Source organism: Kogia breviceps, chromosome 6, assembly GCF_026419965.1.
Source record: "Kogia breviceps isolate mKogBre1 chromosome 6, mKogBre1 haplotype 1, whole genome shotgun sequence".
NCBI lineage: Eukaryota > Metazoa > Chordata > Mammalia > Artiodactyla > Physeteridae > Kogia > Kogia breviceps.
The window spans coordinates 63,078,472-63,203,244 of NC_081315.1; the positions used below are offsets into that span (position 1 = coordinate 63,078,472).

Sequence of the window (124,773 nt, forward strand, 5' to 3'; positions counted from 1 at the left end):
TTTTTGCCTTAATCTTGTGTGTGTTTGTGATATGTGTGAATATGTATGTGTGTGTTTTAATGGAATGCCAGTAGAAAATCACTGACTATCATTTGAGTTATATATATATATATATATATATATATATATATATATATATATATATATATGGCTAACCTTAGTGGTTATTATTTCATTTGGATAGTAAACATTCAAGATATGAGTAGATTTCTTAGATTTTTGAGACTCTTATATTTGAGGTAGATAAGATAATGCTTGAAGGAGGCAATTATCCTCCTAATTAATCAAGAAAAACTAATGAATCTTGGAGGAATAATTTTGGGGATGCTTTGAATAAGGAAAAGGAAGTAGCCTTGCAAATATGAGAGGACGGAATATAAAAGATTTTATGTTGACAGTTTTTATCTTCTAGTAGCTAATTAAGAAATCTAAGGACTATGAAGATATAGAAGAGTAGTGAAAAGGGAATGAATTTCAGTAAATCTTAGAAATGGGAGTAATTTGTAAGTGATGGTAAAGCCACAAATGCTAATTAAAGGATGAACTTCATCATATAGTTTCTGAAAAAGTTTATGAGAAGGCAAAAGAAAAGGGGTCTCTTAATGATAGTAAATGAACAATTGGAAAATTAAGGAAGGAAGGAAAAAATTATGCACCAGGGACTAGATTAGAAAGGAATTAAAGGAAATGGAGGATGCTCAGTATCTAGCCAGCAGAGAATTGAGCTGGAGAAGTATCTTAGTCCATGTAGGCTGCTGTAACAGAATTCCAGACACTGGGTGGCTTATAAACAACAAAACTTTATTTTTCATAGTTCTGGAGGCTGGGAAGTCCAAGATCAAGGTGCTGGCAAATTCAGTGTCTGGTGAGAGCCTGTTTCCTCACACATGGCTGTCTTTTTCACAGTAACCTCACATGGCAGAAGGGGTAGAGCAGCTTTCTTGGGCCTCTTTTATATGGACACTAATCCTATTCATGGCCCCAAAGGCCTCCCAAAGGCCTCACCAGCAATACATCACCTTGGGGGGACACTAACATTCAGTCTACAGCAAGAGACACTTACTCTCCATGATGAAAAGGGTACCAGAAAAACTGTAGTTTATGCTGAGTAGCTGAAGATGGAAATAGATTAAAAAATTAAGAGAAAGTTGCAATATCAGATTCAGTTTCTCAGAGTGGGGTGTGAAGGAAGGGAAAAAGAAGGTGAGTGGAATATTTCTGAGGTCTTAGGAAATGCATTCATAATTAACACGGTGGAAAAGGATCTTAGGAAGAACTTGAGCCATAACAGTAGGCTGGTCATGAGGAAGGGAAAAATGCCTAGAGAGTGGGTAGTGAGCTAGGAGATGAGTCCAGATCAAATCATGATCCGTAGTAAGGGAAAGGGGCAAAAATTCTCACCTCTGCAATTTCTAGAAACAGACAAATTTACTAAATTTTCTCAGCATCTTGTCTGCAGAGAATGCAGGGGACAAAGGCCTCTTAAAGTTGTGGCTCTTGTTATTCCTATTTGTTAATCCAGATCTGCCTTAGTTGTGCTGTTTCCCTCAGGGGCACTGATTTCCAGTCTTGGGTCAAAACCCAAGTTGGTTTCTTAGAAGAGAAGCTTCAGGCATCTCTAATCTTATCAGCACTTCTGGTGTAGCAGGGCTTCCTGTTTGGCCTTCTGCAAGGCTGACTTGGGTTGCTAAGCCTAACTGGTGTCCAGTTCATGGTGGCACGAGAAGTTGAGAGCCCAGCGTTTATCACCAAGACAGGTGCACAGCAGCCTTTGCCCAGCAGATGGTGCTGTTTCTCTAGAGACTAGGAAGTGTGAGGCCTCCCCAGACACAGCAGATGGGAGCTAGGAGGTAGCATTAAGAGAGGAAAATGAGTATATTTATTCTTAAAAACCGTAACATGAGGCTTCCCTGGTGGCACAGTGGTTAAGAATCTTCCTGCCAATGCAGGGGACAGGGGTTCGAGCCCTGATCGTCCAGGACGATCCCACATGCCGCAGAGCACCTAAGCCCGTGCGCCAAAACTACTGAGCCCCCAGCCACAACTACCGAAGTCTGTTTGCCTAGAGCCTGTGCTCCACAAGAAAAGCCACCGCAGTGAGAAGCCTGCACACCGCAACGAAGAATAGCTCCACTCGCTGCAACTAGAGAAAGCACGCACGCAGCAACAAAGACCCAATGCAGCAAAACAAACAAACTAAAAACCATAACATGATATTGCAAAAGTCAGAGTAGTTTTGAAAAAATGGCAGTAATCCTGAATGAAATCTACCCACTAATATTTTTCTCTTTCTCCCTTGCTCCCTAAGTCACATTTTTTAAAAATCTGATTTTTGGATAGTTGGTTTTTCCAGCTGCAGTGTTAAAATGGACTTGCTTGGGGGTTTAAAAAAAAAAACCATTGGAGTACAAAGTTGAATGTAATGTGTGCCAAAAGAATTTGTAGTTCCCAGCACCCAAGCCTAAATGGTAAACTGCTGTTATCCTCAACTTAATATTTAAGAATAATTTGTAGTTTTTGTTGAAACATTGGAGTAACTCTATCTAACAGAAGTAAAATTCACTCTGCTTGCAGATTTTACCTAAGTTATTCATGCAAATATTTATTAAGCATCTACAGTATGCTGTAAGGGGACAAAGTCCCTCCCTATTCTCATGGTACATCCATTTTTGGAGGGAGCAGTCAATAATAAACAGCAACAGAAAATTAGACACCAGTAAGTGCTCTGCAGAGAAACTAGGGTAGAGTGGCTTTTTACAAAGGGGATGCTAAGAAGGTGACATCTAATTTGAACATGAAAGACTAGATATTTGAGAAACTAGAAGGAAGAGCATTCCATGAAGATGGAACAGCATGTAGTAAAGATCTAGGGCAAAGCTTGGCCTATTCCAGGAATTGAGAGAGGGCCAGTGGCTGGATGCCATCAGAGAAGTGGGCAGAGCCAGATCATTAGGGCTTGGTACCACAATAAGGAGTTTGGGTTGTTTTCTAGGTGTGGTGGGAAGCCACTGGAGAATTTTAAATGGATGGCATGATGTGATTTACATTTTTCAGGGAATTCTCTGTTGGACGGAAAATGGATTATAGGTGGGCAAGAGTGGATGCAGGAAAACCAGTTAGTTATATCAGGGTTGAATGCCAAGGCAGAAATTGCTGTAGGTATTTTCTTCAGAGAGGTTTTAAACAAAGAGCGAGGCATTTACAAAATCGATGGGAAGGACTAGAGTAGTAGTAGTGGGGGGCTACTGCTGGACTACGGGGCTGAAGGACTCCCACAGTAGTTGAATCCAGAGTTCAGGAATCCTGCCACCACTGACACTGTTCCTCATATCCACAAAGCTGGCCAGATACTGGAATACCAAGTTAACCCTTACAACTTCCTCCAAGCACTGGTACCCTGTGACCTCGCTTACCAACAGCAATACCAATAGGAAGATTGCCTCTGTCTTCCTTCTCTTTACAAATATTGTGCTAGTGCTTTTAACTGGCAGTATCTGATTCTAACCCAGAGCTCTACATGTTAGGGTGTCTGGGACGTGCTTTTAGGTTTATAACATCCCCAGTTCATCAATAAAATGGTGCTTCAGAGAGACAGTTTGCTACATCTAAGATAGAAGGCTATTGCAGTAATAAAGGTAAAGGATGGTGGTGGCTTGGCTTAGGGTGGCAGAAGTGGAAATATATGGAGGTGGACACATTCAGAGTATGTTTTAGAGGTGACAATGATAGCACTTGTTTATTGATTGGATTTGGTAGGATAACTTCTAGACTTTTAGCTTGAGCAGTTGGATAGGTGGTGCCACTGACATAGCACGTAAAATGTGAAATGCCAGTGTAAACGTGACCAACAAGCAGTTGAATTTAAGTGTAGAGCTGAGGGTCTTGCCCTGGCTGGAGATCAGATTTGTGAGTTCATTGGCCTGGAGATGCTATTAGAAGCCATGGGATGTGGGAACATAAGAAGAGACTGTTGATAGAAAGCCTAGACAGCCCTTAGGCTCCAATGTTAGAGATCAAGCCAAGGAGAGAAGCCAGCAAAGGAGATGGAAAAGGATTGGGCCTGGAGGAAGGAAAATCAGGAGAGAAGCATGAGAGCCAAATGAAGAAGGGGGTGCACAAATGTGTCAAGTGCTGGCAAGAATTCAAGTCATTTGAGAATAGCAGTGGCCCTTGGATTGGACAAATGCAGTCTCAGTGGAGTGGTGGGAACAAAAGTAAGATTAGTTTAAGTTGAGACAATATGAGGTCTAACTAAAGATATATCAATTTTGTGGATCGTTTCAAAGAAGCAACGTTTGGGTTTTTTGCTTCTCTATTTTATTTGTCTCTAATCTTCACTATTTCCTTCCTTCTGCTTGTGTTGGGTTTAGTTTGCTCTTCTTTTTCCAGTTCCTTAAGGTGGGTGGTTAGGTTATTGCTTTGAGATCTTTCTTATTTTTTAAAATATGGTCATTTATAGCTGTGAATTTCCCTCTGAGTACTGCTTTCACTGCATCCTGTAGATTTTGGTATCTTGTGTTTTCATTTTCATTCATCTTGAAGTATTTTCTAGTTTCTTTGTGATTTCTTCTTTGAACAATTGGTTGTTTAAGAGTGTGTTGTTGAGTTTCCACACATTTGTGAATTTTCTAAATTTCCTTCTGTTATTGGTTTCTAATTTCATTCCATTGTACTTGGAGAACATACTTTGTATGATTTTGATCTTTAAAAAATTTTTGAGACCTGTTTTGTGGCCTAACATATGGTCTGTCCTGGAGAATGTCCTCTATGCTGTGGAGAACATTGTATCCTGTTGTTGTTAGGTGGAGTGCTCTGTAGATGTTCACTAGGTGTAGTTGGTTTATAGTATTGAGTCTTCTGTCTAGTTGTCTTTTCCATTGTTAAATGTAAATGTGGAGTATTGAATTCTCAATCTATTATTGTTGAACTATTTCTCCCTTTAATTCTTGTCTGTTTTTGCTTCATTTACTTTGGTGCTTTGTTTTAGGTGTATATATATCTATAATTGTCATATCTTCTTGATGGATTGGCCCTTTAACATTATCATGAATAAACTTTTTTGTGTCTTGTAACAGTTTCTGTCTTAAAAGTCTATTTTGCCTAATGTTACTATGACCACTCCAGCCCTGTTTTGGTTACTGTTTACATGGCATATCTTTTTTCATTTTTTAATTTTCACCCTATTTTTACCTTTAAATTGAAAATGTGTTTCATGGAGACAGTGTATAGTGGATTATGTTTTAAAAATCCATTCTGTCGGTCTCTGCCTTTTAATTGAAGATTAATCCACCACATTTCATAAAGACCTACTTCTGTCATTTTGCTATTGGGTACAAACTTGTAACTAGAAGATGAATAAGTTCTGGAGATCTAATGTGCAACATTGTGATTATAGTCAACAATACTGCATTATATACTTCAAAATTGATTTCTATATTTCTTATATATTTTTCGTTCCTCAGTCTTCCGTTACTGACTTCTTTTGTGTTGAAGAGGTATTTTCTAGTATGCCATTTTAGTCTGCTTGTTGTTTCTTTTACACTATATTCTTGAGTTGTTTTCCTAGTGGTTTCTCTGGGGGTTATAATTAACATCTTAGTTTATACCAATCCAGTTCTAAATATTACTACCTTAATTTTAATAGGATATAAAACTTGGCTCATATGTAACTCCATTCCCCCCCACACACATTTATGTTGTTGTTACAAATTACATCTTTATTGTGTGCCTATCAACATAGATTTATAATTATTTCTTTATGCAGTTGTCTTCTAAACCAGATAGGAGAAGAAAAAGGAGTTACAAACAACAAACATATTTATATTTTCTTTTAATATTTACCTGTTGTATTAGTTTCCTAGGGCTGCAAAGTACCGCAAATTGGGTGGCTTAAAGCAATAGAAATGTATTCTCTCACAGTTCTGGATGCCAAAAATCTGAAGTGAAGGTGTCAGCAGAGTTGGTTCCTTCTGGAAGCACCAAAGGAGAATCTGTCCCTTGCCTTCTAGCTTCTCATGACAGCTGACAACAGTTAGCAGTGCTTGGCGTGCAGATGTATTACTCTAATTTCCATCTCCACCTCACATGGCATTCTCCCTGTGTGTCTGTGTCTTCACATGCTGTCTTACAAGCACACCAGCTAGTATTGGATTAGGGGCCTACCCTACTCCAGCATGACCTCATCTTAACCAACTGCATCTACAACAATTCTATTTCCAGATAAGTTCACATTCTGAGCTATTGGGGATTAGAACTTCAACAAATCTTTTTGGGGAGACACAATTCAACCTGTAACACCAGGAATATGTCAGAGCTTTTCAAAGCCCTTATTTGCCGAAGCATCTCATTCTCCACTCTTTCCTCTCAAGCTTTTTGGTTAGTCTGTCGTTTGTCCCATTTGTTTTCCAGTGCTCCTGGTAGCTGTGACTAATACATTGCCTTTAAATATTTTTTGACAAATGCCCCTGGGCAGCTGCCTCAACACTGGCAGAATTCTTAGTTCGGCAAGATGAAGGTAAACGCTTTGAGCCAGTCTTCCAAGGAGCCACCAGGCAGATGGTTATGGACTGAATTGTGTTTCTAGGGCTTGCCCCCCCGCCCACCCCCGCCGTGGGCCCCTCTCAGATTCATATGTTGAAGTCCTGACCTCCAGTGTGACTCTACTTGGAGATAGGACCTTCAGGAGATAGTTAAGGTTAAAGCAAGTCATTAGGGTGGGGCCCTAGTCCAATGGGATTGATATCCTCACAGGAGGAGGAAGAGACACCAGAGAGCCCTCACCAAAAACTGAATCGGCCAGAACCTTGTTCTTGGACTTCCCAGCCTCCAGAACTGTGAGAAAGTAAACTTCTGCTGTTTCAAACAACCAGCCTATGGTATTTTGTGACTGCAGCTTGAGCTAATCACAGCTCAAAACAAACAACTGCAGTTCTTGGCAAATGAGGTCCATTTTTCTGCTCCCTCTGGTGCCCGTTCCAGAAATACAGGCTGTTATTGTCTAGGCTACCCCTGAGCTGGGGAGCAGGAATGGGACCAAGGTGAGTTAAAACACCACCAAGCTCTCTGTCTTTACTGAGATTCAGCTGTCTTTTGCCTTAAGCATTCCCCTGGGCTGCTGTAAGCGTTTACTTACTTTCCAGAATTTTGAAAAAGTTGATTCTGACAGTTTTTGCCAGTCTATTTGTTGCTTTTTTGGAGGGAAGGACTTTTGATGTTCCTTATTCCTCCATTTTCACTGATGTCACCCCACATGCTCTTTTAACAATGTGACACTGACACTCCTCCCACTGAGAGGTGGGGGCCTTTGTTCCCTGCCCTTGAATCTAGGGGGGAGCTTATGACTGCTCCAACCAAAAGAGGCCCACAGAAGTGATGCTCTGTGACTTTCCAGGGTAGGTTATGAAGAGGATACAGCTTCTATATCCTTTTTTTCAGGAGCTAGGCCTCGGACACTTGCCCTGGGGAAGCCAGCTACCATGCTGTGAGGGCCCAAATTAGCCCATAGGGAGAGACCAGGTGGAGAGGCCCCTGGGGAGAGGAAAGGAGGCCCCAAGCTGACACCGGCCTCCATCTGCAGACATATGAATAAACTAGCCTTCAGATGCTTCCAGCCTCCAGCCCTCAAGTCATCCAGCTGAGACCTCAGGCATCGTGGAGCAGAAATAAGTTGACCCTGCTGTGCCCTGTCTGAATTCCTGACTCACAGAATCTTTGAGCATAATGCACATTTTTATGCCGCTATACTTTGTAGTAATTTGCTAGGCAGCCACAGTAACTGGAAAGTCACCAAGTGTGTCATATGGTACCAAGCAGTGGGCAGACTTCTCATCCCTTTCCGCACAGATGGATTTAAAGGGCCCGTGCTGGAGAGTGCAAGTGAGGAGCATCAAGATTGTCTCATGTGCTCTCTTTTCCTCCCTCCAAACAGTGGCATCTCTTATCTTCCTAGATTTTGTGAGTGTCTCCACCTTCCCAATCATCCAGGCTTGAAACCTCAGAATGTCTCTGATTTTTCCTTCCCCTTCACCCTCCTCATGTGGGTAGCAAGTGACACCCACTGTCTTTGTCACAGCCTCACAAATTTGTTCTTTACTTCCCATTCCTAACAGCCTGTGCTTGAAATTCCAGGAATTCATTATTACTTACAGAATACAATGCAATGGGGTAGAAAAAGACTGCCAGTCATAATAGGCATCATGCTCTCAGGTTTCATACTAGCAAAAGCTAGCATTTAAAGCTTTCCAAGGGCAAGAAATGATAATGCTTATAGATATGATATGGAAGTCTGCTGTATTTTGAGAAGGCGCCTCTAGGGCCATTCAAGAAGCAAATCACTGGGTAGTCTCTGGAGTACTTCTTTATTTTTTATTTTATTTTATTTTTTGCGGTACGCGGGCCTCTCACTGTTGTGGCCTCTCCCGTTGCGGAGCACAGGGTCTGGACGCGCAGGCTCAGCGGCCATGGCTCACGGGCCCAGCCGCTCCGCGGCATGTGGGATCTTCCCGAACCGGGGCACGAACCCGTGTCCCCTGCATCGGCAGGCGGACTCTCAACCACTGCGCCACCAGGGAAGCCCTTTTTTGTTGTTTTTTAAAAAATTTATTTATTTATTTATTTTGGTCGCACTGCATGGCTTGTGGGATTTTAGCTTCCCAATCAGGGATCAAACCCAGACCCCCTGCAGTGGAAGTGCGGTGTCCTAACCACTGGACCGCCAGGGAATTCCCTGGAGTACTTCAAATCCCTGGATCCACTTTGTTCCTGTGTTTAGTCAAAGCTCTTTTGCTCCAGCCCCTCTGAATGATCCCGGGCTACAAATCTAAACTTGGTTTACAAAAATCTAGAGGTGTTAGATGTTACTCCAATATTGACTGTTAAATAAGTCCCTTAGTTCTACTTTCTACAAAAATATTCATTCAATAACTTACACCATTTTCTTTATCCTAATCCAAACAGTATTTGTAAGGAGAGTTTTTAACGAGTTAAATTTTAAAAATCTGAGTATGACCTGCAGAGTCATCTCAGCTTCCTGTCGTAAAACCATGAAATAGATGCAATTTTCCTCAGGTAAGGACCCAGTTATCCAAAAATAATGATTTTATTTTTGAAGCTCCATGAGAGAAAATCAGGTACTGACACAGAGTTTGAGTAAGGATTATTTTAGGTCCTATTTAGAACTTGGCTATTTAATGTGTACTAGTTGCTGCAGACATCATAAGAAAAAACCCTTTTTTAAATCTAGAATTTCCTCCTTAAGACCCAGAAAGCTGTTTGCTATGAGAAGCAGGGGGACAGTTGCATCCTCTGAAATCTGACCCTGTTACCATTGTTTCCTAAGTGCTTTGAACACCGAGCAGCTCATATTTAAGAGATTAAATTTAAAAAAAGAAAGAAAAGAAAAAGAGGGGGATAGTAGCTACCAGTCATTCATTTATTTTAAAAAATAAAATATTTACCAAAGTCAAAAAGAGAAAAACAAATACCGTTTGTTTTTCCATATATATGGAATCTAAAAAAAAAAAAAAAAAGGTTCTGAAGAACCTAGGGGCAGGACAGGAATAAAGCTGCAGATGTAGAGAATGGACTTGAGGACATGGGGAGGGGGAAGGGTAAGCTGGGACGAAGTGAGAGAGTGGCATGGACATATATACACTACCAAATGTAAAATAGATAGCTAGTGGGAAGCAGCCACATAGCACAGGGAGATCAGCTCCGTGCTTTGTGACCACCTACAGGGGTGGGGTAGGGAGGGTGGGACGGAGGGAGACGCAAGAGGGAGGAGATATGGGGATATATGTATATGTATAGCTGATTCAATTTGTTATAAAGCAGAAACTAACACACCATTGTAAAGCAATTATACTCCAATAAAGGTGTTTAAAAAAAATTTACTAAGCACTTAACTATGTGCTGGGCACTGTTTAGGTGCCAGGTATATGGCAGACAAAAATCCCTGCCCTTGTGGAGCTTGCATTTTAGGGGTAGAGAGGATGAGATAATAAAATAAGTAAAAGGTGTTAGAGAGTGTTACACGTCAGACTTTTAAGTAATCACAGGACCATGTTTTTTTTTAAATTAATTTATTTGTTTCTGGCTGCATTGGGTCTTTGTTGCTGTGTGCGGGCTTTCTCTAGTTGTGGTGAGAGGGGGCTATTCTTCGTTGCGGTGCTTGAGCTTCTCACTGCAGTGGTTTCTCTTGTTGCGGAGCATGGGCTCTAGGCGCATGGGCTTCAGTAGTTGTGGCAGGCGGGCTCAGTAGCTGTGGCTCATGGGCTCTGCAGCGCAGGCTCAGTAGTTGTGGCACATGGGCTTAGTTGCTCTGAGTGGGATCTTCCCGGACCGGGGCTCGAACCCATGTCCCCTGCATTGGCAGGTAGATTCTTAACCACTGCGCTACCAGGGAAGCCCAGGACCATGTTTTTAAAAATGCTATGGAGCAAAGTAAAGCTGGAAAGAGTGACAGTGTTGGGATGGGCTTGAGGGGGGGTGAATTTTAGAGGCCAAGGAGGCCTTAGTGAGAACGTAACACTTGAGGAGGTGAAGAAGGTGAGAGATTTAAATATCTGGGGGAAGATTGTCCAAGCCAGAGGTTTTAACAAGTGCAAAAGTCCTGAGGTCAGAGCATGGCTGGCTGTTGGAGGAACACAAGGAGGCAGAGGGAGTGGACCAGGTGAAATGAAAAGGTGGAGAGGCAGGTCCTGTTGGGGCTTGTAGGGCATTTTAGTGAATGGGGTTTTTTAGTAGGAGTAGAAGAGAAGCCATTGGAGGATTTTAAGCAGAGGAGTGATGATCTGAGATCATTGTGACTCCTGTGTTGAGGACAGTCTGAAGGGAGCAAATGAAAAAGCAGAGAAACTAGTTTTTGTAGGCTATTATAAAAGTCCAGGAGAGATGGAATTGGCTTGGATTAGATGGTAGCAGTGGACGAATTTTATTATACTTTGAAGATAGAGCAAACCAATTTTGCTGACAGATATGGGTGGGGTGTGAGAGAAAGAAGAGATAAGGATTACTTCAAGGTTTCTGTCTGGTAACTGAAAGATGAGTTGTCCTTAACTTAGATGTGAAGACTCCTGGAGGAGTGAGTTTAAAGAGATCAGATCAGTACTGTTAAACTTTAGGTGCCCTTCAAGGGGAAATGTCACAACGGTAGTTGAATATACAGGTCTGGCATTTAGGATAGAGGTCTGGGCTGGAGAAGTTGGGAGAGGTCAGCATATGGCAATTGTTCAAACTAGAAGGCTGTATGAGGTTACCAAGAGAGTGTGTGTAGATGGGAAGGAAGAGTTCCAAGGTCTGAGCCATGGGGGACTTCAACATTCAAAGATGTCAGGGAGAAGAAGGCCCAGCAAAGGAGACTGAGGAGGGGACGGAAGCAGGAGGAAAACTAAAAGAGCATGGTGTTCTGGAAGCCACGTAAAGAAAATGTTTATGCAGGTAGGTGATCCAGTTGTGAAGTGTTGCTAGGTAAGGTATGAAAAGAATGAACTGTGTATATAACATGACAAGGTCTTTGGAGAACTTGAGTAGAGCAGGTCCAGTGAAGAGGTACAAGCAAGACTGGAGTGGGTTCAAGAAAGAATTGATCCTACTGTCTAGCACAAGGAACATATTCAATATCCTGTGATAAACCATAATGGAAAAGAATATGAAAAAATATATATGTATAACTGAGTCACTTTGCTGTACAGCAGAAATTAACACAACATTGTAAATCAACTATACTTCAACAAAATTTTTTAAAAAAGAAAGAACTGGGGGCTTCCCTGATGATGCAGTGGTTGAGAACCCGCCTGCCAGTGCAGGGGATACAGGTTTGATCCCTGGTCTGGGAAGATCCTACATGCCATGGAGCAATTAAGTCCGTGCGCCGCGACTGCTGAGCCTGTGCTCTGGAGCCCGCGAGCCACAACTACTGAGCCCACGTGCCACAACTACTGAAGCCCGCGCACCTAGAGCCCATGCTCCACAACAAGAGAAGCCACTGCAATGAGAAGCCCACGCACCACAACCGAGAGTAGGCCCAGCTCGCTGCAACTAGAGAAAGTCCGTGCGCAGCAACAAAGACCCAATGCAACCAAAAAAATAAATAAAAAATAAATAAAGAAATTTTTTAAGAAAGAAGAAGAATTGGGAGAGAGGGGCTGGAGAGAGCAAATATGGACTTTTTTTTTTAAGATAGGAGAAATAAAACAATAGTTATGCTAATGGAAATATCTTTTGCTTTTCCAGTGAGGAACCTAGCTTTCTCACCCACCTTCCCTTCCTTGCACTTCAGATTTGGATATTTGCTGTTTCTTGGAACCCTCACTTTGAGGAATGTTAATAGGGAATCTGAACTGATATGGAACTGAGGATTGTGAAAATCAACTTATTTCATATGTGGAATTCTCTTTCCCCAACTTCCCACTACTTTGGGGGACAAAACACATGTGGCCAGGAGTCCACTTACTGTGGCCAGTAAGTTACTAGGCTGTTCACAAATGTTTCTCCCATTATGGGCACATGGCAGGAGAGCCACTCTAGGGTATGGCCATGTGGTTTTGTTTGTGACTTCATAGCAGCTTTAAGACCAGTGAGCAGTCTCCCACATTGCCTTGGCTGACAGCAACTGTGGAAGCAGTGTTAAGACGAAGCATCTACCAGCCAGGGTCTGAGTCATAGTGATGAGCAGAGCCCCTTTGCTAACCCGGAAGAGACACCTAGTATACGTAATAAACTTTAGTTTCATTAGTTTTATTTTGGGATAGCAAAACCCGATCCATCCTGACACAATGCCAGTGATGTACCAGTCTCCACAAAAACCAGCAGAATGCAAATTTCCGGGTACTCAAGTTTTACTTTCCCATACCAGGGGCAAAGAAAACCCAATAAATAACACAGGTAATAAAACTTGACCTCACTCTCAGTTCTCCATTAAATCAAAAACTATTGAACCTTGAAAACGTTAACATTGTTCTTAAAATGTTTCTCTCCTAACCAGGAAGGCAACTTTTCTTCAAGAGACTTAGCTGGACTTCCAGAAACATAGTGTAGTATATTTACTATTTTGTTCTCTGGGTCGTCTGCGTTAGCTCCTCCAGGCATGCTCACTCCAAATGCAGATTCCCTGGTCTTGTTCTCCTTGATGAATGCTGTGGTCCTTAACTCCTAGGAGGTTCTGTAATCTTGATCTTTATGTGTCTGTGTGGTCTAATACAAAAATTTCTTTGGTCTTTGTCTTCCGGTTCCTGCCAAGAGCTGCTAAAAGTCTTGGAATTTTCTGAGTTGATAGGAATGGCTTTTGATTTTTGTAATGAGCCTCTTTGATCACACTTGAGTTTATGCTAATGAGATCACTAAGGGTGAGGCCACTAGATGGCCTCAGGGTGGAGCTGGTCACCAGAAAGACCAAGTGGCTAGACCTCCTGACTGACCTCCAGGCATGGGTGGCAGAGAGGGATGGAGAGGAAGCTCTATAAACTCAGCAATAGTGAGATTCAGAGAGCTTCTGGGTTGATGAGCCCATTGAACCCCGGGAGGATGCTGTGCCCCTGCATCTCTTCCATTTGTCTGCTCTCAAGTTGTATCTTTTATAATAAACCAGAAAATGGAAGTACAGTGTTTTCCCAAGTTCTGCGAGCTGTTCTAGGAAATTACTGAACCCAGAAGGGAAGGGAATTGTGGGAACCCTCCAATTTTATGACCAGGTTGGATTGAAGTGTGGGTAATCTGGGGACATGAAGCGAGGGAGGTTTTGCGGGACCAAGCCTTTAAACCCATGGGGTCTGAGGATAACTTTGGGTAGTGTCAGAATTGAACTGAATTGTAGGACACCCAGTTGGTGTCCAGAGAATCAGAGAATTGGTTGTTAGTGTTGGAAAACACCCTAGAAATATGCTGCCAATGTCACACTGAAGTTTTCAACATAATGTCTGAGTCAGTTTACACATGCTTTACTATTAGAAAAGACATTGTTCTTGTAAGAGACAAAAGAAAAATCACAATTCTGCACAAAAGAGTTTTATTTAGTGGTCCAATCCCGATGGATAATGCCAGTCATTGCTTGATTCTGTTAAAATGCGCTATTAGATATACTCTTTAAGAAAGTGTACGGTGCATCACCAAAAGCTACTAATTTGGATTGTGTAGAGTAAAAGAAAACTTCATAAATCTTTGTTCTCTGATAAAATTTTTAAAATATAAAAATGGAAAAAAAAACCCCAGAAGCAGTATTCAAAAACAATAAAATGTCACCTTGGACTATTTACAGTAAGATGACTTTCTAATAGGAGAACACTCTCTGCTTGTCTCTTTTCCTCACATTTTACTTGTCCCGTAGAGGTGTTCTGCCTCCCCCATCTAACCCTTACTCATGATTTCTGCTATTCCTGTCTTGCATGAAACGGTCATCTTCCATTCTCTCTCACATCTTTGAGTCTTTCTCTGATACTCCTTTTTCCTACTGTAAATTACCAGTAATTCTATTCAACAGATGTTTGTTGAGCACCTAATATGTGCCAGGCACTGTGCTAAGAGGTGGGGATAAATACAGAGATGAAAAGTCATTGAACTCCCTCCTCAAGAAGCTCAGAGTTTGGGTTGGATTAAAAATACGTTTTTCACATTATATTGCATGAAATCCCAAGCCCCTATGAAGTAAGTTTGGGGATTTCTTGAAACAAAGTACACTCATGGAGAGTCTATCAGCTTGGCCCACTCCAGCGCATTTTGATTTAGAATTCTGCCCTTTTTTATGAAGCACAGCCTCTAAAGCCCAGGAATAGAGTTTGAGTTGTAAACTCTTCACAGGTGGGAACTACATGATGTGTTGTAGGGGACACACTGAACCAATTTGTTTTTAGGGGAGGGTAACCTTTTAATTGGCTTCTACAAGTTCTGAGTAAGAAAAGCCCTTAACCCCCCACCCCCCAAAATACTAAATTTCAGCAATAGATACATATTAAGAAACTCCTCCTTGATTTGGATTTACAACACGATCCTCTGAAACTCCTCTCTTTTACAAATGTCCAGCAGGAGCTCTTTTTACTACCTCCTCCACACGTATTTCTTTGTGCTTTTTTGTGTACATTTTCTTAGCTTCAAACATAAAAGTAGCAAATTAAGCCTGCAGGTGACCTTTCTTTTTTTTTTTTTTTCTTTTATCATGTTGAACCCCAAACAAGCTCAGTTCTTGCATTTGGCCTACATCTTCTCTGTCCGTGAGGCCTCAAGAGAACCATGGTAGTTACTTAAAAAAAAAAAAAAAAGAAAAGAAAACAAAGCAAACTATGAAATAGATAATAAAAACTGAACATAGCATACTATGGAAGCAAAACTGAAACCACACCCTCGCTGCCCCCATCTCTCCATGGCAGACCACAGCCCTACAAATATTCACATTTGGAAATATTTTCTCAGTCACAGTAAAGTCCAAATCCTGGTGGTGGGCTTCCCCCTTACAGCTCGTAGCTATTCCTTTTGTCGAATCTGCTCAGCCAACCACTGAACGATGATGAAGGGAGCTTTTGTGGGGAAGTTCTATCCTTGATCCAACATCATCCACAGGTTACACGGGGTCACATGTCTGTACGGTTTCCATCCAGCCAAACAGCCAAATGATACTCTGTCCATTCAAGAGCCCTAGTGCCCGATTCACAATGTCCTCATGAGCTGGTTCCAAGCCCTCTGGATCTGAAGGCAACTTTGGGAGTTGACATTATTCCCATGTTACATTTGGCCTGCCCAAGGTAGGGTGATCAGGATGTCTGGAATACGTGAAGAGGACAAGAAGAGCAGGGGGTGTTGGGAGAGAGGGGAAAAGAGAGGTGATCGTGCACAAGCTTCTTGCTCTGTCGTGCATTATACTTTCAGTGTTAACAGCGTGTATTCCAACACATAGGGCTTGTGCTTTCTCGTTAAATAACTCGCCCTGAAACGCTCGTTTGGCAAACGTGGCCATGAATGTGTGTGTGTGTGTGTGTGTGTGTGTGTGTGTGTGTGCGCGCGCGCGCGCGCGTGCACGTGCCTGTGTTTACGATGTGTCATGAGGTTGTAGGTCAAGTCCTGTGGGTGTGCCTCGGCCCCTCCCCTGCTGCTACACCCACCTCACCAGCAAGGAAAAACTGATGGGTTACACCTGGTCGGTTTGATATTCAGACGCTTCAGACAGGCTTTCTGAGAAGCTTAGGAAAGTCTCCTGGTATTCGGAACATACAATCTCGTAACGATAATGCCGGAACTCCACAGCAAAGGTGCCAAAGTAAGACAGGAAGCACATGACCAGGCCCCACTGGACCCTGGCTGCGTACAGGTGGATGCCTTGGGCCATGAGGATGAAGTCTGGGGAGAAGTAGTCAAGGCAAGTTCCTCCATTGCCCACATTAAGACGGGGCTGTTTTCTGGGCGCAGACTGGTTACAGGAAAAGCCTGGCTCTCCCCCTGGCTAGCAGAAGAGCTTCACAGAGCCAGCTGAATACATCGTCTACATAAATAATACAAGGTAACATTACTGAGCCCTTACTTTGTGCCAGACATGCTTCTAGGTGCTTTCATGGAAAGCCTTAACTTATTCATCACAACATCCTGTTATCAGCAGTTCGTTTAAAATAGGGAAACGGAGGCCAAATGGGTAACACGGGTATTATCTGGTGGAACTGGGATTCAAACACAAGCACTCTGACTCGCTGGCCATGCATTCGACCGCTATACTCTACGGCTGCCTAATAAACTGTGAGGCTAGCTAAAGAATTACAATTCCAAAGTAACCGTTGGCCAGAAAAATAACGCTGTGTTTTTAAAAGACACTGCAAATGACGATGGAACAATGTGAACGTATCAAATAGCTAACTACCTCCATATAAGCTGTGTTTGTCTCTGCAGTGCTACTAATAAGGTCTAAGTGGCCCCTCTTCTTCTCTAGTTTTCACTATTGCCTTTCAGACAATATTCTATAGGCTGGTTTCATTCCCAGTGTTGCATTTAAACTTGTGCCTGAATGAAAGCAGGCAATTAAAAAACCAAAGAACAGATGATTCACCTATGCCTGACTATACACAGAGTGTATGTATGTGTACACACACACACACACACACACACACACACACACACACACACATCAGTATATATGAAGGTAGGAGCTGGGGAGGAGCAAGGTTCATAATGTTCTATAGTGAAAAGCTAAGAGGCCAAGGATTAAATAAAGTTATTTAGAAAAATCAGAAATGTTCCCTTAGAATTAGTTCTACCTTCAGAACTTAGCCTTAAAATCTTGGGAAATTTTCAGAGAGTGAAAAGGTCTGTGACAGCTACTTCAGCCAAACTTCTCTCTCCTGACTAGGCCTGGGTTCATTCACCTGGGAACCACGAAATGGTTCCAAGTCTTCGGAAATATCGTGGATCAGAATTGTTTGGTATAAGCTCAAAACTCAGAATGATTTAAAATCTGTACATACTCGTCTGACTGAGGGTTCAAAATGTTTCCAAAGCAATATTAACTTATAGGGGAGGGATACATCTTCAAATCTCGTGCTGGCAGAATTCTGACCCATTTACTCATAAAATATTTTATCAGCAAGTTTTTTGGCTTGAATTTCAAGTCCTTAAATGTTCTCAATCTAACGTGACTTAAGAAAACCACTAAAATGACTGAATGGCAGTTTGTGAGGGAAGAAGAAATAAATGGTTCCAAATACTCCACTAACGAACATCTCTGAATTCTAAACGTTTTCGTATTTTAAAGCCACTCTAAGGAGGGATTGCATAGTGGTTAAGAGTATAAGAACTGAGCCTGAGTTTAGAACAAATCGACACATACCGTGTGTGATCTTGGGTAATTAACCTCCGTTTTTCACTGTTCTTACTTGTTAAGTGAGGATTAAAAGGGTTGACACATTTAAAGTGCTTAGAATACTGCCTAGCACATTATAAGTACCCAATAAGTATTGGCTATTACATTGATGATTATAACTGTGTTAACTATACAGTTTGCCGTCTAGGAACTCCCTTCTTCTCCAGTTTCCAGAGGACCTAATGGAGTGAACACTTAGAACTGAGTGACTGATCTGATTGGCAGGGTCGTTACTGGCCGACTTCCACTGGGCCCTGCTATAGTAGGTGGGGTCACAGTGCTCCCCCCCTAGACCAGTCCCTCTGCGATCTGTTTGGGCTTCAGCTGACTGTAGTGCTCTCCTCTGCCTTTCCCTGATTTCTCTGCTTCTTACTGGGTGGATAGATTGAATTCCAAGGTGTGAGATAGGAGGCCTGCACGATTTTCCTTTCCAAGTTTACTAGGAATAAAGGCTGATTTCTTCATCCCCATCTGGCCCCCTGTTACTGTTCTCCATTGGTTCAAACTCCGAGGGAGGAAGGGAGATAAATAGCACCTCAAAATTATTTGTTTAGGACAACAGTACATGCAGTGGTAATCTAGTTCTTGAATTTCTTTTTCCAGAAAACCTTACTTGTTTTCCTGAAAGATATAAATGTATTTTTGTCCCTAGAAATTCATTTTAGAGTTAATAGATTAAATGAAATAATGGAGCCACCAATAAAGTCGAAAATGCAAAGAATTTTTCAAGATGGAAGGAAAAAACCCCCACAATTCGCTTTTGGTTATGCATTCTATGTTTTTCGCAAAAGGAAGCTTTACATCAAAAGGAGAATGCATGGCACCGTTCCTACAGATTGATACAGTTTTGAGAAGGCAGAGCTTGTTTTATCTTTAGCTCTTCATCTCCTCTTTGGCATGAAAAATAGGTCTGTTTTTATACCTATTTTATATTTATATTTTATATTTTATACCTATTTACTTTTCTTTTTTGTCTAATATTCTGAGTTGATACGACAGTATATCCTAACCAACTGAGAATGGCAATCTTCTCATCTTCTACATGGACAACTTATCTGTGTTTTAATCTCACTGGCAAAGAACGTTTTCATATTCAAAGGATACAGAGAACCACGCAGAGAGTGACAGTTGCTGAGAGAATAACTCGTGGAATTCCAACTTTCCGTCCTTCATTCTTGATGTTTACTTTGAGTGTCAATGCAGCCTGGATCCAGCAGGTCAACGTGCCAAATCCAAAAGTCAAGGAAGTTCCGACATTATGGATTTCTTCATCATTTGTGAGCTAAGGGATGAACAGATAATGACCTGTGGAGGCCCATTTAGAAAATACATACAAGCCAATGGAATACGTGAAGGAGAAAAAAATAGGTAAAGAGATGTCCCAATAATGGGATGATAGGTTGTAGAAAGAGTAGAAGCCTTCATCTCCACTAACTCTTTGTGTCTATTCTCCATTGGTTCCAACTCGGAGGGGAAGAAGAGAAATGAATAGTATGCCCACACCTCAAAATGTTTGTTTGGAAGAACCATACAGGCTGTGGTAATTTATTCTTTGAATTTATTTTCCAGAAAAGCTTTGTAGAAAAGTAAAAGAAAAAAAGCAGGAGTTACACAAAAAAAGAGAAATGTCAAAGTTTCTACAGACATAAACCCCAAACTCTGTTTTCTAGACTAAGAAATGAGACCAGAATCTGGCTGTGTATTTACTGATTGAGGATGGCCAATTCTAAGCAGGTCAAGATTTCACTGGCCTGGACAACTAATAACACTTGAGCTGTTCTTTACTCTTACAAAACTGGCCAGTCTATGTAATGTGGCCAATTCATTGTTAATGGGCTTTTGTTTTGTTTTCCTATTATAATAAGAAAACTGCACTTATGAGCTTTTGCCATATCTGGAGACCCATTAAAGGGCAACAGTGTTTGAAGATTCCTGGTCAAGGCTTTTATACAGTTAATAGGTTAAAGGAGACCCATCTGGGTTATTTCAGTTGGGGGTTAGAGATGTAAACTGCCCAAATCATTACCCATTGATTTCAAAAATATATCTGTCACTTAAAACACCTTTATTAATATTAATATATTTTTAACTACACATATAGTACCCCACATATATAGGAAACATACAGGAAATAAAATCTACTGTTGAAGAAATGGCTTTAAAAACATGGTGAAAATATCTTTTTGGATTGCCATTGCCTTTAGGTGTTTTATTGCTTAGCATTGCTATGAATAATGGTTGTATCAAATCAATATTACTTTCCCTTTACAATTTTTTTCTATTGTTTTGGCTATAGGATTTTTTTCTTCTTTGAAGAAGCCATTTTCTGCTCCTCACAGTTCAAAACACATATTTTTGAAACATTTTATTTTATTTTATTGTTATTTATTTATTTATTGGCTGCACAGCATGTGGGATCTTATTTCCCTGACCAGGGATTGAACCCACACCCCATGAATTGGAAGCATGGAGTCTAAACAACTGGACCGCCAGGGAAGTCCTGAAACACTTTAAGTAATGATTCCCCAAGTCAAATTTTACTTCTAGGAAATTGGTTTTCTATGCTCTACATAGTCTGTTCATTTATTTTTTAATTCTAATTTTAAAAATAGATGATACAGTTACATGGGTCAAACTTTAATAAATTGTAAAAAGAGTATAGATTGAAAAGTCTGTCTCTTATCTCATATACTAGCCACCTGGTTTCTCCACAGGCACCTAATGTGTTATTTGTTTCCTGTGTAATCTCTGTAGATATTCCAGAAAATGTTCTTCATATATAGCATCATCATTTACAGTTTTGAATATCTGTGGTTCACCCAAACAACCCAATCACTGGGATTCTTCGGGGAACTTTAGTGAAAAACAAAATGTCTCCTCAGTAACTTCCATCTAAGACCTGGTCGAGAGAAATGATAGTTACTGAGCATTTTACAACACGCCAGTCCCTGTAGCACAGATGTATAAGTGGAGGAAAGACTACCACCAAAATCTCAATAAAAAATGCTCTGTGTCCTAACATTTTGGAGCTTAACAGATAAACTCTCAAATACTCTCCTGATAATTCATCGTCCTAGCCAATATGTTCTAAGAATGCAGCTTTCTCATTATCTAGGTTGATATGGAATGAGATCTAGAATAGTTAGAGGAATTGGGGGGATTGCCTGCCTATCTGTCAGACAGCCCACTAGGTAAAAAATACTTATTGAGGGCTTCCCTAGTGGCACAGTGGGTAAGAATCCATCTGCCAATGCAGGGGACACAGGTTCAAGCCCTAGTCTGGGAAGATCCCACATGCCGCGGGGCAACTAAGCCCGCGTGCCACACCTAGTGAGCCCACGAGCCACAACTACTGAAGCCCGCGTGCCTAGAGACCGTGCTCTGCAACAAGAGATGACACCGCAATGAGAAGCCCGCGCACCGCAACAAAGAATAGCCCCTACTCGCTGCAACTAGAGAAAGCCCGCACGCAGCAACGAAGACGCAGTGCAGCCACAAAAATAAAAATAAATAAATTTATTTATTTAAAAAAATACTTATTGAGTTGCTACTGTGTGCCAGGGGACATCTTGGGGAATGAGTTATCCTAATTTAATGAAATATCAGCACGGAGGGTCAAGGACGAGAGACAGTCAGAAAATCCACTACCATATTTTCAGTAAGAACATTCCTAAACACTAACTAGAATGCTGAGTGTCTGGAATGCCTGCACCATTTGGATTTCACTCAACAGATGGGGGAGAAGTGTCAGGATTGGTGTTTGACTGCAAGGAGGAAGTTTCTAGCAGCAGTATATCACAGAGGCCGGAGGATGCTGGGGAGGGAATGGAGGCAGGGAAAACAGAAAACTACTGTAACTGGGCAGGGTCTCCATGTCTATTTTACAAATGAAGTCATTTAGGTCAAGAGTTGTGTGAGGGTATTGGCAAGGGAAATTATGCTTAAGTGACCTTGGGTTTCTACATCTCTAGGAAGAAGAGTGAGGCTTAGTACCTCTTTATACAAGTCACAGGTGTCCTAGAGAAATTCTGGGTATTCAAACTGACTCCCATGTGAGCTTGCTAATCTAAAATGCAAGGTTTCATCCAATAAAGATGTTCAATGTTTAATTACAGAAAGGCAATGATCCTATTAATTTTCTAGAAAGGTACATTAGAATACAATTTGTTATGAAAAAAAGTATACAGCGGTTTGAAAGCCCTATTTTAGTAGATACGTTTCCCAATAGCTGTGCTGTATTTCCAATGCATAGGGAGGAATTTCTCATGTTTAATTCAGACTTACGTAGGCGAGGCTCAAAGAACAGATGGGCTGACTGCTGGAGAAACTGCATATCAGGAACCACTGTTAGCATTTTTTAAAAGATTCATGGAGAATCTATGGGCCACGTAGTGACTATACCTCAGTGGCTGTGATCATCATATAGGTGAAATGTGAGATGGAGGTGAAAAAGGCCAAATGAAGTACCTGAAAATTACCAAGTAAGGTCATTCCGAAGGAAGCCAGACAGAGCGCCACCAATCCACTAATATTCAGCCACGGATTTAAAACCTTTGGTTTCAGTTGTATGAAGCGCAGAACAGCTACCACCAGAGCTGGGAATAAAACAAAATGTTATAATTGAAAAAGTTAAATCACACAGTCAGACTAGGAAGCAGCGTTCTAAAGCCACAATGTGCAGAAGTAAACTTTTTGCCACAGTACACCTTTAAATCTCTAAAATGACATATGCATTTTTAAAAGAAATTTTCCATGCGATGTTTCTGATTATTGAGATGTTTTATTCTAGCTAACCTGGGGAAAGCAGAGAGGAATTGAAGCAGCGTGCTATATGTTATTTGGGTGATGCAAGATAATAGACTGGTAACAACTAGTGTTGTTCTCAGAGTTTTCAAAAACAAGGTCAGCATAAGACAGACTGGCTTAGGAGAACATCACAGAGGCTTGGCACACAACAGATCAGACACAGAGAGGCAACCCGTGGCACGGGAATTCACTGATTCAATCAGCCTTTAGTTGAGAACCGTGTTAGAACAGATAGGGCAAGAAAACACGGGGAAGAAGACAAGGTTACCATTCTAGACAAACCTGCTGGTCTCTGTGCCAGAAATCATTCCTGGGGACAGGAAGGAAAATAAAGGCATGTGTACAAATCCCTTTATTACTGGTTTATTCCCTCTCCCTTCTGATTCTACCAGCAGGTGTTCACTGTCAAAGGACAAAGACAGCTCATCCAAATTAGAGCAGTTACAGCTATAAAATAATGGAATCTGTATTTTAACATAGCAGATTTGGGGGGTTGGTATGTATTGAAAATCATATTGATTATATTAAGAAAGCTCAATTCTTCAAATGATGTTAATTACTTATTTTTAAATCCCACTCTTTTAAATCAAATTGTCATTGGAGAATCTGCAGAGAGAAAGAGGAAGTTACTTAGATTTCAAATCTGACTTCTTATAGTAACTTTGAGGCCAGTCCATACTCAGGTCACTAATAAGAATTCCCTTTCATTAATTGCTTAGAGCAGGGATATTTTCATATTTATTCAAAAAGCTTGGAGAGGTTAGTCTACAAATGATTTTTTAAAAGCATTTGCAATTAATATGTTATATCTAATATAAAGAAATGCCCTTACTACTTCCTAAGGCAATTTATTTTGACATTAAGGTTTAGCAGGGAAGACAATTAGGAATTCAAGAATTATCCTATTTATACAGCCATTAGTAGGTAATTATTTGCTGTAAGTCTGCCTTGATTTCAGGCCATTACTAGTAGCCGTTAACAAAGAAATTCATTCACAACTTTGCATTTCCCAAGTATGATGAATTTCATAGTTTTAAGCTACAAAGTTAGTTCAGTGAGTTGACTTTCAGTTCCAAATACCTCTGGTCAAAGAGTGGTATACAACTTGGTTAATAGTTGGATTTTGGAAACAAAATAGAATTAAACTGCAATGTATGAAATCTTAAATTGTTTGGATCTGATTTAGCCTTTAGTATATTTATGTTAAAGCTAATGCCCATGATTCATCATCAAATTAACAGATTATACTTGAGTTGATAATAGTTTTTTAACATCTTTATTGGAGTATAATTGCTTTACAATGTTGTGTTAGTTTCTGCTTTATAACAAAGTGAATCAGCTATACATATACATATATCCCCATATCTCCTCCCTCTTGGGTCTCCCTCCCACCCTCCCTATCCCACCCCTCTAGGTGGTCACAAAGCACTGAGCTGATCTCCCTGTGCTATGCGGCTGCTTCCCACTAGCTATCTATTTTACGTTTGGTAGTGGATATATGTCCATGCCACTCTCTCACTTCATCCCAGGTTACCCTTCCCCCTCCCCGTGTCCTCAAGTCCATTCTCTACATCTGTGTCTTTATTCCTGTCTTGCCCCTAGGTTCTTCAGAACCTTTTTTTTTTGTGTGTGTGGTACGCGGGCCTCTCACTGTTGTGGCCTCTCCCGTTGCGGAGCACAGGCTCCGGACGCGCAGGCTCAGCGGCCATGGCTCACGGGCCCAGCCGCTCCGCGGCATGTGGGATCTTCCCGGATCGGAGCACGAACCCGTGTCCCCTGCATCGGCAGGCGGACTCTCAACCACTGCGCCACCAGGGAAGCCCCAGAACCATTTTGATAATAGTTTTTCAACCTAATGGTTTGAGGGATCCAGTTAGGAGTTATCATATTATCAGAAGTCTATTAATGTTGACAATAACTATCCTAGAGGATGAAAAAATACGCACAGTTTCTAATACTTTTGGGGATACAAATAGGAGGAAGAAGTGGGGAGACGAGAAATTCAACATAAGTGCCCTGACACAAAGTGATCTTCAGATAAAGAAGCCATTAGATTTAGACCAGAAATCTCCACCCAAGGCACCAGGGGAGACATTTGCTAATTACTTGTGTGTGGATATTAGTCAGCACATAATGACAGAATACCAAAGCAGTGCATTTAATTTCTTTTAAAGACGACTAGTGGAGAGTATGAGCCTGGGAACTTTCTGGTTGCCATCCAGTTTGGAGGGCTAGGATGGTGCTGGAACTCTGGCCGAAGGCCTAACCCACTGCCAAAGCAGACACCAAAATGGCTCTTCACGTTGACCATCCAGGCAGTTTGTGCCACCCTACCCAAAGGGACACAGTCAGTGCCACTGTCTGTGTTACTCATTTCTCGCCAGTGAACTCTGGCATGTACCATTCTCCTGGCTCCAGCATTGCTAGCCTTCTCATTTGTAATTTGGATGGTAAATCACTTCATCAAGAACAGATGATGACATTAAGCAGGAAACAGAAACCTCCCTGAAGACAGGTATCAACCCAACATTCCCAACTTCCAGAACTGCATTCCAAACACCACACTTGGCCCTTTTAACCTATTAACTCCATTATTAGTCAGCTGAGACTAGGCCTAATTTCTTTCCAAAATAGGGTCTAGTGGAAATTTTATGGTTGTGGAAATAATAAAGCTTCTGATCCATTAAGTTTTATTAACAGGTTTAAATACAGACAGATTCAGACTATCTGTTATGAAGTCCATTTACAACCAAGTAATGATTTAATTATACCTTATTGAAAACGTTTTCTTGGGCAGTAGGGCAATTTCAAAGCCATCTTTATATATGTCAACCAATTTTTACCACATTAACATTCTGCTCAATAGATATATTTTTTGTTTCATTTAAAAATTTAAAATTTTACTTACAGTTTTAGAAAAGATTTTTAAAACCCACCCTTTTGTTGTTTTTGATATTTCCAACAGTCCTTTGCTATACAAGTGTCCCTTATTTAATTTATCTGCCTGTTAAAAAATATAAATATTAGAGTAATTCCTGACTTTCTTTGTTAAATTCTTTTATTTTGAAGCTGATCGGGTTTTTAAAGTTCAAACTCAAAATAGCAGCTCTTCACTGCAGTTCTAGACTGGTGTCTGGCCAAATTCTTTTTCATTTTGTTTAGTTTTACTGTTTATGCATCAATAATTCTTATTTATAACAGCAGTAGAACATGACAATCAATATGTTTTGGCTGAAGGAGGGAAAGACACTGCTATTAGGTGACCAAAATCATTCAGCTATTAGTTTATCCTCACAACCTCTCCAGGGCAGAAAATAATATTCCTTTTAAGAAATTTGTCTTGGTCTCCAAAGAAAACATACAGATGGCCGAGGCACATGGAAAGCTGCTCATCACTAATGATTAGAGAAATGCAAATCAAAACTACAATGAGGTATCACCTCACACCAGTTAGAATGGGCATCATCAGAAAATCTACAAACAACAAATGCTGGAGAGGGTGTGGAGAAAAGGGAATCCTCTTGCACTGTTGGTGGGAATGTAAATTGATACAGCCTCTATGGAGAACAGTATGGAGGTTCCTTAAAAAAACTAAAGACAGAATTACAATATGACCCAGCAATCCCACTACTGGGCATATACCCAGAGAAAACCATAATTCAAAAAGACACATGCACCCCAATGTGCATTGCAGCTCTATTTACAATAGCCAGGTCAGGTCACGGAAGCAACCTAAATGCCCATCGACAGATGAATGGATAAAGAAGATGTGGTACATGTATACAATGGAATAGTACTCAGCCATAAAAAGCAACAAAATTGGGTCATTTGTAGAGACATGGATATATCTGGAGACTGTCATACTGAGTGAAGTAAGTCAGAAAGGGAAAAACAAATATCATATATTAATGCATATATGTGGAATCTGGAAAAATGGTACAGATGAACCAGTTTGCAGGGCAGGAATAGAGACACAGATGTAGAGAACAAACGTATGGGACACCAAGGGGGGAATGTGGCGGGGGTGGTGGTGTGATGAATTGGGAGATTGGGATTGACATGTATACACTAATATGTATAAAATGGATAGCTAATAACAACCTGCTGTATAAAAAGAAATAAACAAACAAATAAATAAATAAAATTTAGGAAGTTAAAAAAAAAAAGAGAAATTACCCAGCCCATAAAAACTAACCACCCTGTAACCTGGGGCCTTTTGACTTCTGAGATGGCCCACACTCTGTCTGTGGAGTGTGTTTCTCTCTAAATAAATCCACTTCTTACCTAAAAAAAAAAAAAGAAATTTGTCTTAGGTCTTTACACCCCACCCCCCAGGAGAAATGAAAGTGTGGATTCAGGACAAAAAGCATAACTAATTCTATAAGGAAATCACTCAGTATTTGATCTTTGATTAGTCCATCAAAAAGATATAAGATCTTTGCTAACTGATTTTAATAAATGCTACACCAACTCATCTGTAGGTTATAAATTATAATCTATACAGCTGCCAACAAGCAGTGATTTATAGGTGGTCTATGTTGTTTCTTATAGTCAGTGATATCATCTAAAGTAACAGTCTGGAAAAAAATAAATAAAAAAATAAAATAAAGTAACATTCGAGGTCTAAGAGGGATAGGCCTGGGGAGACAAAAGCAACCACAGTTTAGAGCAAGAATCATTAGTAAACTGATTTTTTCATTCCCAGATAAATACTTGTTGGTTTACTCCCATTGAACACTAATCTTAATCAGTTCTGTGTCTACCAGATGGCACTAAAAATGATGAAAGATAATAAAGTATAAATACTGGATGCTGTAATACCTTAGAGCAAAAGCTAGTAAAAACTTAATTGCTTCTTGGTGGAGCAGGGGAGGACTGGAGAGTCATATGATGATGAATGTCATCTGCAAGAGGGGAACTTGTTTTCATGACTGTTTTTGGAAATGCTTTTATAATGAGTTAATCATCAGCTTTATAACTGGATAAATTTGTGAGCTGTGCAAACTAGCATATTTTAGATTTTACACTAAAGACTATTGGGACATATCAATTTGTCTTAAGAATATAAAGGATATATATTGTTTCCAACATGTTCATTGGTTTCTTTAAAGCCCAGTGGAGGACAGACAGCCTGTGACAGCTTTCTCATAAGGGCAGTCTCCTGTGTATCATGATTAGAAGAGGTAGTATTTGCAAAGCACTTAGCATTGTGCCTGGAATATTAAGTGACTGTCATTAATTATTGCTATTATTGTGCTCCGTGGGGATGATCATATGTGTCTGTACCAACCTGCAGGCCTATGTGGTGTGATTGCAGAGGGGCTGGGAAGGGTCCCTGACCCTGCAAGTCCAGATTCACCCTTGGGACTTTGTGTTCTATTAAATGCAAATATCTCCTTAGAGGTCATTTATGCCTTAGCGTGAATATGTTTATTAGAGTTCTTCGGAAGAGTAGTGTCAAGACTAAGAAAAAAGAGTGAGTCTACAGCTCCTGGCAACTTTGAGGCTAAAGGCAGTGAGGACAAAACCGGACCCACTAGCACTTCCCCTGGTGCCTCACAGGGAACATTCTCCATGTTTCTCACATTATCAGCCTTCTGAACCAACTAAGATTCTGCCTGTGTTGCATGTTGGACCAACTGTCTCCCTTGATTTTCCAGGGAATTCTGCAGGTCTTCCCTTTGCCTACAGCAAAGGGGCGTTTATAAATAGATGAAATAACAGGGCACCTCTCTGGGGGACAGGTGCCAATACTCCCTCAGTAATAACATCATCATTCTCTCTTACGTGGAGTGAAAGTCTCACTATGCAAAAGAACCACTTCCAGAAAACCACTGTTGAAAAATTTAGCTGTCACTGGCCGACCCAACAATATGCTAGTGGTGGTAGCTGGTTGACCCTTTGAAAGACATCGAGGAGTCCTGGCCTGGAGGAAATGGGCTATGAGGTCAATTGGGAGGAAGACAGAGAGCATGGCTGGTTCCCACGATCCCCAGGGAACAGTCCAAAGGGGACAGGACATTAAATGAGGGCCTTGGTCCCTAAAGGAAAAGTGGGGAATTGGGGCCAGACATGAGTACAAAAGGTTTCTTTCTTTCTTTTTTTAACGTACGTTTCCATTTGCCAGCTTGATATGTGTATAGGCACAGGGGAGAGCATCACCCTAATGTTAAGGCTGACCTTTAGATGTAAAGACAATATCTACACACATCAATATTTATCACAGAGCCTAAGCATTTTTTCATCCTTGCCAGTGAAGGAAAAAAGAAGGCATTCTTTTTAAAGCAAACATATTGCACAATACTACATTCTCATGCAGGATTTTATGGCCCATGAAATATATTATTTCATGCAGCAAAAGAAATAAAGTCAAGAATTGGCTGAAATGATTAAAAATGGTAAAGGGAAAAGAAAATGTAAGGTAAGCAGGTGAATGTAAAAGGATTCATGAGAAAAAAAGACCCTCAGAACAGAAAGCCCTCTTCATCATATTGACATGATATGATACTGAATTATCAACTAAGCCCACCATGCTTTTGATATGGGTTTGGGAGAATTTAAAATAAAAAAGAAACATACCAAAGCACATAAAGCATTCTTTATGCTCTTCTTACCTAGGAATGCTGCCATGTTCATAACTTGACTAAACACACAGCTTGCAGGAGGTTCATCACCTGCAATACTTGAAAAACAGGAAGTGTTTTATTATTACTGTAGTAAAATCGATAACTCTCTGCCATTGACTGAATGTCTGTGTCCCTAAAAATTCATATGCTGAAATCCTAACCCCCAATGTGCTGGCATTAGGAGGTGGGGCCTTTGGGAGGTGATTAGATCATGAGGGTGGAGCCCTGGTGAATGGGATAAGTGCCCTTATAAAAGGGACCTTAGAGAGTTCTCTTGCCCTCTTTCTGCCATGTGAGGACACAATGAGAGGATGGCAGTCTGCAACCTGGAAGAAGACTCTCATCAGAACCTGACCATGCTGGCACCCTGATCTTGGACTTCCAGCCTCTAGAGATGTGAGAAATAAGTTTCTCATGTTTATAAGCCACCCAGTCTATGCTACTTTGTCCTAGTAGCCAGAACTAATACACCCTAAACTTTCCTAAGATCCAACAGATCAGAAGAGAATTATCAAGTTACCTTATATATGGTGCATGCTTCACACCAGGTTTCCTGGATAACAAAAGAAAACCCAGAAGCTCAGGTTAAAGGATGGTCACTTGTGCATAGTTTAACTTCATCAGTGGCAAAGTTTTTGTTATATCTACTGATGAACAAAGAATTACCCAGAGATAAATTTTACCTTTCAGCTGAGTTTAATGGGAAAATTTTGTCATCTTCCACAGCTATAAAGTATCTATGAAGAAAACATAAAAAAATTTATCAAACAAAGAAATGTAAAAGAATCCAAGAATCATTTGTTTCCCAGTTTTATTGGACTAACCACATTAAATCATATTCATTTTTTTCTAACTGGGAAAATGTTGTTTTACTACAATGCTTTACCTATAGCTCACCTAGCCCTCTGAACCATAAATGTCGTTAATAGTATTTCTTTAATTTTCAAAAGAAAATTGATGGCAATTAATTAATGGCAATCATTAAAATCTGGAAACTGGGAAGCAAAGAAGTAAGACCATACAACTTTGGGCAAACTAAAATTAGGATTCAAAGTTTGTAATTTCTCAGGAATACGTGTCCACCTTTCTTAATGAACTGCAAGGAACTAAAATAATTTTCTAGAAGTAAACAGTACTTGAAATAAGCAAGTGTGGGAATGTTTTGTGATAGGCAAGACTTCTAATGTAATGATACCCATTTTATAAACGTACCAGACCCAGTCACACACACCAAAATACTGGACTATGAAAGGGACTGTGAATGGAATCTTTATAGCATGTTAGTGTCAAATTAGCAAATCTTGCAAATAATGAGTCCACATCACCAGTATTCTTCACCGTCTGCTTTGCATAATTTATTACTTGCTCTTATTATTTACTTTGGGTGAAACAAGAAGGGAAGAGAAATGGGGAATTTAGCATGATTGAATTAGTAAATATTATTTTAAAGTATTTACAAATACATTCATATGAATATGAACAGTTGTCCCTCTGTATCTGTGGGGGATTGGTCCCAGGACCAGCAGTGGACACCAGGTTCTGTGGATAATCAAGTCCCATAGTCAGCTCCACATCCAAGGGTCCATATCCTCGAACTCAACCAACCATGGACCATATAGTACTGTAGTATTTATTGAAAAAAATCCACATATAAGTGGGCCCTTGCAGTTCAAACTCCTGTTGTTCAAGGGTCAACTGTAATCTACACACATACTCCTGTATAGTTTCATCTCTAAGTTATTTATAATACCTAATAAAATATAAATAGTTGTAAATACAATGTAAATGCTATGTAAATAGTTGCCAGTGAGTAGCAAATTCAAGTTTTGCCTTTTGGAACTTTCTGGAATTTTTTTTCCTGAATAATTTTGTTCTGCAGTTGGTTGACTCCAAGGATGTGCAGTCTGCAGATACAAAGGGGAAACCATACTATCAACACTTGACATTTTAATCTACATTGCACCTGAGTCCTTAAATAAGAGAATACTCACACTATCCACAATCCAGCTGAAGTAAACAAGGTAAATACAAGGGGTAAAAACATCCATATGCTGCATTTCTTCCCATCCATGCCTGTACCCCTGAAATAAAATGAACAGGTTTTAATAACTAAGACAAAAATTGATCTCACTCTTTCAAGATGGAATGGAAGTTTACTTTAACCTAAAAAAGTGTATTTTATGGGCTTCCCTGGTGGCGCAGTGGTTGAGAGTCCACCTGCCGATGCAGGGGACACAGGTTCATGCCCCGGTCCGGGAAGATCCCACATGCCGCGGAGCGGCTGGGCCCGTGAGCCATTGCCGCTGAGCCTGCGTGTCCGGAGCCTGTGCTCCGCAACGGGAGAGGCCACAACAGTGAGAGGTCCGTGTACCACACACACACAAAAAAAAGTGTATTTTATGAGTCCATGATTCAAATCAGTGTCATTACTGTTACCTACACAGGTAGGAAATCCCTTGAGGAAGTAACATGGAAGACTGTTTTCTATCATTAGTTTAAATATTCCAGAGTTTTAGTTGAGAACTGATGGAAAATTTCTCCTAAAGACGTGTATCATTATATAAGCATCAGTGTATTTAAGAAGAGACCAGAGAGTTTGGTTTAGGACTTTCAGGAGAAAAGCTAGATATCAAAGGCATACTTCAACCTACTTTTAGTGCTATTATTAACATTTATGGATTATGGATCTATGGATCTGGCACGTACCTATGTCTACAGCTTGGCAGACAAGAGTGTGAGAAACAAATGGTTACTAAACAAATTAGCAGCGCAGGAAGAAATGACAAATGCGTTGGAAATCTGAACTTTCCTCATGACATGTTATCGAGCAACAATCTCAGAAGACGCTAAAGACGAAAGCTCTAGAAAACAATGTATTGTGTATCACTTTAAATTCGCTCCAACCAACACAATCAAAAAGGATACAGATGTCAGGCATTTTGTATACTATATTTTAAAAGAAAAACATATGAATAAAAAGTTCTCCACAAAAAGGAAGTGAAAACCAGAAGCTTCAGAAGTGTCTGTGAAAAGTTATTGGTACAGAACAGAAAGAAGCAACTAATTATCACTTTCCTTCTTTGCCCAAAGCCATGAGACAAAATCTATTTGAGACTCTGGATGCCAGCAATCCTTAAGGCAAAAGAAAAAACCTGTTTCAAGAAAATAAAGTGCCCTAGTGACTTCTGCAGGTGACCTGACAAAGAGAAGGGTAAATGGATTAAATGGCACCTCTAAAGAAATATCACTGCTTATTATTTGGGGTTTTACAACTAACTGCAAAAAGTCACTTACTGGGTTTGAACCCGCGCTGCCACATTTCTGAGCACCTCTGCAATATCTGCTTTCGTGTGCTGAGACTCCCTGGCCCTTCCTAGTGTTGAGAACAGAGAGAGAACACAGCCTTCCCTTCCAGGCTGGTAATCTGTGAGGTCTCAGGAAGGTCTTAATTCCCAGAGCTGACCTACCTGATTAGGTAGATCTTTCAGATCAGGGCACAGACAACTTGACCTAATAATGTGTCTTTGAACAGATATGCTGTCGTGTAAACACCTACTTGGGTAGGGGTGTTAAATAAATTACAGAATCTAGGAGTCGAAACACATTAGAGCCACTTTCAATCAATTTAATTCAGTCTAATCCAATCTGATCCAGTTCACAGGTATTGACAACCTACTTGTGCCGAGTACTATACCGGGTGGTGGAAATACTGAGGTCTAATGAGTACAACTCTTTATATGTAATAGTCTAGGTATCATCTAAGAGCTATTATCTGAGCCAGTGGTGCATGGCTGCCCAGTTTATACGATGTCGAAAATGATGCATATTTTAAACATATACAATATGACTTTTCAGTGTCTATTCATTTATTTATGTCCGGAAAATTGTGGGCTCATAATAAGCTATCAATAATGCTAACAAAAATAATTCTACCAGTAGCCAAGATGCAGAGGGAGTACAGAAAATAGGGATGTTAACTGAGCATGTAAACCAATTTTTCTGGATCTGCCCCTGAAATAGGGCACTCTGACAAGATGAGTACAGCCAAAAGGGTTACACTGGAGTAAGAGTTAGGGGACCTAGTTCTCAACTTTCGCTTTGCCTGTAACTGACTCCATAAGCCTGAGCCAGTTACTTAAATCAGCAACACCATTTCCCCATCTTGCCACATGAAGACTGAATTCTAAGACAGGGAGAAGGGCATCAAAGACTGAAGCCTCACAGGGTGGTGGTACCTTGGAAGTTAACCCAAGTTCAGTATCTTATATTTTTACAGTAACAGAATGCTCCCATATACCCAGAATAATCAGCTGCAGAAGAGCTCATGCCTATGAACCATTTTCACACTAGGCTGGTGAGTAAATCACAGTGTCAACTTACTGATATACAGTGAAAAACACAACTGCCAAAAGGTTAAATATTCACGTGGGCTTCCCTTTTAGGAATGTCTATATGGAAAATCAAAATTTTGAAGCAGGAAATTAGAGTGAAGAGAGTTAATGAGGTAATTCTAAGACCAAGGCATCAAGCACAATAGCTTTGTGTGCTAATTTCCTTTACAGAGAGGCAGTATGGAGGACTGGAAATGGTATGGCCAGGCACAGGACTGAAGTTCTGCCACGCTCTAGCTGTGTGATCTCTGGCAAGTTATTTCATCTCTTAAACCTTAGGTTTTTGTTTTGTTTTGTTTTTTTGTGGTACGCGGGCCTCTCACTGTTGTCGCCTCTCCCGTTGCGGAGCACAGGCTCCGGACGCGCAGGCTCAGCGGCCATGGCTCACGGGCCCAGCTGCTCCGCGGCATGTGGGATCTTCCCGGACCGGGGCACGAACCCGTGTCCCCCGCATCGGCAGGCGGATTCTCAACCACTGCGCCACCAGGGAAGCCCAAGCCTTAGTTTAATGATGGAGGTAACTTCTGTTTTGTAGAAGTGTGCTGAGGATTAATGACAAGGCAGGTAAAGTACCTCACACATAAATACATGTTCTGTAAGTGGCATCCCTGCCAACTCTAACTGCCAAGCAGATCAATACACCTGTTAGGACAAGGGCAGGGCCTCATGACAGCTTAACACTTTCTTCTCTGGGCTCCTGCTTTACTAGAACAAGGCAGACTTCCTTCTTGATAGTATTAGTAATAGTTTCTTTCTTCAGATGACTCTCCAAAAAATTAATTAATACCTTTTTCTTACACATATATTGAAGGTCCACCTTCTTAAGCTTCTACCCTCTGGTTATCATTACGTATGCATTGCTTTTCTTATTTTGTTTTGGAAGCTGCTAAGGTGGCTAATGGCTACTCTCCTAAATTGTTTTATTTTTACTAGTTTAATTCTCATAGGGAAACCTTATATCCAAATTATGAGAAAACCATACTGTATCCCTTGCCTAATGATAGATGAAGTTTCCCTTTTTTAACATAAAAGGATGCCTTGGGAGGTGATAAGAATAAGTCTATGGATAATTGTATTATTTAGCTTCTAATGGAACTATTTTGGTGCTTCTTCAGGAAGTTTACATTGGTTATGCTTTTTTTTTTTTTCCCTTAGAGAAAACTGCAAATTCATGGGCAGTTGTAAGAAAGAAAACAGAGAGATCCTGTACATCCTTCACTCTGTCTTCCCATCCTGTATAACCACAGTACAATATCAACACCAAGATACTGACATTGATATAATCCTTTCACTTTATTCAGATTCCACCAGTTTTACATGCTCTCCTTTCTCTCTCTGTGTGTGTGTGTGTGTGTGTGTGTGTGTGTGCATGTGTATTTAGTTTATGCAATTTTACTACATGTGTAGATTCATGTGGCCACCACTACAGTCAAGGTACAGGACAGTTCCAACACCTCCAAGATCCCTAATATCACCCTTTTATAACCACACTCACTTCCCTCCCCTGCACCCTCCTTAATGATCTCTAGCACCCATTAATCTGTTCTCCATTTCTATAATTTTACCATTTCAAGAATGATATACAAATGGAATCATATAGTATGCAATCTTTAGGATTGACTTTTTTCCACTCATCATAATTCCCTGGAGACCATCTAAGGTTTGCGTTGATCAATAGTTTGGTACCTTTCATTGTTGGGTAGTATTCCATGGTATGGATGGACCAAGTGTGTTGATTTACCTCTTACAAGGTATCTGGTTTGTTTCAAGATTTTGGCCATTGCTCAAGAAGCTATGAACATTAGTGTACAGGTTTTTGTGGGAACAAAAGTTTTTAAAAATTGATTATTATTTTTAAAATATTTATTTATTTACTTATTTATTTAGGCTGCATTGAGTCTCCGCTGCTGCCTGCGGGCTTTCTCCAGTTGGGGCGAGCAGGGGCTTCTCTTGTTGTGGAGCACAGGCTCTAGGTGCGTGGGCTTTAATAGTTGCTGTGCGTGGGCTCAGTAGTTGTGGCTTGTGGGCTCTAGAGCGCAGGCTCAGTAGTTGTGGCACACGGGCCTCGTTTTTCCATGGCATGTGGGATCTTCCTGGACCAGGGATCGAACCCGTGTCCCCTACATTGGCAGGCGGATTCTTAACCACTGCGCCACCAGGGAAGTCCTGGAACATGTTTTTATTTCTCTGGAATAAACACCCAAGATTGCAATTGCTGGGTCATTTGCTAATACATGTTTAGTTTTTTTCTTTCAATCTCCATAGAGACTGTCAAAAATTCCATTGCGGACTATATTTCAAGTCGTTATGGTGGGGTATTGGGAAAAGTTTTCAGTTAGCAATAATCACGTCTTGGATAAACCTCATTGGCTACAATACTGCCACTGTGCAAAGCTAATATATGTTTAGTTTCTAAAGACTCGGTCAAACTCTTTCCAGAGCAGCTGTACCATTTAATTTTCCTACCAGCAATGTATGATTGATGCAGTTTCTTCACATCATTATCACTATCGATGATATCACTATTTGGTGTTATCATTAAATAATCGGTGTTAATTGGTGCTATCACAATTTTTTTATGTTAGCCATTCTGATAGTCATATAGTGATATCTCATTGTGGTTTTAATTTGCATTTCCCTGGTGGCTAGTGATATTAAACATCTTTTCCTGTGCTTATTTTCTATCTGTATGCTCTCTTCAGTGAAATGTTTTATGTGTTTTTTTTTTTTTTTTTTTTGCGGTACTCGGGCCTCTCCCGCTGCGGAGCACAGGCTCCGGACGCGCAGGCTCAGCGGCCATGGCTCACGGGCCCAGCTGCTCCGCGGCATGTGGAATCTTCCTGGACCGGGGCACAAACCCGTGTCCCCTGCATCGGCAGGCGGACTGTCAACCACTGCGCCACCAGGGAAGCCCCAGTGAAATGTTTATTTTTGTCTTTTACCCATTTTCAACTTGGATTTCTTTTTTTTTTTTTTACAGTTGAGAATAAAAAAACAGTTTGAGATTTCTTCATATATTCTAGATACTAGTCTGTTTTTGGACATGTAGTTTGCAAATTATTTTCTTCAAGTCTGTAGCATCTCTATCCTCTTATACAGGGTCTTTTAAAAAATTATTTTTGTGTATGTGTGATAAAATATACATAATGTAAAATTTTTACCGTTTTAACCATTGTTAAGTGTACAATTCAGTGGCTTTAAATACCTTCATATTGTTGTGCAACCATCACCACTATTCATCTCCAGAACCTTTTCATCTTCTCAAACTGAAACTCTATACCCGTTAAACAATAACTCTATTCCCTCCTTCCCCAGCCCTTGGTCTCCACCATTCTACTCTCTATTTCTATGATTTTGACTACTCTAGCTACCTCATGTAAGTGGAATCATACAGTATTTGTCTTTCTGTGCCTGGCTTATTTCATTTATTATAAAGTTCTTGAGGTTCAACCATGATGTAGCATGTATCAGAACTTCATTTCTTTTCCTTTTTTAAAGATTTATTTATTTATTTAATTTATTTTTGGCTGTGTTGGGTCTTAGCTGCGGCACGCGGGATATTTGTTGAGGCATGTGGGATCTTTCTTTGCAGCACGCGGGCTTCTCTCTACTTGTGGCCTGCAGGTTTTCTCTTCTGTAGTTGAGGTGCGCAAGCTCAGTAGTTGTGGTGTGCGGGCTTAGTTGCCCCGCAGCATGTGGGATCTTAGTTCCCTGACCAGGAATCAAACCCGTGTCCCCTGCATTGGAAGGCAGATTCTTTATCACTGGACCACCAGGGAAGTCCCAGAACTTCATTTCTTTTTTAAAAAATGAATTAATTTTATTTATTTACTTCTGGCTGCTTTTGTTCTTTGTTGCTGTGTGAGGCTTTCTCTAGTTGCGGCGAGCGCGGGCTACTCTTCGTTGCAGTGTGCGGGCTTCTCATTGTGGTGGCTTCTCTTGTTGCAGAGCCCAGGCTCTAGGCACGTGGGCTTCAGTAGTTGTGGCACGTGGGCTCTAGAGCGCGGGCTCTAGAGCGCAGGCTCAGTAATTGTGACGCACGGGCTTAGCTGCTCCACGTCATGTGGGATCTTCCCGAGCCAGGGCTCAAACCCGTGTCCCCTGCATTGGCAGGCAGATTCTTAACCACTGCACCGCCAGGGAAGCCCTTCATTTCTTTTTAAGGTTGAATAATATACCACTGTATGTATATGCCATATTTTGTTTACCCATTCATCTGTAAATGGACACTTGGGTTGTTTCCACCTTTTGGTTATTGTGAATAATGCTGCCATAAACATATATATGACATACACAAATATCTATTCATGTCCCTGCTTTCAGTTCTTTTGGGTATATACCTTGGAATTAAATTGCTGGTACTTGGTGGTCACATGGTAATTTTATGTTTAATTTTTTGAGGAACCCCCATGGTAGCTGCACCATTTTACATTCCCACCAGTGATGTACAAGGGTTCCAGTTTCTCCACATCCTCACCAACACTTGTTATTTTCTGGTTTCTTTTTTTTCTTTAAACAGGGATTGTGCCAGATTTTATTTATTTATTTATTTATTTGGCCACACTGTGTAGCTTGCGGAATGTTAGTTCCCTGACCAGGGATTGAACCCAGGCCTTTGGCAGTGAAAGCATGGGGTCCTAACCACTGGACCACCAGGGAATTCCCTATTTTATGGTATCTTGATAGTATCCAGAACTATTTTTTTAAAAGACTGTCTTTTTAAATTTTGATGAGTTCTAACTTACCAAGTTTTCCTTTTGTGGATCATGATTTTGATGTCAAGACTAAGAACTCTTTGTCTAGCCCTTAATATCGAAGATTTCCTCCTGTATTTTTTTTCCTAAAAGATGTATAATTTTACATTTAAATTTGTGATCTGGTTATGTCTTTTTATTTTTTTATTTTTATTTATTTATTCTTTGGCGGTACACGGGCCTCTCACTGTTGTGGCCTCTCCCATTGCGGAGCACAGGCTCAGCGGCCATGGCTCACGGGCCTAGCCGCTCCGCAGCATGTGGAATCCTCCCGGACCGGGGCACGAACCCGTGTCCCCTGCATTGGCAGGTGGACTCTCAACCACTGCGCCACCAGGAAAGCCCGAGGTTATGTCTTTTTAAACAATAGATTTCTATTGTCTTATTCAATTGGATAAGACCCTAGACCATTTATAAATCACTTTAACAAGGATCAGGTGATGAGCTAAGTCAGTCTTCTGACTTAGTAATAAGTAGTAAAGAAGATTCTTATAATGAAGAACATATATTTAAGCCATAATACACCCAAACATGCCAGGTTCTTTTATCAACTGACGAGTATGAGGTTAAGAACAGAACAGTGAGGTGTATGTGTGTAGATGGGGGAAGTTCCCTTACTTACTTCACCTCCCCACCCACCTTTGAGTTATCATGGAGACCAGAAAATCAAAGTAAAATGCTTTTTCAGGACCAGCTTCTGGTTTTGTTAACCTACCAATACCGCATCTGACTTATCTTGATGCTTTTATTTCCTTCTCCCTCCCTGGTGGGACTGTGTTAACCAAAGAAGGGGACTTGGTTACATATACTTTTCTTATCCAAAATAATCTTTCCTTAGCGCATACCCAGCTGATAATGTAACCAAAGAACCTGCAATAGAAAAAACATTGATATGCTCTCTACTTTCTGTGCTGGAGGAGGATTTCTGGAGATGCCAGGAGATGAATGTTTGATTTGGTTTGGTTCATAAGGTGTTCTGGCTTGACAAGTTCAGATGTTTGACTGGAAGTGCTTCTAAAAGAAAAAAATGAATAGATCTATTCAATCTACTCTCTTCATTGCCTCAATGTTATCTAAATTAAAAGTTAAAACTGAGAGGTGGTTCTCTTTCTCCCATCCTTCCAGACACCATTAAAATAAACTGGCCCAATGCTTCCTATCACAGTAGAAAGTGTCACACAAAGTTTACTTACATTTCCAAGCGAGGACAAGTTCCACTCTTTCCCTGAGCTGCATCAACATGGTACCTACCAGCTATGAGGATACATTTTTCCTTGCCATTTTAAAGAAATAGGGGAGGGGCTTCCCTGGTGGCGCAGTGGTTGAGAGTCCGCCTGCCGATGCAGGGGACACGGGTTCGTGCTCCGGTCCGGGAAGATCCCACATGCCGCGGAGCGGCTGGGCCCGTGAGCCATGGCCGCTGAGCCTGCGCGTCTGGAGCCTGTGCTCCGCAATGGGAGAGGCCACAACAGTGAGAGGCCAACGTACAGCAAAAAAAAAAAAAAAGAAAAAGAAATAGGGGAAGAAGGAAGGACTACTCCATACTCTTAAGATAGTTTTATCTGTGCATTCTGAATTATACTTTTAAAAATTTTTGTGTAATATTTACTCCATTGATATTAATCTTCCAATAATACCTCATAGGAAAAAACTTAGGATAATTGCTTCCATGTCCCAAATGGTAAACTATATCTGGAACAAGGTCACCTAATGCGTTTCTGACAAAAGGAGGAAAAGAGCCAGAATTGCATAAGCCTTCTTGAAAGGGTTCTGGCATTTAGACTCAGTTTGGAAGACTCCCCTCCAAATAGTGTCATTTACCCAAATGATTTGCAAAGCTGTTATCCAGATGGTCAAATCCTCCTCGAATGCCAGTACTGATAATCCCCTGTACATTTCTCTTGCATGTTCTTTTCTTCCAATAAATAGCATTCTCAAAGTTTGAGCGATCTTCAGTCTCTTTCATGGAATCTGTGGTAGGAGTGGGACTGCACAGTGGAGACTGCTGAGCACGCAGAGACAAAGGCTGAAAATCTCTATCTGCTCCCTGCTTCCCTGAGCACTCCTTCTTCCTCAGAGAGAAAAATGAACTGTCAAACGTTTGCAGTGGCTCTGCTGTCGACACTTTTGTTCCTCTGTAAGTCTTCTAGCTTTAACGCTCAAGAGAATACTTGGTCATTTGAAAATTTACAATCTCATGGAAAGAAACAAAGTGTTACTTAAGGCCACATTTGCTCAGCACCCAAGACTCCAACTACATGAACGTGATTTGAAAAACGTGATTTGACTCCAACTACATGAACGGGTCTTGATAAAGTTGAGGTCATATATTCATAATTTTATCACCAAATTCCAAACAGATGATTCTTATAGTATAATCTAATGGAGCTACTCAAGTCAAAGAATATAGCATACTGTTTACCAATGATAATCCTTGAAGACAAACTTTCCGTTCTTTCAGGTGGTGGTAAAACTCCTCCAAGCAACAAATGGAAAAAGAAAGCCCATTGGATCATCTTGATTTACAGATTTAAAAACTTTATTAATAAGAAACTACTTATGACAGTGAAATGTCTCAAAAGTTAAGATAATATCTTTTGGGGCTGGAAAAGATTTGCTTGTTATGAATTGGAAGGATTTTGTATAACCTAGGGTAGTGGTGAGAGGCAGCTAGAGTTCATGGACTCAGGAGCCAGCTTACCAGGGCTTGGAATCCCAGCTCTGCCACTTTTTTTTTTTTTTTTTTTTGCAGTACGCGGGCCTCTCCCTGTTGTGGCCTCTCCCGCTGCGGAGCACAGGCTCCGGACGCGCAGGCTCAGTAGTTGTGGCTCATGGGCCCAGCCGCTCCACGGCATGTGGGATCTTCCCAGACCAGGGCACGAACCTGCGTCCCCTGCATCGGCAGGCCGACTCTCAACCACCGCACCACCAGGGAAGCCCCTCTGCCACTTATTATAGTGGTTGTGTGATCTCGGTTGTTCAGCACTCTCTCTGCCTCAGTTTCTTCATCAGTAAAGTGGGAACAATAATAGTACCTACTCATCGGGTTTTTCTGAGGGTTGAAAATACATTTAAGGCTCTGATAACAGTGCCTAACATTTGATGGCTTTTCAATAAGTCTTAACTATATGCCACTGCAAGTGATCTTCGGGGTCTTCAGTTATCTTTCTTAAAATTTTGTAATTTATCAGGAAATAAGCTCTCTGCCAATTTTTCATTCTGCTCCCAGGGCCAGCTGGCATGGAGCAGGAAAGATTAACGAGTCACCCACTAATGACCAGGATTGTTGCAGTGTCTATGGACCAAGAGCATCCTTGAATTTTTTTTTAACCTTCTGGGAATCTCGAGTTATTTTCCACGTGTATCATAGACAAATGTGGAGAGCGTGTGTTATTTTGTAATTCATTTACAATTATAGATGGTAAAGACAAGGACTATTTGTTTTGTTTCATCCCTAAAATGTTTACAGGGTCTCAGATGTAAGTCAGCATAGAGATCTGCAATACAGCAAACTCAATATGCTGATGGTTAAAATTTTGCTTTCAAAATCCTAAGTTTGCGAAAGCATGATAGCTGGAGTGACTTGGTGTCATATAAAAATATATGACTTCCTTTAATCATACAGATATAAACAATACTATTCAAGCCATGAGGTCAATTTTTTTTTTTTTTTCAGTATGTGGGCCTCTCGCCGCTAAGGCCTCCCCCACCGCGGAGCACAGGCTCCGGACGCGCAGGCTCAGCGGCCATGGCTCATGGGCCCAGCCGCTCCGCGGCACGCAGGATCCTCCCGGACCGGGGCACGAACCCACGCCCCCCACTTCGGCAGGTGGACTCCCAACCACTGCGCCATCAGGGAAACTCTAGTTGCCTCTTACCACTACCCTACCCAATTTTGAGCCAAAATAATTTCCACGAGCACTGGAAAGAAACAATATATTAATTAATAACAGAATTCTTTAAACTATTACCATCTCCAAAGGAATATGATAGTTTCTATGTAGAATGAATGGTGACTGGTTTTTCTTCAATGGGCTCTTGATTTCTAAAATCAATCACTTTCATTCAGTTGACAAATGACTTATAGGGATCCATTCACGCTAGTGGCCCAAATGATTCTTTTTCTCAGAAATAGATGGAACATACTGTCCTCGCACCATTCATGGAATAACCCCAGAAGGAATTCCCTTCTTCCAGTATTTCAATTCAATAATAATCTCTTAGAATTTCTATGCCAAGATCCTCCTCAGAGTCCACTTATATCTTCAATAATAAGAATATTTCCCACATATGGCAGATATAATTGCCAACTCAACAATCATTTCTCCTCTTTTTCTTAGCTAACAGAATCTAGTTTTACCCAGGACAGCAATGTGTTCAGCCCAAGAGTATAAGTCATGGCCAGTATAAGCCAATCATAGCTATCTCATTTTCCTTAGACAAATATCTTTCCAGACTCCCTTGCACCTGGCCAATGAGATGCAATGGAAAGCCTCTTTTCTGCCCACTCTCCTCCTTTTCCCCTTGGGATGCTGTTATGAAAGTATGATACCTAGTGCTATGGCAGCCATCATGTAACCATGAGACAACAAACACAAGGACCCAAAGCCAAAATACTAAGGATGGTAGAGTAGCAGATGGAAAGAACTGACTCCTTGATAATATCATTAGACACTGTACTAAATTCCCGATATCACCAGCTACCAAACTTCTTATAATGTGAACCAATTAAGTCTTCATTGTTTTATTACTGTAGGTTGGTATAGCATTAAAATCCGCTCTTCCTTCTTCCATTATAACTCAGCAAGTGGCTGCTAAACTACACTATAATTAGCAGCCTCCTTTTCAAGTGAGTGTGGCCCTGTGTGTAAGTTCTGTCCAATGGAATGTGAGTGAAGGCTCTTACAATAAAAATATTGTATTATATAAGAAAAGGTATCTATTTTCTAGAGATGCACACTGAAGTATTTGGGGATTAATTGTCATAGTGTCTAAAATTCACTTTTAAAAACTTCATCCACGGGGTGATGAAAGAATTTTAGAAATAGAGTGGTGATAGTTATAAAACACTGTCAATCTAATCAATGCCACTGAATTGTATACTTAAAAATGGTTAAAATGGTAAATTTTACATTATACATATTTTACCATGATAGAAAAATAATTTTAAAAACCTACATCATCAAAAAAAGATGTATCACATCACACTGAATAAGATGTCTATTATCAAAATCAAAACCAAAACCAAAAAAACCCCAGAAAATAACAAATGTTGGTGAGGATGGAGAGAAACTGGAACCCTTGTGTAGTATTGGCAGGAATGTAAAATAGGGCAGTTACTATGGAAAACAGTGTGGTAGTTTCTCAAAAAATTAAACATAGAATTACCATCTGGGCCAGTAACACATTTCTGGATAAACACCCATAAGGACTGAAAGCAGAGACTCAGAGATATTTGCACATCCATGTTCACAGCAGCATTTTTCAAGGTAGCTAAAAGGTGGAAGCAACCAGTGTCCATCAATGTATGGATAAACAAAATGCAGTGTAAACATACAATGGAGTATTATTCAGCCTAAGGAGGAAGGAAATTCTGACATACTATACAACATGGACATTTTGAGGACATAATGCTAGGTGAAATAAGCCAGTCACAGAAGGACAAATACTGTGTGATTCTACTTATATGAGGTACCTAGAGTAATCAACTTTATTGAGTTGGAAAGTAGAATGGTGGTTGTTAGGGGCTGGGGGAAAAAGGGGATAGGGAGTTAGTGTTTAATGGCTACAGAGTTTGCAAGATGAGAAGAGTTCTGGAGATGGATGAAGGTGATGGTTGCAAAACAATGTGAATGTACTTAATGCCACTAAATTATACACTTAAAATGGTAACTTTTATATGATATTTTACCACAATTTTTAAAAAAAAGAACAGACACAAGAAAAATGTCACAGAAGATCTAAACAGACATTTCTCCAAAGAAGACATACAGGCCAAAAGGCATATGAAAAGATACTCAAAAATCTAGAAGAACTAAAGAACAAACAAACAGAGATGAACAACACAATAACTGAAATGAAAAATACACTAGAAGGAATCAATAACAGAATAACTGAGGCAGAAGAATGAATAGGTGAGCTTGAAGACAAAATGGTGGAAATAACTGCTGAGGAACAGGATAAAGAAACAAGAATGGAAAGAATTGAAGAAAATCTCAGAGACGTCTGGGATAACACTAAATGCACCAACATTCGAATTATAGGGGTCTCAGAAGAAGAAGAGAAAAAGAAAGGGTCTGAGAAAACATTTGAAGAGATTATAGTTGAAAACTTCCCTAACATGGGAAAGGAAATAGTCACCCAAGTCCAGGAAGCACAGAGAGTCCCATACAGGATAAACCCTAGGAAAAACACACCAAGACACATATTACTCAAACTAACAAAAATTAAATTCAAAGAAAAAATATTAAAAGCAGCAAGGGAAAAACCAAAAATAACATACAAAGGAATCCCCATAAGGTTATCAGCTGATTTTTCAGCAGAAACTCTGCAGGCCAGAAGGGAGTGGCAGGATATACTTAAAGTGATGAAAGAGAAAAATCTACAACCACGATTACTCTACCCAGCAAGGATCTAATTCAGATCTGATGGAGAAGTCAAAAGCTTTTCAGACAAGCAAAAGCTAAGAGAAATTCAGCACCACCAAACCAGCTTTACAACAAATGCTAAAGAAAGTTCTCTAGGTGGGAAACACAAGAGAAGAAAAAGATCCACAAAAAGAAACCCAAAATAATTAAGAAAATGGTAATAGGAACATATATATGATAATAACCTTGAATGTAAATGGATTAAATGCCCCAACCAAAAGACACAGACTGGCTGAATGGATACAAAAACAAGACCCATATATATGCTACCTACTAGAGACCCACTTCAGACCTAGGGACACTTACAGACTGAAAGTGAAGGGATGGAAAAAGATATTCCATGCAAATGGAAATCAAAAGAAAGCTGGAGTAGCAAGACTTGTATCAGATAAAACAGACTTTAAAATAAAGACTGTTACAAGAGACAAAAAAGGACACTACATAATGATCAAAGGATCAATCCAAGAAGAAGATATAACAATTATAAATGTTTATGCACCCAACATAGGAGTACCTTAATACATAAGGCAAATGCTAACAACCATGAAAGAAGAAATCAACAGTAACACAATAATAGTAGGGGACTTTAACACCCCACTTACACCAATGGACAGATCATCCAAACAGAAAATAAATAAGGAAACACAAGCTTTAAATGACACAATAGACCAGATAGATCTAATTGATATTTATAAAACATTCCATCCAAAAGTGGCAGAATACACTTTCTTCTCAAGTGCACGTGGAACATTCTCCAGGATAGATCACATCTTGAGTCACAAATCAAGCCTCAGGAAAATTAAGAAAATTGAAATTGTATCAAGCATCTTTTCTGACCACAATGCTATGAGACTGGAAATCAATTACAGGAAAAAAAAAAAAACTGTAAAAAACACAAATACATGGAGGCTAAACAGTACATTACTAAATAACCAAGAGATCACTGAAGAAACCAAAGAAGAAATTAAAAAATACATAGAAACAAATAACCATGAAAACACGACGACCCAAAACCTATGGGATGCAGCAAAAGCAGTTCTAAGAGGGAAGTTTTTAGCAATACAATCTCACCTCAAGAAACAAGAAAAATCTCAAATAAACAATCTAACTCTAAACTTAAAACAACTAGAGAAAGAAGAACAAAGAAAACCCAAAGTCAGTAGAAGGAAAGAAATCATAAAGATCAGAGCATAAGTAAATGAAATAGAAACGAAGAAAACAGTAGCAAAGATCAATAAAATTAAAAGCTGGTTCTTTGAGAAGATAAACAAAATTGATAAACCCTTAGCCAGACTCACCAAGAAAAAAAGGGAGAGGATGCAAATCAATAAAATTAGAAATGTAAAAGGAGAAATCACAACTGACACTGCAGAAATACAAAGGATTGTAAGAGACTACTACAAAAAACCATATGCCAATAAAATGGCCAACCACGAAGAAATGGATAAATTCTTGGAAAGATACAATTTTCCAAGACTGAACCAGGAAGAATTAGAAAATATAAACAGACTTATCACAAGCAATGAAATTGAAACCGTGATTAAAAATCTCCCAACAAACAAAAGCCCAGGACAAGATGGCTTCACAGGCAAACTCTATCAAACATGTAGAGAAGAGCTAACACCAATCCTTCTCAAGCTCTTCTAAAAAACTGCAGATGGAGAAACACTCCCAAATTCATTCTGTGAAGTCACCATCACCCTGATACCAAAACCAGAAAAAGATATCACAAAAAAAAGAAAATCATAGACCAATATCACTGATGAACATAGATGCAAAAATTCTGAACAAAATACTAGCAAACATAATCCAACAGCACATTAAAAGGATCGTACATCATGATTAAGTGGGTTTTATCCTAGGGATGCAAGGATTCTTCAATATATGCAAATCAATCAATGTGATACACCACATTAACAAATTAAGTAATAAAAACCATATGATCATCTCAACAGATGCAGAAAAAGCTTTTGACAAAATGCAACACCCATTTATGATAAAAATTCTCCAGAAAATGGGCATAGAGGGAACCTACCTCAACATAATAAAGGCCATATATGACAAACCCACAGCACGCATCATACTCAATGGTGAAAAACTGAAAGCATTTCCACTAAGATCAGGAACAAGACAAGGATGTCCATTCTCACCTCTCTTATTCAACATAGTTTTTTTTTTTTTTTTTTGGTGGTACGCGGGCCTCTCACTGTTGTGGCCTCTCCCGTTGCGGAGCGCAGGCTCCGGACGCACAGGCTCAGCGGCCATGGCTCACGGGCCCAGCCACTCCGCGGCATGTGGGATCTTCCCGGACCGGGGCACGAACCCGTATCCCCTGCATCGGCAGGCGGATTCTCAACCACTGCGCCACCAGGGAAGCCCTCAACATAGTTTTGTAAGTCATAGCCACAGCAAGCAGAGAAGAAAAAAATCAATAAAAGGAATACAGAAGAAGTAAAATTGTCACTGTTTGCTGATGACATGATACTATACATAGTATAGAAAATACTAAAGATGTCACCAGAAAACTACTAGAACTAATCAATGAATTTGGTAAGGTTTCAGGATACAAAATTAATGCACAGAAATCTCTGGCATTCCTATACACCAACAATGAAAAATCAGAAAGAGAAATTAAGGAAACACTCCCATTTACCACTGCAACAAAAAGAATAAAATACCTAGGAATAAACCTGCTTAAGGAGGCAAAAGACTTGTACTCAGAAAACTATAAAACACTGATGAAAGAAATCAAAGATGACATATACAGATGGAGAAATATACCATGTTCTTGGATTGGAAGAATCAATATTGTGAAAATGACTATACTACCCAAAGCAATCTACAGATTCAATGCAATCCCTATCAAACTACCAATGACATTCTTCACAGAATTAGAACAAAATTTTTTACAATTCGTATGGAAACACAAAAGACCCTGAATAGTGAAAGCAATCTTGAGAAAGAAAAACGGAGTTGGAGAAATCAGGCTCCCCAACTTCAAACTATACCACAAAGCTACAGTAATCAAGACAGTATGGTACTGGCACAAAAACAGAAATATAGTCAATGGTACAAGATAGAATGCCCAGAGGTAAACCCACACACATATGGGCACCTAATTTATGACAAAGGAGGCAAGAACATAAATGGAGAAAAGACAACCTCTTCAATAAGTGGTGCTGGGAAAACTGGACAGCTACATGTAAAAGAATGAAATTAGAACACTACCGAACACTATACACAAAAATAAACTCCAAATGGAGTAAAGACTTAAACGTAAGACAAGACACTATAAAAACATAGAGGAAAACATAGGAAAAACCACTCTTTGACATAAACCACAGCAAGATCTTTTTTGACCCAACTCCTACATTAATGGAAATAAAAACAAAAATAAACAAATGGGACTTAATTAAACTGTAAAGCTTTTGCACAGCAAAGAAAACCATAAACAAGACAAAAAGACAACCCTCAGAATGAGAGAAAATATGTGCAAATGAAACAACAGACAAAGGATTAATCTCCAAAATATACAAACAGCTCATGGAGCTCAATATCAAAAAAACAAACAATCCAGTTAAAGAATGGGCAGATGACCTAAATACACATTTCACCAAGGAAGACATACAGATGGCCAAGAGGCACATGAAAAGATGCTCAACATCACTAATCATTAGAGAAATGCAAATCAAAACTACAATGAGGTATCACTTCACGCTGGTCAGAATGGCCATTATCAAAATGTCTAGAAACAATAAATGCTGGAAAGGGTGTGGTGAAAAGGGAACCCTCCTGCATTGTTGCTGGGAATGTAAATTGATACAACCACTATGGAAAACAGTATGGAGTTTCCTTAAAAAACTAAAAATAGAACTACCATATGACCCAGCAATCCCACTACTGGGCATATACCCTGAGAAAACCATAATTGAAAAAGAGACATGTACCACAATGTTCATTGCAGCACTATTTATAATAGCCAGCACACAGAAACAACCTAAATGTCTATCAACAGATGAATGGATAAAGAAGATGTGGCACATATATACAATGAAATATTACTCAGCCATAAAAAGAAATGAAATTGAGTTATTTGTAGTGAGGTGGATCGACCTAGAGACTGTGATACAGAATGAAGTAAGTCAGAAAGAGAAAAACAAATACTGTATGCTAATACATAAATATGGAAGCTAAAAAAAAAAAAACGGTTCTGAAGAATCTAGGGGCAGGACAGGAATAAAGACGCAGATGTAGAGAATGGACTTGAAGACACGGGGAGGGGGAAGGGTAAGCTGGGACGAAGTGAGAGAGTGGCATGGACATATATACACTACCAAATGTAAAATAGATAGCTAGTGGGAAGCAGCCGCATAGCACAGGGAGATCAGCTAGGTGGTTTGTGACCACCTAGAGGGGTGGGATAGGGAGGGTGGGAGGGAGGGAGACGCAAGAGGGAGGAGATATGGGGATATATGTATACGTATAGCTGATTCACTTTATTATAAAGCAGAAACTAACACACCATTGTAAAGCAATTATACTCCAATAAAGATGTTATAAAAAAATAAAAACAAATACCATATGCTAAAGCATATATATGGGATCTTTAAAAAAAAAGGTACTGATGAACTAGTTGCAGGGCAGGAATAAAGAGGTAGACATAGAAAATGGACTTGAGGACATGGGGTGGGAGGGGGAAGCTGGGGCGAAGTGAGAGTAGCATCGACATATATACACTACCGAATATAAAATAGTTGGCTGGTGGGAAGCAGCAGCATAGCACAGGGAGATCAGCTCAGTGCTTTGCAGTGACCTAGAGGGGTGGGGTAGGGAGGATAGAAGGGAGGCTCAAGAGGGAGGGGATGTGGGGACTCATGTATGCATATGGCTGATTCACTTTGTTGTGCAACAGAAACTAACACAGTATTGTGAAGCAATCATATTCCAATAAAGATCTCTTAAAAATAAAATAAATTTTTAAAAAGCACACACACAAAAAGATACTTAACATTGATAATTTTTAGAGAAATGCAAATCAAAACTACAGTGAGGTATCACCCCACTCTGGTCAAAATGGCCATCATTAAAAAGTCTACAAATAATAACTGCTGAAGAGGGTGTGGAGAAAAGTGAACCCTCTTACACTGTTGGTAGGAGTGTAAACTGGTGCAGCCACTATGGAAAACAGTATGGAGGTTCCTTAAAAAACTAAAAATAGAGTTACCACATGATCTTGCAATCCCACTCCTGGGCATATATTCAGAGAAAACCATAATTCAAAAAGATACATGCACCCCAATGTTCATTGCAGCAATATTTACAATAGTCAAGACATGAAACAACCTAAATGTCCATCAACAGATGAATGGATAAAGAAGATGTGGTATATACATATATATATATATATATATATATATATATATATATATATATACAATGAAATATTACTCAGCCTTAAAAAAGAATGAAATAGTGCCATTGCAGCAACATGGAGGGACCTAGAGATTATCATACTAAGTGAAGTAAGCCAGACAGAGACAAATATCATATGACTGTTAGCTGTCAACCTAGGTGTCCATCAACAAGATGAATGGATAAAGAAGATGTGGTATATATATACAATGGAATATTAATTCATCCATAAAAAAGAATGAAACAATGCCATTTGCAGCAACATGAATGGACCTAGAGATTATTATACTAAGTGAAGTAAGACAGAGAAAGACAAATACCATATGATATCACTTATATGTGGAATCTAAACAAATGATAAAAATGAACTTATTTACAAAACAGAAAGAGACTCACAGACATAGAAAACAAACTTATGGTTACCAAAGGGGAAGGGGGGGAGGCATAAATTAGGAGTTTGGGATTAACATGTACACAGTATTGTATATAAAATAAATAACCTATTGTATAGCTCAGGGAACTATATTCAATATCTTATAATAACCTATAGTGGAAAAGAATCTCTCTATATATCTGAGTCACTTTGCTGTACACCTGAAACTAACACAACATTGTAAATCAACTATATTTCAATAAAAATTTAAAAAGATTGTTAGCTAGCTAGCTATGAAAATCCACTTTCCCCTTCTTCCACTGTGTTAAAAGAATAACTAGGCATCATCTGGCTGCCCAGCCTCCTCTGCACATGAAGTAGCACTAGGACTGAATTCCTGCCAATGGAATGTGAGTAGAAGAGATGGGTGCCGCTTCCTGTCCCGGCACACACGTCTCTCAAACACTCATTTCCTATGGGCTGAGACAGTGGTGACCAGAGGAAAGAAGTTACGTTGAGCACGGCCTGTCATGAATGTCTCCTCTCCCACTGATTTGGGGCACCCGCCCGTGACTGATACTTGAGAAAACAAACTTCATTTTTAAGCCACACTATTGTTGGGTTTCTTTTTACAGCAGCTGAACGTTTTACCACAGCGAACACATTCAGATACTCTGTTCACCACAGCCCAAATATCTTATCTGATACCTGCCATCATTTCCCATAAAAATGATGAAGTCACTCTGTCCACGAACTATTGGAGAAGTACATGGGTTCTTAGGTGACAACAATTTAAGAGAATCCTGCCCTGATGAATCAGATGATACCCAAGCATTCCAAGTGACTAGGTGTTTTCTCTAAGTACATGAAATAATTAAGGCCAGGGGACATCTTCCTCACTTAGCAGTGACCAATATTTTACATATAATTTTCAAAAAGGCTTTACAAATACACAAACATATGTTTTTCCTAAAGAGCTAGTTGTATTTTATAGATCTGGAATCAAATGAATCCTCAGGGCATCCTGGGAGGTATAAAAAAGTTGGGTAATATTATTAATTTTATTTTATAGATGACAATGAAATCATTGCTTTTAACATTTTCAATTCACCAGTTCTAAAGAATCTTTTCTAGACTCTTGGCCACATGCAATTATTTCATGTGCCTTCCTATCCCTAAGGCAAAAAACAAACACACACAAAAAGACTATAAAGCCATCTGACCACAGGCTAACTGGAAACGAAATCCTTGTGCCCGGGAGTCCCTGATCCAGAGCTTGGAAACAGCATCACATCAAGCCCTTCTGACCCATAGTCACAGCCCCGAGTGCCAAAACAAACGATGACTCCTCATGATGCTGGAGTGCTCTTGCTGCGCTCTGACACCAACTCCACAGGCCTGAAACAAACGTGAAGCAAACAAGAGCAAAAAAGAAATCCGCAAAGGATAGGTAAGTTCGGTAAGTTCAGGACATGGGGATCTGAGAAGGAAATTCAGGTAGAATCTTATGTGGCGGAAAAATGCTAGACTATTACTGCACATGACCATCAAGCCCCAAGCACTGAACTTGTATCTCCTCATCCAACAAACTGGCAGCTGCTGCGTGGATGTGATATACCAAAAGTGAGAGTCAAAATGATAATTCTTCCACTCTCCATTACAGTGGGAACACAGAATAGAGCTGGATCCCTGAGCATGTCTCCTGGATCCCGAGTCTGCCACAGAGTTGCTGGGTGATGCTGTGCAAATCACTTAACCTCTCTAAGCCTCAATTTTCTCATCTATAGAATGGGATCATAATAATACCCAATTCCTAGGGCTGCCATGAGGATTAAGGAAGTTAAAACATGTAAGGCTCTTTGATAAGTATATGGCAAGAGCTCAATAATTGGAAGCCTATTATTATAAATTGCTATCTTAATATCACTAGTGCCCACCCATTTGTGGTCCAGAAAAAGAAAGTAGAAATGTGCAGATTTATTCTAGCTTAACAGTGACTGCTTAGGAATTCAGTGAGGAACCTGAAAGAGAAAGTAAGGTAGGCTTTTAATGTTCTCTTGGTGAAGCAGGGTATGACCTTGTACAAAAATCCTTCAAACTGTCTCCTAGAAATTATGCTGATGACTTCTTTGGAAGGACCAAAAAACCCAATGAAATATATGAGACCAGAGGTTGCTTTGTGGAGCTCAGATGTGCACTGAAGAAGGTTGTACATCATCCTGCATCTTTCTCAAGGCCAGAGGAACGAATCAGCAACTCAGAACCTGAACTCCCCCGAACACTCAGAACCACTATGTCACCAGAATAAAGATCAGTGAAACCAGGGATTTATAAAATGTACTTTACTGCCTGATGCCTAGTCTCCCACACCCAGCTGGCGTTCCACACACCTTGTGAAAGGTGACCTAATGCAGTTTCTCATTTCATACAGTTCCCTTGTACAAAAAACAACCTGGAATAAACCTCATAAATCATCAACCTCTTTTGTCTTCCTCAAATCCTCATTCTCACAGATGATGTCACTGCACGTTAATTTTAAGCACTTAGAAGGCTACAGGGTATACATAAGGCTGTGCCTGCAGAATTAAGAGTAGAATTAGCAAAATCCCCAGCAAAGGTGGCTCCATAGTGAACCAATGAAATTAAGCACTTTGAGCAGTAACACATCTGAACAACGACTTACGAGCATCCTGCTAAGAGACTGGCATGCTTCCCAACTCTCAGAAAGTAGTGACTGGTGTGAAACTGGAACTCTGAACACTCAATGTGCTGGCCCCAGCCATTGTGCCCCTTGGTGGTTCTCCAAAGTCTCGAGTGTCCTTCACCAGACCCAGGATGCTTTGGCCTTGGTCCTGGGTTACTTCTTTAGGTCAATGCTCTCCCAATTGCCCCTTTCACAGCTCAGATGCCAGCTCCCTTCTGCGGCCCATCTCTGCTTCCCTGTGAAGATGGATCATACGTGATCATACATGATACCCAGGTCCTGAGAGTGGAAGGGAGGGACAGGGTGGAGGCGGAGGAATCATCCCCTAGGACACACATGCCGTCTCTCCCAAGTGTCTCTTTTTTGTTTCATTAAAATCAAACACAAATGGAGACCAGACTTGAAAATTCCCTGAGCAAAATCAGTTTAGTTATACAAGCAAAACTTAATTCGGCTTATTTTGCAAGACAAGCAAGGCCAACCTGGGTCACTTCTTGCTTCTGCCTCTGGGAAAGTCAAAAGTGAAACTTAATCGTTCCCCCAAATTGATAATGAGGCCATCGCTAACCAATTCCCTTTCATTTAAGAAAATTCTAATATTGTAACCAATCGCTGTGAAGAATAAACAACCAACGCCTCCATACTATATAAGCTGCTTTAGAGCAATACAGCAATACACCTCTGAGCCTCATTCCATGTTTTGGTTTGAGTGCTCCTGTCTTGCAAACTGTCTTTTTTGGTGTGTGCACGATAAACTTAAACTAGTATGATTACTTCAGTGATTCATTGGTTTTACTTTTGCTTTTTTCCGAACTTTTGACAGTTCATAGCATCAGAAGTGGGATCCAAAGGAGACTCCCGACATGACTCCAAGGCTGGTGAGCCATCAGGAGTCAGGACCCACAGCCCACGGCGCTCACTGCTTTCTCGCGGACCCTGGAGTTTGGAAGTTAAGTCTCTCTTGGGTCTGAGCTTTCCTCTCTTTGCATTGAGTTCTCCAACCTTATTGTGCACACTTGCTCTCTGTTTCTGTTTGTTGAAGCTTCTTGCTAAGCCACCCTTCTGTCTGTGAGGGGAGAAACCCGTGATTCCCTGGGGTTTAGGCAGCCGTTGGATTACTGGGCTCCCCATAGATTACTTGTTTTGGGGAATCTAAAGGCAGAGAGGGGGTCTACCGGATCTAAAGCTCCTCCTTCTCCCTTAAAAGACTCCTGCTTCTTATATGTATACCCACTATGGACCAGGATCTTGTGCCTTTCTGGAAAAATGGGTGAACTTTTGAATAATTTGGAATTGCAGTGGCCACTTTGGGGAAATTTTAACTTAGGTAAGTCCACCTTAAGGGACACCCTGGAAAAGACAGGATCCCAAACCTCTCAGAGATCATGGAATGCATTCTTTGACTGGCGTGCAGAAGCTTCTAAAAGACAAAATGACTCCAAAAATATTTTCTCTAAAAGAATCCTTACAGAATTGTCAACATTAAATGTAATACAAACATACAACTTTTCCTACCCAGGTTTGTTTGTCATATAAGCTCATGCTATCTCTATGTTACAAAATTTGTCAACAAGGAAAATAACTTAAGATAATGTTTAGCTGCTTGATGTATAATCTAAGCATGATTGTTAAAAGTAAATTTTAAAAGTAATTTAAATAAACGAGATAAAAGTTTATACTAAGTTAAACTAAATAATGGATATTCACTGATATCTAGATATTCAAATATCTAGATATTCAAATAAGATAATATACTGAGACTGCTAAACATAAGTTTATCTACTTTTGGTTTTTTAATTTTTACAGAGAGACAAAATATAGTTAGGTTTATTAATAAATATCTTTTACCACATTAAAAATTATACTATGAAAAACATGTCTCTAAAAAGAATGTTTTCATAATTATATATTTATAAATTTGCTAATCTACTACTGGATGCTAATATGTGATAGACAGTTCACAACTGCCTGCTTCCCAGTTTTCACTGGAAGGTAAAATTTACTAATGGTTAAAATTTATAATCAATACATAAAAACAAAACTATAAGAAACAATAAGAGTGAAGGGAAACAACTTTGTATACAAAATATGGGAAGAAAATGGGATGTATTTTTATATGCAGAGTATGCAAGGAATATAGAATGAGTTTGTCAGGGAAAAAGAGAGTAATGCTGTCTAAAATAAAATAACTAGTTGTCCCAGATTAAGAAAGGAAAAGAATAAGACAAAACCTAAATGGATATAGAAAGTTACACGTTTGTGGAAAAGAAATTTTATGTTGTGAAGTCAAATCTGGCTAAAATTGAATGGTTTTGTTATAAGGATTTTAAAAAGTAAGCTTTAATAAGTAGTGTCCTTATGTAAAACTAAAACTTATTGCACCATTGGTCTGCTCTTAATAAGCTTCTGCAAGCTTTCTCTTTACCCTTAAAGTAAGCTGCCTAGAAAACAAAGACTCTGTGTTTTATCAAAATAATTTCTGGGGCTTCACGTTGTCTTCATCATGTCTTTGATTAAGAAAACTGAATTTTCTGTATTAAAAGAGCTAAGGTTTTTTACAACTATATAACTTTCTCTATTAGCCTTTGAAATCTTTTAATTGTCACTTTGGTTGAATGGATAACTAGGTATTGTTTCACAGTGACCTGTGATCCTATTTGATCAAGTGTTTTAAACCATTTGACATTTTGGACAAACTTCCCCAAATCAAATTCTGAATAAAGTCTTTTTGACCTCAAACTAAATTTGGGATTTTCCAGAGGGCCCAGGGAAGATCTCAAAAGATTTGCTCTCTCTTGTTATAAAAGAAAAATGTTAATTTGTTTAGGCTTATTTGATATGTTAAATTACATGGGAAACAAGGTCAAATAAAAAGTAATGTTTAATCTTCTTAGATTATATTTACATAGTTATATAAGTGCTCCAGAAATTATACAAAATTCCTAAAAATCTGATGTGTTCTGGTATAATGCTATCAGTCATAATTCCAGTTATTATTTTACAATCTTGTGTATCACAAAAATAACAATTTGCTTCTCAATTGCACCATTTTAGGTGAACTTTCTCTCACCAGATCTTTAACGATGGCTATTTAAGTCTTTTGTCACTCACAGATAGTTATTGTTTTACTCTCCATCCTTCTCTGAAAGCATTTACAATCAACTACAGGCAAAAATCTCTTCATCTTCAAAGAGATTCAAGGCCAAGACGCTGGCAAGTACAGGTTTCTGATAACTTTAACATCATACTACTGAACTGAGTAAGAATTTCTAAATGCTAATGGAAAACTGATAGATTCATAAAGCTTCAAACCCAAGATGAAGCAAAACAAAAATTAATTACAGGAGACTGAATGAACTGAAGAAGATGACTACAATTTTTACGACTTCATTGAAAACATTGCTGCTGCTTTAATGTTTTGTTTTCCAGATTTAAAGAGCCTCTTTCCTCCTCTCTTTTAAAAAAGCTATTTATACCTTACAGCAATTTGATAAAGTATACCTTTGTAAACAAAAGTTGAAACATTTCTCTTTTTCTCCCTATTTGATCCCCCCAGAATTCAGAAATCCTTATTAAATATTTTTATTTTTCATGACAATACATGTATTTGTATAAGCTCAATAAGAATCTGTTCTCCTTGTAACAGGATACAACTAGACAACTCCTTAGCTTGGCTTCTTATCCTAAATAGACTTTAAAGATCTAATCTGAGATTCCTTATTACCAGACAACGTTAAAGACCTAAGGTTGACTTTATCAATAAAGCTCCTTGAATATTACCAAAACTTAGGCTGAAATGTCATATTTGAGAATATGCATAGAATTACTATTGTTACTACATTTATGTAAATAATAAGACTAGACTTATTATTTTGTTTTACAAACAAATTAGTTTCACTGTAAATATTTTTGATAAAAATGGGTTACTATAAAAATTGTATCTCAATAGAAAACTGTAGCATACCTATTCTCAGATTCTGGTCCAGTTCATTGTCTTTGAGGTTTTGTTATCTACTTTAAACTTCAGAGAAATTACTACAGTAAATCACATGTGGAACCTTCATGCCTGTTGCTATATGGGCCACTCAAGAAAGTTCAATAGAATACCTGATGACTTCATCAAAGACAGTCAAACTGCAAACCAGGGAAATCCATCAGACTGAGACTGCCATTCTCATTCCATCTGCTAGAGATGCTCTGAACTTAAAACTAGAAATTTTCTCAACTAGCTGTTCTCCAAATTCAGAAACTGAATGTATAATCTGCTGAAACTATTACCCTTTGTTTTCCTTTTCTTTCCACAGAAACGTCCCTTATTAAATTACCCGATTGCCCACAGCATATAGAGGCTTAACTTAGGTGAAAACTCACCTGCAGCACCACCTCCTGAAATAAAACATCCTCACCTTCATCCTGTCCTAAGTAATCATGAGAATATGTGATTGTGAATACATCATGTTGTGCTACATAAATCACTCAAAATAGAAAAGTAGATTGACTTAGAAAGGTAAAGTCTGAATCTGATTCTAATCCATTTGAGTTGTTTGGTTGGTTAAATCTTGGCCTCTGGAAATCTCTGCTCGGGGGAGTTTTTCAGTCCTTGGCTATTAGTCTCCTTAGAGTGATCATATTAACCTTTTCAGCGTGCTGTTTCCTCTTAAGGGTTTTAAATACCTTTTGGCAGCCACACACACATCAGTGATATCCATCAGGATTAGACAACTTGAGGAACTCAATGATCTGACCTCACAGGTCCATGATGACGATGCAACTGTTGGCAACAGCAATTGCATGACCCTCTGTCCTGACAAATATTGGATACAGTGAATATGTGATTCTTCAGCCTGGCTACAGCAACAACGGTAACCAAGAATAATGCTATACAAGTTGTTCACACTCTGAGCTTGCTGAGAGAATGACCAAAGGGGGGAACTGTTAAAATCAAACACAAATGGAGACTCGACTTGAAAATTCCTTGAGCAGACAAAACCAGTTTAGTTGTAAAAGCAAAGCTTAATTTAGCTTATTTTGCAAGCCAAATGATGCTAACGTGACCTGGGTCACTTCTTGCTTATGCCTCTGAAAATCGTAAGCGAAACTAAAATTGTTCTCTCAGATTGATATGAGGTCATCATGAACCAATTCCTTTCATTTAAGAAAATTCTAATATTGTAACCAATCACTGTGAAGAATAAACAACCAATGCCTCCATGCTATATCAGCTGCTTTAGAGCAATATACATCTGAGCCTCATTCCATGTTTTGGTGTGAGTGCTCCTGTCTTGCAAACTATCTTTTTGGTGTGTTTACAATAAACTTAAACTAGTATGATTACTTCAGTGATTCACTGGTTTTACTTCTGTTGTTTTTTCCTAAACTTTTTTTTTTTTTTGCGGTACGCGGGCCTCTCACTGTTGTGGCCTTTCCCGTTGTGGAGCACAGGCTCCGGACGCGCAGGCTCAGCGGCCATGGCTCACGGGCCCAGCCGCTCCGCGGCATGTGGGATCTTCCCGGATCGGGGCACAAACCCGCGTCCCCTGCATCGGCAGGTGGACTCTCAACCACTGCGCCACCAGGGAAGCCCCTTCCTAAACTTTTGACAGTTCCCTTTACCATACCTAGACCAAGTCTCTTTCTGTGATTTGGCTGCCCAGTTTCTGGACTAGAACTGTTCTACTTTTCAAGACTTGCCACCTGCCCGTGTTACTTTTCCTTCCAGCTACAGTATCTGCAAAATTCTCCTTTAATGGCTCTGCAGTAATTGGTCCCCTTACAAAAAACAGATTGAGAAAATAGTTTTCTTTTAGAAATAGCTCATCAGCAAATAGATAACCTGTTCTCTCTCTGTAGATAACTAATTCTAGCATATTATTCAGATTCTCAAATCAGTTACTCTCCCCTTAATATCTTGAATTGTACTTTGCCTGGTGTGAATTAAGGGCAGATTCGTGAACTGAGCAAGTTGATCCATTAGAATTTTTAGTGTGTCTGAACAGTGTTGGATTGGGGAAAAGTTTCTTTGATTCTGAGGATGATTAGTTTTCTGGAAAGAAACAAATCGACAGAAAAGAATAGCAATCTGCCAAAGTAGTCTTGCTTGGTAGAAATATCCTCACTTCTATTGTTCTAAATCTATATTTACCAAGTCACATTTTGGCTTATAATACGGTTTTCTGAATGGAGTTACTCACAAGAAAGGATTTTCCTAAGCAAACAATTAATATTTAATTAATATTAAACCCATTGTGAATACATTTCTATTCTGGTTTAGAAATGTCTTATGAATTTGTTGGTGTGAGTTGGGCTTCAGAGTTTGAGCACCTTCTGGAGAATGAGGAAGGAAACCTGCAAAGCTGAGAGTTTAGACCTTGGGTAGACTCACCGCGTCTGATCGCCCTACCTTATCCAGTTCTGCTCTTTGCCTTCTCACATGCACTGCAGTCAGGGCCATGTCTTATGCATTTTTGTACCCCTCATATCACCTGGACTTGTGCATTGTATACACATGAAAAATAGAAGGTGAAGTCTCCAGTAATGCCACACCCTAAACAGTTAACTGTTAGCACTTAAACACGCTTCTTCCCAGGCTTTCCCCACCATATGTATAAGTGTGAAATTTTTTACTTAACACACCATAGGCAGCTTTATACATCACTAGACACAGATGTCCTCTTGACCTTGTTGCCCCAAACCTGGAGTTTCCACTCCTCATTAATGGTGGCTCCACCCTTCCTGTTTCTCAAGCTGAAATCCTCAGGATCACCTTAAATGGCTCAATTTCTCACACACCCTACATTCAGTGTGCCAGGAAATCCTGCTCCAGAAGAGATCCTAAGCCTAGCCACTTCTCACCACAGTGGTCTGATCATTTTAAAACACAGGTCAGATCAGATCACTCTTTAGCTCAAGTCCTGTTAAGGGTAAACACCAATCCCTACCTCCGAAGGCTAACTCCTCTCTGACTTTGTCCATGTCTTTCCCCTGGCTCCGGCCACTCTGGCCTCCAGGCAGACCTTGGATACCCCCAGCACCTCCCTGTGCTGTCCCCTAGAAGTGCACATGACTGCCCCCTCACCCCTGCGAATCTTCACCCAAATGGGACCTCCTTGAGGAGGCCCTCCCTGAAAACCCAATTTAAATCACCCTCAATCCTCACCTCCAGAATTCCCTGAACCACCTTGCTCTATTTTCCTCCACAGTATCCAGCACTATATTTTATCCATTTTATTAGCAGTCTTTCTTCTTTGGCTACATGTAAGCTCCATGAGGGTATGGATTCTTTTTTTTTTCGCCTGCCGTTTCCAGTTCTAATCACACGTCACTGCCTTGGGAGTTCTCTGGTTAAGAATGATGAGCTAGCCTGGGCATGCCCCGTCCTTGTTACCAAAATCCACAACTGACCAAATGAAACAATGTGGAGAAACCAAAACGTTGACTATTCTTGAAATGGTTTTGACATGATGGAAGTAAGCTCCAACAAAACATCACAGAACATAATCTGAAAATCAGTTAGGGGTCAGTAGCATGCACAATTTTATTTCCTGTTGAGTTAAATGGTGGATTTACAGAGACAAAGAGATGCTTCTAGGTTTATTTGGGGTGCAAAGAAAATTTGGCACCTTAATGCATGAAATCAAAAATTGTACTGCTCTGAGAGGCATCAGATAGCCAACTGTAGGGTCCTGAAGCACTCTATATGATAATAAAAAAGTGAGAAGAAAGATGAGGTAGGGTCAAAATAACCTACTTCATTAAAACACAGCAACTAAAAACATTACCATACTTCAAAACTGGGGGACTTCCCTGGTGGTGCAGTGGTTAAGAATCTGCCTGCCAATGCACGGGACACGGGTTTCAGCCTTGGTCTGGAAAGTTCCCACATGCTGCGGACCAACTAAGCCAGTGCGCCACAACTACTGAACCTGCGATCTAGAGCCCGCAAGCCACCACTACTGAAGTCCGTGAGCCACAACTACTGAGCCTGCATGCCACAACTACTGAAGACTGTGAGCCTAGAGCCCCTGCTCTGCAATGAGAGGCCACCACAATGAGAAGCCTGTGCACCACAACAAAGAGCAGCCCTCGCTCGCCACAACTAGAGAAAGCTTGCATGCAGCAACGAAGACCCAACGCAGCCAAAAATAAAAATAAATTAATTAAAAAAACAAAAACATAATTGGGCTTTAGAGACTAAGATGATCTCAGATGTACCATTTTATTCTTTGATCTTTTTTGAGCAAAAAAGTCTGTTTTTTTCTTTCTACAAAGACATTCATTGTACATTTAGGTAGATATTATACATTCCTAAAAAGAGAGAAGAATATCTTGGGAACCCTGCCTTTTATCCTCTGGCTGTGAAGGAATAGCCCATTTCTTTTAAACTACAAACAAATTACTTGTGGCTTTCTCTAGTTTCTTCAGAAAAATATCTAAGTAATTGTCTTCTTTATTATGTTTTTTCTTCTTCTTTATATACCAACCTTAAAAAAGGAGATTGCATTTTCATTCTCTCAACAAGTATTTACCAAGTGCCTTCCCTGGATCAGGTATTGTATTAGGTAGTGGGGAAGTTACAATTATGAAAAAGGCAAGGAATCTGCCCTCGAGGTGTCTAGAGGAGGAGATGGACACAAATAATTACAAACGCAAATGTAATGACTTTCGTAATACAAAGAAGCTCTACCAAGCCCAAAGTAAGGCATGCATAACCCCACTGAGGAAGCTGGGGAGAGATGAATAGAGGAGGTGACATTTCAGATGGTCTTGAAGGAATTCACCAGGCAGACAAAGCTAAAAGGGCATCCTGGACAGAGGGACAGCTTGAACAAAGCCATGGAAACACGATTCAATTATGAACCTGTTTTACCAATGAAGAGGATTTCAGTATGGCTGAGGTACTGGGGGAGTTCTCGCACTGTCCTGCAGAGACACTGATATCCTGAACCAAAGCAGTAGCAGCTGAGACATCATGAAAGAGATGAATTCAAGAAATACTTTGAAGGTGGGACCTGAAAGCAGAAAGAATGCTTGAGGCATTTCATTCTTGGAAACATAGCTGAGACAGGGCCTACAAAATACACATTTCAATGACTAGGAACCCTTTAATTTATTCTACTGAGGGAATTTTTGTAATTGGTGTAAAGTCCGTTTGGGCTTAGTAAAGAAGAAAAAAAGTATTGCTTTGATAAGATCCATAGATTTTGTTTGAAAAGAGAAGTATGTAAATGAAAGTACATTCTGGGGATCCAACCAATACTGAAAATGAGTAATAAAACCAGAAGGGACTGTATTATTTTCAAATTGTACTTCAGTGATTTTTCTCCAGTTAAAGTGGCCAAAACCCAGAAAATCTAATTAAAGATGGGAAGGGGTGGGGGGAGAGGATGAGACTGAAGATTTACAGATACAGATAGAGATTTATGAAAACTCAAAAATGATCAAGATAAAAAAAGAGGTTAGGATAGCCTCTTTAATTAAAGGATAACATTCCATTCATTGTTTTTTATTGTTTAACAAAGATAAGGAGATATGCAGGACTTTCCCTTAGGCAGAAAAAGGCTTAACAACTTCTGATTATGGTTATAAATTGATATGCATGGCTGTGGGCAGACTCAGTCTGTTTCTCCCTGTCCCCACAAAACAAGACTCTGTACTCTGCTACAGGGAGACCATAAGATTGCGTTAACCACATCCCATTCTTTCCTGTTAGCACCTGAGGGTGGGTCAGGTGACCAACCACGGGTGGTGTGCACACAGCCACACCCCTCGTGAACAGGCAGGCAGGCTGGGGCTCCAGCCATTGTACCCTGGGTTCTCAAACCATCCTTGCCCAAGGCCTGATGGCACAGGTAGTGGAGAAAAGCTGCAAAGCCCATTACTTAGGCAAAGGAAAGAGAACTTTTTCAGGAAAGTGGAGGGATACATTTTGGAGTTGAGGCTGAGGAGATAAGGGCAACTATATTTGAATCCAAAGAAAAGATAAATAGAAGGAGAGCAAATTTCTTCCGATAACAATGCTGGATCCTGTCTGCTAAATGGGCTTCATAGTTAGAGTGATAAAGGTATGACTGAGACTTTGGAACCAACCTGCCTGGGAAGTATTTCCTAGAGAAATAATAGCAGTATCAGTAACAACATCAACAGCACCGATAATGAGACATTGGCAGCAGTTAACATACTATGTCTCTAGTATTCTGCCAAGTACTTTACATGGATTCTCTCAGTAAGTCCTCACAATAACTTATGAGGTAGAGACTATTATTAGTGCCCATTTACAAATGAGAATACAAAGGCTTGCAGAAGTATTGTATAATATATTGCTCTGGGTCACAGAGCTAGTAAGTGGGGAGTCCAGGCTCTCTCCCACTACATTCTACTAAACTCTATTATCCTTTATTACACTCACTAATACAAAAGACCTCAATAAACTATAATGCATGAAGAATATTCTAATTAATGAAATTTAGATGGCTTTGCTTTTAATTCTTACTCATAATCTTTCTAAAATCTATCTTACCTCAGTAAAGATAATGTCCTCAGCGTAATTATGCCTTTCACTGGTGACTGAGGGTCTTCTGTTGAGAAGCATGATTTGTCTCCCCTGGGATGTCCTAGTATTCCCCCATGTAATTCTTATCTATCTTTCTGGAACCAATTCCACTGCCAGCCAATCTAAGAAGAGTTTTCCTCCACCACACAGCCCATAGTGGGGTTTTCTTGCAAAATATTGCCCATATCTCAGATTTTTCAGTTCAGAGAGTAAATCTCAGGTATTTCAGAATCAGACTCATGGATATTGTGGTGGCTATGTAAGGTATCAACTTGCTAGCCTGAACTAAATTTTCCAGAATTTCCTTCCCGATATGTTCCTGGTGAGAATGGGGCACAGGGATATTTTCACATGAGATTTGGAGGTGAAAGTGAAGCAGCAGCCATTTTTTTAAAAAGTTTATTTTGGAGTACTTTTAGGTGCACAGAAGCATTTGTTTGCACACTCAGAAGGTTGGGGCAGGCGCTTTTGTGGCTCCCACACGCAGTTGTTTATCTGCTGGCTCCCTCTTCAGTGAGGGGCAGCCGTTGGGCCTGCAGCTGCCCCCCTTTCCCGGACTCTCTGTCAGCGCCTCCAACTGCTGGGTGGGGAGTGTGTTTACCTCCGTGACACAGGCACTTGCTACACTGGTGGGACATTCATGTCACCAAGGTTGGAGACAGAACTGACTGGTTCCAGTCGGTCCTTGGGTTCTAGTTCGTGCTCATGAGCTCCACTAGGTGCTGTGGCATCCAGTTTTCCTTTGCTCTCCCCACACACCCCTTTTTCATCTATCTTTCCCTTCCCAAATGTCTGACCAAGTGGACTCAAGCTCCAACTTAGAAGCACAGACAGTTTAATTAGCTTATAATCGTGTAAGTTCAAATCCCTGTAACCAATCATCCAATCACATACACATACACACACACACCCCTAAATATCTCTACTTGTGGTTCTGCTTCTCTCTTTGAACCTTGCCTGATAGATATGAAAGGGTTGAGTGCTTGAATCCAATGAAAACATTGCCTTTAAATGGTAAGATCTCACTGTGATGATTTATTCATACCCAAAAGCCAGGTTCAAGGAAAGGAAGAAAAAGAACAGGTAAGAAGGGAGTGACAAGGGGTCATGGGAGCATAAAAAATAAAAGTAATTTGTGATAATGTAACATGTCTACTTCATACCAGGCACCATGCGTGGTGCTAGACATATAAAGATCAATAATAACCCTGGACCTTATAATCTGTGGAGGAGGAAGGATTCTTAAAGAGCTAACTATAATAGAATAAGTGCTATATAATTGGCATCGATAACGTACAATGGAAAACAGAGGAGGTCATTAATTTTGTCTTAGAGGATTGGGGAGTGCTCTGCAGATGAGGTAACACTGACGCTGGGCCATGAAGAATGAATAGGGAATTCACTAGTGCAGGCATAAGAATCACCTGGACAGCTCATTAAAACACAGATTTCTGGGCCTCACCTCTGAGTGTCCGATTCAGTAGGCCTGGGGAGGGGGCCTAAGAATCTGTATTTCTAACAAGTTTCCAAGTGATGCTGCCACTACTGGCCTGGGGACCACACTCTGAAAACTACGGCTCTAGTGTGGAAAAGTGGGGATAGGGTGGCGAGCATCCTCAACACAGCAGAAGCACAGTGGGAGAAACATAAAAATTCATTGACAATTTATTTCCCCTTCCCATGACCCTCCCTCTTGTTCTCCCTTCTCTCTTACTACTTCTATAATACTTTCTTTGTCCTCTTGGCCCACTATTCTGGATGAGTCAAGTTTTACAGTGTCTTTGAGGCATGATGGCAAGAGATGATCCAGGGCTGGAATTCAGGAAAGTAGTCAGGCTAGATATATTGATTTGGGAGTTAAACATCCTGGTGATAGGGGGAGCCATGAAGTGCAAGGGAAATATCACTTAAGGAGAGTGCACAAAGGGCAGGAGATGAGCAAGTGGGGAGGGAAGGGGAAGAGAGCAGAGCAGAGCTCATCAGGGCCAAGGACAGAGGGCCCAGGCACACCACGAGTGGAAGGACAAAGGAGAGTAAGTGGGAATAGTCAGCCAGACAGAAGAACAAGAGTGAATTGTGTTATGGAAGCCAGGGAAAGGTTTTGAGAAGAAGGGAATGGTCAACTCTCTCAAAGGCAAGGAGGTCAAGTCACGGGAAGAAGAAAGGCCGAGGGATTTGCCAATTAGTAGATCAGTGACGGTCTTTATTTGAGCAGTTTCAGCAGAATTGTGGAGGGAGAAGTCGCATTGCAACAATGTAGAATGAAAGGAAAGTGAAGAAGTAGATAAAGTGATGTTGGCAACCTTCCAGAGAAGCTTGGCAAGGAAAGATATGCTACCATAAGTAAAGGAGATTGAGATAAAGGTCAAGAGAGAAGCGTGTTTTGCAAAAAAACAGAGATTCAAGCATATTTTATGGCCAATGGGGAATAAAAGCAGAAGGTTGAAAACGTTCGGAGGTAGAGAGGCAGTATACAGTCGCTCCAGATCCTGCAGGGGTGGGACTGGCTCAAGAGTGTGGTGAGGATTATCCGCCACAGAATAGAGGCGATAAAAGACAGGAGGGTGAAAATCTCCGTTAGTTCATGCCTGATAATTTCCACTATTTTTCCTGTGAAAGTAGAAAGCCAAAGCAAAGTACATCTGTTGAGAGAGACAGAAAGAGAAGGCAGTGGGCAGGACTTCCCTGGCAGTCCAGTGGTTAAGACTTCGCCTTCCAGTGCAGGGGGTGCAATTCGATCCCTAGCTGGGGAACTAAGATCCCACAGGCCTCGCGGCCAAAAAAAAAAAAAAAAAAACCACAAACAAAAAAACCCACCCAAAATATAAAACAGAAGCAATATTGTAACAAATTCAATAAAGACTTAAAAAAAATAAAAGGCAGTGGGACATAAGGGGCCTGGAGAGGGTAATCACTTTGAGGTTTTGGGAGAGTGAGCAGACTTATAAAACCCATCCAGCTCCACACCTGAAGGCCTAAATTAGGCTGGAGATCCTGAATTTGTCTCGCTGCACAGCAGGAGGTGAGCGGCAGGTGAGCTAGTGAAGCTTCACCTGCCGCTCCCCATCGCTCGCGGGCATTTCGCATTACTGCCTGAACCACCCTCCACCCTCGTACATGGAAAAACTGTCTTCCACGAAAGCGGTCCCTGGTGCCAAAAAGGTTGGAGACCGCGGCCTTAGAGTTTTCTTCATCAGTGATCAACAGCCAATATATAAAAGCATAAAAGCTGGATAGCTGATGGATCCAAGGCAGGGCAGCTGCAGCAGATCCCAAGGGAGCAAAGGCAAAAGCTTAGTGACAAGTAAGGTTTTATTAACTAAGATGGGAGTAGCAAAAGGAGAATCAAGATGCCCAAGGAAGCAAACAAATTTGATAGTCTGGACAAGCTGCTTCTGAGATGCCTTTGGGACATTCAGAAAAGAAGTACATATCTCAGAAGTGAGGGTGAAGTTAAAGACAGAGGTTTGGGAGTCAGCTGCATAGAGGTTCAAGCCAAGATTCAAAATTCAAGCCAGAGTAGCCATTGCAATAACTCAGACATACTGTTTAGGGTGAGAAGAGTTGACGGAAAATTAAGAAAGAAATCTAAGAAAGGAATGAAAATTTTTATTTGAGGATTATAACCTGGGGACAGCATCCCAGAAAGCTCCAAGAACTGTTTTGCCCCTTGGAAGTCAAAACACAGTTATATAAGTTTTCTGAGACCAAGGGCTGTACATTAGATGACATATTATTGACATTTTACACAATCCGGACCTAACCGTCATTGTGGTCCCTTACAAGATCAAGGAGGAATGTTATCTTTGAAGGAGTTGTCTTGTTGATGCTGGGAGAATGTTGCTACTTATGGTTGAGCAAGTATTTCTGCTGATGTGGGAGATTTGGTCCATGCATAATACAGATACACAGTGCATGGTAGAGGGAAAAGAGGAGGCCAAATGGCAGAGAAAATTTTTTATTTTTCTTGTCTTGGGGATTTCCCTGGTGGTGCAGTGGTTAAGAATCCGGCTGCCAATGCAGGGGACACGGGTTCGAGCCCTGGTCCGGGAAGATCCCACATGCTGCGGAGCAATAAGCCCATGTGCCACAGCTACTGAGCCTGCGTTCCGGAGCCTGCAAGCCACAACTACTGAAGCCCGCACACCTAGAGCCCGTGCTCTGCAACAAGAGAAGCCACCCAATGAGAAGCCTGTGCACCGCAACAAAGAGCAGCCCCCACTCGCCGCAACTAGAGAAAGCCCGCGCGCAGCAATAAAGACCCAATGCAGCCAAAAATAAATAAATAAACCTAATAAAAATTGTTTTTTCTTGTCTTGCCATATAATATGAATTTTATTTTACAGGAGAAAGGATGCAGAACACTCATGTTTAGAGGGTAATGGAGGAAGGGAGGCTGAAAAAGTGGTCATGGATGTTGAGCAAAAGGAGGAGAGAGGGCTTCCCTGGTGGCGCAGTGGTTGAGAGTCCGCCTGCCGATGCAGGAGACACGGGTTCGTGCCCCGGTCCGGGAGGATCCCACGTGCCGCGGAGCAACTAAGCCCGTGAGCCATGGCCGCTGAGCCTGCGCGTCCGGAGCCTGTGCTCCGCAGAGGGAGAGGCCACAACAGTGAGAGGCCCGCATACCGCAAAAAAAAAAAAAAAAAAAAAAAAAAAAAAAAAAAAAAGGAGGAGAGAATATATTGTTAGACAAGAGATGGTCAACAACATCAAATGTTTTGAGAGCTCAGCAAAGACCAGAAACAACATGGAATCATTGGATCTGACAACTCAGAAACCGTTGGTGACACTGGCATGAATGGTATTCATAAAGTATGGCTGAGAAGCTAGAGTACAACTGGGTTGAGAAAGCGGTGAGGCAGTGGGTACTCTTTCAAGGGCTTTGGCTATAAACAGACAGTTCAAAGAAGAGCCAGGATCAAAGATCTTTGGGGATGGGAACTATGGCAAGACTGAGCACAATGGTTTATACAGCCTGAGAATAAGAAGCCAGTGGAGAACCTATAAAAGAGTATGAGTAAGACAATGAGATAACATGTTTGCTTATGAAGTCAGCACAATTTTAATAAAAATGACAAGAATTAATGCTGGTGCTAATGCATATCGGCATGATCTTTCTGAATTTGTCAAATATTGTGTGTAGGAAGATGCAGCCCAGGTTATACTCAGGAATAAATGGGTGACCTTAAATATTTTCATCATAATAAAAAAAGGAAGGAAGAATAAAAGAAGAATTCTCTTCATGAATTTAGGGGAAAAAAGGACAAATGTAAGGAAACTTAAGAGGGAGAATATAATAAAGTTAAGAGCAACAATCAATGAATTATAAGAAAGAGCAAATTAACATAAAGAAAAATCCAAGAGCTGGTACTTAAACAGCTACCTCCACCACAGAAAATTTGATAAATCAAACATCTTAAAAATAAAAATATGCAAAAATACTGTTAGAAAATATCTACAATGTGTATTTACATTCATTGGTGCTGCCAGCTAAAGAGCGATGCTTCCCATCTGGCTCTACAAGGATTAGGTCATTAACTACTGCAGGCTCTGACCTCCAACGCACCCTGAAAGGAATTCAGGGCAGAGATGGGGAATGAGGCACTCTGTGTTCTGGGAAAAAGTAGCAGAATGGGCATTCTGATAGTTAGATATTTTCAGGAGGAAATTTTATGAACACAAATTCTTTCACCTTCTCACACGTAGAAAAGCACTAAAATCATTAACGGAGACATCTGCCTCTCGTGACTAGCAGCAAGCCTCTGCCAAAACGTGTGCTTGACGCACGTGCCCCCTTCACCAAAATCACATGCATACTGATCTCCCCCCACCTGCACCTCTTCAGAGCAGTTGCTTGGAGCTATCAAAGGGGCTGTCTCCTGGGCACAGTCCTCAGCCAGCCCCCAGTAAAACTGAACTCACAGCTCTCATGTTGCGTGGGTTTTTTTTTCAGTCTACTACATATATATATATATATATATGTATATATATATATATGTATATATATGCACATATGTGTATGGTTTTGTATACACACACACATATAAAACAAAGAGTAGTTACTTGTTGGGAGGAGTGGTAATTAGGCAGAGAGGGGAAAAGATAGGAAAGATATATTTCACCATATAACTTAATAATTTTTGATATTTGAATCACAGGAATTCAAAAATAATTTAAAAGAAAGTTCTAGAAAATACAGACTTTTTTAAACATAAGAAAATATTATAAGCAATTGAATGCTAATACACTTGAAAATCGCAATGAAATAGACTATATTCTGGAAATATTCAAATTTCCAAAACTGAATCTAAACGTAGGCAATCCAAACGGATCAAATTCAGAAAGAAATTGACACTGGATAGAAATTCAAATTTTGTTGAATAAATGTATGATTTCTTTAGCTTTACTAATGTGTCATTTTTTGTAGGAAAAAAGTTGTGTGCAGTGGAAAACTGTATCATCTAGAGGATAACTTTCCAGGTTATCTGATTCTATGAAAGCTATTTTACAATTGTAAATTATAGGTAACTGAGAGCAGTGCATATAATTCTTATCAATAGACATGCAAATTCTGTTCTGTCTGGTAGAAGTTCAACTGATTCTCCTCTTCCCTGTGAAAGCTTTTGTCTTCATTTGCACATTTATTCATTCATTTCAATATTGCTTATCTATAATTCAGTATTGTTGATCTGTAAGTGTGTCCATTTAAAAAAATTCTCTTTGAACTGGTTATAACATCTGCCTGGCTCCCTCACTGACTACTGAGTACAGTAAAGTCTATAACACATGTTCATTTTTATATCTGTGTGAGAGTCATGAATTTTCCTTTTTCTGAATATTATTTTTTTAACAGTTTCAAAATTTTAAGGAAAAGCTAATTTTAAAGCTAAATATATTAGAACATGAAAAAGATGGGAAGCTACCCAAAGTTTTTTGAAAATAGGATATTTCTGATACCAAAAACTGAAAAGCATTATCTCCAAAAAAAAAAAACCACTATAGACCAATTTCATTTCTGATTAAAAACAAAAGACATCAGGCTTCCCTGGTGGTGCAGTGGTTGAGAATCCGCCTGCTCATGCAGGCGACACGGGTTCGTGCCCCGGTCCGGGAAGATCCCACATGCTGCGGAGCGGCTGGGCCCGTGAGCCATGGCCGCTGAGCCTGCGCGTCTGGAGCCTGTGCTCCGCAACGGGAGAGGCCACAACAGTGAGAGGCCCGCGTCTCGCAAAAAAAAAAAAAAAAAAAAAGACATCAACTCTCAGTTTTGATTTGATGAAATTTTATAATTCTTTATCAAAAATTATAAATTCTTGATTTTTTTTCACATATCCACAGTTTATGCCCTTCTACAAAAAAAAAAAAAAAAAAGGACAGCAATCATTTCTGTCCCTGGATCTTGTGGGTGAGTCTCCTGAGTGGATCAAAAAGACCTCTTTGACTCCCTGATGGACTGACAATTAGGGAACCTCCCGGAACATTCCAGTAAGTACTCTAATAATCCCCTCAAATGACCATAGTTTAAGGAGTATTTAGCCAAATTTGTAAAAACAAAAAAATGAGACTTCAAGTCCAAAGCATATTCAGTGAATATGAATGAATGAATTAGAAATTCAATGAATTAGAAAACCACAGAAATGTTTTCTGATCAAGTAAAGAATGTGAATCAGGAAAAAAGTTACCTATCAACACAGGTTTTAGTATCAACAAATTTGGTTTGTGTTGGAAGAGGTTATCACCTAGAACTTTCCCTTTACTGAATTCAGTTCCATATTCAAAACTGAAGTTGGTTCCTTACCTCAGTCTCCTTTAAAACCTTGGTTTTGACAACTGTAGTTTTGCCAGGCAAGCTACTTTTTAGAACTAAAATTCTCACAGTTGGAGAGATTGCTTTTGTAAGGAATAAAATTCAGAGTGTACGAAAAGAATAAGCTACAACTAGGTATATGAATTATTTCAGAAGCATGAGGATGGGTTGAGAATTTTATTAACATACATTTTTTTAAAAAAGGGAAAAAATTATCTCTTAAATAGACACTGAAAAAGCACTGTGTGAGAATTGAGGGGGTCAGGATATGCTACCCCAAAACATGCCCCTTTGATACGGAACTATTTTGAAGTAAAGGTGTTGTAGTTCCTGAAATCCCTCATCTGCCTAAAAGAAGAGCTTCCCCAAAGGAACTCAGTTGTTCTAAATCCCTTCAGAAGCAACTCTAATCTCTTTGCACAGAAGAAAAGTCAGATGTTGTCATACCGTCTCTTCTCGCAAGGAAGGGCCCATTCCCTAAGGATTTTTCCTTAGGAAAAATCATTTGCTTTAGGGAAACTAAGTTCCCCTTCTCCCCCTCCCCTAGGAAGTTATGTATATATCCCAAATTCTTTTTATTATTTGAGGTATAATTGACATACAGCAATATATTAGGCCCCAAATCCTAACCACCTTTTTTTAAAAAAAAATTATTTTATTTTATTTATTTATTTTTGGCTGTGTTGGGTCTTTGTTGCTGTGTGCAGGCTTTCCCTAGTTGTGGCGAGCGGGGACTACTCTTTGTTGCGATGTGCAGGCTTCTCATTGCGGCGGCTTCTCTTGTTGCAGAGCACGGTCTCTAGGTGTGCGGGCTTCAGTAGTTGTGGCTTGCGGCTCTAGAGTGCAGACTCAGTAGTTGTGGCTCAGGAGCTTAGTTGCTCTGAGGCATGTGGGATCATCCCGGACCAGGGCTCAAACCCGTGTCCCCTGCATTGTCAGGTGGATTCTCAACCACTGCCCACCAGGGAACTCCCTAACCACCCTTTGGAGTTACTCATCTCTGGGGGCTCCCAGGTGTAAGCGGATGCACATGCTAATAAACTTGTTTGTTTTCTCTTGTTCATCTGTCTTTTGTCAGTCCAATTTATAAAGCCCCAGCTGGAGACCTAGGAGGGTAGAACGAAAAAGAATTTTTCCTTCCTACATATTCCACACCCATTTCTTATTTTTTTTTTTAAGGCATCTTTAAGAAGTGTAGGAATAGAAGGCTATTTCCTTAACATAATTTGTAAAAGGTCTATGGAAAAGCAATAGTCAGAACCATGACTATCCTAAACCATGAAACCATAATAGAGGCATTCCCCTTAAAATAGGAATAAATTAAGGGTGGATCCTATGAGTGTTTATTTAGCAGTGTTCTGGAAGCTCTGGACAATGCAGTGACACCTAAACTAGATATAATGGGCTATAATAAACATACTGTTGTAAGGGAGGAAGTAAAAATCAAGTGTTCCCAGGTGCCGGGCTGGTTTACCAATCTCGCCTTCCCCTAATCCTCATAAAAGGTTTAACTGAAAAACTATTAGACTTAACAAAAGAACTCAGCAAAGTGGCTGGATACAAAACAAACATCTAAAAATCAGTAGCTTTCCTGTGTACTAGCAATAGCAATTACAAGATATAACAGGAAAAAAAACTCCATTCACAATGTGCAAGATGTAATATGTGGAGGCAAAACTTTGCCTAAATAAGACCTAAATAAATGGAGAGACAGTAAGAAGTTGTCAGTTCTGTGCAAATTACTCATAGCAACGTATCTCTAAATGGGGTCTAGGAATTACTGCCTTAAAAACCCCTCAGACACTTATTAAAATTCATATTCCTGGGCTGAGCCCAGACTTCACAGAACCACAAGAGGGGGAAGGTAGGTTTTTTTGTTTTGTTTTGTTTTGCGGTATGCGGGCCTCTCACTGCTGTGGCCTCTCCCGTTGTGGAGCACAGGCTCCGGACGCACAGGCCTAGCGGCCATGGCTCACGGGCCCAGCCGCTCCGCGGCACGTGGGATCTTCCCGGACCGGGGCACGAACCCGCGTCTCCTGCATCGGCAGGCGGACTCTCAACCACTGTGCCACCAGGGAAGCCCGGAAGGTAGGTTTTGAAGGAAATTGTCTTCTTACCAAGTTCCCCAAGTGATTCTAATACACATTACAGTTTACCAACCACAGTTTTAGGTAGGTTTCATAAAACTTCAATAAGATTCCAACTTCATCTGGAATGAGAACCAAGAAGGGGGCTGCCCTAACATATGTTAAAGTATATTATAAACTTAAAGTATACGCATAAGGAACATCGAAAACTTCAGTAATAAACATAATGTGGTCTTTTGTAAAATAACAGCAAACATATCAACTGAACAGTAGTCCCCAGAGAAATTCCTACATTAAGTTACAGAAGTATAATTGTTTCTCTGTGTTATTACATCACCAGAAAACTGCTGCATCTTTTTTCACCCACTTTGGAGGCTTTGTTTGGAATGATCTGAGGCTACACGCACCAGAAGTAATTTGGCTGGGGACACGACAGGTACATGTGTTGTAAGGAATAATTATGTCACTTAAAATGGGTTTTTGTTGATGATCAGTCTGGTGCGGACCTGGTTTAACACCAAGGGGAGGTGTATGAAAGTTCAAGAGATGGATTAGACTCACAGGACCTAGAAGAGAGAGGCATGGCAGGGGACCACATGGAAGGAGGGACCAGCAGTCAGTGAGTGGGTTCAGTCAAGCAGGATGGGGAGCAGAGAGAGGGAAAGAGCGAAAGAATCCATAGTCAGGTGCCTTCACGGGGGTCGGGGTGTGTACACAAGCAAAAGACAGGAGGGAATTTCATTGGTGCTTTTGAATGTCACTAGGTCACAAACAGGGGAGGTCAGGAAGGGAAACTTGTGGTAGGAACTAGCCTATCTCACTAACTTGATCACCTGGGTGCACACAGTCTGTTTGTGGGGATGTTGAGGCAATAGGAAAATAGGAAGCTTTAAAAATTTATAATACAATTGGCCCTATGATGCCTCCACATCACTGACAATACTAGGTGGGTGGGATGACACTTGCTTCCTGGGTTGTGGAGATGTTAAAGGTGAGTGGGACAGCTTGACTTAGCCATGGAAGGGAAACTTTGATACAGGTGACAATTAGGAAGAGTCCTATTAAGCGTCTGACAAGAGTTTGGAACCCAGTTGCACAACTAGGCACCCCACTTTGTGGGCAACAGGCAAGAAGAGAACAGGCCAAGCATCTCTGATTTTAAGTGAATCTGTTGGAAGATGTTGGCTGGTATGAGAGATCTTTACCTCTTGGCCCATTCCTTGTAGTTTGGCCTGCACCAGTACAGAGTTAATAATGTTGTACAGCAGGAAGTACCCTGTGTGATGAGAAAACAGCTATTCTGAGTTGCTGCCTAGGCATTTTATAGTATATTTTATATACTAGGCATTTTACTGTATAACCCTGCTCACACTCAGAGTCTGGACATTCAGACAAGGACCTGAACTTAGGATTCCTGCCTCAAGTTCCTGCTTTGATTTTCCTGAGGCACCTTTAAAAATAACCATTTAGGGCTTCCCTGGTGGCGGGGTGGTTGGGAGTCCGCCTGCTAATGCAGGGGACGTGGGTTCGAGCCCTGGTCCGGGAAGATCCCACATGCTGTGGAGCAACTGGGCCTGTGCGCCACAGCTGTTGAGCCTGCACTCTGGGGTCTGTGAGCCACAACTACTGAGCCCGCGCACCACAGCTACTGAAGCCCGTGTGCCTACAGCCCATGCTCCGCGATAAGAGAAGCCACTGCAATGAGAAGCCCGCACACCGCAACGAAGAGTAGCCCCCGCACAACTCTCTCCGCAACGGGAGAGGCCCGCGTACCGCAAAAAAAAAAAAAAAAAAAAAAAAAAAATACAAAAAAACTGTGCCTTCAAACAAAAGGACCTAGGTTTTCACTTCCCCAAAGTGGGAGCTCTGATGCTGAGGGAGCCACCTTCCAACCCAGTGTGGATGGCTCGTGCTTCCTCTTTCAGCTGGTCATGATCTGCATATTCTTTTTTTTTTTTCCCCCCCCGGTACGCAGGCCTCTCACTGTTGTGGCGTCTCCCGTTGCGGAGCACAGGCTCCGGACGCACAGGCTCAGCGGCTATGGCTCACAGGCCCAGCCACTCCGCGGCATGTGGGATCTTCCCGGACCGGGGCGCGAACCGTGTCCCCTGCATCGGCAGGCGGACTCTCAACCACTGCGCCACCAGGGAAGCCCTGCATATTCTTAATGTAATACACCAGCTCCAGAGTTTGGGGGAACACACCCTGAATGGCACAAACCCCTCCCTCCCTGGCTAGTAAATAGTCAAGAGCCAGACTGTTATACATCACCATGTGGGTTAGAGACTCATGGGCTTGCTGCAGAAGGGACAATATTTTGTCCAGCCTCTGATTGATCTGAAAGGGCCACGGAGAGGCGCTGGTTGGCAGTTATGATTTGATTTTGTTTGAGAAAGGCTATACTGAGGCCAATGCTGGCTGCTCCTGAGGTCTATGGCAAGTCTTACTGGGACAGGAATAAATATTGTCCTTGGGTTGATGGAAGCGGGAAGCACCTGGCGGATAAATAACTGGGAAACCCTAGTGTAACTGTTGCACCCTGGCGTATGGTTTCATTAGGGAAAAGATGCGGGAGCCAACAAGAAAAAATATATAAGGTGCTGTGCCTATGAGTCTGGGCCACAATAGTACCTGAAGGTGCCATTATTGAGAGCACAATGTACTGGTGAGAATGTGGTGTTGTGTTTAACCAAGGGGGTTAGAGTGGTTATGGTGGTCATGGTCAGAGACCAAAGGCAAGAGACTGTGGTAGCAAACTGGGTGAGGGCAGTATAGGAAAAGGCATCAGGGAGTGGATGGTCCTCTCCCCAGGAAGTCAAAGGGTTGGCTGACATAAGACAGGTGCCTCCTGGAGAAAGCAATAATCTCCATTAATTTTAGTAACCTCTATCTGATTTCCCTTTAGGCAAGGAAGCATAGGGTGTATGTTTTGGCAGAGAGCAAGGAGTATACTAGAATTGTGGGCTAAGCGGACTGCAGCCTCAGGAAGAAAAGCAAGAATGTCCCGTGTCCACTTTGTGCCATAGGAGAGGTGGTCCATGGGTGTCCCTGGGTGGAGGTTTTAGTGTAAGAGGTGAAGACACCTCAGGCACAGGGGGTGAAGTCATCTCCAATGGCAAGGTCTTGGGGTTGGAGCGATATCATCTCTAGCCCTGAGATTCTGGGCCAGGGCAACGTGGTCTGGGATGCAGGATTGGGGGATCCTTTCCAAATGGGTACCCACTTGAGTTGTTGTGGGCTTCCAGATTGTAAACCAATGAAAACACCCAGACCAGTAGTAATAAGACCAACAGTCAACAGAATGGTGTGCAGCTGCACCTGACAGGTTTTTGTTTTAGTTTTGGTGGAAGTTTTGGTTCATATGGGTCCTGTATCAGATGAGCAGCTGCCCGGCCTGTGGAACAATCTGTGGTTAATGAGTCCTAGGAAAGTATATGCCCTTGACCTGATCCCCAGCCCTAATGGATGAGAGGTAAGATTGAAAATTTATAAAAATAAGTTAAGGCTTGGGGCAAGATAGAGAACTTTAGAGCTTACTATTTGTTGTACTAGAATTTGAAAAGGGGTTGTTTGAGAGACCAATGTCTCTCAATTAAATTGGTTGTTTGGGACCGACCTATCAGGGACATAAAAGTTCTGTTGGCTACCTCTTCCTGGAGTCCAGTCTTGTGCATTTTGAAAAGTGAAAATGTCTGAAGGGAATAAGGAGTGACCTGGCAAAGCCTTGTACTGTGGCCTTAGTATATGCAGAGGCATGTGCAATCGTGATTTATATTTTGGGTACCTGTGAGGCAAGAGAGTTCTAAAATATTGTACCCTGAAGGGGATAATTTTTAGGCAATGGCCCAACAGTTTATAATAAATATGAAATGGGGTCATTGTTGGCCAGGGCTTCCAGACGCTGAGATGACTGCCTGGAATCTGGCTGAGCATGTTGTTTCTTGGATCCCCATCCTTTATCAGGGACAATCTGGCTCAGGGATGGAAAGTAGCGACATTCCACCGAGCTCCATCACGTATGATGGTTAGCAGTGCTACCTGTACAGTACATGAATTCCTACTGCTCTTTGCTCAGTTAATCCAAAGATGCTCTCCAGGTAGCCAAGTGTTCTGGGGGAGAGGTGACCTCCTCCAGCACCTTGGCATCTTGCAAGGGTCTGAGGACAAGGGAAGCCACCCCCTCTTGCAGGTGGAATACACCAGAGGATCCAGGTTTGGCTCCACCTTGTCTTAAGGAGGCCTTGGTAGCCATGCTGAGCTTGCGAGGTGTCATTTTTATGATCCAAAGCATAAGGGACAGCTGGGTATGGAGGGTCACAGGCTCAGGGTCTGTGAGAACCTCTATTTCCAGAAAAGCTCAGTAAGTAGCCAGTCACTTGTTTTAATGGTGTATAGCATGAGACCAAGGGGCAGTTTCTTGCATCAGAAGCCCTGGGGCAACCAATGGCTATTATAAGTGGTCCAGAGACTCCAGGAGGCATGAGAAGAGGTTGCCAAAGCCTCTATAGTGAAGTTTTTGAAGACACTAACAGGAATGCCTGTAGATTTCAATTTGTAAGTAAAATTCATACATGAGAAACATGTTGCCACCAGAATCCACAAAGGTCTAAATGATGTTTAGTTATTAACACACACTAATGTGTGTCCTACAAATGTCCTTGGAGGAGGCTGTTATCAATGTACTGTCATACCTGGGCTCCTGGAGAAGGGTGAAGGTAATCAAGATCTTGTCTGCAAAGACTGTGTGTGATGGCAAAGCTGAGGTACCCCATGGTATAGGTGTATCGTGTCCCTTTGGAGGTGGGGGCAAACTGCAGCTGAGAGGCTGTTGAAATAGGCACTGACTGGGACACGTTAGCCAATCTATAAGAGCAAAGTCTTTACTTGTTATTAATTGAATAGAATCAGTCATTTCAATAACATTGGGTATTGGGTATTGGGGCCTTGATGGATGGGACCACAGCATCAAGGTTGTACTACTCCATCACAAGGCACCTTCACTTATTTATTCTTCAGATTTAAGAACAGACAAAATTGGGCTGTCAAATAGAGAAGCAGGGGAGATAATCATTCCTTTACTTATTGGGTTTTGTACAATAAGTTTTCATCTTTGAAGGTCTTACTTTATTTTGGGCCATCTTAACTATTTTAACTGGGATACATAGGGTTCCACTTATCAAGCCAATTTGTAAATGCCCAAAACTTACATTGATTTTAATTTATTATTCATGATATTAGAGCATCTATGGCTAATATGGAATATTTTAGGGCAAGGGATTACAGTTAAACTGAGTTAAAGTGCAATGGGTTACAGTTAAAGGCTATAGTTAAAGTGTGACATATACCTATATTTTCCTCTCTTTTATATTGATATTTCGTTACCTTTTTAAGGTTATAGGTGGCACAATGTTTAAATTTACTGGGATGCCCAGGTATAACTCTAATTTGAGCCCTAGTATTATCATTAGGTTCAGGAAGTTTTGTCAGCTGGTGCATTTTAGCAAATGTTCAACCTCTAGGTTGCCAAGGCACAAATGCCGATCAGCACCCTTTTCATCTTTCTGTTACAGATATTCTTCAGTATACAAAAATTGTACATAAATTTTGGATTTCCAATTGGATCAAATAGGGACCCTTGTTTTAACTTAGTTATATATACACATATACATATATAATTTATTTAATTACCTGTTATTTATTATTTTTCCTCTATTTAGGGGTTTTTTTTGTTGTTGTCATTGTTGGTTTAATCAGCAAGTAATCCAGGACTAGGAATATGTTTGCTACACCTGGTCTTTGCTGGGTTCATAAGGTTTACAGTTCCTTCCTTCCTTCCTCCCTCGCTCCCTTCCTTTCTTTATCCTTGGGCTTGTAGCCACAAAAAGTGGCAGTTTCTCTACCCAACGGCTTTATTCATTTCGCCACCTCAAAGCAGTGGTCTTTAGCTTAAATAAAAGGGAAAGGCGAAGAGGAAGGACCACCTTAACTCCAGGCAGCCGCCTCTCTCTGGGACAGCCAACCACCAACCCTTCTTTTTCTCTGTCTTGTTAAAAATCTTTTCGAGTGTTTTGTATCTCTAGGCAGCTAAATTCTTTTCCTTTCTTTGGACAAATTCCTGGTGGTCCCCAGTGACCTGCTGTGAGGGAGGGGGCGGGAGACTCCCTCTCTAGAGGGTCCCCTTCAACCTCCCTCTAGAGGGGCTGGGGTCTCCAAATAGGAGATCAACAGGGCCTCAACTTTGTCTTCTAAATTCTTTGTTTTGTGACAATTTAATTCTAAGGAGACTATTTGACCAGGAGATTTGTCACCTCACGCAAACCGAGAAACTGCCTCAGGTGTTTTGGGGGAGCAGGATTAATGTGCTCCTCCCCCTCACCCCCCCCATTGTTTTTGTTTTTAATTGAGCTACCCATCTGCATAGATGGGATCCCTGATAACCCAGGGGCTTGGGATTTGCAAGAGGGATGCAGCAGACAAGGGCTGCAGCAGACAAGGGGGATGCAGCAGACAAGAGGGATGCAGCAGACAAGGGATGCAGCAGACAAGAGGGATGCAGCAGACAAGGTGGATGCAGCAGATAAGAGGGATGCAGCAGACAAGAGGGATGCAGCAGACAAGGGGGATGCAGAGACAAGGGGGATGAAGCAGACAAGGGGGATGCGGCAGACAAGAGGGATGCGGCAGACAAGGGGGATGCGGCAGACAAGAGGGATGCAGCAGACAAGAGGGATGCGGCAGACAAGGGGGATGCAGCAGACAAGAGGGATGCAGCAGACAAGAGGGATGCAGCAGACAAGAGGGATACAGCAGACAAGGGATGCAGCAGAAAAGAGGGATGCAGCAGACAAGGAATGCAGCAGACAAGGGGGATGCAGCAGACAAGGGATGCAGCAGACAAGAGGGATGCAGCAGACAAGAGGGATACAGCAGACAAGGGATGCAGCAGACAAGAGGGATGCAGCAGACAAGGCGGATACAGCAGACAAGGCGGATACAGCAGACGAGGGATGCAGCAGACAAGGGGGATGCAGCAGACAAGAGGGATGCAGCAGACAAGGGGGATGCAGCAGACAAGGGGGATGCAGCAGACAAGGGGTGCAGCAGACAAGAGGGATGAAGCAGACAAGGGGGATGCAGCAGACAAGGGAGATGCAGCAGACAAGGGATGCAGCAGACAAGGGATGCAGCAGACAAGGGATGCAGCAGACAAGGGGGATGCAGCAGACAAGGGGGATGAAGCAGACAAGGGATGCAGCAGACAAGGGATGCAGCAGACAAGGGATGCAGCAGACAAGAGGGATGAAGCAGACAAGGGGGATGAAGCAGACAAGGGGGATGCAGCAGACAAGGGATGCAGCAGACAAGGAATGCAGCAGACAAGGCGGATACAGCAGACAAGGGATGCAGCAGACAAGAGGGATGCAGCAGACAAGGGGGATGCAGCAGACAAGGGGGATGAAGCAGACAAGAGGGATGCAGCAGACAAGGGAGATGCAGCAGACAAGGGATGCAGCAGACAAGGAGGATGCAGCAGACAAGGCGGATACAGCAGACAAGGGATGCAGCAGACAAGAGGGATGCAGCAGACAAGGGGGATGCCGCAGACAAGGGATGCAGCAGACAAGAGGGATGCAGCAGACAACGGGGATGCAGCAGACAAGGGAGATGCAGCAGACAAGGGATGCAGCAGACGAGGGATGCAGCAGACAAGGGATCGCCAACCCCAGCAGCATTGACCCTTACAGGACCCCACGGCCGACACTCCGAGGCGGGGATCTCCGGACACTGAATGGTAAAGGAGCAGTCCTCCTCCTCCACGGTGTCACTCAAAGTCACAAGGGCGGTGTGGACCGGGTCACGAGACCGGCATACTCCGGGACACACCGACCCCTCCGTTTTGGGCGCTAACACTCAGCGCTTGGCGCCACTCTGCGGTGCCTTAACCAAGACACAGACAGGGGTTCTTCCCTAGTTAGTCCAAGCTCCGGGACTGCAGGCGAAGTGACAGGCAAGCTGCCCAGCGGCTCTGTGTCCGGGCAGCCCCAGGACGACCTGACCCCTCCTGCGAGGCTCACAGCTGGAAAATGGGGTCCCGGGAAGTTCTACTGGGCTTGAGGCAAGATCCGCCCTTTAGGGTAGGGAGTCTTGGCGGTACTCGGAGGGGGCGACACAAGGCAGCGCGCTTGAACGCCAAGACACAGAGCCTTCCAAATGCTGAAGCCCAGGCGCCGCAGCCCAGTCACCAGCCACGAGCAGTCCGTGACTTAGATCACCCCATCCTCCTCGCCAATTGTGTTGCAAGGAGTAATTATGTTACTTAAAATGTTGTTTGGGGTGGTTTTTGTTTATGGATGATCAGTCTGAAGCAGACACGGAAATAACACCGGGGAGAGGAGTATGAAAGTGAAAGAGTTTGATTATATGCCCAGGCCCTAGAAGACGGAGGCGCTGCGGGACGCGCTGGGGACCACATGGGAGGAGCGCCTGGGAGCGCTCAACCAGGCAGGTGGGAGCCGAGAAAGTGAGGGGCCCGGGGCAGTGCCTCTACCTGGGGTCGGGGGAAAGTGCACATGCAGAGTGTGCCAGGGGATTTCATTGGCATGTTTGAACGTCATGAGATCACAATCAGGGGAGGTCCAGAGGGGAACTTGTGGCAGGACCAGCCTTCCACACTCACATGGTCATCTGGGCAGGGTGTCCACAGCCTATTTGTGGGGATGTTGGGGCATCAGGAAAATAGGAAGTTTTAAAAATTTAAAATACAGTACACCTCAGAGGTGCCAGGAAACCAGAACGGGGAGAGGTTATGCAATTCCCAGTCAGGTGATGCGTTCCATATGTAAAAACATGTAAAAAGCATCAGAAAGGGCCTCTGAGTTGGGGAAAAAAGAAAAAAAAAAAAAAAGGAAGGCCCCAGGAAATATAGGTACCAACCTGAGACTGAGCTATTTCTCACATGGGCAACTCTGTGTAGTAGGTTCTGCAGTGAGTAGCAGCATGGTTATATATTTAACAACATCGAATATCGAATATGGGCAAGGTCCACGAGTCTAATATAAACTTTAATTTTAAAGGTTCTCAATAGTGGCACCACTGACCTTTTGAGCTGGATAAATCTTTGTTGTGAGGGGGCTGCCCTATGCATCCTAAGATGTTTAGCATCAACCCTACCTCTACCCATTAGATGGCCGTAGCACTCCCATTCCTGCTATGACAACCAAAAAGGTTTCCCAACATTGTCAAATGTCCCTGGGAGGTAAAAATCACCTCTGGCTGAGAACCACAGCTTTTAAGGAATTAATGGGGGATACACAAATTATTTAATACATGTGCTGGGAAAATCAACTTCAAAATGGGGGAAAAATGTAAAATAGATAGCTAGGGGGAAGCAGCCGCATAGCACAGGGAGATCAGCTCTGTGCTTTGTGACCACCTAGAGGGGTGGGATAGGGAGGGTGGGAGGGAGGGAGACGCAAGAGGGAAGAGATATGGGAACAAATGTATATGTATAACTGATTCACTTTGTTATAAAGCAGAAACTAACACACCATTGTAAAACAGTTATACTCCAATAAAGATGTTAAAAATACATAAATAAATAAAAAAAAATAAAATGGGGGAAAAAACTCCATCTATTTAGATCCTTATCTCATATCATACACCTAATCCAGGTGAAATAAAGAGTAAAATATAAAACTTGAAACTATAACATGGCTAGAAATCTTAGCTAATATTAATTAAACATTAGCTAATATTCAGCTAATGTCTGGATAGGGAAGCATTTTCTGAAGTTTGGAAACAAAGGAAGAGACCACAAAGAAAATATCGATATCCTTGACCACAAACTGGGGAAACATTTATAAGCAATACAACAAAGGGATAATATTCTTTATATATAATGACTGTATCAATAAGAAAACAACAAATGCATCAAAAGAAAAATGGGCAAAAGACATGAACAAAGATTTTACAGAAAAACAAATGTTCATATTAAGTACAGAGAATATTGTCAACTTTATGAGCAATTGATGAAATGAAATTTTAAAAATCAGTTTCCATTTTTACTCTAGCCAAAAGACAAAGTTTTTTTCTTTTAATGGTAATACTTAGGGACTTCCCTGGCGGTCCAGTGGTTAAGACTCTGCACTTCCAATGCAGCGGGGTGTGGGTTCAATCCCTGGTTGGGGAACTAGATCCCACCTGCCGTGGAGTAGCCAAAAAAAAAAAAAAGAAGACGCACATGGCGATTTTTAGATAAACAATGTGGGCAAAAAGTGAGAACTCAATAAACATTTGTTTAAAAAAATACTTAATGCAGGTGCAGATGTAGATAAACGAGTGCTCTTTACATAGCTGATGAACCAGGCCCTTTTACACATTTGGGAAAACAATTTGGTAATACGTATCAAAAGGCTAAGAAGGTTCCTATCCTTTGCCTTTGTATTTCTATTCACAGAAAGTGTGGTGGGTTAAATATTGTCCCTCTCAAGTAAGATATGTCCAAGTCCTACCCCTCCTTACCTGTGAACGTAACCTTATTTGAAAACAGGGCCTATGCAGATATAATTAACAAAGTATCTTAAAAGAAATAATCATGGGTTTAAGGTAGGCCCTAAATTCAATGACTGGTGTCCTTATAAGAAAAGGAGAGGACATAGAGAGACACACATAGAGAAGAAGGCCATGTGAAGACAGGCAGAGATTGGAGTGATGTTGCCACAATCCAAGGAATGCCAGGAGCCACCAGAAGATGGAAGAAGCAAGGAATCATTCTCCCTCTCCCTACAGAGCCTTCAAAGGGAGCAAGGCCCTGCCAACACCTTGGTTTTGAATTTCTGGTCTCCAGAACTATGAGAGAATAAACTTCTGCTGTGTTAAGCTACTAAGTTTGTGTAATCTGTTGTGGTAGCCTTTGGAAACTAATAATACACTACAGAAACAATCAGCAATATGAACAAACTTTTATATATAAAGATGTTCATCCCTGCATTATTTATAGCAGTAAAAAATTAGAAAAAGTTGAAGCAAATAAAAAAACAGGAAGATTAAGGAAGTTAAAGTAACCCATAATATATTGTACAGACATTGAAATATGTTTTGAAGAATTTCTAATGCCATAGGAAAATGCTATGGTATATAAGTATAAAATTCAAGATACAAAAGCATATGTACAATGTGATCTCCAAATGCAACTGTATTTAATACGCATACTTATAAGTATGAATAATGCTGATGAATAACATGAGTAAAAAGTCCTAAATAGAAAACAGCACATAAAGTCAACAGTATACTAAAAGAAAAATAAACCATGGCATAGGAGAGTTTATCCCAGGAAATATATAATTACTATTATGAAGATAACACAATAGTAAGTCAAATAAAAGAAACCCTATGAGAATGTTGAAAAGGCATTTGACCAAATTCAGTGCTCATTCCTTGCAAAATATCTGGGAAACTAGGAATAGAAGGGTTTTATAATAAGTATCTCTCATTATTATCATCAGCCAATATCATTATTTTGGTGTAAAAAGAGAGCTTTCTGATTAAACGAAACTAAGATGAATGAATAGATTACCATGATTATGTTAAATGAGACAACAGCCCCCAAATGGAGTCACTGGTACTAAGCCCCACATCACCAAACCAAGAGTTAATACCTAACCTAACTCCTGTTTTAGCCTCTCCCAGGATGTAACCAGTCGGTCTGAAATTACTTGGTCAGCACTAACGAGGTAATCTGCTTGAGAGACCCCTGTCTTCCCCTAAAGGAAGGGGATACTGCCTGAAAAAAATCCACTCTTTGCTAGAATAAATTCCTTGCCCCGCCTCCTTCTGCCTATAAAAGTCTTCCATTTTCTACAGCTTCTCGGAACTCCTTTCTATCTGCTAGATGGGATGCTGCCCGATTCATGAGTTGTTAAAGCCAGTAAGATCTTTAAATTTTACTCAGTTGAATTTTTTTTTTTAACAACTATTAACACTGTACGGGCAGGTTTTACCAATTCAATAAAAAAGAAACAGAAATAAGGGGTCTACTTATAAGAAATACAGAAATGGAATTATTATCTGCAACAGTAAGACCAGAGATGATTAAAATATTATTGGAATTAATGAGTGTTCATATAAAGGGTTGGATAAAAGATGAAAATTCAAACAGCTTTTAATTATACAGGAAAAATATAGAAACATAATAGATTTACAATAGCAACAAAACCCATGAAATATCTAGGACTATCTGTAGTGAAAAATGTACATGAAAAAACCCACAAAACTCTGAGAGACACACAAAAAACTTGAATAAATGCTCCTGGAGGGTTAATTAGAATGCTGTGAATTAATTAATTTAATTAATTAATTAATTAATTAATTTAGAGATATCAAAGAATTCAACAGGGGATTAAACTCAAGGGGATTAATTTGGAATTTGACAGTGTTTTTAACGTTCATCTGGAATAACTGCTGTAATACTTAACTACATATAAAAATTGTGCCTGTCCCCTTTGCAATCTATGTAATAACCCTAAAGAAAGTTAGTTTTATTTGAAGATTCACAAAATAATCATTCAATATCTCTACCTGTTCTTTTAGTGGTCAAGTTAATAAAGAAGAGATTACCATTCATTACTTGGGATGTTTCAAAACTGAAGGGTATTTTCTTTAAAGGTTTTTTTTTTTTTTCCCTTGTGCATTATATGTTATGTACTTTATTCCCTTTTGTCCTGGCTAATTTCCTCTGGGGAAATGCCAACCTCTGCAAAGCTTTGTGGTTATTTTGAAGTACCCATCAAAACCTTCTTATTTACATATTAAACTTTACTTTTATACTGGCATAAAGACAGACTGGTATAGTAAAATAGTGGGCTAGATTTAAATTACATCTCTGCCTCTTTCACAGTGTGCTCCCATTTATTTATTTCTGAAAAGTAGATTAAAATACCTACCTCAAATATTTGTTGTGAGGATATAGTAAAATAATGATGACCTAGCACAGAGCTTAGCTCATACTGGAAACTTAGTAAGTGTGATTTACTATGTTTATACATTGTACTTTCTAAGCTTCACCTTCTTTTTCTGTATTTACCCCGTATGAGTATGCAATTATTTATGCTTATTTAATTCAATCTCATATTATCGTTAGACCATAGTTATTCACATGTGTCTCCAGTGTTAGGCTGTGACTTCTTAGTGGGAGAAGGCAATGTTTTACTCATCCACTTGTTCACACAGCTCCATCTAGCCCAATGCTCTCTGCATTTCAGATGCCCATTGATGTGAAAGAAAAGAAGAAAAAGAAGGAAGAGAGGGAGGAAGAAAGGAAGGAAGATGAAGCTGATTCTCATGACATATGTAGTATGTTTGTACTCTACCAATAGAATTTTATTTCATTATATCTTTTATTTTATTATTTATTTTTGGCTGCGTTGGGTCTTCGTTGCTGCACGCGGGCTTTCTCTAGTTGTGGCAAGCGGGGGCTACTCTTCGTTGCGGTACACAGGCTTCTCATTGCAGTGGCTTCTCTTGTTGTGGAGCACGGACTCTAGGTGCGTGGGCTTCAGTAGTTGTGGCGCACGGGCTCAGTAGCCGTGGCTCGCGGGCTCTAGAGCGCAGGCTCAGTAGTTGTGGTGCACGGGCTTACTTGCTCGACGGCATGTGGGGTCTTCCTGGACCAGGGCTCGAATCCATGTCCCCTGCATTGGCACGCGGATTCTTAACCACTGTGCCACCAGGGAAGTCCGTTATATCTTAAGTTTAATAAAATTCTAATATTTTAGAGGATCTACTAAATTAGTACAGAAAAGTGAATTGACATGTACAAATCAGGCTAAAGCATTGAGGAGCCAAAAATAAACCACAAACTAATCTGTCCACAACAGTTACTGAATTCTTACTATGTACTTAAATGATATCAGGCTTCTGGCTCTTCATTCTATCGCCTATCCGTGGTTTAATAGTGAAGAAATGTTGATATACGGAAACAGCCAAAGTCTCATGTATTATAAAAGTCAAGAAATAGAGACTTATGAGTCCCATACTAGCAGTAGTAGCCCTGCCTTGCTCAACTATATTATTTTGTTTTACTGCATATGGTCTGGACTCCAGGGCTTTATTTATAGGCAGTGTGGTGTAATTACAGCTGCCAAGAGGAAAAAGTTAAATTTTTTAAAACTTACACTACTAAGAAACTAGTACAATTTTCCTGAATGTGTAACTGGTAAGCTCATAATAATTTTAATACTATCAAGTTAACATCTGAGTCATTAATGAGAAGATACTAATTTTCAAAATGGTACCTAAGAAAGCTCTATATTAAATATAACCAAATGTAAAAATACAGGAGAAGCCAATTAATGTTCAGGAAGAGATAGGGTTTATGAAAAAGGGGGGCCTTAAATCCATGGGAAAATGTAAATAAATAGAATGGGCAGGGAGGTCATTTCAGTGTGGGGAATCATGAAAATGAAAGAAAGACAAGACTACACCCCAGTGAGTGGGCAGTAAAAGTCTACATTAGAGAGGAATTGGAAGTAAAACATGGACAGACAAAATGGGCTCAGAAGGGACCTCCCTGGTGGTGCAGTGGTTAAGAATCCACCTGCCGATGCAGGGGACATGGGTTTGAGCCCTGAGCCGGGAAGATCCCATATGCCACGGAGCAACTAAGCCCATGCGCCACAACTACTGAGCCTGCACTCTAGAGCCCGTGAGCCACAACTACTGAGCCCGTGCACCTAGAGCCCATGCTCCGCAAAAAGAGAAGCCACAGAAATAAGCCCGCGCACCACAGCGAAGAGTAGCCCCTGCTCGCCTCAACTAGAGAAAGCCCGTGCACAGCAATGAAGACCCAACGCAGCCAAAAATAAATTTTTTTTTAAAGGGCTCAGATTATGCATGGCCTTGAAAGGCAACACTGGTAGCTTGGATTTGGTCCTATAATAAGATACTATCTCAAGAGGGTTCCTGGGCTGGGGAGACCTTACCAGAGTGAAATAACGGCAAGATGAGGAAGATAGCACTGCGCACATGAGGCTCTAGTGGCCAAGAGGCAGGAGGCAGGGAAACCAGAGTGGAAACTACAACAGTGTCTGCACATCTGAAATCAAAATTATTTAGCATAATCTTAACAATCTTTACTGCCTGGGAATTGACCAGAGTTATTTCTACATAGCAAACAGTGGAAAAAGAGAGCAGGCAGCAGTGCCAGGCCAGGGCAGCCAAGGTCAGGCCTTCTCTGAACTTATACTTTGCATTCAGGTGGTCATGGGTGTCACTAAAAGGGTCCAGGTGAAAGACACTGTAAGAGGGTTTCAGAAAATGTGAAATGGAACTGAATTACCACTAGTTAAGATAAGAAAAGACCCAGTATTGGAAGTGTTTTACAGTGTGTCCGACACTTGGTAAGACATCATTGAAAAGTACTACCTTTATGTGAATAGCACTTTTTAAAACCCATTCACATGTTACATCAATAGCCGTATGTATATAGCAATTACTGTGCACAGACACATCTAATACAACCCTAGGAGGTAGGTACCACCATCCACTTTCACAGATGCCCAGAGAATAGTTACTCACCCACCGTCACTTGCTGGAGCCAGGATTGGGACCCAGGGGCTGAGCTCTGAGCACTATACTCTACTGCTGCTCATCCTACCTGCTCTTTCAAACAACCTACAAAGTAAGGAAGATGAATCTGCTTTACTGGAAAAATATTTATAGAGTTCTTACCTGCCAGGCCTCATCCCATGTCTCGAGTTTCCAATGATGGATAAGCCACACCACCCCTACTCTAAAGAAGCTTACAGTCTAGTGAGCAAGACAGACAAACCCACATTTTACTGATGAACAACAGAAACTCTAGGCTTCCATAAATTAAATAACTTATTCAAGCACACAGCCAGATGGAGGGTGGTCAGGCCAGGGCTTAAATGCTGACCTTTACATCTCCAAGTCTAATTCTTATTCTGAGTAATGTTACTACTTCCTTTTCTGGCCTACTTGGAAAAAGAAAAGAAAACAAAACAGGGGTTTCCCTGGTGGCGCAGTGGTTAAGACTCTGCACTCCCAATGCAGGGGGCCCAGGTTCGATCCCTGGTCAGGGAACTAGATCCCACGTGCATGCTGCAACTAAGAGTTCGCATGCCACAACTAAGGAGCCCGAGAGCCACAACTATGGAGTCTACAAGCCGCAACTAAGGAACCCGCCTGCTGCAACTAAGACCCAGGGCAACCAAATAAATAAATGAATATTAAAAAAGAAAGAAAGAAAGAAAACAAAACAACAATATCATAACCAGGACTATCTAGTCTAACCAAACTTCTACAAAGAGTCTGATCTCGATAAGTGGGAAACATTAAACTAAGCTATTGTGATTCTGATGCAAACAGCACAGACCACCTATGCCAATACACTACATATCATTTCAACAGCTGAAAAACCTATCATTTCAAACCTTAAATGTCCTGTAATCAATAATTTTTGCTAAAAATATTTCAGATACTTTGGGTGAATCACTTACATTGGGCCACTGTTCTCAAGGAAAACCAAGATAAATCCTTGTGGTCTGAGATGCTGAAGGTGACCCCAAATGATTCAGTTCCACAGTAATTAAAACTATTTTTCATTTTTCCTTCTGCTCTTTTAATGCTCCCTAAAGGAGGCCTAGAATCCTTTTTTTATATGTAAGAGAATTGTCCCAAACTACCTAACTGTACTGGCCTGCAAAACTTGTTTTACCACACTTGGCCCATTACAGCTTTCACAGTGAACCACTATGACTCACCATATGACTTTAAGCCCCTCTTGGTCCAGGCTTAACTGGCAACATCAAGTGCAGCAAGGATTCATTAGTTGCTTTTACCCACAGGATGCTTAAACACAGCACTCAAGCCATGCCAGGAGTAGATCTTTTTGCTTCTTTTTTATTTCTCAAAAGGGTCCTGATTGGGATCAACCATACATGTAGTGTAGGTAGCTAGTCACTATCACATGACTTGGAGGGTGACAATAAAGGCCTCCCATGCCCCTAAATAACCCCTATCCCAGCCTGTCAAAGTAGCTAAATTTACGGAAGAGAGGTTTGATCACAGGGAGCGACTAGGGTCATTAAGGAGGTTAACAGGTATTTACCAAATGTGTGTTATGAGCCCAACACAACAGGAGACCAGGCATGGCCCACGTGACCAAGGACAGGGGCCAGAGTTCACCAGTATCATCAAGATAGAAACGTAGTGCTTTAAGTAATTTTAATATCTAATTTATTTTTAGTAAAACGTAAAGTATTTTCACATCTTCACACTGCTCACGCAAGGGGCAGCAGGGTGTAGTGGAGTGAAGGGCCTTGGGGGAGGTCTTCCACTTCCTCTTCCAGCCTCATTTCTGAGCATCCAGTGAGCCAGCCCCTCTGAACAACAAGTGGCTCCCCAAGCTGCCCAGCTTCGTTTCCCAGGCTCTGCTCTACGGGCTGCAAATACAAGGATGACGACACAGTCCCCTGCCCCCAGGCCGCTCACAGACAATCAGGAAACAAGTGCAGCACCAGATTGGTACAGGGGTTAGGGAGCTTTGAAGGGAGGAAGCTAACTCAGCGCGGAGGGCAGGGGGAGGGCAAGCAAGGAGGAAATGACCCTGGGCTGAGCCTTCAGGGGTGTGGAGGCTTCCCACGCGGCTGTGGTGGCGTGCGCGGGGCAAGCAACCAAGGCATCCAAGCCCTGTGTGTGCAGGAACCAGAGTTTTGTGGTGCTCAGAGCACAATGGGTAAGGCAGTGAGTGGTGAAGGACGAGCTGAGGAGGAGGGCAGGTGCCTGGCACAGGGATGAGTACACTGTAGCTGAAGCAGCGCCGCTGAATGTCTGGTTCCTCCTTTGGCATTTACATCAGGGAAGTGTGCTCATTGCAAATACTGTAGAAGGTACACACCAGGAAAAAGACAATGAAAAGTATTCAAAACCCCACAGTTTAGAGATAACCACTGTTAACATTCTAATGTACAATCTTTTGTGTATATGTATGTGTGTTTATATATTATATATACATACCTATACTAACAAATATATTTTTCTTCAAAAATGAAATCATTTAAAATGTGATATATACCCACAATGGAATATTATTTCGCCTTAAAGAGAAAATTCTGACATGCTGCAACATGGATAAACCATCAGGACATTGTGCTAAGTGAAATAAGCCAATCATAAAAAGACAAATACTGTATGAGTCCACTTATATGACGTACCTAGAGTGCCAAATGCATAGAGACATAAGTCAATGGCAGTGGCCAAGGGCTGAGGGAGGAGGGGGGAAACAGGGAGCTATTGTTTAATGGGTACAGAGTTTCAGTTTTGTAAGATGATAAGATTTTGGAGATTAGCTGTACAACAATGTGAATATACTTAACACCCCTGAACTGTATACTTAAAAATAGCCAAGATGGTAAATTTTATGTTATGTGTTTTTTTTTACCACACTTAAAATAAAATATATAAATAAAATAAAAAATAAATTCACTTGATAAAGCTATTTTAATATTTTTTCCACTTATTTTTGTGATCACCTTTCCATGTGAGATACATACTCCGCCATCAATATTTCAGAAAACTGCCTAGTATTCTATTGCAGAGATCTACCTTAATTTATTTAACCCAGGAGAATTACTTTTTAGGATGGAAGAAACCTGCAAACACTTGGCTGATAGGAAGGAGCCAGTGACACTGGCTGATGAGATGGAGCCAGTAAAGAGCAGAGAGAGATGCAAGACCACAGAAGAGAGAGGAATACTAATAGAGCAAAGGTTCCAAAGAAGGCATGAGGAGATGGCATTCGGGGTTCAAATAATGGGCTAACCTTAAACACGGGGAAAAATGGATACCACATCCTCTGAGGAAAGGAAATGAAGATGGGTATGAATAGATTTGCATGTGTAAAGAAGACTTTGGGAAATTGAAGAAGTCAAGAGATGACATCTTAATGAAGATATAGTGATAGAGAAGTAGGGTATGAAAGAGTTGGAAGGATACATAGCTATGTTCAGAGAATAAGACACTGAGGTTAAAATTTCTGAGGTGAAAAAGTACCAGCTGGACGAGGATCTGGGTGGAGGGTAGAGAGTGAGTAGCTGTGGTTTAGTGCCAGAGAACTCACTGAGAAGGTATCTAATGGTTTTGAGGCCAGATTCATGGTCAGATCATCTAGGATGCCACCTAGATGATCTGACCAAGGGTTATGATGACAAGAGTCAGGAAAGGGAGGTACGGGAAGACCAGGTCTTCAGTTCTTCAAGAAACAAACGAAAGTGACTAGGAGGTAGATGGAGAGTAGTGATGAGAAAGGGTGAGAGGTGGTTTACCACAGTTAGCCCCAAAGTTGAGGATGACAAGCCTTTTCATGCAGTGACCCATTGAGGAGGGTGACAGAGCTATCAGCCAAAAGGTCGAGAACTTTATTAACCATGGATCCCCTGAGGTGAAGAGGAAAAGAGTGGGGGGTAAATCAACAGAGGACTGGAAGTAAAAACGCTAAGAGGGAGTGAAAATACAAGATATGACACATGTGGGTGGGGAGGTGGGTATGGGAAGTCGTGTCGGCACAAGTTATGGTCCTTCAGGAGGCAGAGGACATGGGTTTATGGACCTAGGTGGATGGCCAGGCTTGAACAAAGGAGGGAAAATGACTGTGGAGAGGGACACAATGAGACTTCTGGTTCACAGAGTACATTTTCCAGTATCTCCAAATTCCTTACCGTAACTTATTTTTCTCCCTAGCACATTAGCCATACACTATACTATTTCCCTGTATATTTTTGGTCGGTCTTCTCTGCTAGAATATAAAGCTCCCCGAGGGCAGGAATGTTGTCTGTTTGTTCACTGCTCTATCACCAGCACCTACATCATGTCTGCACATAGCAATGACTCAATAAATCGCACTTGTTGAATGAATGCATGAATGAGTGAATGAATAAATGATAAAGGCCAGTTAAGATAAGGATAGCCCATGTGGTTTGCTAAAACGGCAGGGAGGGTCTTCGCCAGGAGGCAGATATCTTACAGTGGTCAGTCTTGAAGGGATGGAAAATGTCAGTCAGGGCCTCCTCCCAAGCTGTATCTGCTCTTTTTTTTCCATTTCCCCCTCTTCCCGTGACTACTCCTTCCGATCCTTCAAGACTCAGCTTGGGTGTCACCATCTCTGGGAAGCCCCCCCAGTGTCTCCTCTGGGGTGCTCTCAAGGCATCCTATGATTCTCCTATTACTATGCTTACACCCTACTGTATGATGACTGTTTACATGTTGGTCTCCCCAACTAGACTGAGCAAGAACAGCATATCTCCAACACCCAGTAGGGACTCCATATGCGTGTGCCGATTATATAAATGGAAAACACTGGACGTGTGAGTTGGTCAATAAAAGCCTGTACTTTTCCTTCTTTGAAGTTCAACCCTGCCATACACGAATTTGTACTTTGGCACCACTGAACAAGGAGGCCCCTGCTGCCACGGCAATCAGGTGGGAAAAAAGCTCAGCTCCCAAAACCAAAGGTAAATTGGAGTTTTTCTGTTTAAATAAGAGGGGTCCACTGTCTTTCATGTGCCCATTCCCCTGTCCATCTGATCCTGGGCATGCCTGTGATACTCTGGTAGTGCATCATCAAAGTGCATGGGTTGCCTTGCCCACCTGTGATGCTGTCCCGCTGACAGAGTGTGATAGAACACCCGGTGAGCTTTGTGAAAATGTCTGATTTAACTGATCTGGGGTGCAGCCTGGATTTTTACAGATTTTCAGACGATTCTATTGCACAGCTAGGGTTGAGAACCTCTGCCCTCTGGCTCTTTGCCATTTTCCCCTGACTTGTGGCGCTGTCCAAGGCAGCATCTCATTAAGCATTTCTTCACCCCAATGTCTGCCCAAGCCCTCCATGGGCAAAGGTCAGTGGTTGTTTGAACAACCCAAGGGGAGGGTGCTATCCCTTAGGACTTAATAAAAGCCAAATCATGCAGTTAGCTGTGAGAAAACCATAGCTGGGTGTTCAAGCAAAAGCCACACTGTCCAATAACCACACGTGGCTATTTAAACTTAAACTAATCCAAATTTGAAATTGTTTTAATTAAAAGTCCAGTTCCCCAGCTGCACATTCAAGTGCTCAGTAGCTAGTGGCTGCTGTACTGAACAGTTCAGAGATAGAACATTTCCATCACCATAGCAAGTTCCGTTGGACACTGCTAATATAAAATATCCTTTTCTTCTGAAAATAATCTGGGTGCTTATATTCATTTTCTGTTAATCATGGGCAAAATGAGCCACATGGTATGCAGAGGGTGAACACACTGAATCTCTGGTCATTTTTTCTCAGATGACTGATGGTGACTCTTTACCCATTTTCAGGAAAAAGAACAAAGAAAGGAATTCTATGCTACCATGAACAAAAGTTTTTCTGAACAGTCCCATCTATGTATTAGGGCAGCAGTGGCTTCCTGACATTTTTGACTGTGTGTGACAGTAAAAAATATATTTTCTATCACAACCTTGTATACAGATATACATGTATATAACAGAAATTACAAATTTTACATATCAATATTTATCCTTACTACATGTTTTGCACCTGGATATTTTATAATTCTATTATATTCTATTTTCTGTTTCATTAAAGAAAAATAAACCTACTTAACAATTCTCATAGCTCTGGTGGCCTATAGCTTGAAAAACCACTACCTTAAGATAGAAGTTGCCCACACAAAACTGAGACTCAGTTTCACACTGTAGAGTTAATAGCCAGCTAGATAATAATTAATAGCTAACATTTATTGGGCACTTACTATATGCCAGGCATTGTGTTAAATGTTTTATATTCATTGCCTTATTCAATTCTCATAGTAACTCCATAAAATAATTGTCCAAGAACTATGAAAGGGCTGAGATTTTACTTGCACAAATTAGCCTACCACAGTTTCCTGGCTGCTGGCAGAAGACGCAAGACTTCTGGGTCGGAGACAAAGGACTTTATCACAGCAACAGCAGTAGCCAGAGTAGAAGCATTTCCTTGCACTAGCTCCCCAACTCCAGTTCCTGTAGGGCATCAAAAGAGGGCCATGTAACTCCTGCACATGCAGTGAGTAGCATTAATGGAGAGGAACTCAGCTGCAAGAACTTAAATCTATTATATTGGATATAAGCATGCTTGCTCTCGGCTTCTGAGGGCAACCCTATGTCTATCATCCAAGACCATTTACTACACAAACATCCTTAAAAAGACAGTTTCGATTGAAAGGGCAGTCAGTGCCTCTCTTTGAAAAACCTGTTGAAATGCATGGGGCGCATGGAGAACTGTCTCCCAACAGTAGGTGCCTTACTTATCCCCATTTTGTACAATGACTTAAAGAGGAAACAATGACTTAAAGAGGATTAAGTAACTTATTTAAGGTTACACAGCTAGTGACCCGGGTCTACATGACACCTAAGCCTAGGCTGATACCACCTTCTTTCATAGCCAGTGGACAGTGAAATAGGAAGACAGAAGACAGCTGTCATTCGTTTAGTCATTCAGGTATGAAATTTGTCCCTACAGAAAGCAATTAGCCATATATAATTTGTAATAGACCATTTCTTTTCACTTTTTCTTCAAGAATTCCATAGGAAGAGTATCAAATGAACAGGGGTTCACAAGCTTTTTCTATAAAGGGCCAAAGAGTAGAGACTTTCAGCTTTATGGGCCACCTGCATTCTGTTTTAATTGCTACTCAGCTCTGTGGTGGGAGTGCAGAAACAGTCACAGGTAATACATAAACAATGGGCATGGCTGTGTTCCAATAAAACTTTATTTTCAAAATAGTTTGCTAACTTCTGTTCTCAGATAGCCCAGTGGGATACCAAAAAAAAAAAATGGCATAGTAATTTCTACACACAAAAAAACCAATGATTTAATTGGAAAAACAAGGTAAATAGGCAACAAGCAAGCAAACCAGGAGCTATATGAAACTGAAGTGAGCCAGGTTCTATGTCGAGTCCTGTTAAGTCAGCCTGGATAAACAGTATGTCAAGAACTAATGTAAAATATTGATGGACTAAAAGTAGAATGGAGTCTACACATCATCTCTCTGTGATGACTGTGGTCATGCCAAGTCTCTAAGAAATAATGTGACTTCCAAAGGCTTTTTCTAGCTCGTAGATACTCAGTAGGGGAACAGTTATCCAAAACAATCCTCTTTAATTTTCCATGTGATGACATGAGTTAAAACCTATGTTATGAATAAGGGGGAAATAACAGTGAAAAAAATGTTACTCTGGGCCAGGGACCATTCTAGGGATTTCACAAATATTGCCCAATAGCTAATAAGAGAATACCATTTCTGAACTGCCAAATTTATGGCTCTGTAAGTGAACACTCACTTGGGTCAGTGGCCTGATCTTAAAAAAAACCATGATGTGCCACTATTTGACCACAACAGTATCCTTCCCCCAAATCAGTTACTGCAAAATTTTTGCCTTTATTTTTACATGCATACATATACAATCAAAATTTTGTTTCTTCTTCTTTTTCTAATTCTTTTAGGTGGTACGTTAGGCTGTTTACTTAAGATTTTTCTTATTTATACAATCAAAATTTTGGTATACAAATGGCAACCCACTCTTTTTCATATAATCAATTTTTATGTCACATATAAGCTCAGATTAAAATGGAAAAACACCAATCAAAATGTCATAGAAAAGACAGATTTCTCAAGAACAATTCTATTAGCTGCTAAAATTACAGGGAGACAAATATGGTTCTTGTAAATGCTGTGCTGTCATTGACAAGACTGGCAAATTTTTCAAAAGGACATACTTTTGAAGTCTAGGCTACACGGGAACATAATACCACAAGGAAGAAAAACTGTCACCTGTAAGTTAATATTCCTGCTACTGCATGTAGATATATTTTAGTTACTAGTGTTTCTATGTAAATACACTTTAAGTTTTAGTGAAAAGTAGAACTTAGAAATTCCAGGAGATATATTCCCATTGAAACTCCAGGACAATTACATTACAGAATTCTAATTCTAATTCATAAACACTTCAAGTTAAGTACAAAATTATATTTCTATTTGAATTGCTTTACAATGGTATCAATATTTCTTAATTAACACCTTTTCACTCATGAATCAATAGAATAAAAAATAATTTGAAGACTATTTTATTAACCAGCCCAGTCAAAAAAATACACCACCTACTTTAGCTATGTACAGTCAGTTTTAATTTATGCTTTAAAACCTCCAATTATTACCATTTAAAATATTTCTTTGGCAGCTAAGTCATCATAAGTGTAAAAAAAACAGGAAGATAGGGGCTTCCCTGGTGGCGCAGTGGTTGAGAATCCTCCTGCCGATTCAGGGGACACGGGTTCGTGCCCCGGTCTGGGAAGATCCCACATGCCGCAGAGCAGCTGGGCCCGTGAGCCATGGCCACTGAGCCTGCGCGTCCGGAGCCTGTGCTCCGCAACGGGAGAGGCCACAACAGTGAGGCCCGCATACCACCAAAAAAAAAAAAAAAAAAAAAAAAAAAATTTAAAAAAAAAAAAAAAAAAACAGGAAGATATCTACTTTGTTAATAAGTGAAATATTTGATAACTAATAAGGCTATGCTATTTTTGGAGACATTTATGTTTACATTCAGTTGAAAACCATTATAATTCATTATAATTACTTCATTGTTAAATAACACCATTTAAACTACAGGCTAATTTCCACTACTGCCATAGTTAATCACAATTACTTCTTCTTCTCTTTTTTTTTACTTCATAAGCTTTGTCTACATTAGCCCAAAAGTATTACATGACTTTCAATGTTTTGTCAAAGACACTTCACCTCACTCCTTTGCATTCCACAGACAGAGTCTGTATCACTGTCCTCGGATATGGATGATTCTGAAGCCTTGAGCAAAATCTACATATCTTATGAATTTTTAGTATGTTAGACACAGCCTCTGTACTTTATATAGAATAAAAGTAACCATGATGACAAGCTGCTGCCTTTTTTATTATAACTGACAAAGTCTATGGACAAGTGGTTGCTCACATTTAGTTTGACCTTTAAGAAAAACTGAACTCTACTTCCAAAATGAAATTAGTTTTACTTTCCAGATTGCACTGGGTCGGGGCAGGGAGACTCCCAGCCTCAATTTTAAGACATCTCCTTTTATATGAAATTCTTGAAGTAACATTGTTTTCCACTTATCATATTGAAAATAGATCATGAAGCACTAACAGGCAGAAAGTGATTTTGAAAAACAAATAATTTAGAATGAAGTAAAAAGTGGGGGATTTATGGGACGGGCATATCTATTTAGACTTTTGGGACTATTTGCTACAAACCGGTATGCAGAAGTTAGGATGTGGTCAGGAGGGAAGGAAGACTGAGCTCTTAGCCTCTGGGACATCTGGGTTTCTTTGGGCCCCAGGCTGCCTGTCCAAGGGCATTAACCTTCAGAGGCCACAGGCTGGCAGCAGTGAGGTCTCTTCCAGCCTAAATGTGCAATGACACCCCTCTCACTCTTCATGCCTCATGTTACACAGAAAACAACTGTCGTCAGCTCATTTCCACACTTCTGCAATGCTGTACAATGTTTGAGTTTCATGGGTCTGCAGATGTCCATCTATGTATCACTATTGCATTGCAATATGGGAGCTGAAATTGTTGAACTTGTGGGCTCGGTCAGCAGACTGCCCAGGTTCAGCATTTAGCATGGAGTCCTGTCTTAGATTGGTGTTTCCCAAAGTGATTCTCAAGCCTAGCTGCAGAGGTAGTATTTTACACCATGATCCAGTATACACACACATTTATATAATAAAAAAACGAATAATGACCAAGTTTATATAGTGCTTATTGTATATGGAGAGTTAGAATTGGAACCCAGGGGTCCTGTTTCTGTAGTGCTCTTTTTTTTTTTTTTTTTTTTTTTTTTGGCGGTACGCGGGCTTCTCACTGTTGTGGCCTCTCCCATTGCGGAGCACAGGCTCCAGATGCGCAGGCCCAGCGGCCATGGCTCACGGGTCCAGCCGCTCCGGGACATCTGGGATCTTCCCGGACCGGGGCACGAACCGTGTCCCCTGCATCGGCAGGTGGACTCTCAACCACTGCGCCACCAGGGAAGGGCACTGTGGTGCTCTTGACCACCACTCGCCACTGCCTCGTGGCCTTGCACTTGCATGCATGGGGGAACCAAATGTTTCATCAAACACTAGTAACCCTCACTAAGAGGGATTCACAGTGATAATTCCTATTCTATTCTATATTCCATCTCATTAAAAAAAATGTGATGCTAACCTGTTAAATTGATTTCATAACTCAGGACACATGGTTTAAAAAACATTATGATAAGTGTTGTATGAAACATTTTTTGAAAAACATCAACAATAAAAAAGCAAAATAAGTATATGTATCTCATCTTAGAGACTTCACTATGCTATAGTGCATTGTAAATATCAAAAAGAAGGCGGGGTGGGGGGGGTTAAACGGAATAGTTCCTAAATTTACTCAAGCATCTCCATCCCCTCGTGGAATGGACACTTATTTGGAAAATGTTATCCTATAGTGTTAACACCTTAAGGGCAGAGACAATTTGGGAGTTAATTTAATTTATATTTTAGTATGCACAAACACCTTTGACAAATTTCCAAATAACTGATTTAGGGAGACTCCTTCCCGGAGAAGGTGAATGCCCAGGACCACGAACTCTGGCCTGGGGAGAGGTATCCCAGGTACCTAGGCTGGGATACGTAGGTGAAGGAGGGTCACTCATCCAAGAAATATGAGAGACAGTGTCTTGAGAAAAAGTCTAATTAAAAATGTGTCCCGGGCTTCCCTGGTGGCGCAGTGGTTGAGAGGACTCTTGCCGATGCAGGGGACACGGGTTCGTGCCCCAGTCCTGGAAGATCCCACATGCCGCGAAGCGGCTAGGCCCGTGAGCCATGGCTGCTGGGCCTGCGCGTCCAGAGCCTGTGCTCCACAACGGGAGAGGCCACAACAGTGAGAGGCCCGCGTACCGCAAAAAAAAAAAAAAAAAAAAAAAAAAAGTGTCCCTCTTACAAGCAGCTCATGCAGCTCAATATCAAAAAAAACAAACAACCCAATCCAAAAACGGGCAGAAGACCTAAATAGACATTTCGCCAAAGAAGATATAAAGATTGCCAGTAAATACATGAAAGGATGCTCAACATCACTAATCATTAGAGAAATGCACATCAAAACTACAGTGAGGCATCACCTCCTACCAGTCAGAATGGCCATCATCAAAAAATCTACAAACAATAAATGCTGGAGAGGGTGTGGAGAAAAGGGAACCCTCTTGCACTGTTGACGGGGATGCAAACTGATATAGCCACTATGGAGAACAGTATGGAGGTTCCTTAAAAACTAAAAATAGAACTACCATACGACCCAGCAATCCCACTACTGGACACATACCCTGAGAAAACCATAATTCAAAAAGAGTCATGTACCACAATGTTCATTGCAGCTCTATTTACAATAGCCAGAACATAGAAGCAACCTAAGTGTCCATCGACTGATGAATGGATAAAGATGTGGCACATATACACAATGGACTATTACCCAGCCATAAAAAGAAATGAAATTGAGTTATTTGTAGTGAGGTGGATGGACCTAGAGTCTGTCATACAGAGTGAAGTAAGTCAGAAAGAGAAAACCAAATACCATATACTAACACATATATATGGAATCTAAAAAAAAAAATGGTTATGAAGAACCTAGGGGCAGGACAGGAATAAAGACGCAGACGTAGAGAATGGACTTGAGGACATGGGGAGGGGGAAGGGTAAGCTGGGACGAAGTGAGAGAGTGGCATGGACATATATACACTACCAAATGTAAAATAGATAGCTAGTGGGAAGCAGGCGCATAGCACAGGGAGATCAGCTCAGTGCTTTTTGACCACCTAGAGCGGTGGGATAGGGAGGGTGGGAGAGAGACCCAAGAGGGAGGAGATATGGGGATATATGTATATGTATAGCTGATTCACTTTGTTATAAAGCAGAAACTAACACACCATTGTAAAGCAAGTATACTCCAATAAAGATGTTAAAAAAATGTGTCCCTCTCAATGGTTAAAATGATGGCTTTAATGAAAGCCAACTTAATAGAAAAATTGAAACAACATAGTAGATGTTAAATAAAATCCCATTCTAATGGTTTTACTAAACTAAAGGTAGGTTATTTTTTAAGTGGATTTGTTCATCCATAGGGGCTGGGCTAGGTGGGAGGGTCCGGGTTGAAGGCTAAGGGAAAGAAACCAGACAAGAAGGGCCCAAGGAAGGCAGAGGCTTCAGCCACTCCTTGAGGGGCACTCACTTGTCAGACTTTTCATAGGGTCTCTGTGAGGGCAGGAGAGGTAGGGGGGCTGCCTGTACCTCATCATCAACTTCCTGCCCCTCTAAATCTCCCTCCCTTTGAAATATTGAAAAGTGCAGAAACTGACTCTAAGAATGAATGATTCTATAATGTGCAAAAGAGCAAATAATAAAACAAGTTCAAGGGCTTCCCTGGTGGCGCAGTGGTTGAGAGTCCGCCTGCCGATGCAGGGGATACGGGTTCGTGCCCCGGTCCGGGAAGGTCCCACATACCGTGGAGCGGCTGGGCCCGAGAGCCATGGCCGCGCAGCCTGTGCTCCGCAACGGGAGAGGCCACAACAGTGAGAGGCCCGCGTACCGCAAAAAAAAAAAAAAAAAAATAGAACAAGTTCAAAAACACAGACACATGGGGCCAAGCATCGAAACAACTCTGGGTGATGCTTATTTTTGTGGCTAGCAGGCATACGGAAATTAAAAAGAGAAATTATTTTTAGAATAGAGATGAACTTCAGCATAACACACCTTCTTCAGAGTAATTGAAACTATTTTTTCATAACAACAGGGTTACAAAGTGAAATCTTAATTCCTAGTTCTATCAATGCCAATCTCCACTTTCTTCTAATTAAGGATAATTGCCATTAAGTGCTTTCTCTGCAGGAAATGGGTGGAGAGAATTTAAAGCTGCAGTCCAATATGGTAGCCACTAGCCCCATGTGGCTATTTAAATTAATTAAAATTAAATAAAATTTCAAATTCAGTTCTTCAATTACGCTAGACATATTTCAAGGATTCAAGAGCCATATGTGGCTCATGGCTACCATGTTGTGCAGATTATAGAACATTTCCATCACTGTGCAAAGTTTCATTGGACAGCGCTGATCTAGAGAAAGGCCATTCACAGATGCTAAAAAGAAAATTGTTCATTTCTCCCTTCATCTAAGAGTTCCAAGTGCTACCTAGCAGAGCTGGTTTGACTTAGAATACCGTGGGGCTGAATTTGAAGGCTACTACCAAAGATTTCATTATTATTTCAAAATATCATTGCAGTTGGCCAGTGTAAAATCTCTTTGCATTAAGACTTTCCATTGCCACAAGTTATCTTTCAAAATCCAAACATGCTAGGAAATGATATTTGGTGATAATAATAACTTGTTGAAGTTCCACTGATTTATGAGCTAGTGCTTAGAGCAAATTATGAAAAAAACAACATAAAGATATATGGCACCATCAGCTCCAGTAATAAAAGTTTATAGTTAAAATAAGTAGGGATGCACATCTGTTGTTTCCCTTAGGATAAAGAAAATATATATTACACACCTGGGTCTTTCTAGCTATTTCATGAACTTAGACTCAGATTCTGTTACATTTGGTCTTTGTATGACATTTTGAGAAATTTCACATATATATCATTTGAGCCTCACAGCACCTAATCACTGTTATAGTGTGGATTCTGAATGCTGTAGATTCTTCTTGTGAAGTGGAAGATTGAGAGGTAATACATTATCTTGTCAGTGTCTGTCTTGCTTAATTGTTTACTGAACTGATCCCAAGTGGCCGGATTAGTTGAAACCAAATGGCTAGGATTGCAGGGGCCAGCTAGCTTTTCGTTCTTCATGACTCTAGGCTGCCCTGCTAATCTGGCCACTGTACTGCAGAGGTGTGTCTAGGTCACAGGGGAAACAAAGCAGGAGGACACACAGGAGTGTAAAGTCAAGTGTTGTTACTTTTGATGACCACAAAGCAGATAAGGTGAGTACAAGAAAACCCTGCAAGGTCATAGTAAGCATGATTGTGGTATTTCTAGAACAAAGCCTAAACATAAGGCATTACTATGTTCATGCAAAAAAAAAGAAAAAATTACTCCACAGAGTAAACTATCTCCCCGAAAGCAAGCAACCTGTAAAAGGCATTTGATGAGAAATACATGAGTTAAGTAATTGCTATAAGGACATACTAAGGTCAATTTAAATAATACAAACAAATTTCCTTCAGCTAATGGCAGATTATAATAAACATGCATTTCCCAAACACTTTAATATGTTTGTTCAATGTCATAACATCTACCAACTGTCATTATTGTTATCACAACTTCTTTATCCTTTTATTTACCATGTCCAGTTTTTGAACTTCCAACTTGGAGAGCTGGCAAAATATTTATTAAATACTGTATAAATAAAAGACACCATTAAAATTCTTATGCTTATGCCTTGAAGATTAAACTCACATTTCTAGCTCATTAAGAGATGGTAGCTATAGTTAATCGTAGAAACATGGTGTGTCTGGGGTGCACAGAAGAAAAAGTTTGGGATTATTTAGTGCACGAGAGCTGAGAATGTAAAATTCCATGATCTGCAAATACCACACATATGAACCTAACCATTTTTCCTTGAAAACTTTAAGTAGGTCAATTTATTAACTGTTACCATGGAGTTTATACATCCACATTTGCCTATCTTTTTGATGAACTGCAGCCCGGAATGGAGTTACAAACCTGAATTATTAAAAATCTGCCTTTGATTCAAGCAGAGAAATGAAGAAGCAGAAACTAATATTACCATTTAGGCTGTGCTATTGTGATAGATCCAAGAACTTTTTTAAAAAACCCATGTTATTAGTATATTTGGTTGCCTAACAGGACCTCTCCTGGTCTCCCACAGGAAGTGGGACCGGGTTCACTCCACGAGAGGGGTTTCCATCCCAACTGGGCTGTGTTCTCACATTTATAGTCACAGTCCTTGGCTCACCCGTGAAAGACGGTCTGACCGGAATAAACCTGACCAAAAAAATCAGGGAAGTGTTTGGGATATAATAAAGTGCTGTGGAGGTAGGGGTGGACGGAGGAGAGGGGTGAGTAGAGAGAAAAGGAATATGAATTTAGTGGGAAAAACCCACTCGTTCTCCATTTGATTCGTTTAAGGAGGAGAAAATCACTCGACAAGGGCTCTCCATAACCCAAAGCTAATCACTCTTTTATTGCAATGGATGGTCAAACAGCCTCGGTCGGTCGCCCACTCACTGGCATCTCGCCGGAGAAACCGAAAATCCCATTTCTTCCCAAGTGTGCACCCAGGAGAGGAAAGCGAGATTGTTCATTTAGAGCGGAGAGAGGCGCACAGGGCAAGGCAAGTTAGTGCCTCCCTCCCGGCTCCCCTGCTGCCCCCGCCAGCCTGTCTCGGCTAACGGGAAAGTGAATGGCGAATGGCAGGGAGACCGGGAGGCCAAACTTGGGGTCTTTTCCGAGTCCCCCGACAACAAAAGGCCTGGGTATCGGATGGGGCGGCGGGGGGCGGGGGGGACACCTGTCAAAGGACGGGATCCGAACCGCAGCGGCCGGGAGGCGCAGGGGTTCGGCTGACGGCACTGCGGAGGCGGCGGGGACTAGGCGCGCCGGCGGGGGACTCCGGAACGCCGCCGGCCACCGCGCCTCGCTCCGGGAGTGCACCCGCGGGGGTTCGGGAGGCGGCGCCGCGCCCGGGGCGCTCCGGGGCGGGGGCCGCCGCCGAGCAGGGCTCCGCCGCCCGAGCCCCGCTGCGGCTCCCGCAGTCCCCTGTTCTCCGCCTCCGGGCTGGGCGCGGAGCCGAACCCCATACCCCCTGGCTGCCCGGCGGCTCCGCGCGGAGGAGGGGGCGCCGCGCCTACCTGCTCCTGTGCGGCGGGGCCGCGGTCGCCTGGCGGGGCCGTGACCTGCGGCGGCAGCAGCGGCGGCGGCGGCGGTAGTCGCAGCGAGGAGGGCGCTTCCTTCAGGAAGGGGTGGGATCTGCCCGCCCGCCGCGCCGCGGCCCGCCCCCGACTTATTCTGGGGTCCCGCTTCCAGGCTTCCTGGGGAGAGGGACCCCCTCCACACACCCCTGGGGCCTCCGGCTTCCACCACCCCTCGTGGCCCCGCATAGTTACCCGGGGCTGGAGCCGAGCGGGGACGGTGGAACCGCTTCTTTCCAAAGCCTTTGTGAACGCGATTGCCTTGCGCTCGCTCCTCACTCAACAAAAGGATGGACTGAATCTGGGATCCTCCGCCTGGTGGTTATTTATTCCTGACCTGTTGTAACCTGCTGGTCGGCTCCCTTCTGTCCACACACCTAGGGTTTTTGCACAGAGCAGCTAAAACTCATTTTCGTGCCCACTGGCTGAATGCAGTTATCCGCCGCTCAGCGCTCTCCCGCGGTTTTCTTTCATCGTGAAGAGCAAACACAGGGCCAACTTCTGACCCTGGCAATAAGCGGAGACTCCAAGGCCACCCTCCCAGCGCCAGGTTGCCCTCTTCCTGCCAGTGTCTCGTCTGAGTCTGTTATAAAACTGTATTCATCGGCATCTGAATAGCTTTCCCCACCGCAGACCGCAGCCTATCAGTGGCACCATGTCAGTGACCTCTGGCAGCAGCTTGGATCAAGGCTATTTTTATCTCACGCTCACCGTTAACTTCTCTTCCAAACGCAGCCTTCCGGGGCTCCCACGGGAGGACCTCCTTTATCCACCTGCCTTAGGCTGACCTCCATTCTTTTAGGGGAGCCCCCTCCACCACACCTGCCTCTTCTCATCTACTGCCTCTCAAAGCACACGGTTCAAATTCTCCAATTCAACATTCCAGAACTCTTCCTTCCCCCACGATGTACTTACTATTCCCCCATAATACACTATTATGTGTGTATTGATATGTTTTTACTGCTTTCTCCTGGCTACTAGACTGCGAGCTTCTTGAGTCCAGGGACCTGGCCTCTTCAGTTTACCTTCCCTTCAGGTTAAAACATCTGGTTTAAAACAGCAAAAACAAAAACTTTAATCTAGATCCCCTGCTGAATTTTGTGGAGGATAGCCTATGCCCATTCTTTCTGAGGAGAGTGACTACTGCTTTCATCAGATCCTCAGTGATCTGTGACTCCCCAGAGCTAAGAATTGCTTGAGGCCAGTCGGTGAATGAACCTCAGCCCTGAGGTGAGGACCGACCTCCACATTCCATCCCTTCCTATACCATTCATTTCTCTCTGTGATGACTGAAGGCACCCTCTAGTTACCCCTGCTTCCAGTCCATTCTTTTAAAATTTCTGGATTCATACAATTAGTAGTCCTTCTTAACTCTGTCTGCATATCTGAATCACCAGTGGGAGCTTTAAAAAATACAAATGCCTGGATCTACCTCAGACCCCCTAAGTGAGAACCCGAGGGCAGGGAGTGTTGAGCGAGAGGAGCGATCCAAACAAGGGTATTTTTACAAAGAGTCACTGATGATTCTGACATGCCCATGACTAAATCACAGCCTTTCTTGGGAGAAGGGTTCCCTACTTATAAAATGTCCTTACTTTTCCTTGTCTTTATGGAAGGATTGAGAACACCTGCACTGTGTTAAATTTATTTGAACATTTTCATTTTCACTCAGAGCCAGGCCCACTTGTGCTTAAGAAACAAACTTGAATTTGTGAAGACAGCAGGCTCAGTGCCATTTGTCAGCAGCGCTAAATCATCGCCACCTTCATCTCTAAAACGTCCATCCAAATAAACTCAAAGAGTGGAATAAATTACATTCCTGACAGTGATATTGACAACTGAAAGATTATGTTAAAATCCCAATCATGAAGGAGAGTTGGTTGGTATAAACCAACCATTAATGTCATGAGACTTCTAGTGAAGCGCTTCAAGAGAACTGAAGACAAACTAAATATAAGTTTATCCATGCTTTGATTTTTCTTTTTTTGGTCTTGGTATCCCACCCATTAAAATTCATCCACGATGTACTCAGTACAATCTTAGATATATTAAATCATGTATGGATGTGAGAACAAAATACTATCCTGGAGCTGGTTCTCTTTTTAAAAAATGTATATAAAGATCTATCCTGTAGTCTAAAGTGATCTGTTGACAATGTTCCAAAATGCTTCAGGCTTTGAGGAAAGGGCCAAGTACAGATCAAACAGGGTTTAAGACCTGGAAATAGAGGCCAGCCACAAACTTGGTGGGTAGGATGGTGATCAGTACGCAGGGATAGAATCATTCCACAGGACCACGATGAGGCACCATGATTCTGATACCATGATGCTCTACCGAGTCCACTGACCTGACTCACGGCACAGGTATCCCTCCATCTGAGTAGGGGTGGTAGCTTTTCTGATATAAGTGAACCTGTTACCCAACTGAAACCACTATAGAACATTTAGAATCACAAAGAAATTCTATATTCTCTCATTTTCTTTCTCCCTGCAGCCACTTTATTGTTGTTTAAGATTCAAATCAGTTCCTTTGTTCAGCTGGCAAAGCAGACTTGAGAAGCACAACTCATAAATAACACTCCTGGGATTCTGGGAATCCCTGCTGCGGGTCCAGTTGCAGTGAATCTCGTTGTAATAATAATCTCTGTATAACAAAATCATTCCCAGCCTTATCCAATCATTACCAAGCCTTATCAGTTGAATTATCCAACCCAACTGATGATTCATCTCTGATGAGCAGTAAAACCATACAAAGTTCATTGAAATGGCATTTGATCTCTACCAACATCTACCTATTAAAGAAAACCTCACGGGGTAATTGTAAAGTGGACATTTAACAGGATGTTAAATGGGAGCTATTATTTTATTTCCATTTTGACAAGGGGCCCCAGATAATGGTTGCCAACCATTCTCACAGTCCAAACAAGTTGCAGGACCACCAAGTAGGGCTTGCAGAGGAGTGTTGCCTAACCTTTCACTTGCTTTGCAGGTATAAAAGGGTTGAAGTGGAGGCTGCCAGAAGTGCTGTGGATAAAGAAGGGTTTCTGTGGAAGGAGCTGTTGGTGTTCTAAGAGACCCCTCCTATGCAGCACCCCCGGAGGGGGGGGCGTGAAGGGTGTCCTTCTCTCACCTTGAGTCTGATGAGAGGGACTTCAGGCTGGTCTCTCGGATAGCTTGAGATGTGTCCCCTGCAGTTTGGGAAATGCCATGGACCAGTGTCTGGCTCATGCCTGAGAAATCTAAATGGCCAGAGTTGGCAAAAGTGGCCTGAACACAGAGGGCTAAGGACTCTAGTAGGGGAAGTAATTTACTCCCACAGAAGATAAGCCTAAGATAGTGAGACAGACAGTGTGGGCTTGGCTTTGATCCACCCAAGAGGACTGCTTGGAAGGGCAAAGAGACCTCAGCAGATAGAAGCCAGAGGAATGCCTCCGGATGCCCCGGTGGCGGAAGAATCTAAGGCAACCATCAGAGGCAAAATGAACTTGCGTGGGCCAAGGCGATGGGTGGTGAGAGATTGCTCAGCAGGGTGCTGGTGGCTCCAACAAAGCCGTGAGAGCACCAGTGAGAGGAAGTGTCAGCTCCATGGCCGCAGGAAGCCATGCCCACCTAGAGCCAGCTTTTTGCCTCCTTAGCTCTCTCTCTTTCCCACTTTAGTCCTGGAGGAGTTAGACAGCCTCCTGTTGTGCAAGGAGGGGAGAAGCCAGGCTGCAGAAATACAGCGAGAGCCTACCATTACGTGCCTTTGCCACTGAAGTGTGGGCTTTTTATTATTACACTAGACCAGACGTATTAATTACTGATATAAGACTATTTTTGACTACCAGTAACCAGAGGCCTTTTGTTTTGTTTTGTGTTTCTTTTTGAAATTGAAGTATAGTTGATTCACAATGCTTCAGGTGTACAGTAAAGTTTCAGTTATACATATACATGAATCTTTTTCAGATTCTTTTCCAGTATAGGTCATTACAAGATATTGAATACAGTTTCCTGTGTTATACAGTAATACTATTTTATATATAGTAGTGTGCAGATGTTAATCCCAAACCCCTAATTTATCCCTCCTCTCCCCCTTTCCCCTTTGGTAACCATAAGTTTGTTTTCTAAGTCTGTGAGTCTCTTTCTGTTTTGTAAATAAGTTCATTGTATCGTTTTTTTAGATTCCACGTATTACTGATATCATATGATATTTGTCTTTCTCAGAGGCTTTTTTATTATTTGAGAGTGACCTCAAAAGTCATAGCACCTATATGTGCTATGTTAATTTATGTTAATTTATTAACATGTTAATTTATTCAAGGGGTGGGAAAACAACTAGCCCCACAGAGCAGGTTTGAATAAGCATGACAGAGGAGTATAGAGCTGTTTTCTGATTATACCATGAGTCCCGATGGGTCAACCTATCAGCTATATATTCAGATATAACATTCCCTATTATACCTTAAAACCTCTGGGGATGTGTCAAGCTGGCATCTTACCTGAATTACAAATAAGTGAAATGTGTCAAGAAACTCCCTTCATGTGTAATAAAGTATAACTTAAGCTTCCCAACAAGAAAGAAGTAAGGATACTGATTAAAAGATCCAAATGGATCTATATGTTGGTTTAATCTTTGCTGTGGTTTCCTCATCTAGGGGACTGGGATTAGATAAAAGGTCTCTTTTAGTCAGAAAAGTCTAGGTTTTGAAAAGGCTACAGCACATACAGCCTGCCCTAGATCAGGGACCAATAAATTCTTCAGGGTCTGCTCCACTGGGCCAGCAGCACTCAGACCAGCATATCTGGTCCTAGAGGACTGCAGTGCTTTGCAGTGATAAGGGAGAAATATTTCTGAAATGCAGACGGACAAGTAAAGGGGTGCCTTCCTTTGGAGACCAATGTGTGGTTGAGGCTGAAATGATTTCTTTGCTGACAGTTTCCATATTATGCACTTGGCAGTTGTGATCTGGGAAACCCCGAGCACTTCACTGTGTTCTCTTGAGTGCTAGGTATTATCATCTCGCTCTCCTCCTCCAGTGAGAAAGCAGAGTCTGAAAGAGGTCTGTGGCTGGTGCTCAGAGGAGGAAACTCAAATAAACACCAGATTCCGTGTTCTGAAATTCACTGTAACCCCATTATCCCCATCTGAACTACGACACTGTCCTTTACTACAAGAGAATAAGCCAAAAGATCGTGAACAATTTTTATTTCAATTAATCCCCTCTCTTTGGACCTTTTGCCAGTATGCACTGTGTTTATGAAAGGCATCCATTATTTATTTGATAAAAAAAAAAAAAACAGAAAGAAAAAGCCCTCCTAAATCAGAGAGCTAAAGATTAATCATTTTATGGTATGATATTCTTTTTGTCATGGGTGACTGTTTTTGAGGAATTTAGATCATTTGTATTCAGTCTCTTAAAGTTCTTGCTAGGATATGTTGCTTCAGCCCTAGAGTTTCTGTTCTCCCACTCTGCTGTCTGCACCAGCTTCTACCCTGAGACTTCGCCTTGACTAGCAACTAAAGAGTTAACATGGATGGAGAAGGCCTCCATAACGGTGTCTGGACTGTTGGTGCCCACCAAGCCCTAGTTGTTAAATATTTTATATTTCACCCCTGGATGGAGACTCAACTTCTCTCCACCAAAAAATATCTTTTTATCTTCTATAATTCTTCCCCCCCTTCAAAGATGAATTTCTTCACTTTATTTCCAAGCCTAACTCTACCAGTTGTTATTCTTTATTCTGACCACTCCCAAGACTCTCTTGTGTGTGTGTGTGTGTGTGTGTGTGTGTGTGTGTGTGTGTGTGTTAGTTGGGTACCTAGGCTAACTTTTTTTTTTAACATCTTCATTGGAGTATAATGGCTTCACAATGGTGTGTTAGTTTCTGCTTTATAACAAAGTGAATCAGCTATACGTATACATATATCCCCATATCTCCTCCCTCTTGCATCTCCCTCCATCCCACCCTCCCTATCCCACCCCTCTAGGTGGTCAAAAGGCACTGAGCTGATCTCCCTGTGCTATGCGACTGCTTCCCACTAGCTATCTATTTTACATCTGGTAGTATATATAAGTCCATGCCACTCTCTCACTTCCTCCCAGCTTACCTTTCCTCCTCCCTGTGTCCTCAAGTCCATTTTCTACAACTGCATCTTTATTCCTGTCCTGCCCCTAGGTTCTTCATAACCATTTTTTTTTAGATTCCATATATATGTGTTAGTATATGGTATTTGGTTTTCTCTTTCTGACTTACTTCACTCTGTATGACAGACTCTAGGTCCATCCACCTCACTACAAATAACTCAATTTCATTTCTTTTTATGGCTGGGTAATAGTCCATTGTGTATATGTGCCACATCTTTATCCATTCATCAGTCGATGGACACTTAGGTTGCTTCCATGTTCTGGCTATTGTAAATAGAGCTGCAATGAACATTGTGGTACATGCCTCTTTTTGAATTATGGTTTTCTCAGGGTATGTGTCCAGTAGTGGGATTGCTGGGTCATATGGTAGTTCTATTTTTAGTTTTTTAAGGAACCTCCATACTGTTAACCATAGTAGCTGTATCAATTTGCATCCCCATCAACAGTGCAAGAGGGTTCCCTTTTCACCACACCCCCTCCAACATTTATTGTTTGTAGATTTTTTGATGATGGCCATTCTGACTGGTAGGAGGTGATACCTCATTGTAGTCTTGATGTGCATTTCTCTAATGACTAGTGATGTTGAGCATCCTTTCATGTATTTACTGGCAATCTTTATATCTTCTTTGGAGAAATGTCTATTTAGGTCTTCTGCCCATTTTTGGATTGGGTTGTTTGTTTTTTGGATATTGAGCTGCATGAGCTGCTTGTGTATTTTGGAGATTAATGCTTTGTCAGCTGTTTCATTTGCAAATATTTTCTCCCATTCTGAGGGCTGTCTTTTCATCTTGTTTAAGGTTTCCTTTGCTTTGCAAAAGCTTTTAACTTTCATTAGGTCTCATTTGTTTATTTTTGTTTTTATTTCCATTTGTCTAGGAGGTAGGTCAAAAAGGATCTTGCTGTGATTTATGCCATAAAGTGTTCTGCTTATGTTCTCCTCTAAGAGTTTTATATGTCTGGCCTTACATTTAGGTCTTTAATTCATTTTGAGTTTATTTTTGTGTATGGTATTAGGGAGTGTTCTAATTTCATTCTTTTACATGTAGCTGTCCAGTTTTCCCAGCATCACTCATTGAAGAGGCTGTCTTTTCTCCATTGTATATTCTTGCCTCCTTTATCAAAAATTAGGTGACCATATGTGTGTGGGTTTATCTCTGGGCTTTCTATCTTGTTCCATTGATCTATATTTCTGTTTTTGTGCTAGTACCATACTGTCTTGATTACTGTAACTTTGTAATATAGTCTGAAGTCAGGCAGTCTGATTCCTCCAGCTCCATTTTTCTTTCTCAAGATTACTTTGGCTATTCGGGGTCTTTTGTGCTTCCATACAAAATTGTGAACTCTTTTGTTCTAGTTCTGTGAAAAATGCCATTGGTAGTTTGATAGGGATTTCATTGAATCTGTAAATTGCTTTGGGTAGTGCAGTCATTTTCACAATGTTGATTCTTCCATTCCAAGAACATGGTATATCTCTCTATCTGTTTGTATGGTCTTTAATTTCTTTCCTCAGTGTCTTATAGTTTTCTGCATACAGGTCTTTTGTCTCTTTAGGTAGATGTATTCCTAGGTATTTTATTCTTTTTGTTACAGTGGTAAATGGGAGTGTTTTGTTAACTTCTCTTTCAGATTTTTCATCATTAGTGTATAGGAATGCAAGAGATTTCTGTGCATTAATTTTTTATCCTGCAACTCTACCAAATTCATTGATTAGCTCTAGTAGTTTTCTAGTGCCATCTTTAGGATTCTCTATGTATGGTATCATGTCATCTGCAAACAGTGACAGTTTTACTTCTTTTCCAAGTTGGATTCCCTTTATTTCTTTTTCTTCTCTGATTGCTATGGTGAAAACTTTCAAAACTGTGTTGAATAATAGTGGTGAGAGTGGGCAATCTTGTCTTGTTCCTGATCTTAGAGGAAATGCTTTCAATTTTTCACTGTTGAGAATGATGTTGGCTGTAGGTTTGTCATATATGGCCTTTATTATGTTGAGGTAAGTTCCCTCTATGCCTACTTTCTGGAGGGTTTTTATCATAAATGGGTGTTGAATTTTGTCAAAAGCTTTCTCTGCATCTATTGAGATGATCATATGGTTTTTCTCCTTCAGTTTGTTAATATGGTATATCACATTGATTTATTTGCATATATTGAAGAATCCTTGCATTCCTCAGAGAAACCCCACTTGATCATGGTGTATGATCCTTTTAATGTGCTGTTGGATTCTGTTTGCTAGTATTTTTTTGAGGATTTTTGCATCTATATTCATCAATGATATTGGCCTGTTGTTTTCTTTCTTTGTAACATCTTTGTCTTGTTTTGGTATCAGGGTGATGGTGGCCTCATAGAATGACTTTGGGAGTGTTCCTCCCTTTTCTATATTTTGGAAGAGTTTGAGAAGGATAGGTGTTAGCTCTTCTCTAAATGTTTGATAGAATTCTTCTGTGAAGCCATCTGGTCCTGGGTTTTTGTTTCTTGGAAGACTTTTAATCACAGTCTCAATTTTGTTGCTTGTGATTGGTCTGTTTATATTTTCTATTTCTTCCTGGTTCAGTCTCGGAAGTTTCTGCTTTTCTAAGAATTTGTCCATTTCTTCCAAGTTGTCCATTTAATTGGCATACAAAGGATCTCACGATCTTTTGTATTTCTGCAGTGTCAGTTGTTACTTCTCCTTCTTCATTTCTAATTCTATTGATTTGAGTCTTCCTTTTTTTTAATGAGTCTGGCTAAAGGTTTATCAATTTTATCTTCTCAAAGAACAGCTTTTGGTTTTATTGATCTTTGCTATTGTTTCCTTCATTTCTTTTTCATTTATTTCTGATCTGATCTTTATGATTTCTTTCCTTCTGCTAACCTTGGGGTTTTTTTGTTCTTCTTTCTCTAATTGCTTTAAGTGTAAGTTTAGGTTGTTTATTTGAGATGTTTCTTGCTTCTTGAGGTAGGATTGTATTGCTATATACTTCCCTCTTAGAATTGCTTTTGCTGCATCCCATAGTTTTTGGTCATCGTATTTTCACTGTCATTTGTTTCTAGGTATTTTTTGATTTCCTCTTTGATTTCTTCAGTGATCTCTTGGTTATTAAGTAGTGTATTGTTTAGCCTCCATGTGTTTGTATTTTTTACAGATTTTTTCCTGTAATTGATATCTAGTCTTATAGCATTGTGGTCAGAAAAGATACTTGATATGATTTCAAATTTCTTAAATTTACCAAGGCTTGATTTCTGACCCAAGATATGATGTATCCTGGAGAATGTTCCATGCTCACTTGAGAATAAAGTGTATTCTGCAGTTTTTGGATGGAATGTCCTGGAAGTATCAATGAAGTCCATCTTGTTTAATGTATCATTTAAAGCTTGTGTTTCCTTTTTTATTTTCTTTTTGGATGATCTGTTCATTGGTGAAAGTGGGATGTTAAAGTCCCCTACTATGATTGTGTTACTGTCGATTTCCCCTTTTATGGCTGTTAGCATCTGCCTTATGTATTGAGGTGCTCCTATGTTGGGTGCATAAATATTTACAATTGTTATATCTTCTTCTTGGAATGATCCCTTGATCATTATGTAGTGTCCTTCTTTGTCTCTTGTAATAGTCTTTATTTTAAAGTCTATTTTGTCTCATATGAGAATTGCTACTACAGATTTCTTTTGATTTCCATTTGCATGGAATATCTTTTTCCATCCCCTCACTTTCAGTCTGTATATGTCCCTAGGTGTGAAGTGGGTCTCTTGTAGACAGCATACATATGAGTCTTGTTTTTGTATCCATTCAGCCAGTCTATGTCTTTTGGTTGGAGCATTTAATCCATTTACATTTAAGGTATCCCAAGACTCTCTTAAGGGTATCTAATCCCTCCCTCTCAGTGGCTCTTCCCCTTCACCTATAAATGTGGGCATATTTCCTCCATCCTAAAAACACCTTCCTGATGTGTGAGTCTTCCAACTTTGTTATTTTTCAAGATTTAAAAAAATGTTCTTAGTCCTTCTATTTTCATAAGAAGTTTTGAATCAGTTTGTCAATTTCTGCAAAGAATACAGCTTCTATTTTATCTTTTTAAAAACTATCTATTTGTTTATTTGGCTGTGCCAGGTCTTAGCTGCGGTCCATGGGATCTTCATTGCCGTGTGCAGGATCTTTTAGTTGTGGCATGTGGGAACACTAGTTGCAGCATGTGGGATCTATTTTCCTGACCAGGGATTGAACCCGTGTCCTCTGCATTGGGAGGGCAGAGCCTTAGCCACTGGACCAGGAGGAAAGTCCCCCAACTGCTATTTTTATAGAGACTGCATTGAACTGTAGATCAGCTGAGGGGATATTGCCATCTTAACAATATTTGGTTTTCCAATCCATTAACATGGGATATCATTCTATTTATCTAAAACTTAAAATTTCTTTCACCAATGTTTTGCAGTTTTCAGAGTATAAGTTATGCATTTGTTGGTTAAATTTATTTAATTATGTTGAACATCATTAGCCATTGGGAAAATGCAAATCAAAACCCCAGTGAAATACCACTACACACCCACTAGAATGGCTAAAATTTTTTAAAAGACAATCAGAAGTATTTTACTTTTTGATGCTATCATAAATGAACTGTTTTCCTAGTTTTATTTTCCCCTGCCCTTTCATCCTTTCTCTTCCCAAACCACACGTTTCCATGAGCCAGGGCTGATCTAGCAAATCCCACCACTGCCCCGGAAATGTGAAGGAAAACCACACTCCTTCTGTGTGTCCCCTCTAGTCTCAATGCTCTGCCACAGCACTGCTTCACTTCTGATACCAGACGTATGGGTTTTCCACACATCAAACAGTCCTCTGACACCAGCTGGGTATCTTATTAACTCGATTCTGATAGGTAGATATACCTGGAGATAGTGTTAGATCTCACATGTTAAGGGTTCAGTCCCACAAGAAAGTCCCCTCCCCACTTCAGATGCCCACTTCAAGTCCAGGTTATTACCTGTGCTTCTGACCAATAAACTATAGATTGGAGATTCCAAAGACCCCCTCTTCAGGTTCAGTTACTTTGCTAGAGCTGCTCATAGAACTCAGGAAAAGAGATTACTTACTAGATTGTTGGTTATCATAAAGGGATATAATTCAAGAACAGCCATATGGAAGAGATGCATAGAGCAAGGTGTGTGGGAAGGGGAATGGAGCTTCTGAACCCTGTCCTTTAGGCTTCGTTATATAGGCACGATTGATTAAATCATTGGCCATTGGTGACTGAATCAATTTTCTTCTTCCAATTTTCTTCTAGTGCCTTTATTGTTTTGTTTTTTATTTTTGGTTTTCTGCTTCGTTTGGAAATTCTTATTTATGTTGCAAGGACCAGGGATCTAATTTGATCTCCTTCCAGTTTGATTGATAATTATGCCAATACTTTTCATTAAATAAACCACCACCAAAATGCCACATTTGTAATGGACTAATTTTAAAGTCAACTTGGTTTATTTTTGGGTTCTTTGTGACAGTATCATTCTATTTTTCATCATTTTAATAAAGTAAGGCAAATTCTCCCTTGCTATTCTTCTTTTTCATAAATTCCTTCCTTATTCTTAGGCATTTATTCTGTCATATTGTAGTGAACATTGTTGGTTGCCTTCTCAGCTTTCCAAACATCACTCTCCTACTGGGAATTAGTCATGCATTTTGGATGGATTGATCCAGTCTTGGCCATGGGGGTGGCCTCAATTGGCCTAAGCCATCAGTTTAATCCTATTTATCTGGCTCTGGCTCATGAATTTGTTCCTGCGGGAATGAGACCTAAACTGGTCTAATCAGAGTGAACCTTTGGACTTTTCATTAAAGATTAGGAGAAATAGCAACTAGCCCTGGTGGCAGCAGTCTTGCAACCATGAGAGAAACAAGTCTGAGGATGATGCGAACACATGGAGGAGGGCAAAGCTAAGATAATCATAGAGAAATGAAACTGGGGTCTTGATGAAATTGTGCCTGTATTCTACCCTACATCTGGAATTTTCAGTCGTACAAACTATTGAATTCCTTTTTTAAACTCTGTTAGAGTCAGATTTTCTGTTACTCTCAATGGAAAGCCCCCTAACTGATACACATATGGGCTTTACAAGAATTTTCTTTTTAAAAACTAATATGAAGATGATCTTTCATTGTCCCCTAAGCCTTCAATCTCCCCATTGGATACAAAACTAGATTCCAGGTCTTTAGCATGGGCCTTAAGCCTCGCTATGATCTGATTCTATCCCGCTTCCCAGCCTTCTTTCCCATTACTCTTGTCCCTCTCCTCAACCCCACCACCTAAATCTTCCTCAGAGTCATCACCCAATCCCATCACTCTATTGACACTCATGTAGGTTCAGCCCCATATTAAAGGTGTACCCACATTTTGACATACAGTCCCCAAACATGTATTGAATGCCAAGTCCTATGGGAATGGCCTGTGCGAGGTGCTGGGGACACAGGCATGAGTGAGACATGAATACTGCTTTGTAATGGGGGAGTCAGACTCATAAGCAGATGGCTTTGATATGACGTGATAAAGGCTTTCATAGACACCTGTATGACACCCCGTGTATAGTGGTGATGAATAAGTATTTGTTAAACAAAATGGGATTTGAGGCCATGTTAACTAATACAAACATGGATTCTAGATCCTTAAAGTTAGATGTATGCCAAGATAAACCACTGCAAAGAAAAGCAAAATAAACATTGGAAATGAATAAGACCTTTTAACAAGGTATGGTAATTTACAGCTCTTTTCTTGTGATGTTTTTGTCTGGTTTTGGTATCAGGGTAATCTGGTCTCAAAAAAGGAGAATTGAGCTAAGTTATTTTTTAACAGCTTTATAATATGCCACAATTTGCCAGCACACCTCCATCTCTCCTTTTGGGGACTGCTGCTGAAGGCCCCAGGCTGCTGAAGATTGAAGTGGGATGAGTAGAACCAATTGGTACCAAGAAGAAAGTGAGCCCCAGACACATACACTCGAGTAGAGTGTGGGCCAGTGAAAGGGGGGCCTCTGCTTTGTTCACCTTAATAACCTCAGTCACCTTAGATACCCCAGTACCTTAGCACAGCTCCTGACACATAAAGCAGGCACTCAGTTACTGCTTACCAAATTGCAAAAGCACTCATATCGTCCCCCTCAAAAATCTGGACCTGCCTCTTGCAGTCCTATTTTATCTCCAGCCTATTGGTTTCCTTTTCGAACATCTTTTCTTACCCTCTTCTCATTAAAGACTGTGTCTATCTTCATTTGAACCACAGTCACCTGTGAAAGAAGATGGATGGGGCCAGTCAGCACAGGGTCTGATCCATCCTGGATTCCAAACTCATCTGGGGCCCATCTCCTAGGACAAAGTTAGTAACAAACCTGAGCTGTTCGTTTCTGGAGAACAGGTCCCTGAGAACCAGGCCGTGCTGTCTCAGGCCACAGCTGCCACTGTGTGAGTCTGTCAAGTTTTTATATGCAGCTCAACCCTGCAAATATACACTTAATTATCTCCCTCGCCTTTTGCTCCTTCAAATGCATTAATTGAAAGGTAGGTATCCAATGCGACCATCTGGCAATCTTGGCCCCTGGCCTCTGCAAATCCTGTCTCCACAGTGCCAGCCCTCCAATTTCCCCTCATGCACCCCCTTCAAACCCAAAGAGCTCAGAGCCTTAGAGAGGCAGGCTGGCCCAATCCTTGCCCTGGGAGTGCTGGCTGGACTGTCCTTGGGGGCCCTTTGTTAATGGTTTCTGTCACTATAGATACAGTATTTGAAAGTAACAGAACTATCCTTGTTTTAAAGTCTTCTACAAATACTTCCACTCGGCTCTCCCCCTAGTTGTGAGTCAGTGAGACTAAGTTTAACTTCAGGACTCCACGAGCAAAACTTAGCAAGAGGCCATTTTGCATTATAAACAAGTATGATAGGCTTTCACGTACTGGGTGAGAAGAAGGTCCCTGCTGGGGTCAAGCCAATTCAATTAAACTCCACCCAACAACCTCCTATCAGAGAACTGAGTTAGTCCAAGATGATTCTCGGGCCATCAACTGTTTGTGTCACCTTGGGCCAGCCAAATTCTCTCGGTCTCAGCTGTAAAAGTAAAGTCTTGTAGACTATGATTTTATTTTATATTTCATTTAAAAAGAAGTTTATTGAAGTATAGTTGATTTACTATGCTGTGTTAATTTCTGCTGTACAGCAAAGTGACTCAGTTATAGATGTATATATTCTTTTTCATATTCTTTTCCACTATGGTTTATCACAGGATATTGACTATAGTTCCCTGTGCTATACTGTAAGACCTTGTTGTTTATCCATCCTATATATATTAATTTGCATCTGCTAATCCCAAACTCCCAATCCTTCCTTCCCCAACCCTCCTACCTCTTCAGCAACCACAAGTCTGTTCTCTATTAGATTATGATTTTATAGATGTAGTGCCACCCATTCGGTATGGAGCAGAGACAAGCCACTGTGGGATACCCTGTGCTTTCCCATTAACAGGTTTACACAGATGAAACTTGATTGGAAATAACATCAAGAGCAGCTTTGGGTGGTTAATTAAATCTTCTAATACTAAAAGGGGAGGGAGCATCATGGTTGCCAGATAACCATCCATTGTCATTTTTGGCAGAGGAGTGAGGCCGGCTTGGGTCTTTTTTTAGTTGCAATTGGTGGGGCCATCCTGTGGCCTTCTTCCTGACCATTGCATCCTGTGGAGCTCCACCCATCCATCCTCATGGGAGTGTAGAGAAACTCCTGCCTCCTTCCCAGTCCCAACACTTTCAGACTAGAGCAATGGAACCAATTTCTTGTTCTGTAAGAGCAGGTCTACCCATATTCCTATTGTACATATATGTATGTGTCTCCTTACTATTTGAAAATATTAATTAATGCAACCTCCCCCATCTTATGGAATTCTTCCCCATTTGTCCCTGAGAGCCTGCCCCTGCCCTAGGTAGATAGAGTCACCCACTTCACAAACAGAAAACCAAGATTGCAAATACTCAATTATTAAGCCTACCCGTGAAACAGAGAGATTCAGGTGACCATTTGTACAGCAAGTTTCCCACCACTACTGTGGGCCTGGAGGAGAGGAGGAGGGGGTAAGGTAAATGAGGAAGATTTTAAGTGAGAAATGTCAGGCTTCTTCCAGAAGAAGCCTCACTTCTCACCTGCCCCAGTGGGCCTCCAAGTCAGTGTTCAGTTGACTTCCCTGAGGTCCACTAGTTGCCAGTGATAGACACACGCCTGTCCATCTTTCAGCCAGTGATGTTTGCTTCTCCTCTGACCTCTTCATGTGGGCAACTACCTGTTCAACAGCCCTGGACCCTTCTTGGCCACCCAGAAGCACTACCGAGAGGTGAAGTTGTGGTCTCTAGATACATCAAGGAGTGGTGGTGGAATGAGAGGGCAGCCAGTGCCCCCTGACCAAGGTGAGAAGACATGGAACAGTTTGAAATCCTCCACTGAGCCAGCATGATGGCAGAACACAAGGTCCTTATTACACACACACACACAAATTGTTCCCTGGATTCCTCTCCATTTTCTTTGCCACCATCCTCATTCAATCTATCATTGTTTACAACTGGTCTCCCAGAGTCTACTCCTGTCACCCTTCAATCCACAAAGCATCCAGAGTGATTAAAAACAAACACATTATCACAGACATAGAAAACAAACTTGTGGTTACCAAAGGGGAAAGGGTGGGGGAAGGGATAAATTTGGAATTTGGGATACACATTATCATATATAAAATAGATAACCAACAAGGACCTACTGTATAGCACAGGGAACTATATTCAATATCTTTTTATAACCTATAATAGAAAAGAATCTGAAAAAGAATATATATAACAATTATATATATGTATATATAAAAGTGAATCACTTTGCTGTACACCTGAAACATTGTAAATCAACTCTACTTCAGTAAAAAGAAGTCTACAAAATACAAACACAGTATACAGGCCATTTCTGTCTTTGGTGGTTTCTCACTGCACTAAGACTAAAGCCCAAGCACCTTCCCATTGCCTACAAGGAACTATGTGGTGTGGGGCCTGACTTTTCTTCAGCCTCACCCAGGTCCCATCCCCCTCACTCACCTTGTTCCAGTGATATTGGCTTTGTGGACAGTCTAGAACAGGCCAAACTCTTTCCTTCCCCAGGACCTTCGCACTAACTGTTCTCACTAGCTGGAAAGTTCTTGTCTTGGTTGTTCCTATGACTACTCCACTGGTCAGATCTCAGCTTAATTGTTCCTTCCTGTATTAAGACAATTGCTCCTTCTATTCTCTATCTCCTCACCCTGTTTATTTCTTTCGTAGTACTTATCACAATCTAAATTTTTATGTATTTGTTGACTTATTTATTATAGGTTTCTTCCCTCAGAATACAAGGTCAAGAGGCACTCTATCTTGTTCATAGTTTTATCCAAGTGTCTAGCTCACTGCCTGGCACATATCAAATAGTCAATAAATATTTGTTGAATAAAAGATGTACCAAAGTAACACATTTACATGCATTCTCACACATATATAATATCACTTATGCAGTGCTTACTATGTGTCAGGCATTGTTCTAAGCACTTTCTATGTGTTAACTCATTTAGTTCTCACATAACTCCAAATAGGTGTTATTATTATCTCCAGTTTACAATGAAGGCATCAAAGTCACAGAGTGGTTAACTAACTCCCCGAAGTTCACCCAGTGAGCTAGGTGAGGCTGGGATTGAACCTTAGCAGTCTTTCTCCAGAGTCTGTGTTCTTAACTTTTATGCTCTAAAAACTCTGAACAAAGAATAACATATTTAACACATTTTGAGTTTCCTGGTGTGGGAGACACTCTGAGCTGCCCACTCAATATCCATCTCAACACCCTGCACCCCTGATTCTTGCCAATAGAACCTCCCTTTGGTTCAGCGAGGCAATGTGGCCAGCGCCAGCACTCAGCCAGTCTTGGTAACGCCGCTCCCGTTTGCTATTTACTCATTGTCTCAGCCCTTTTTTTTTGCATATGGCGGTGGCACGTGACCTGGTTCTGCCCAATGAGAGACCAGAAGAAGTCGATGGGGGGACATCCTCTTATAAAGGAGACAGGCGGGAGCTGAGAACTCAAGGACGCCATTTTTCTTTTTGCTGTACATGTGGACCTGATCCTGGAGCTACAACAGCCGTCACAGGACTGTGACAGGACAAGCGTGAGGATCAGAGGCCAACGTGCTCTGATATTACGTTAGTACTAGCCTAACATAGCATAGTAGACTTAAACTAACTAGGATAGTAGACTTTAAACACAGTAAGAACATGATTCTGATGGCATTGTGAAACTGCTGAACCAAGCTGGGAATCACCTACTTCAGACATCTTGTTATAAGAGATACTTTAATATCAATATGCAACTGTGTTTTTAAACAGCTCTATTGAGGTATAGTTTAATTTAGGCACCATAAAATTCACCCATGTTAAGCATACAATTTTAGTAAATTTACAGAGTTGTGCAATCACCACCACAATCCAGTTTTAGAACATTTCCTTCACCCCCTAAAGATTCCTTGTGCCAGTTTGCAGTCAATCCCCATTCTTACCCACAGCTCCAGGCAATCACTGACTTGTTTTTTTGGTCTCTATAGATTTGCCTTTTCTGGACCTTTCATAAAACATCTTTTTTTGGGGTTTTTTTTTTTGGTAACAAAGTATTCCTAACTGCTTCTCATGGCATATGGATATGCAAATTGTAATGAAACCCACACTCAGGTGACAGCAAAATGAAAGAAAAAGGATGACCACCAATATGGTGTGGCAGAAAGAGCCCTCAAGACCAGGACACCCAGTTCTGGTCCCAGCTCTTTTGCTAATCAGCAGTGTACCTCTAGTAAGTTTTAAAACTTCTCTGCGCTGACTTTTCTCATCCATGAAATGAGGGGATCCAAGTGAATGGCTTCTAAACTCCTTTCCAGATCTAAGATTCTAAACTATTTTCTTAAGAAACAAAGGCAGTACTTGAGTTATTTCAGGTAAAACTGTATTATTCAACTAAAACTGATTGACTTCTATAAATCTAAAGGGTTAATCATGTTAAGGTGGATAATTCTGCTAATGGGGAGAACTGAGGTTATAAAATATCTATCAGAGAAAGAGATCTGTGTTGGGCAGGAAGATAATTGTATGCAGAAGAAAATGAGTGAATTGTTACCAAAGGGTCGTGTTTGGACCACTTGTCAGAAAGAAGGGTGAAGGATGCTTTGAACATGTTCTGTTTATGGTGTATCTGAATGCCTAGACATGAACATTTGTTTTGTAAAAGGGACTCTGTGAATTAGAGTGTTGTCTAATGATTGTAGATAAATAGGATCATATTTATCTTTAAAAGTCTGTTTGTTACTGTCAGTTTTTAAGAGATGTAATAGTAGGATTGTGGTTATAGATTTAAAAAAGTCCTCTGGGGGATGGGACTACTCTGTATCATGATTGTAATAATGGTTACATGAATCTACACTTGTGTTAAAATTCATGGAATTATACATACTGCAAGAAGGCAGTTTTACTGCATGTTAATTTAAAAATTAAAAAGTTCTTACCTTTTAGAGATACAAATTGAAATTATACAATATCTAGTATTTGCTTCAAAAGAATGTGGGAAAGAGGGGAATGTTGGGGTACGGATGAAAGAAG

The 124,773-nt window shown here is 41.0% G+C and overlaps 1 protein-coding gene and 1 non-coding gene across 10 annotated transcripts; both read right to left on the bottom strand.

Annotated features, from left to right (window-relative positions):
• Positions 1 to 12,719: 12,719 nt before the first annotated feature.
• On the bottom strand, positions 12,720 to 106,880 carry TMEM150C (transmembrane protein 150C). 9 transcript variants are annotated; one of them, XM_067035922.1, is made up of 10 exons: positions 105,953 to 106,047; positions 95,916 to 96,039; positions 31,251 to 31,340; positions 29,943 to 29,996; positions 29,780 to 29,812; positions 29,248 to 29,315; positions 26,810 to 26,917; positions 22,295 to 22,422; positions 18,932 to 19,109; positions 13,988 to 16,320 (listed from the first exon to the last, which is right to left on the bottom strand). In XM_067035922.1, the coding sequence occupies exons 3-10, from the start codon at positions 31,328 to 31,330 to the stop codon at positions 16,112 to 16,114; spliced, it is 858 nt and encodes a 285-aa protein (XP_066892023.1). In that variant the 5' UTR covers positions 31,331 to 31,340; positions 95,916 to 96,039; positions 105,953 to 106,047; the 3' UTR covers positions 13,988 to 16,111. The 9 variants fall into 9 exon arrangements, with proteins under 9 accessions (XP_058923528.1, XP_058923526.1, XP_066892025.1 ...); XM_067035923.1 differs by lacking the exon at positions 105,953 to 106,047 and adding an exon at positions 106,208 to 106,303 and having other exon boundaries at positions 13,990 to 16,320; XM_059067545.2 differs by lacking the exons at positions 26,810 to 26,917; positions 105,953 to 106,047 and adding an exon at positions 106,208 to 106,880 and having other exon boundaries at positions 12,720 to 16,320.
• On the bottom strand, positions 35,907 to 36,046 carry LOC131759036 (U4 spliceosomal RNA). The gene has a single exon (XR_009336370.1). It is a non-coding gene; the product is annotated as a U4 spliceosomal RNA (small nuclear RNA).
• Positions 106,881 to 124,773: the final 17,893 nt, after the last annotated feature.

Coding starts and splice junctions, on each gene's coding strand:
- TMEM150C (XM_067035924.1), bottom strand. CDS start 31,330: ATGGATGGGAAGAAATGCAGCATATGGATGTTTTTACCCCTTGTATTT. Junction 29,316..29,779: donor AAGCATGCACCATATATAAG/GTAACTTGATAA, acceptor CTGTTTTTCAAG/TATTGCAGGTGATGAACCTC. Junction 19,110..22,294: donor CCTTACTTGGTAATTTTCAG/GTACTTCATTTG, acceptor TTCATCCCTTAG/CTCACAAATGATGAAGAAAT.